General features: G+C 45.3%; 4 protein-coding genes and 1 long non-coding RNA gene across 22 annotated transcripts; 4 read left to right on the top strand and 1 right to left on the bottom strand.

Annotated features, from left to right (window-relative positions):
• Nucleotides 1-1,429: 1,429 nt before the first annotated feature.
• ALPK2 (alpha kinase 2) lies at nt 1,430-56,276 on the bottom strand. 11 transcript variants are annotated; one of them, XR_010720452.1, is made up of 28 exons: nt 55,791-56,268; nt 54,472-54,785; nt 46,364-48,043; nt 39,596-42,443; nt 37,520-37,667; nt 36,763-36,890; nt 36,629-36,664; nt 35,377-35,651; nt 35,169-35,257; nt 34,703-34,920; nt 33,822-33,870; nt 9,577-12,148; nt 9,457-9,498; nt 9,197-9,366; nt 9,040-9,118; nt 7,906-8,962; nt 7,786-7,827; nt 7,556-7,695; nt 7,369-7,447; nt 6,207-7,291; nt 6,087-6,128; nt 5,827-5,996; nt 5,665-5,743; nt 4,516-5,587; nt 3,130-3,352; nt 2,900-2,967; nt 2,739-2,813; nt 1,430-1,569 (listed from the first exon to the last, which is right to left on the bottom strand). XR_010720452.1 is itself a non-coding variant. In XM_066180626.1 (13 exons), exons 3-13 carry the CDS (start codon nt 47,732-47,734, stop codon nt 30,019-30,021), a joined length of 5,304 nt encoding a protein of 1,767 aa, XP_066036723.1. In that variant the 5' UTR covers nt 47,735-48,043; nt 54,472-54,785; nt 55,791-56,269; the 3' UTR covers nt 29,283-30,018. The 11 variants fall into 11 exon arrangements, 5 of the variants coding, with proteins under 5 accessions (XP_066036724.1, XP_066036723.1, XP_066036721.1 ...); XR_010720448.1 differs by having other exon boundaries at nt 2,739-2,967; nt 5,857-5,996; XR_010720449.1 differs by having other exon boundaries at nt 2,739-2,963.
• LOC136287977 (uncharacterized) lies at nt 28,833-32,950 on the top strand. Of its 4 annotated transcripts, none has more exons than XR_010720454.1 (4): nt 28,834-28,912; nt 31,073-31,233; nt 31,359-31,489; nt 32,748-32,950. It is a non-coding gene; the product is annotated as an uncharacterized lncRNA (long non-coding RNA). The 4 variants fall into 4 exon arrangements; XR_010720453.1 differs by having other exon boundaries at nt 31,362-31,489; XR_010720455.1 differs by having other exon boundaries at nt 31,077-31,233; nt 31,362-31,489.
• An 846-nt stretch (nt 56,277-57,122) lies between the features above and the next one.
• Nucleotides 57,123-73,622, top strand: MALT1 (MALT1 paracaspase). 2 transcript variants are annotated; one of them, XM_066180629.1, is made up of 18 exons: nt 57,123-57,274; nt 58,087-58,253; nt 58,703-58,824; nt 59,209-59,359; nt 59,482-59,660; nt 59,907-60,003; nt 60,668-60,700; nt 61,803-61,829; nt 62,917-62,952; nt 63,817-64,020; nt 67,147-67,324; nt 67,606-67,680; nt 68,065-68,192; nt 69,747-69,896; nt 70,590-70,747; nt 70,943-71,068; nt 71,806-72,166; nt 72,630-73,622. In XM_066180629.1, exons 1-18 carry the CDS (start codon nt 57,123-57,125, stop codon nt 72,704-72,706), a joined length of 2,421 nt encoding a protein of 806 aa, XP_066036726.1. In that variant the 3' UTR covers nt 72,707-73,622. The 2 variants fall into 2 exon arrangements, with proteins under 2 accessions (XP_066036726.1, XP_066036725.1); XM_066180628.1 differs by having other exon boundaries at nt 71,806-73,622.
• An 11,428-nt stretch (nt 73,623-85,050) lies between these two features.
• LOC136287981 (uncharacterized) lies at nt 85,051-85,670 on the top strand. The gene is given in 2 exon segments (XM_066180635.1): nt 85,051-85,542; nt 85,544-85,670. Coding segments are annotated over 2 exon segments (618 nt in total). The 3' UTR covers nt 85,670.
• An 873-nt stretch (nt 85,671-86,543) lies between these two features.
• ZNF532 (zinc finger protein 532) lies at nt 86,544-118,550 on the top strand. 4 transcript variants are annotated; one of them, XM_066180630.1, is made up of 10 exons: nt 86,544-86,843; nt 87,275-87,384; nt 94,285-96,644; nt 101,259-101,440; nt 104,239-104,415; nt 108,402-108,564; nt 111,777-112,055; nt 115,439-115,551; nt 115,881-116,028; nt 116,283-118,550. In XM_066180630.1, the coding sequence occupies exons 3-10, from the start codon at nt 94,305-94,307 to the stop codon at nt 116,775-116,777; spliced, it is 3,897 nt and encodes a 1,298-aa protein (XP_066036727.1). In that variant the 5' UTR covers nt 86,544-86,843; nt 87,275-87,384; nt 94,285-94,304; the 3' UTR covers nt 116,778-118,550. The 4 variants fall into 4 exon arrangements, with proteins under 4 accessions (XP_066036727.1, XP_066036728.1, XP_066036731.1 ...); XM_066180631.1 differs by having other exon boundaries at nt 86,544-86,809; XM_066180634.1 differs by lacking the exon at nt 104,239-104,415.
• The last annotated feature ends 6,151 nt before the right edge of the window (nt 118,551-124,701 follow it).

Below are 124,701 nucleotides of genomic sequence, written 5' to 3' on the forward strand. Positions count from 1 at the left end.
CGCCCGGACGGCTCCGGGGTCCGGGTCGCGCGCGCAGGCAGCCGGCTGCCACGCGCCCGGGCTCCTTGCCTTTTTCCCTCCCTTTCGGCCCCGAGCTGCGGGCGGGCGGGCGGCAGCGCCGCCCCCGAGCTCACAGTGCGGGGCTGCCACGCGCCTCGGGGACGGGCGGGGGGGGGACAGCTGCACTACCGCTCTTTGCCCACGCGGTGGCAGCATTGCCACACAGATCATGAGGGACGGGCACGAGGGACAGCTGCACTACCGATCTTTGCCCACACGGTGGCAGCATTGCCGCACCGGTCAGGCTGGACGGGCACGGGGGGCAGCTGCACTACCGCTCTTTGCCCACACGGTGGCAGCATTGCAGCACAGATCATGCGGGACGGGCACGGGGGACAGCTGCACTACCGCTCTTTGCCCACACGGTGGCAGCATTGCCGCACGGCTCCGGCGGGACGGGCACGGGGGACAGCTGCACTACCGCTCTTTGCCCACACGGTGGCAGCACTGCCGCGCGGCGGCGCGGAGCGGAGCCATAAACGAACGTGCCCAGGAATGCCCTGGCGAACAGCCTCCGGAATAAATGGCCCAAAAGACCCCCGAGCACACCTGCGAGAGCCCTGCCAGCAACCAGACCGAAACAAAAAAGCCTTTCGTTCAGGCTCTATTTCAATATTTTATATCTTTGTGATTCTGATATTCACATTCATCATTACAATACATCTTTTATATTATGTACATTATACATCATGTATTATGTTTATTATACTATTATATTTGCTATATATATTAAATATATAAAACTAGATATAAAATTATTTATTATTTGGAAGGTTGGTATAAATAATAAAACATTTAATTTAAATATCATGTTTATTATGTACATTATAGATGTTTATATTATGTATATTATACATATTTATAAAACATGTAGTATGTAATAATAGATTGTGTATTTTTATTGATATTATTTTTCATATCTATACTTTTTGTTATTTTTCTTTTTCTGTATTTTTTTAATTCGTTTGTTTATATTTTAAACGATATTTTACACTAGATGAATTCATGAACCTAACACATCAGAAACACAATTAATTTGAATTAAATGAGCCTGGTTTTCTAAGGGGTAAAGTTTTAATCTTTATTTAGATAATATGGGCATATTTTCTCTTTCTGTATGGTTTTTTTTCGGTGGGTTGTGGGGGATTTTATTTTGTGGGTTTTCTTTTTTTGTTCGCTTTGTTTTGGAGTTCTTTGCTAATAAACAAGCAGGGTCGGAGAGTTACAAAATAAATCGTCTACTTTGTTTCTATTGCTCCCTCTGAAATACGCCTCGACAGCCTGGACAGCAGGCTGCTGCTGGTAACACTGTGCACGGGTAGGAGGAGACCTGGTCGGGGCTGGGAAGGAAAAAACGGCACCACGGTGGTCACAGCTTTCTCCCTTCAGGAGTTTTATGGAGCAGAAAATACAGAGCTTTTGCCAACTGCGCTCTCTATTACATCCGGACGTCCAGCGGGCACGGAGGTCATTTCTCATCTTTCTTGCCAACAGCCAAACTCCCAGACGCTCGGGGGAAGAAAGAGTATGGGGGGAAAAAAAAAAAAAGGAACAAAGAAAACATGAAAAAATAAACCAAAACTATAGAAAATAATAAATAAAATTAAAATACCAAAAGAAAAAAATTTGAAAGTCACAAAAAAGTGGAAAAAAATTAAATAAGAAATTAAAATAAAAAACTAAAAGTAGTTTTAACAAGTAAATAAATAACTAAAGAAAAAAAAAATTAAAAAAAGGAAGAAAAAGTCTTTGAAAAACCACAAAACACAACAAGAAAAACCACAACAAAAGAGCATAAAAATACAAAAAAAACCAACGACAACAAAAATAATAATACAAAATTAAATAAATGCAGCTCTCACCTCATGCCACTGCCTAAAAAAGCGCCATGGCTTTCCACAATTATGCAGCAATAAGGGAAACAAACCCAGTGCCCCCCAGAACATAAGGTTTTCTAGACAATTCCCACTTCTGCTTGGAAACAAATTCTATTGTAGTGGGAAGCTCATTTTGGACAAACATCCAAATGTGCCAAGGTAGGAAAGAACCAGCCCCTTGTGTCCAAGGAACAGCAGCTAGGCCTGGATTCAGGTTTTAATGGCATTTATGTAATTAAAAATGCAGTAAATTGAACTTTACAAAGAGATGAATCATGGCAAATAAATACTTCAAAGTTTTTTTGGGAATTCACAGAATTTTGTGGATATGGTGCTGGACAATTCCTGATTTACAAACATTAATTGGGTAAATTTCCTTGGAAATGGGCTCTACAAGGTACAAAAATTCCAATTAGGATGGAAAATTGGAAAAAAAAATATTCCCTTACTAAAATCAGAGAGAAAAACATCAAATAAAAGGAAGGAATAACATCTAAATCCCAGCTTGCCTGGAAAACAAGCTCAGGAATTTCCAACATTGAAAACATTTGCAAGAGTCATGAAGTTGGTGAAAGTTCATGGAATGATGATTTAAAATCTGCTTCCTCTGCTCTAATTTTAAAGGGAAGTGGGAATTCAACAGGTCCAGTTACTCCTATCCAAGAATGATCTGTGTTTTGTGGGAGTACCAATGCAAAGAAACTCCAATCTTACTTGGATTTGACATCTGAAACTCTCAGCAGAGTTGGCAAGTTTCAGTGGAACAAAAGAGCCACAATTCCTGCAATAACCAAAATTCACCTTGGCAAAAACAGGAGGAGGAGGAGGAGGAGGAGGAGGACACCAGGACCACACTCCGGCTGACAGCAAGGATTTCTTGGAAAAGGCAGGAAATCAAACTGACAGTCTCTGTCCAGTTATGGCCAGGCAATTATACAGGAGTCAGAGAGAAAAGTGGGAACCTTGGACTGGGATAAGGCCTTCCAGTGGCTTCACTTCCTACTGGCTCTCTCCTTTTTTTGCCAGCTACCTGGAAGAGGAAAAAAAAACAGGAATAAAGTTACAAACAGGATGTCCTTGGTCCAGGCAGACTGAAATGCAGCTCCCAGCGAGGGAGGCCAGGCTGTGCCTCAGGGAGCTCCGGGAATCTGGGATTGCCCGTGGGATTAAAGGGCTGGAAAAGCACACCCACCTACAAGGTTCAGTGCTGGGACAGAGCAAGGCCGGGGCTCAGGGGCAGCAGTTAGAGCTGGGACTGCAGGAGAACACCCCAAACCCGGGTTAAACATCCGGCACGACACGCAGCACGCTCCGGGAGAAACTCGGGCGGGAGAAGCCCCGGGATGCTCCACGTTCCTTGCCCTTGGCAGCTGTGCCAGGGCCTCCCTCAGAATGCTGACCTCACCGTGCAGCTCCTACAAAATAGGAGAACTTATGGGAATCGCCCAGCAATCCATGGACTTCCAGTTATTAAGAACCACAGCTGCAGCGAAAGGTGCCCAAACTCTACTGCAAACCAGCAGGTCTGAGGAGACGCAGGAATTTATTCCAGAGGGGACACAAGGATCCCTCAGCCAGCCAGGATTTCTCCCAGGCTCTTCCCACTGCTCTCTGAGAGCACAAACAGCAGTTTTTCCCTGGAGTTCCCCTTTCCACCAATGCCAAGACTTCTGTTCTCCTCCAACTCCAGGTTCAGGAAGGAAAATGGGAATATTATCGCTGCACAGACTGTCCAGGAGGGTGAGACCGAGGCAGGATCACCAGCTCCCACTCCACTGCTGCTCTGGATTTCTGAGCAGCTCCTTTCCATCCTGCCCTTCCCAGCACCATTCCCTGGGTGCCATGTCCACAGACACCTTCTCCATGCAGCTTAAAACCCACAGACACCAAAAGAAAGGAGATCAAAAATCAATTCACATGTTGCTAGTCAGAGAGAATGGGGGAGGCCTAAAAATCTGTATTTATTTTAGAACACTAGAGCAATTTCTTCATGACCTTGACTATCAGTGATGGGCAGATAAACACCTTTTTTAACTTACTACCTGCAAAAACATTAAGTTTCAAGTTTAGTAAAGATAAAATTTTGCTGCAAAAATAAAAGAGGTGGGATGTTGGTGTTGGTGCTTTAACCTTCGGACATTAGCGGGTATTTGTAAAACAAATTCATTATTGAAGCAGCTAACTTGAAAATAAGGTTTTTTTACAATAAAGTTGACCAAAAAAGAGTCTCAAAATTAAGATATAGGCTGCACAAATATTTAAGAAAAAAAAAGTTGTCTTTCGTGCGTATAACCTGCCAGCCTCTCATGTTTTCAGTCCTTACCATTTATTTTTACCAAGGTGATGATTAAAACCTTGTCAAAAGCTCAAAAAAAAAAATTCCAGGACAAGGCAGGTGTTTTCCCAAGTACCCTCAGTGTGGAGCTGTGTCAGCCACAAGTGTTTGCTCCCGCAGCCCAGCCCGGAGCAGGCTCCAGCTGCTGCCCAGGGGGGTTACCAAGGGACTCACCTGTTTGAAGCTGTAAACGCAGGTGGCCTGCACTGGAGTGCCAATAAATGTGAAATGTGTGACTCTCACCTTGAATAGCGATCGATCTTCTCAGGGGAGCCCCTCACCCAGGATGGGGGGCTCTGCCACGGATTTCATCTCTCCGCATCTGAAACAAAGTCAGGACAACAGTCAGAGTGCTGCAGGATACCTTGACAGCTCCACACATCTTGTGGCAATCTAGGAATACCCTCTACAGTCTAACCACACCCCACATCACAAATTTCAAGCCCCCAGGACTATTACCCTCGTACCCCTACACCCAGACTGAGCAGCAAGGCAGAGCAGCTCCAGGCCAAACACACACCAACACCCGTGACACAGCACAGGACAAACGAGGGGACACAACAGGGACAGAAAACTCCGGCAAGAAGAATGACCCGGAGGGTCCAGAGAACTCGGAATGAGATGACCGAGGCGAGACGGAAGGTGAGCTGGCCAGGCTCAGAGAACCCTGCAGGAACAAGATGCCATCGGGATGACTTATCCCAAGAGACGCAGAGATAGATGCCCGAGAATCCTACAGTCAGAATCCTCCACCTGTCTTTGCATTCTCACAAGACCTAACCCGCCGGAATGGATCAGGGCGGTGCACGGCTGTCAGTACAGCTCAGAACAAGACCTGAAAAGGCGTCGGACTGGATGCTTGTGAAGAGAGATGGATTCTGATGAGTGTCCGAGCACCAAAGTCAAAAGCACCTGGCTGAGGAATGCAGAGATCAGAAGTGCTAAGATTGATGCCAGGGGTTTTGATAGGCCCCTTGTAGGGCTAAGGGAAAAGACATGAAAGACAAGACACCCAAAAGACACAGAGTGCACAACAGACAAATGACACAACACACCCTGGGACTGCTCTGCCCTGCACACCTCAGCACTGTGATCCAGGATGAGACTGTCCCTTGATGTAGCCTAAGGGGTCACATCTGGGACATCCCCGTCTCCAAACCTGACTCAAGTCCCTCCCAGTGACCCCCCTCTGTAGCTCCAAGCCTTCTACTTATCTTTCAGATGTCCAGGCATGAGAATCTGCGTCGGGTGCCAAAGAAGGCCACCTCTCCCTGAGGGAAACGCCTGCTGTCGCCGGGCTGTTGTCTCTTAGTAGCTACAACAAAGAAAACCAAACATGAATGCACGACCTTAGCAGCACATCACCCAAAACCCGACAATTCTGCTACTCACAGTCTCCTAAGTTTGCCTGTGTCCTCGGGCCCGCGCTTCAGCTGCGCTCAGAGGCCAACGCCGGCGTCGCAGGGTCTGCCTGGGTAAAGAGCAGACAGGGTGACGTGGCAGCGCTGGAACTTGAGGGGACCGGACCCTCCCTCCTCCTGCTCCCTGACTCACCTCAACTCCTCGGCCGTTATCCAAGCCTACCTGGATGGGGCCTTCACAAGGAGAAGATCAAGGCTCCATCACAGACTCCTGGAATGCTCCCGGAGGGCTCACGGGTGAGGTGACCCGGGTCTGACGTCCCGTTGGTGAGAGGGGAGCTCGGCCTCCTGCGAGTGGACTCCCTAAAACGCACAATAACGGAGGCTTAGAGTTGCACCAGCGAGTGAGGCTTGAACAATAGCAACTGCTTCTGTCCACCCGTCACTGCTCACCTCGCCCACGTCAGCTTGACGGCTGAGATCCAGCTTTACCACCTAAAAATAAAGACAAAGAACAGAGCTGTAACACGGCCACCATTTACACCTCCCCTGCAAACAGAAACAGGGACTGACCTTCACAGAGGATCCCCCTCACCCAGAATGGGAGGCTCTGCCACAGATTTCATCCCTCTGCATCTGAAACAAAAGTTCGGACCAAAGTCAGAGTGCTGCAGGATACCTTGACAGCTCCACACATCTTCTGCCAATCTAGGAAAACCTTCTACAGTCTAACTACATCCCACATGACAAATTTCAAGCCCCCGGCACTACTATCCTATTACCCCTACACCCAGACTGAGCAGCAAGGCAGAGCAGCTCCGGGCCAAACGCACACCAACACCCGTGACACAGCACAGGACAAACGAGGGGACACAACAGGGACAGAAAACTCCGGCAAGAAGAATGACCCGGAGGGTCCAGAGAACTCGGAATGAGATGACCGAGGCGAGACGGAAGGTGAGCTGGCCAGGCTCAGAGAACCCTGCAGGAACAAGATGCCATCGGGATGACTTATCCCAGGAAACGCAGAGATGGATGCCCGAGAATCCTACGGTCAGAATCCTCTACCTGTCACTGCATTCTCACAAGACCTAACCCGCCGGAATGGATCAGGGCGGTGCACGGCTGTCAGTACAGCTCAGAACAAGACCTGAAAAGGCGTCGGACTGGATGCTTGTGAAGACAGATGGATTCTGATGAGTGTCCGAGCACCAAAGTCAAAAGCACCTGGCTGAGGAATGCAGAGATCAGAGATGCTAAGACTGATGCCAGGGGTTTTGATAGGCCCCGTGTAGGGCTAAGGAAAAAGACATGAAAGACAAGACACCCAAAAGACGCAGAGTGCACAACAGACAAGTGACACAACACACACTGGGACTGCTCTGCCCTGCACACCTCAGCATTAGGATCAAAAATGTCATTTTCCCTTTATGTAGCCTAAGGGGTCACATCTTGGACTTCCTCCCCTCCAAACCTGATTTAAGAATCCCTCCTGGGGACCCCTGACCCCAACACCCCACAACGATCCCCTCTCTGAGCCATAGCCCTCCACTTATCTCTCAGGCATCCAGGGAGGCAAATCCACGCTGGGTGCCAAAGAAGGCTGCCCCGCCCTCAGGGAAATTCCTGCTGTCGCCGGGCTGTTGTCTCTTAGTCAGCTACAACAAAGAAAACCAAACATGAATGCGTGATCTTAGCAGCACATCACCCAAAACCCGACAATTCTGCTACTCACAGTCTCCCAAGCTTGCCTGTGTCCTCGGCCCCATGCTTCAGCTGCGCTCAGAGGCCAACGCCGGCGTCGCAGGGTCTGCCTGGGTAAAGAGCAGACAAGGTGACGTGGCAGCGCTGGAACTTGAGGGGACCATCCCTCCTTCTCCTCCCTGACTCACCTCAACTCCTCGGCCGTTATCCAAGCCTACCTGGATGGGGCCTTCACAAGGAGAAGATCAAGGCTCCATCACAGACTCCTGGAATGCTCCCGGAGGGCTCACGGGTGAGGTGACCCGGGTCTGTCGTCCCGTTGGTGAGAGGGGAGCTCGGCCTCCTGCGAGTGGACTCCCTAAAACACACAAGAACGGAGGCTTAGAGTTGCACCAGCGAGTGAGGCTTGAACAATAGCAACTGCTTCTGTCCACCCGTCACTGCTCACCTCGCCCACGTCAGCTTGACGGCTGAGATCCAGCTTTACCACCTAAAAATAAAGACAAAGAACAGAGCTGTAACACAGCCACCATTTACACCTCCCCTGCAAACACAAACAGGGACTGACCTTCACAGAGGATCCCCCTCACCCAGAATGGGAGGCTCTGCCACAGATTTCATCCCTCTGCATCTGAAACAAAAGTTCGGACCAAAGTCAGAGTGCTGCAGGATACCTTGACAGCTCCACACATCTTCTGCCAATCTAGGAAAACCTTCCACAGTCTAACTACATCCCACATGACAAATTTCAAGCCCCCGGCACTACTATCCTATTACCCCTACACCCAGACTGAGCAGCAAGGCAGAGCAGCTCCGGGCCAAACACACACCAACACCCGTGACACAGCACAGGACAAACGAGGGGACACAACAGGGACAGAAAACTCCGGCAAGAAGAATGACCCGGAGGGTCCAGAGAACTCGGAATGAGATGACCGAGGCGAGACGGAAGGTGAGCTGGCCAGGCTCAGAGAACCCTGCAGGAACAAGATGCCATCGGGATGACTTATCCCAAGAAACGCAGAGATGGATGCCCGAGAATCCTACGGTCAGAATCCTCTACCTGTCACTGCATTCTCACAAGACCTAACCCGCCGGAATGGATCAGGGCGGTGCACGGCTGTCAGTACAGCTCAGAACAAGACCTGAAAAGGCGTCGGACTGGATGCTTGTGAAGAGAGATGGATTCTGATGAGTGTCCGAGCACCAAAGTCAAAAGCACCTGGCTGAGGAATGCAGAGATCAGAAGTGCTAAGATTGATGCCAGGGGTTTTGATAGGCCCCTTGTAGGGCTAAGGGAAAAGACATGAAAGACAAGACACCCAAAAGACACAGAGTGCACAACAGACAAATGACACAACACACCCTGGGACTGCTCTGCCCTGCACACCTCAGCACGGTGGTCCAGGATGAGACTGTCCCTTGATGTAGCCTAAGGGGTCACATCTGGGACATCCCCATCTCCAAACCTGACTCAAGTCCCTCCCAGTGACCCCCCTCTGTAGCTCCAAGCCTTCTACTTATCTTTCAGATGTCCAGGCATGAGAATCTGCGTCGGGTGCCAAAGAAGGCCACCTCTCCCTGAGGGAAACGCCTGCTGTCGCCGGGCTGTTGTCTCTTAGTAGCTACAACAAAGAAAACCAAACATGAATGCACGACCTTAGCAGCACATCACCCAAAACCCGACAATTCTGCTACTCACAGTCTCCCAAGCTTGCCTGTGTCCTCGGCCCCGTGCTTCAGCTGCGCTCAGAGGCCAACGCCGGCGTCGCAGGGTCTGCCTGGGTAAAGAGCAGACAGGGTGACGTGGCAGCGCTGGAACTTGAGGGGACCCTCCCTCCTTCTCCTCCCTGACTCACCTCAACTCCTCGGCCGTTATCCAAGCCTACCTGGATGGGGCCTTCACAAGGAGAAGATCAAGGCTCCATCACAGACTCCTGGAATGCTCCCGGAGGGCTCACGGGTGAGGTGACCCAGGTCTGTCGTCCCGTTGGTGAGAGGGGAGCTCGGCCTCCTGCGAGTGGACTCCCTAAAACACACAATAACGGAGGCTTAGAGTTGCACCAGCGAGTGAGGTTTGAACAATAGCAACTGCTTCTGTCCACCCATCACTGCTCACCTCGCCCACGTCAGCTTGACTGCTGAGATCCAGCTTTACCACCTAAAAATAAAGACAAAGAACAGAGCTGTAACACGGCCACCATTTACACCTCCCCTGCAAACACAAACAGGGACTGACCTTCACAGAGGATCCCCCTCACCCAGAATGGGAGGCTCTGCCACAGATTTCATCCCTCAGCATCTGAAACAAAGTTCGGACCAAAGTCAGAGTGCTGCAGGATACCTTGACAGCTCCAGACATCTTCTGCCAATCTAGGAAAACCTTCTACAGTCTAACTACACCCCACATGACAAATTTCAAGCCCCCGGGACTATTACCCTCTTAGCCCTACACCCAGACTGAGCAGCAAGGCAGAGCAGCTCCGGGCCAAACACACACCAACACCCGTGACACAGCACAGGACAAACGAGGGGACACAACAGGGACAGAAAACTCCAGCAAGAAGAATGACCCTGAGGACCAAGAGAACTTGGAATGACATGATCGAGGTAAGGCCGATGGTGAGCTGGCCAGGCTCAGAGAACCCTGCAGGAACAAGATGCCATCGGGATGACTTATCCCAAGAAACGCAGAGATGGATGCCCGAGAATCCTACGGTCAGAATCCTCTACCTGTCACTGCATTCTCACAAGACCTAACCCGCCGGAATGGATCAGGGCGGTGCACGGCTGTCAATACAGCTCAGAACAAGACCTGAAAAGGCGTCGGACTGGATGCTTGTGAAGACAGATGGATTCTGATGCCTGTCGGAGCAGCTGAGACAAAGGCACCTGGCCCTGGAATGCAGAGATCAGAGATGCTAAGATTGATGCCAGGGGTTTAGATAGGCCCCTCAAAGGGCTAAGGGAAAAGACAACAAACACAAGACACCCAAAAGACACAGAGTGCACAACAGACACAACACACCCTGGGACTGCTCTGCCCTGCACACCTCAGCACTGGGATCCAGGATTGGACTGTCCCTTGATGTAGCCTAAGGGGTCACATCTGGGACATCCCCATCTCCAAACCAACTCAAAAAATCCCTCCCAGTGACCCCTGCCTGGCACCCCGCTTTTGTCCCCTCTATGGCTCCGAGCCCTCCACTTATCACTCTGATGTCTGGGGAGGTAAATCCACGCCGGGTGCCAAAGAAGGCCGCCTATGCCTCTGGGAAATTCCTCCTGTCACTGGGCTGCTGTCTCCTTGTCAGCTACAATAAAGAAAACCAAATATCAAAGCATAATCTTAGCTGCACATCAGCCGAAAACCAGCAGCTCTGCTACTCACTGTCTCTTAAGCAGGACCGGGTCCTCGGGCCCCGTGCGTTCTTCAGCTGAGCTTGGAGGCTGACACTTGCAGTGCCAAAGCCTTAGAGGCATTACTGGCACCGAGCCCACCCACCGTGGCCTCCATTAGGGCTGTGAGCATCCCCGGTTAGAGCAGGACAGGAACGCAGGGTGGACATCCCCGGTGAACCTCAACCCTGTGGACTCTGCCCCACAACTGTCACTTCCTGCCTGGCCCTAGCTTAGGGGTACTGCCTGCACCTCTCAGGACTTCTGGCATTTTCTAGCATTAGGATTGCTGCCTGCACCTGCTCTCAGGGAAACAGTGTTGGAAGCAGTGCTGTGAGGGCCACTACACCTGTATTCTGACTTGTATCCTAGGCTGTACCCCCAATTTTCACTGTGTGTTCTCTAGTCCTTGAGTCCTTTACCTCTGCCTCTGTGTGTGACAGTATAAACTCCTCCCCCCCTTCTGAACCCTGCTTCTTTAGAGCCCTAGACCTTGCAGCCGGGGACGCTCTGCACCATTAGGGTCCCAAGAGCTGTCCCGCACGCAGGACAGGTACATCCACAGTTGTTCCCTGCCTACCCTAAGAAACGTGGCCCTGAGACAGGGCAGAGGCTGACAGAGCCGAACTCTTTGCGGTGGCAAAAGGCACGAAGCCTTACCAACCGCCGCCTCGAGAGGGAATCAGGAGCACTTCCACCGGCTGCGGAGAGACAGGGAATCCCAGGGTGGGTGGGGCGGGAAACCCCCGTTATCCCCAGCCCTGTTGGATCCTGCTCCCCACTATCGCTTTCTGCCTGGCCCTAGCCTGACAGTGTCTGCACAGGTCAGAGCTTCTGGTATATTCCTGCATTAAGATTGCTGCCTGCACCTGCTCTCAGGGAAAGTGTGCTGGTAGCAGTGCTGTGAGGGCCACTACACCTGTACTCTGACTTGTATCCTAGGCTGTACCCCCAATTTTCACTGTGTGTTCTCTAGTCCTTGAGTCCTTTACCTCAGCCTCTGTGTGTGTGGCTACACCTCCCCCCTTCTAAACCCAACTTCTTTAGAGCCCTGCACCTCACAGCCAGGCCTTCTGGCATTGTCCTGCATAAGGGCTCCTGCCTGTACCTGCACTCAGGGAAACGGGCATGTCTTTAGGGCTACTCCTTCGGGTTTGGGTCAGGGGTGGGGTTGGGCTGGTACACCTGTACTCTCAATTGGCACATCTTGGACATCCCTATCTCCAAACCTGACTCAAAACCCCCCCCCAGCAAGCCCTGACCCAGCACTCCACTTTCATCCCCTCTGTGGCTCTGAACCCTCCACTTATCTCTTGGACGTCTGGGGACGAGAATCCACGTCGGGTGCCACAGAAGGCCGCCTCACCCTCTGGGAATTTCCTGCTGTCACTGTGCTGCTGTCTCTTATTTAGCTACAATAAATAAAACAAACATCGATGTATGATCTCAGCAGATCTGTTGGCCAATCAGTCAGGGCGTCTCAGTGTAATACAAGTGGACCACCTAAAACACACAAACAATAACAGACGCTGAAGAGTTACACCAGAAACACCACTACACTTAACTGCATAAACACATAAGTTTTCAAACAGATAACCCAAAAAAAAATTCCAGCAAAAAAAAGCCAACTCTTATTACCCCTAGTCAAACTACGGAATATAATAAACATAACCCCATGTCCAATCCCCTTAAAAATACTCTATAATATATACCCAGAATGCCCCCAATGTTAGAAAGACATGCCTCTAACCAAATAAAAAGGAAAAAGCCCACACCTTGGGAACTGTATCAATTCATTAACTTAACACATTGAAAGTTTAAATATAAACATAAAAGTTTAAGTCTTTAAACAACACTACCACACCATATACACCAATCCCATTATGACATGCAAAATCAAAACCTATTTCAACCTTTTGTGCTGCTGCTGCTGGGCACAAAGGTTTGTCCCTCAGCACCTCCTGAAGTAATGTTCCACGTCCAAGGCCTCCCGCAGCCCCTGTGAGATGAGCTCAGCATCCTTCCATGAGCCTCACCTGGGAGCCCAGCATAAACCCCTCTCCTCCCGCAGCTCCGTGCCAAACTGAGCTCGGGCTCCCCTCTTAAAGCAGTGCCGGCAGGACCCGCCCCCTCGTTATCCTTTACAGCTTCCACCTGTCCCCTCATCAGTGTGACAGCTCTCACCTGGGGCTGCTCTGTCCCCTCACGATCCTGTGACAGCTCTCACCTGCAGCTGCCGCCAGTCCGAGTGTCGGGGCAGGGCAGAGGGGACTGGTGTGTGTGCGCTCATCCCCCGGACAGTTTATTGTCTGCACTGACACGCCGGGGCACCGGGCTTTCCTTGCTAGGGATAAGGACCCCTCTTCTCCCGCAGGTGCCCAAGGCTGAAACTGGGATTCCACCTCCTAAATTCCAGATGTGTGAGGTTCATAATTCCTAAGGAAATTTCCCAGCAATCGTTGCCCTTCATTTACATTTTCTCCTTTGGAATCATTACTACGTTGTCTTTCTATGGAAGTGTTTCAAACATTCATTGGGAGTACAGTAGCTGGATTGGCTTGTTTATGACTTAGCTGACAAGTCCAGGCTAAATCCAAACACCCAGAATTACAGGGAAATATAGATACAGTTTATAAATACTGCCCTCTGCTGCAACGTAGTTCTTCCTTGCACATTCCCGGAGCAGATTTACTCCATCCTTTCTTCCCAACAGCACCTCTCCATCACAAATCCCACTTCTCAGACACAAACCAAACTGAAATCTACTACAGCATGGGCCGGGGAGGCCGGGGCAGAGCCCGGGTCGCTGCCGACGCCGGGGGAGCGGGGCCAGGTGGGGCCGGAGCCGGTCTGAGGGCGGAGGCCCCGGGCCCTCAGCGCGGGCCGGGGGGCGGGGGCGGTTCCCGGGGCCCGCTGTCCAATCAGCACTGCCGATGCCTCAGCGAGCCCGCCAATCGCGGGGATTCAAAAGGGTGGCGGAAGTAGCTGCTGCTCTATGGGCTCGGTGAGGAACGCCCCGGTGGGGTCCCGGCGCCGTGCACTCGGGACCCGCCCCGCGCCCGCGGTACTGCCCGGCCTCGGCTGCCTCCGAGCATCACGCGGCCCGGGATGGAGGCAGGACCGTCGCCCGCGGCTCCGCCCTTCTCCCCTGGGCAGGGTCTTCGACTTGGCCCCAGCGCAGCAACAATTCAGCTGTGACCCTACCGTGTCTATGCCCTCCCCCGCAGTCAATATCCCAGCCCCACGGTGATTTCAGCCCCAGCCCTACAGTGGCTATCCCGTACCCAGGCAATATCCCAACAGCGCCGGCGTTTCAGGAGCTATCTTAAAGCAATCCCTTTTCAGCCCTCCACACCCTCTCCCATTTTCGGGCTCAAGACCCAGCCCCAACATCAATATCACAGGCCTACAGTCATTTCAGCACGCGAATCCTACGGTCTCCTCGTCAGTCCTACACTTTTTGTGTCACGCTAGAAGTGACTTGAGCTCCAGCCCTAGCATCACCTTCACCACCCCAGTGATTTCAGCTCATTACCCACAAGCTTTATTTCACTGCCAGCTCAGTTTTTCCAGCTCCAGATCCTCTTTTCCCCGTGTCCGCCAGGTGTAGCTGCTCCAGGTTGAGATAACGGGGTTTTTTTTGTCTCCAGTTGTGCGGTTTCAGCTTCAGCTCTAGAAACGCTACTCCCCCCCATCCCAGTAATCTTTATTCCATTATCAGCCCCTGGGTATGTGTCCCATTTCATGGTCACTTCCCAGGTCTAGACTCATTCTCCCCTTTGAACAGTGATTGCAATTGCAGCACTGCAGTCCCCATTCCAGCCTGTGATTTCAGCTTCAGTCCCACAAGCTTTATTTCACTGCCAGCTCTTCTGTTTCACTTTTGTCTCCACGTCTTCCCAGCAGTGGCACATGATGCTGCTTTTGGTTCTCAGAGTATGATTTTTGGTTTAGCTCTAGCTCTGTGTTGTCTCAGCACAGCTCTTGTACCCACATTTCAGCCCCAGCCTGCTAATCCTTACTGTAGCAACAGCTCTACAATCCCTATCCCAGCCCTTACAGTGATTTCAGTTCCAGTCACGCAGTTCCCATCCCGGCTCCATATTCCCTAGACCAGCCCCACAGGGGTTTCACCCCAAACCCTACCATCTTTGTGTCTCCTCCAGCTCTGGTGTCTCAGCTCTAGCTCCACAGCTTCCTACTGCCTGCAGCTAAAAGCTGCTACTGCTTCCTGTTGATAAGGCCACAAGTCAGTTATTGTCATCACTTCAATGTCTTTAGGAGCTGTACCACCCACCCTCCTGGGTTCCCAACCCTGGGGACACTTGGAGCCTGAAGCCCAACATTTGCCCATACAAAGCAACGTGCCCATCTGTCCCAAAGGGGAGGTCATGAGCTTGACCATGCACCCACTGCGGTTTGTCTGCTCTGCCTCTCCCGTGTGCCTTCCAGATCTTCCTCCTTTGACACACACAAATTTCCTGGAGAATAGCAGGAATCACCTTAAATTCTGGATGATGTCTTTCCTCACCTAGATTAGTAGCCTTCTTGCAAAAAGCCCTTTTGTAAATGTCATGATGCCCTGAAATCAATTGTAGTACACACCCTTTAAATAAAACAACAGAGTAATTCCTGAGAATTTGAATCTCCACCAGTGTGGATTCCTAGAAACAAGTTTTTACTTAATCTCTCACTTAGATGAAAAAAAAAACCCAACAACAAAACTGTCCCTGCTTCCCTAAGAGACCAAATTTCCTAAGGAATTTGTCCTTTTCTGTCTAGTGTCTCTCAGGGCTTGAATGCAGGAGCCAGGAAACTCGGCTCAGAGCCAGTCCCTGAATCTCTGGCCTCGGGTGCATTCACCTCAAGCATGGTTCGGTAACACATGCCCACTATATAGCGATACATTTATTGTAAACAAACATAGGTTTGTGGAGTACACAAATCATCTCAATTCACCTTATTCTTGCTACCAAGTCATCATTTGTCATGTGGCAAACACAGTCTTCTATCATCAGCAGCACTCGTACCCAGTCTGGGATTTTTCTTTCCGATGATAAAACCCTATTTTCTCCCCAGGCAGCCACTTGGAGCAGTGCACGGCTGGGCCTGGTTCTGACAACACTGATGGAACATTGCTTCCAAGTTTGCTTAACACCACCTTTCAGAGCTCTTACCTGGCACCATGTGACAAGAAAGCACCAAGAAAGTGCCACATCCATTCCTGAACTCCTTTCAGCTCAGCAGGAGGGAGTCTGCTCATATCAGCAGGGAAAGGGACTGGGGCAGAAACAGCCTGGGAGAGGCACAAGGCAACCCTAGGCCTTTCAACACCTTCTGTGCACACAGAGGGGGCACCCCAGAGAAGCCAGAACATGTTCTCAGTTTACTAGCGTAGCTGTGGCATAGTGGGGAAACTTTTCTATCAGTAAAGTATAGTTTCAGACATGTAGCACAGCACCAAAATCGTGATATTAAAAAAAAAAAAAAAAGGACTTAATCCAGCACCCATTACTTCACTAGGTGCTGGATCAGCAAACACACATAAGCTGTACACAGTAACCCTCACTCAGCTTCCTCCTGTTCTTGTCCTCAAACCATACTATCTAAAGATGATTTTTAAAAAAAACAACCACAAAGCCCCCAAGACTTCATGTAAATAAAAGCGTAACTTTAAATAATACTTAAAAAGCAACGTTAATTCAAACTGCCATACTCATGCCAGCTTTCAGAAGTTAAATAAAAATGCAGTTACAAATTAAATAGAAGCTTTTTTAAGTTTGAAATTTTCAGCCGAGTGGAAATACTTTGTCAAATGATGCATTTCAGGAAAACTTCCTTTGATGAAAAATTCCCAGTTTGGGTAAAGGTGAGACAGCCAGTTCTCACAAACCTGTGGCTGTCACTGCCTGACTTTGAGAGACCTCCCAGCAGGTACGGTCATTAATCTTTATGCTTTTCAGCAAAATCCTTTACTTCACACAGTAAGTGCTGCACTAGTACATACTGGGTGAAATCCAGGCCCTGTGGAAACCACCAGGAATTCTCCTGCCAGCAGTGCTGCTGTTTGTTAGATTTCCTGCCACTGATGATTGCCCAACATTCCACCTATCTAGCTCCCTCTGCAAGGCCTCTCAACCCTCAAACCCACAGCACCTCCCACTTCAGCATCCTCAGCAAACTCACTCCTGGTGCATTCCACTCCTGCACCCAGATCCTGGGCAACAGCGTTGAACAGTACGAGCCCTTGAACTGAGACCCAAGCACGCCACTGGCAAACCACAGCTGTCCTCTTGCTGTGACACCGGGCCTGGCTTCCAGAGAGCAGTGTGCCCCGTTCAGCCATGCTGGCAACCTACCCCACCTGCCTGGCTTCTGCCTGAAGGTGGGCATTGCCTCTCCTGAACACCTTTTATTCAAACCTGACCAGCACTCGGGGCTCCCTGAGGCAACTCCCTGGCAGCTTAAACTTTGCTCTCGTGAAATCCAGGGTGACAGCTCTGCTTTTTGTAACTGCACCAGAAAATTTAAATAGAACCATTTCATGGTCACTGTGATCAGGACCATCACTCCTGCCATGAGTCCTCTATTCACAAACCCCCATGGCAGAGCACCTTTCCTAGCTGGCTCACTGAGCCCTTGGGATGAGAAATTATCCTCAACAAACTTCAGGAATTTCCCAGACTGCTTGTCACAGCAGTATGGTACCCATGTCTAGTTAAGTTACTCACTGATACTAAATTAAAACTGGACTTTACATTCCACTAGCACCCAGGAATGTTCTACTAGCATTTAATAATTGTGAAACATATGGCATCTTGCCACACGACCACTTAGCTTCAAACATGGCCCCAGAGCGTGTTCACTGACCTGGGTAAAACAGAGCCCAGGCCCATGCCCACAGAGGCTTGAGAGGAGTGATTAATGTTTAACATGCTCCCGCTCACGTATGTGAAATAGCTCCAACACGCCAGCCATGGGCAGATGGTACCTTCATTCACCAGGCACACTGGGCACACACGAGCTGTGCCACTAGCAGCCATGTGTCACCACACCCACACACCCGTGTCCCTGCCACCCTGCAGTGAGCACAGCCCAGCCTGGCCCGTGGTCAGACGTCACGGTCCCAGCCCCTCTCAGCCAGCCCCCAGAGATCTCTGTCCATGTGTCCCCAGCAGCTGTGACCCCACAGCTCTGGGACCCTCCCGTGCCAGGCCCTGCAGCCGCCGTGGGTGGTCCATCCCAGGCCACAGAGCAGCCCAGGTGCCAGCCCTGGGAACGCCACCCACGGTGCTGGAGAGCTGGGATATCCCGGGATCATTGGCAGAGCCCAGCTCCAGGCACGGCCCGTCCAGCCCTGCAGCCACACCTGCAGCTGGAGCTCAGGCACGGACCAGGGCCACCCCATCCCATGCCAAAGACAGCTCCACAGCCTGGGCACTGGGAGAAAGCGCTCAGGTAAGTTGGAAAAGCATCAGCTGATATCTGGAGGAAATAACTCGCTTTCCACCGGGGATAAAGATTCAGATTTGTATATGTGGTGTTTTGTTTTTTCCATAATAAACTTCTGAGGAAGAAAACTGAGTTTTCAGGAGTATTCTAGGAACCGCAAGTGAGTTCTAAACTTCAGTTCATACAGAATTAATCCTGCAAGAATTAATTAAAAGTTGGGGTTTTTCTTGGTAAACAGAGAGAATAATCTCTGAATCCCTGAATAAGCCTTGGAAGTAAATAATGTTGAAATGACTGCAAACTGCATAGTTTAAGAGTCTTCACTTGGGTACCAAATTAGGTAATTGTTTCTTAATCTCTAAATGGGCACATTCTATCTCCTATATAATAAAAATAAAAATTAACTCACCAAGATCACTAAAACGAGAATTGCACACATTGAATTGTTCTCCAATACAACAGAAAAATTCCAAGAGGCTGGAAAGTGTTTTGTTTTAGAACTGGTAGAAAATTTTAGCTTTTAAAATAAACACACTCCCAAACACAGCAAGCTGACACCAATGATTCAGCAAAAGGGGGGGGCGGGGGTCCCATACAGCATTAAAGGGCTCTGCAGTGGCTGTGACATATAACCTCTGGTGAGACTGATACAGATTGATAGAGCACATACCTTTGGTCCAAAAAAACCCCAAACCTGAAACACCTTAGCAGTATCTCCAAATAAGAATATCAATACATGGATATTTAAAGTGGGCATTTGCTGGAAATCAAACAGAATTTTCCTCCCTTCTCCCTTAGTTTCTGTTTCTTAAAAAAAAGGTTACTTTTCACTGTTGGGTCTCATTTTTCCATTAAAAATTAAAAAAACAAACAAACAAACAAAATCACCAAAAACCAAAAACATTTAACCAGCAAACTAGTTCTTCTCTCAATCAATAATATTACTAACACCGTGAAACAGCTAGAAATGAAACACAAAAAAGGAATTCTCAAAATAATTTTTCTTTAACTGTGTTCTGAGGACAACATTGTGTAACTGAGAAACCTTGAGAGGTTATGGTAATAGATTTCAAGCTCTGGTGAGCTGAACTGGTATGTGATTACACAGGCAGGTCGTGCTTGCAGTTCCTAGTGGCTAAAGACAGCCAGATGTTTCCTTACAGAGCTGGGCACTCCTCCCCTCCCCACCCAACAAGAACCTGTGTCCTTTTAAGCCCAGCTCAACCCTGGCCAGCCCCGTTTGCCCAGTGACAACGCCACGGTGTGCGGGACAAAGGCGGACACGGAACAGCAGGTTAGTGACTGTGTCTGTTTTCACAGCGAGGGAGAGGAGAGGAGAGAGGCTGTTCTTTGTTCTCTAATGCCGGCGAACGCATGCCCTGAAGCCTTGTGGACAGCCCTTTCCCCGCAGGAGCATTCACTGCCCAGGGGACAGAGCCAGCAGCCTGCCCTGGCCCCATTAACCAGGCAGGTGCCACAATCCCCGGGGCAGCACAAGGCTCCTCGCGGGCCCTGCTCCGCCTCAGCCCCCCAAGCCTGCCTGGAAACACAGCGTTGGCCTGCAAGGGCTCCCAGCCCTCCCTCAGCTTCACGGCACACCCTGAGTGGGTGCCGGTGGCAGCTGGCACTCTGCAGCCACCCTTCAACCACGCAGTGACAGAGCTCCAGCCAAGGGCTCCCAAAACAGAGAGAAGGTAACCTCTTGCCCCAGTTACTGGTGCACCAGTGTTCACACTGGTCCTGTTTCTCATACACTGAAGCTGCAGATGCTGGTACAAACATCACATGGGGGCTCTAAAGTGCAGGCACATGAACACCTTAACCTAGTCCATTACACAGTATTTGGGATTACATTTTAGCTAAAGACATTGGGGAGCTCTGTGCCACGGTGCTTAGTGAGGACAGTACAAACCCATTGATTTCCGAGAGCTGATCTTGAAAAAGCCCTGGAACACAAAACAGGTAGAAGCGTCCAGGATCCAGACACCATCACCCTTGATCATCCAGAGGCTGAAACACGAGGCCACCTCTGATTCACTAACCACACCCTTTTTTATTTCTATTTTCTGTTTCTAAGCTATCCTCGGAGAGCACAAAGATGCTGGCAGGCAGGCCAAAACTTTTCAAGTTAATTCTTTCTGATCCATCACTTTCCCACAGATAATCATTCTATAAAGCTCACCAAATCTAATCCGTGCCAAGGCACACCACCACTTATTTTAATTGCCGCGTACAGGAACCTCAGAGTCATCCCATTCCAACCACAAACTAGAAGTCCACATATTTGTCAGTTTTAACTTTCTCCAGGTAAGTCAGTCTAGAAGAGCAGTCTTAGGAACTCCAGAGCTGTAGTTATCCAACAGTAAATTTAATATCCAATGTAATGGGTAAACTTCTCTAACTTGGCAGAACACACTCTGAAGCTCTCACCACACTGAAAATCACTTTAGACCGAAAAACAGTTACGAAGGTCCTGAGCCACCCTCACAGCTGATCTCAATCAGGACTAATTAACTCCCAGCGTGCCTGAACACCTGCGCGATGCCCACGCCTGTTTCTACAGCCTGTACAGTAGATTAAGAAGCGTTCTTTCCATTCCTTTGGGACGTAATGTTGCAATTCCCAGTGCTAGGTCAGGAATTGCCGATGCTCACTTTATTTTGAGCTCAAGATCCATATTTCAGCCCCCTGCTGTTTCTGTATGCAGGCTTCCTGCAACACAGCAGCCTTGCAGCACTTAAGGGGCTCACAGGAGGAATGGGGATGGACTTGGGACAAGGGCCTGGGCTCACAGGACACACGGAATGGCTTCCCACTTCCAGAAGGCAGGGTTAGATGGGATATTGGGAAGAAATTCTCAGCTGTGAGGGTGGTGAGGCCCTGGCACAGGGTGCCCAGAGAAGCTGTGGCTGCCCCATCCCTGGCAGTGTCCCAGGCCAGGCTGGACAGAGCTTGGAGCAACCTGGGACAGTGGAAGGCATGCCTGCACATGAGGGTGGAATGAGATGATACTTAAGGTCCCCTTCCACTCAAACTATTCTGGGACTCCCTAGTTTTGACATGGAAAGTTCCCAGTCATCCCTGGCCAGTTAACAAGTGCTCAGGCTGCCACTGACAACCAGCCTCTGCCCACTGGAAGCAAATCCATTCTGGAGCATTCTCCAGTTTGCATTCTACAAATGCTTTCCTTGTGGAAAGAGAGCACTTCAACTCTCACAAAAGCTGCTGCTTCACGTCCTCCCCACTTTAGTCCTTTTCACTCAAACTATCTTTGAACACCTAATGATGCTCAGCACCTACACCAACCCAATTAAAGACCAGCTGCAACTGAGCAGCCACAGCCTGCTCCTCAAACCTGTTCATTTGGACTACCCACAGGGACAGACTGGGGAAAAATAACTGCTTCTTTCTCTCTGAGGTCTTGAAATCAGGATTTTGTGAAAAATGCTTCAGTTCAGCAGAGCCATAGCCGACAGGACTGAAATAGCCACGGGAAATGCAATTTCATGCTATATAGGTTGGTAAATGAGTTGGTAAAACAGGTTAGACTAAATATGAAATCCGTGTGAAGCTTCCATTTAGCAAGGAAAGTGCCTGCAATGTCACACAAAACACTCGATGGCTCATTCTTTGTTACTTTGTCACCACTGTCTCCAAAACATTGCCATCACAGTTGCACTGTTTTTCTGTGTCACTGGGAGATTAGGAGCAGATGAATATAGAACAGGAAAGCCAAGCTGGGTTTAACTGGCCTTATCTTGGCCACTTCTAGGCCTGACTTTAAGCCCTACTGGTGGCCAGGCTAGCTGTTGGGAGCTCCTCCAGTCACCACTGGGCCAGGGGAGGGTAGAACATCAGCATGGAGTTATAAAACCACTATAAAAACTTTGTCTTTGCAATTTTTCAAGGGGCCAAACTGATTTTTTGTTTTCCTCAAAAGAGCAAAGCTAGCACCTGCGTGAGATGCTGACAGGGATCTCCTGAGACATGGGAGCCACACCGGGACCGTTCCTGGCTGTACTGGAGCGCTGCAGTTAAAACAACTAACAGTTCATTACAGCTGGCTGCAGCATGCCAGGGGCACCGAGTGCCCTGTCCACCCTGCCCCCAAACTCTGCCTCAGACCTGCCCCAGGCCTTGGTACTGGGGCTGGGCTCACGGAGGGACAGGGGCAGGGCACAGGGCCCCTCAGCAGAGCCACCCTCAGCCCCAGGCACAGAGACTAGGGTCTGACAGAGTTCAGGTCGCCAAAGTCTCTTCAAGTTCTGAGAAGTGGATTTAAACAGGAGTTTTACTTGCAGAGACAAAAAATTAATGAAGTTGCTTGTCCTCGTGTGTGGCCCAGGGGACACTAACAGAGCAGGAAGTGCTCCCTCACACCCACCCTAGGGCATCCCTCGCACCCTGGTGTGCCCAGCACACCTGTCTGCAAAGCCAGCAGGTCTCCTGGGGGAAGAGGAGTCGCCCTGAGGGACTGGTAAATACAAGTTTTTTGTGTTAGCCTTCTGCTTACTGCAGAATTGCTTAAATTCTGCCCACAACTACTTTGCTGTGGAAACAGCAAAGTTATGGATGGGTACATCGTCAGCCAAACCTTACTCTCCTAATCTGAAGATAATTCCCAACCTGGATTCTCTCTGTCAGAGGGTGAATGGTTACAGGAAATGCCAGCACGATCCAGAACTGACGCAATGAGTTTGATGATTGGGAAACTCAAATCAATTTAGTTTACTGATCCCCAGCAGAAATCAGAAGAGATCATGGCTTCCAGGTTAAAGACCTTTGCTCAACTGTCTACTGCTCTGAGTTAATCTTTCTCTACCCAGCCATCGGAGTGACCAGCACAGGTAATATTTAACCAGTGGCCATTGACTGACAAGGATCACAGCATTTCTCCTCTGGGATCTGAGCTGTCTCAGCACTCGTAGCCCTTACCTCTGTCCATGAGATTGTGGTAAATGTGCCCCTTGAATGCTGCAGTATTCTGGAATAAGCTGATAAACACCACCTTTGTCTACTCTGAGCCCAAGAATTCCTGTAGCAATGTCCTCTCAAAAATTATATGGCCATATCCAAAAGTGATGTGAGTCAGCACAGGCACTGACATTAGGAAAGCAAAGGGATAAATTCAGTTCCACTGTTGGATATATGTATTTTTTCTCCATAAAAGATTCTGGCCTAAATCTTTGACCCAGATTTGTCTGGAAGTTTAAGCCAAGGGAGCCATGCCCACGGCTGGTGGGACCATGACAGGATTTTTCCATGGATGAAATAGCCAGCCCCAAATCAGTTGAAGAGCATTGATTATGTGCTGGAGTAAAGCCACAAAGATACAGCACAGGTTTTTGCCCCTGCAGTTATTCCTTCGGTTTTGAAGCTATTCTTCCTCTGTTTCCACACAGAAAAGACACCATCCCTGTGATTTCCATTTCCTTCAACATATCCTCCGCATTATATGTAAGAAAGATGAGAGGAAAGAACTTTTGTAGGGGTCAAATTGTGTCCTTTGTCTAGCAACACCAGGAGCTCTGCATACAAAATGGAAGCAACAGAATCATTTAGGCTGGAAGGGACTTTTAGGGATCACAGGGCTCAGCCCTCTGCTCCGGGCCCTGCCAGCCTCACAGTTAGACTGCACTTCCAAGTTAGATGATTTTGCCTGGGGTCATAGCTACATATTTCCAAGGGAAGAATCAGGCCCTCAGGTGTATGTGCAACATATGTTGCATTATCTGTCCCTATGTCACCTTTAGCAACATTTAAACAAACCAGTTCCTTTTGTTTTTCCAGGAATTTCCCAATACTTTGGCATTTCATTTCAGTGAACTGGACCCCAACCAGTCTGCAGCAGTACTGGATGTTGCAATGCAGTTCCAGACTTTCCCCAGGTTCCCTGTGGAGTGACCAGTGTACAGTCGCAGACCCCCATTTTGAGGGAAACTGCTCTTTTTTTGTTCCCCAGAAACACAACCCACAAACACCAAGTAAGTGGTCTTTCTGCTGTGATTAAAAGTAGCACATTTTAGGTTTTCTCTGCTAGTTTTGAACGACATGTGGCATTTTGGTTTTGGGTTGGTTTTCTTTCTAATATGAGGTCTTTTGTCCTCTTTTTCTGATGAAGCATAATGTCAGGTACCTTCTGTAGATTTCAAATACTTTCAGAGTAGCATAAGCAGTTTGCACACAGGACGCTGATATAACTGTGCAGGTCATTTTTAGATACCTACTTCCCCCAAAACTTGTTCTACTACTAGGGCAAACTCTGAACTAGTAGTAACAGTACTTTAGTCATCTTTACACTGTGTGCATGCACCAGTCCCAAACAAGAAAATACTATTTACATAACAGGACTGGGATTAGAAATCAGCATTTTAGGAAACAGTAGATTATTCTTGCCATGACAGACCTGCAGTCCAAGACAGCATTAAGCAAAAGAGATGTATCATTAACTGGTAACAAAGAGGGTGTAAGGAGGAGAGGGCAAGACACAGAATGTTTTCCACATTTGATTTCATGGTGGTTTTCTGCTGCTGGATGGACACATCCAGCCAAAATCAGTAGTGACCTGGTTCCTCACTTTTGTGAAGTATTTATATTGAAAACTTTGCTTCCTAAACCCCCAAACTATTACTTCAGACTGTTCGAAAATGTTCTGATGGAACAGAAGTATGGTAATGGAAGTAAGTGATGAAACACCTGCTAGTTAACTAGCAAATGTTCTCATACCCAAAATGTGACTTTATTTCATGTTCAGAGAAAATCTCAGGTCCAAATCCTACTTTAGCCTTCACAAAAAAATATGGAATTCATCAGTCCCCAAATGTGGAGGTTTATGCAATGGTCTCATTGTTGGATGAGGTCCTGGGAGGTGTGTACCTTTCCTGGGTTTGCCAGTGGTGTTCAGACAGGCTCAACCGAAGCCAGGCTTTCCCCCCCCCCCCCCCCCCCCACCTCCTAGGCATGCTGGAAAGTAAAATCTGAAAATTCCCAAGCAAAGTAGACAGTACACCAAAATTTAAGAAAGAAAAAAGATTGGCAAACCCAGAAGTGAACATGAGATGAGCACTGTGACCTGAGGAACTGATGAAATCAGTCTCACTGGCAGAAGTAAGTAATTAATATGCAGCCAGAGTAAACACTCTTCATCTCAGGGTTCAGCAAAACAAAGAGCTGAAACCCCCTTATCTTTTGCATTTTTCCCTCCCCACATGTGCTCTCTGAAGGAACAGAGAAAATTGAGGTCTCAAAGCTTTTTTTCCACTCTTTAGTCTGACTAAAGGTGACTCTGGCTCAGTGCAGCGAGGGTCATCTCCCTCCCCCAGATCAATATTTTAATATGACTTATCAGAACAAGAATGAACTGTTTACTTTAAAACCTCAGGATCCCATAAAGGGAGAGGGAAAGGTGTCCACTGGAAGCAGAGGCTTGCAGCAGCTGCCCACTGCTGGGAACTCAGAAAAGAAACCAGGACTCCAAAGATTCGAGTACAGTCAGCAAAATGTCCTGCAAGAGAACTCCGGTTCTGCCAAGCCCTAACAACACACCAGAGGATCCTTTGGCTGCTGCCTCCGATGGTAAGTGCCTTCCTGTGCAAAATTCATGTGAGGAAAAGGAAATGCTAAAAGATATTAACAAAAATAAAATAGTGCAGGTGAATTTCCAACACTAAGCAGTTCAGCCTACCAAAATATCCATACGTGCCCAGGACTCAACTGTGTAATTTAACAGGATTTAATGTCTTGGACCTAGGGATCCCTACCTGCACTTGGAAAGAGATTAGGCTTTTGTTAGGGCAGTGCAAACCACCCTGAATGTTTATTCTTTTTAAAAATTGGGTGGGTGGTGGGGAAGCTGACAGACTTCCCAGGGGACAAGGAATGCTTCCAGGTCTGGCTGTATGGAAAGACAGGTTCTTTGACCCACCTCAAAAAACCCTCTTGAAAACACTCTTGTTCTTCACAATGCTCCTCTGCATTGGAACATCCCAATAATGTTCTTTACACAGATGTCCAGCAGAAGAGAGGCAAAAAGGGGATTTTTCTCTGATGATTATGCTTTGTTTTCTTCCTATAACTTTCCCATTATTTTGGGGTTTTTTCCCCTAGCAGTACCAAAAACTAGTAGCCATTTCTCTTTCCTTCATTATATTTTGTCATGGAAATATTCCTATTGATTTGCTGGAATCTTCCACATAGCTGAGGGACTATAAATTGCCTGTTTGCAGTGGCATCAGCTGCCTTGCTTTCTCCTTACGTGTTCTGCAGTGAAGTCAAGTCCTTCTGCCAGGATTTCTGGGCTCTCTGCTCTGAACAAGATTGCCAGGCTTTTTCTCAGGGAGCTTCATTAATAGGATCTTGCCTGATCCTTCCTCTCTGCTGCAGAGAGAAAGCTGAATGAAATGTGTATGAGGAAAGGTAAGGGAAGACACCACACTGGGATGAATTAGAAAGCCAGGTACAGCACCTCTGACCCTTTGGCATTCATTTCTCACTCTCACCAGTGGCAGCACGGGCAGATTTCCCAAAACCAGCCCCGTGGACCTCAGGGCTACAGCTGCATCCTTATTGACAGAATGTTCTAGCATGACTGGGTCTTTGCCATCATTAATTCCAAAAACTCTTCCATGTGATGCTCAGGGTGTGCTGCAGCTCCTCTCCTTCTTTCAGAGATGCCTCCTTCATGGCTGGGATTGCACAGGAGCCTCACCTGTAGATCTGCACAACTGCCTGTTCTGTGTGTGTGTGTGTTCAAATGCTCAGCTCTGTCCCACTGCAGTACTACAGACTCAAAACACAGACAGAACCAGTGGGACATGAAAATCCCCTGGATGTCAGCCATGCCCAAGCATTTCTAGGCTTGCAGGGATGGGAATGCCAGATTATTACTGTTGTAATAATCACACTGGAGAAACGGAACAGTCTGATCTGGTAACCAGACCAGACTGAAGGTCCACTTCTCTGCTGTTCTGTCCACCAGCAAAGGACACTCAGAACCCAGCTTCTACTGCCAGCTCGTGGCACTATCACAAACCATTCCCTGATGTTTGATTAGATGTAAATCAAGAATTAAACCAATCCAGAGCCCTACTAAGTCTGCCCTGACCTATAAACACTGGTTGAACTATATTACAATTGGGAAGAAGACCCAGATAAGATATACAGATCACAGGGTGAGGAGACCCCTGTTACACTGTGAAGAGCAGGCTGGTGGTTCAGGTGGGTCAGTACAGGTGGGCAGCAGCTCATCGGGGTGCCTTGGTGTCACCTCTGGGCGGGCACTTCGACACTGGATGCTGATCTGTGAGCACTGTGCTCCCTACACAAAAAAGGATTGATGAGAAGGCTAAACCCAGGGAAGAGTTCTCAGAGAATGAGCCTTTTGTAGGCTTTAATTTCCTTGACACTGTTGCTAAAGCAGACCCAGATCCAGAAGACTATTGGAGAGTCTGGGTTTCCTACACATGGGGAGCAAATTCTCCCCAGTATGTAAAATGGGAATGCATTTCTGAGCTTAAAAATAAATGAGAGGGGAGTTGAAAAGCACTAAAACAAGATATTTCATTCTCACCTCTTGGCACAAAAAAGACAACTGCATCCCCTCCCAAGGGGCTTCTAACCAGTCCACAGAGGATTCTCTTTTGAGCCAGAAAGTTCAATTTTCAGTACTTACAAAAAGGAAAGGCTACTGCTGTTCATCCCAGCCCTGGTTTCTAGCCTCCTCCCTTCCATGTGCTCCTTCTCTGTTTTCTCTGCCTCTCTGCAGCATTCAGATGTGATGATGGCATATAACTGAATTTCCATGGGTTACAAGTCCCTGTGCAGCATGTTTGTGTGCTCTCAATCCACTCCTTAGTCCACATAATCTTTCATGGGATGTTTTCTACTCACTGAGAGTGTGCAGAACCGTTATTTGGCGAGCAGGCTAAACACGCAGAGAGACACTCTGAAACACCCAGCCTGTGCAGAGATGAGCACCACAGCTATGGATCCTAGAGCTTAATTGCCTGATGCACAGGTGCTGATGTGTCCCAGAAGAACGTGCATGGAGTAGCACAAGGGCAGTGGGACCAGGAGTACAGACCAACTCAGCTGTCTTGTATGTGGGCTTGTACTCAGAAATGCTGCTAAAAACAAGTATATGAAAGTCAAATATAGTCCCCAGCATTGTGATTCCTCGGGCCTGACATAGCTATAAAAGTCTGGTGCTGATTTTCGGCTGTCTCCACCAATTAGAGAAAGACACAGGCCCGTGCAGAGATGACTCATCCCTCTCCTCAGGAATTTGTCTCTAGAATAGTACAGATCACTTTCTCGGGTGCTGTCCATCTCCCTTGTCTGTAAGGGCACTCAAAGCCACTGAGCTTTTACATTCCCACAGATAGTTGAGACATGATGTTCACCTCAAAGCAGGTCAGGATCCTGTGTCCCGCCTCCTTGTGAGAACCCCGATGTGCCACACATAAATATGCACAAACCTGGTCTTGTGTCTGTTTTGCAGGTCTTTGAAACCCTCTCTGCTGAAGTCCACTGTGTGCCTCCATCACTCCTTCCACGGGCTAAGGACCTGCTCCCAGAGCTGTGGAGTGTGACAATGGTGTTTGTGTCCAGTCTATCAAACGCCATTATCACACTAAATAGTTCCTGGCAGACAAGGCATCAGCTCAGGAAGCTTTGGGACCTCTGACAGTACATCCTTCCACTGTGCTGAGGAATAAACAACCAGGGTACGTGCCCAGCAGGATGACTCTGCTCCTTCTTTTAGAGGCAAAAGCACCAGAATATGTGAGAAATCCATATTCTGAAACATGCACTTCCAGATCCCCATTGTAAAGCACATCAGACACCTTAAGGAATCATCACTGTCATCATTAGGAATGTGGATTTCCTTGGCATTAATAGGGCTGTGTTTACTTCTGAGAAGTCAGCTTGTGATTTTTATCCTGGTCATTGAACTGACCAGGACAATAAAACTGAAGGCAATTAGCCAATAGAGTGAAACTCCATCTCTGACTTTGGGACCAAATTACAACATACATTTGGAATAAAATTGGCTGAGATGCTCATGACATTTTTCAAACAGAACACTTTCCAAAATTCTGATAGAAATCTATTGCCTCTAACTTGAAACACCATTTATCCAATGCTTTTAGCTTTGCTCCCATTCCACCACGCTCAAGCCCTTTGCCTTACACTCTAAACCTCCTGTTTAGGGAACAGTCAAAATGTCCTTACAGAAATTCTCCTGAATACTACTGTAAAAAATAGGCATCATCTGTAGGAACTTCCAAAGGCCTAATGAAAGCCAGGTACCACCAGTGCACTGAGGAGCTAAATCCCACTGACTAGTCCAAGATTTAGGCTCAAAGGATGTTATGCTCTGATTTGTAATGGAAGTGGTAACTTTAATATTCATCAGTGTGTTCCAAACTTCACCTTTCCTGACTTCTAAGTAACCCAGCATGCATATGCATATGCAATACTGTGCAAAACTTGTACTTAGCATCCTAAATATATTGACATTTCCATAGCAGCTGAACCACAGGGCCATGGATGTAGACACAGAGAAGATATTCTTCTCCAGTACTGATCCACAGAAGCCTGTAAGAAAATCCAGGAGGTGGCTTAGTTTGTTCTCAAAACATTGCCCCAGTGTAAAATCTCAGGCACCAAAAGCACAGGATCAGCTCCTTCCTTTGTTGCTGGCATCAGCATCAGGATGATTCCAAAACAACGTCAAAAGGCAAAAGACTAATGTTATCCCCTCAGGTCACTGGTGCGTGTCACTCCTCCATGTCCTCAAGAGTAGTTTCACAGCGTGGGATAGTGAGACTCAGTGCTCTGAAGAAATGAAGTCTCTAGGTTCTCTTGCCTTCTTGAGCACCATTTTCTTTACTGTTGATGAGTTTGGCAGATTTTTGCTTTTAGTGGATGTTGCTTTCCTCTGTTTTTGATGAGTGGTTCGGAGAGATTTCAGCCCCAGCATCTCACAGTACTCATTGCACTGGTGAAGGGCTCTGAACTGCTCAATGAAGGAAAAGGAGCAGTTGCCTTTAAACCCCTTGTATCTGCAGTAACAAAGGAAAAAAAAAAACCCAGATGGGAATTCAAGATTCGTTTTCAGCACAGGGAGGCAGAGTATGACTGCTGGCGCATAAGCAACTTGAAAACATTAGGCAAGTCTCTTTTACCCATGCCAGCTTGAGAAGCATTCACTGCCACAGAAACTCAGACTGGGTCATTGGGAGGTGAGGGGAACCAGGCAACAACTGGTGACAGAAGAGGGAAAAAAGCATTAGAGGCAAGGCTCTGTGGGCTGGGTCCTGGCACTGTCTTTCATGGCATTAAGTTGGCAATAAAATTGTCTGCTGGCTACCTTTCTCAGTAACACAAATGAAATCCATGCTACGTCATTCTCTATGATGGTCACCATGAAGAGACAAGGTTGTTGTACAAGGTGTTTCAGAACTGGAAGTTGTTTCCAACTAAACATGTTCATCATTTCCATGCTATGCCGCTCCCCTCCCCTGGCTGCCTACAAGGTCTCAAGGAGCCAAGCCCCTCAGGGAAGGATGGAAGGACTGTTCCTGAGGAAGGCAGTCTTATCCAGCCTCCACACTTGCCAAGCCACCACTGTACCTCCCACCATCAGAGGTACAGGGCATGTGCATCCCTTTTCTCCTCACCGTGCCTCTGGGTGCTGACAGTCATCCCAGGGCCTGCTTTTTAAGCTGCATCAGCTTATTTTAAAAGGTGCACCTGCTCTTCAAAGAAGTAATTTTGCTTAAATTCTTAGGATGGAGAAGGGAGAAGAAAGGCCCAGGGTGCTCCTCTCCTTTTTTAACCTTAATCAGTGCCCATTCTACACTGTTCTCTTGGTTTGCCAGACAGCCAGTGTCCTCAGAGGTGATCGGTGAGTTGTGACTACACAAACCCAACCAAACAAGATTTGGTACTGAAATGAACAGAGGATGCTCATTCCCAGCAGCCAGAGAACTTCCTTCCTCAGCCTGCACAGTGCTAAAGAGAATACTGCTGTTCTGAGAAGGTCAGGCTCCTGCTGACAAGCAGGCCCTGTCTGGAGACCCCACCCAGCTGGCTCTGAACAGCCAGTGAACCTCGAAGGGATTTTCCTCAGCTCTCCAAGTAAGCTGTGTGTTTGTTTAACCAAAGCAGGTTGAAGAGGCGTGTCATTGTTACCCCAAGACTATATCCTGGAGTCCAAGCAAGATCAACGGTTCTCTTGCTCCCTTGGAGAAATCAGAGACTTCAGACTTTACTGAGCTGCTCTCAAGAGCTCACAGGTATGTGTTGTGTTGGTGGATGCACCAGACACACCCACAGAACAGGAGCTCCACAGGCAAGCACACCTGCCCTCAGAAAGGGAATCTCTTCTATCCAGCACCAAACCAAATCTTCCTCAAATCTGAAGGGGAAACGTTGGATTTGCCCTCAGGCTTAAACTCCCCAATGCCTGTTGTTACAATGTGGAGTAAAGCTAAACTTGTCAGCGCCCTGGAACCAGGCAGAGTTTCAGATCCAGACTCGGCAACCAGCGCTCCTGTTAATGACCATAACCGTGGGTTACTGTGCTCCTGACTCCCTCCTGTGTGTGCACCATTCCTGGATAAATCCCCGGGCCCTCATGCACAGTTCTACTCCGCCCACTGCGTGCACAGAGCCAAACACGGTGCTGGGGTATTTTTGTTTTCATTCGCCAGAGAAGCTACAGAGTAGCTGATTTGAAGGCTCAGGCGCCGCACTGTGGTCACATTAAAAATGCTTCCCAGGCGTTCCTGATGCTAGGTCAACTTCGCCCTCTCCTGACAGAACTGCACTACAGCTCCTGCAGCACATTGACTACACCACTGATTTGGGCTCCTCTGCTTTCCAGTTCCCTGGTAAAACACACAGCGCAAGGACAAAAGATCAAAATCCCTTCCTCCACACATCGCGGACCCTGTTTTGGAGCACAAAAGAGATGTGTTCTGAGTCCTCTCTGCCAGCACAGTTCAAGCCACGCCAGTCCCACTCTGTATTTCCGGCTCTGTGGGACCATGTGTTCTCCCTTCACGGAACCAGGCTAGCTCTCAGCAGCTCGGCTGAACACAGCCCAAAGCAGCAAGACCCAGCAACACACAAGAGCTCTGGGCACTTAGTTGATTTTCCCCACCCACATTCATAGAATTAAAAATCCAGCCACAGACATTAATTCAGAGATCTTCTTTCCAGGAGAGGAGCATGAAAACAAAATATAGGACCAGGAGAAATCTATCATCTTGCAGGAATACCATTAGCTAAATAACAAACAAAATGATACTCAGCATTTTCAGGAGGTTGTTCATTTAGGGAAATTATTTTCCTTTCTATATGCCTGAGGTGATCCTTACTACGGCTTGCATTGTGTGCTCACTTCCTCCTCCCCAACAGTGTGTGTTTTTATAGGACTCATTTCCCACAGTAAGCTGGACAACATTCACTAAAGCATTTTTATAAATCTTCTGATTCCTGAGAACAGAGTTGCCTAAATAAAACATTTATTACTTTTTTGGTTTGTAACAGGATGATATACACTAATTTCAACTGCTTTTACTTTGGATCCGGAGCTGCAAGAGTAAATCAATCTAACTGAATGGATGTCGGCCTGCAAATGTTCAGAATATTCTAGAGTCACAATTGTAATAATTTAGATGATGATGTGAGGTTTCTTCTTGTATGCCAGATATACAGACAGGTCCAATTTAAAATAAAGGCTGAACACATGATCAGATCTTCTTTCTCATGCCAGATTCTCAAAGGAGAATATGAAGTTAAAGCACTTACCCCCATCCCCTTTCCCTGTCCAGCAGCCGCTGCCTACTCCTATCCACAGCTCTGCTGGCCTGTGGTATAACTAGAAGCCTTAATTAACTTAAGAGAAGTGGACTAAATTTAGAATATTACAGACCTTCATCTCTACACGTACGCTTAAGTCTCCCCAAAAGAGCTGAAGCCTTTGCACCATCACTTGCAAACAGGCTCTAGAAAAGTCCTGAATAATCTTGTTAAGGCTCAGAATTGCTGGTTTTGGGAGAGAAATGGGAGAGACACCACCAAATCCCTTCACAATTGTCCTTGTTTATCAGGGAAGTGGCCAATACACAGCATCCCACTGAGAAGAGTCTTTATAAAAGCTTGTGTCACAAATACATATCCCAAAGTTCTGGCACTTTTGCTGGCTGCAGGAGGGATTCCAGCCTTTTACCCTGGGCTGCAGGCACTGCTGGCCCCGTGTGTTCAGCCCTACCTTCCTCCACCTGATGGAGCACCAGGAGCCTTACCTGCTGTCACCAGAACCCTTCTTGTCATTTGTGAAATGCCCTTTGGACAAGTCCATTTCAAGAGAGGCATGCAGGAAAAACAAAGCTCAGTCTACAGGGTAGCCCCATTCTTTCAGAACAAAACAAACGTGTTTCCTTTACAGGTGGGTTTCCATAAATATGAACATGAAAAAGTTAAAATACTTAGATAAGGAGTGTTTTCTTCTGAAGTTATAGCAAGAATGAATTTCCAGTGCACCCCCCCCATGCAGATTTAACTGTGAAGAGACAGATGAGTAAAGCACAACCATGCTGCTGAGAAATCACGTTCACTCACCCTTTGGCCAGGGTTGCTATGCCAACATCAGTTAACTTCATCCCCACACCTGCAAGGCAGCAAGGAAACACAGAACTTAGCTTACACTGGAATTTCTAGGACAATTCTTTACACATGGAGACATTAAATTTTATTTACTGAGTCACCTTTTTCATTTTAATTGTCACATTTTTTTCAAAGCGTTTAAAAGCACCCCAGTTAAGAAGATGTTCTCTGTGTCACTGACACTTTCTAGAAGTCAGGCTCATGACATTATCTTACAGCTGTCAGGGTGATCAGCAGAGAGCTTGTTTCCTGTGCAAGGATTTTGTTCTTTCTCCTCCCTTTAAATTATTTCAGGGATCTTTTTCAGATGCCTTGTTGCTACTTTTCCTGCCTTCATTTGTGAAAGACTATAGGATGTTTCCTAACATTCCAGCTTTTCCTGTTTTTCTTCAAGAAGGGTCTGCCTTCCCCTATCCCAAATACGTTGCAGAACTGAAGAGGAGTCACACCCATGAAAGCTGAGGCAGCATTTAGCAAACACAAGGGTGTTTCTTCACTATTCTTCTTTTCGAAGGAATATATTTTTTCAAAACTAGCCAGGACCCAAATGTGGAACATCCCATTGCTGAGTGATTGTTGAGTATACGAACAGAAGAAAAAGGGGAGGACTGGGGTGTCATTAACACCTCAAGTCTTGCACACAGCAGCCATTTCATTAACCTCTGGGTGGTGAGACAAAAAGCCAGATTTGGCTCATACTGAGTGCCCTGATTCACTAAGGTACATGTGAAGGAACAACTCTTCCATTAAGAGTGTAAGATTTGCTTTTCTTTTCCAAACTGTCCTCTTACAAGAACATAAGCTAGATAAAAATTGCCCCTACTCAGACAACTCACCTTGCAGGTCGGTGACAAGCAAGTTCCCATTGGTCTTCTCATACATCCAGTGCTGAAAGGTGCAACACTTCTGGCCAGCCTCTGAGTCTCTTCTCAGGAAATTCACTTCCTTGCCATCCTTGACAGAGTATTTCACAAACTCCCCAACCAGCTCCTCCTCCACTGTGGCATAGGGGATGTTATTAGCAGGGCGACGAATAAGAAAAATCGGAATGATTCTGAAATCAAGGGATAGAAACTAATAAAACTCTGAGAATTCTTTCAGCAAGGGGGTAAGAAACAGACAAAAGGAGCCAGTGATCTCGGAGAGTGAATGAACAGCTACCAACTCTAAACCAAGTTGAAGAGCTGTAACACTGTTTCCAGGTTTCCTCCTTCCTCTTTAGTCCTAGCAACCAGCGGGCTGCCACGGCACAGGACAGTATATATAAGCATATGTGTACATAAAATATATATTTGTACTCACTCTGGTACCTCTCCAAAGCCTTCCAAGGGTTCAGCTTCAGCTGCATATAACTTTGCATACTCTCTTGCAGTGTTTTGGACATGGCATTCCTGTAATACAACAGACGTGCCCATGGGAATATTGCTCACAGCATTCAACAGATCATGTGTCTGAACTGAGGACAGCTTTTGCCCGCAGCTCTGGCTTACAAAGGCCAGGGGCAGCTCACCTGCAGCGCCAGACTGTAGTTCTTCTGCAGCAGCTCGTCCCTGCTCTTGGTGCCGTAGGTGAGGGCGCTGTGCACCTTGAGCACGCAGGCGTGGCCGGGGGCGAAGGCGGGGGCCAGGCCCTGCAGCACGCGGCTGCGGAAGGCTCTGCGGTGCATCCCCTCGCCAAAGTGCAGCCCCTCCGTCATTATTGCTCCGTGCAGCGTCCCACCAAAGTAGCTGGAGCTGAGGGGATCTTCCCTGAACATCAGCTGCATGAATTCGATTTCTTCCACACCTAAAACATAACAGGAATCTCTGCAGGCACAGGGAGGGGTGGGCATGGGAGAGCAGATGCATTTCTCCAGAGAGGAGGAAAAAAGTCCTCAGTAGAAGCACAACTTGTGTTACTGAGGGCTGGGACCCCAAGCAGCTCCTGAGAGGCAGCTGCTTGCCTGTACGATCCAAAGCCAGCATGGAGAAAGGTGGCAGCTCAGGGTCATAAGGAGAGAAGACAGAGTGTAGTAAACAAGACTGTTACAGGTGAAACCAAGGGAAACTCTGGATTTCACGCCTTTAAAATGATCACTGGAATCCAAATGCAAAAGAATTCATAAGGGGGAAAAAAGTTAAGCACTGAGAGAAACTAAAAAATTAACTGCACTTCAAGCATCTCTAATCATAGCATTTCAAGGACCAACAGTAAAGAAGATAAAGAGGAGAACAGAACTACACAACAAGGAAGTCCTTCCAGCTGCCCCTTGCAGTTACCTTTGGTTTAGCCTCTGTGCACTATTGCCTCTCTTTGAAGCACAGAGAAAACACTGCACAGAGAAGGCCAGAACAAGAACACTCCTTAATTCCACCTAAAATTCTCTGATTAAAAGTTATACAATGCTGTTACAGTACTGCTACATGATAAGTCCTGTCTTTATTTGCACAAAGAAATAAATGCCTAATTTTAATTCTTCAAGGAGAAGAAAGAAAAGTCGCCATGCCAACTGAAGGCCTGGATCTCTGCAGGCTGTTAAGGAATGACAATCCCACTGGCAAGGCACTATCTTTAGCTGCAGCACAGGACACATGCCGGGTGTCACTGAACACCAGTTAACACACAGGGGAAGCATTCCAAAGCTTCATGCCTGCCTTTCCCCTGGAGTACAGTTACACAGCAGGTGACCTGCAAGAACTATGTGTTTGTGCCAAAGAGCTGCCAGTGCTCTCTGTGTGTGTCTCTGTATGATGCCATGCAATGCTACTTCACTTTATATTTACCTTCATAACTCTGAGAACTTGAGAGACGTTCCAAAACTAGGAGGAAACAAATAAACGAATTCTGTAGTAAAAAAACTCTGAATGGAAACTGTCCTTGTCATTACTATTAATCAAAACTGCAAACTGAGGCTTACCTGCAGCAGTCATATGAAACTCAGCAGTCACCTTTCCATACATGTTATTCAAGCAGCAATAATACATTCCCTGGTCTTGGTAACTGGCTTCAGCTATTGCCAGAGACACGGGAGAGTCATCCTGGGCACTGGAACAGAGCATTTTGTGCTATCATATATTTTGCTGGTTATCACTGTAAAAACTGATAAATTTGATCTCTTTGCACTGTTTATTTAGCACAACCATTTAGCAGAAAATGATACGTATTAATACTACAATGGGTATTGCAATGCAACAATCAAAATCAGAAGAGTTAAAACAAGAAGAATCAGAATGAAAAGTTTAACCAATTCATGCAACTTTTTCTCTCCACTTAAAAGAACATCTAAGAAGAATCCTTCCTACAAAATTTTTCATCTTCTCAGACGTGTGTACTCTGATAGAAATATCTTTTCTTTTTTTCTTCCCCTTTGGGTAATGTTAACTATGTATTTATGAAACATTCTAAACAGTTTTTTAGATCAGAATGTCATTACTGCTACAAGGAAAATAACTCAGTTCATTAATATGAAAAAGCTACATCCTGTTAATTGCCTTAAGAAGCTTTTATTTCCACCCTTCTCTAGGTTAACTGAGGTTCAGGCTTGTTTTGGTATTTGTTTGAAATCCTGACGGAACACAAACTATGACCAATATCAATGCATTGCAAGAAGATCTGTCTCCTGTGAATAGCAAAGTTACCCCGAAACTCCCAGTCCTTAAGAAACATCTCCTTACCTTCTCTGCAGCTGAGTCAGCACCTTGGAATCTTTAGTCCATGTAATGGTGGAGTCACCATGAATGTCACCAAACTGACACCACAGCTTAATACTTCCAGAGCAGTCAGGGAATAACTCTGCTTGGATCTTCCTCAGCAGCTTAGGGGCTTGAAACAGAAGAACCACAGTTTAGGATTTGAAGACAATTACATTGCTTTGGCATTTTAACATTTCATGTTAAGAACATGAATGCTGAAATCCCTGGTAAGTAATTATGACTTCTTGTGTCTCAATAAACCAGTAGAATTTTTTAGCTGATCACAGCCTGGGAGAAAGTCCCAGAAGGTCCTGCCAGCCTGGATCTCTGCTAGGACTTTTCACAGCCTCACAGAATGCTCCAGTGTCTTTGCACAGGGGGGCATGGCATGAGCAGGGGACTGGAAGGACTTGGAAAGAAAGGGAATCGACATAAACTTAGAGAAAGGTTTTGGGATCCCAACACAGCCCCGCCTCAAGTGACACATCCCTGCTCAATGTCAGAGATGTAAAATTCAAGTTGTTTTGTTTCCTACTGTGTTAATTCTGAGCTGTTGCACTCTGAATGAGGGAGCATGGCACGTGTCCCTCAGGGATCCCATTCCTGCAGTGATACTCCAGTAACACTCAACTCGAGGGGATAGGCACACTGCTACGGTTTTTCCCCATTCCCTGTTCCAGGCTCCATCCAGTCCAGGTCTCCCGACTGGACTGGCAGTCCCTGAGTCCTGAACCATGTGAACCTTGCTGTATCAGGGCTAAAGTCACACAGACAGGATGTGACAGCTCTAGAAATAGAACTAATGGCTCCAGACTCCTGCCCTGGCCACAGTCTTACTGAAATAATGAAAGGAACACTGAGTATATTCCACAGCAACCAAACCAGCTTTCCCATAATGCCAGGGAAAGGGCCACAACAGTGCTCTGAAGCACAGACATACTTCAGTCGAGTCTGAGGCAGAGCAGAAACAGGTGAAGAAAATTCAGTGTTATCTGATGCAGCCTGAATGCTTAAAACATTTTTCAAGCATAGGATCAAGTAATGGAAACAGGTCAGGCATTGCACAGTCACTGCAGTTTGCTTGCTCTGCTTTGAAGGAATGTGTCTCTCCTCCCACACATTTGGTTCCCTGGCAAAGGACACATCTTTGAATGGAGAAAATGGGGTTTTCTAAAATGTGATTAGAAAAGTAGAAGTCTCATAAGACCACACAGTAATTAGAGTGTGTGAAAAGCTCCACTGATGTGTAGCCTATCTTTAGTTACTGTTCAGTCCTGCGTTGACCTATTAAATCATTTTATGATGTGAATATGAAATGTCATGTCAAAAGGTAAAAATAAGGTGTTGGTTCTTGCAAACTACCCACAGAAACAACAAATCCCTCATCCGCCCAACTGTCACAATCCTGCTAGTGTTAGCAACCTTCTAGAGACTGACAGCAACTCGGATCTCCTCTCAATTTATGTTTCCCACATCAGTTTAACATTGCCCATTTCATCCGTGTCATTTTTGCAGCAGGACAAAGCCATGCAGAACCAGTCAGAAGTCAGCACACAGGACCTCAAAACATCGTTTACCTGTGGTACCCTACTGCTAACAATAATACTTCGCTAGTAATAAATCCTTTGGTAACCAAGAGGGGACAGTTGCAGTTGGGAGCTGCAATGCAGGACCATAACTAGGAATGCAGCCCTGTGAGAACAGAACAAGTACTGGGGTTGCAGCTGCTACATGGTGTGTAGTTATGTGGTACCATTATACTGTTCATCCATGAAAAGTTACTCCAAGATGCCAATGAGGCAGTGACTATTTCAAATAGGTTACAAAGTTCATGAATTGAATATGCTTTCCAGCTGGGAAAAGGGTTCATCTCTGTGCCACGGGCACAGCACTCATTACTAAGTGCACAAATCTAGAAATAAAGCTCCACGAGGACAGGACACCTTTAGCCGACTGAGTCAGTCTGAAAGAGGCTTGCAGTGCCTTTCAATAACCTGAATTTTGTACTGTAGCCAGAATGATGGGAAAGGACAGAAAAGAAAATCCGTTTTCTCTTACCTTTGCTATCCTTTTTCAAAATGAGTTTCCTCTGTTCTTTTCTATCCTCTCTGTGAATCACGCCTCCCTCGCTCTTCCCAGACTTTTTAACACAGCTGGGATCCTTGCTGACACTTCCCCCCTCCTCCAGCCTGGGTTTTTTGGACAGAGTTGCTGGTGGTAATTTCTTCTTAGCTCCAGCAGCCACAGGCCCACTCTTTGTTGTGTCCTCTTTACACTTGATGGGCTCAGGCTCTGCAGCAGCTGGTGGCATCTGGCAGGATTTTGACCCTTCCTGATTGCTCTGATTTTCTGTGTTGACTGGGAATGGATCAAGTGTGGTCGCCCACGTCAAAGCGAATGATGAAGATCTTCTGTGGGGTGGTTGCTCTTGAAAACATTGGCTGTTCCCTGAATCAACGGGTGGCAAATTAACTAAACCACTTCCTACACTCTCTGCTGTCCTGACTTTCTCCTTTTTATCATACTCAGTGGACTTAATTGAATTGTCAGCCTCGGTTATCTTGCTGGAATTGATCAAGTCGGCACAAGACTCCTCTGTGCCAATATTCATAATCTGTTTCAGCGCCCGGGAGCCAGTCAAAGTGTGCAAAGGAGCCTTTGTTTCAGCTTCATCTGGGCTACATTCAATAGTTCTTGGAATCTCATGTTCATTTTCACACGAGGCTGCTCCCCCTTTGGTTTCTCCAGGGACCCTCTGGAACAGACCGTGCCATGACTTGCAGGAAATTTCCAACGTAGTTAAATTTCCGTTTACTTCAACCCCAGTTTGTATGGATCCAGTTTTTCCCTCACTGCTTGCGCCAGGACACCCCACTGCAGATTCACTGGGAAAGCCCTCTGAGTGGCTTACAGGTGTGAGGCAGGGCAGGGTTTTGTTTCCAAGCAGTTGTTGGGAATGTAGCTGAACCCCAGAACCTCCATCCTCCGCAACTGCTGTGCTGTGGTGCTCACTTTGAGCCTCCCTGGGCTGTGGGGCACTGGCTGATGTTACACTTCCAGCTGCATAGGTGGGATTTTCACAAGAATCTGTTTTTAACTCTTTATCAGACTTGAAGGTGCTGTCAACCAAAAATGAATGTTGTTCTGCTGTATTACATGGGGAAGCTGCAGTCTGACTCCCTGAAACCTGACTAACTCCTGAGTCACAGGAAGTTTCAGCCCTGTGCTCCTCAGGTATGCAAATCTCTGTCTGCTCTCCTGCCTTACATGGTTCACAGCTGGGCACTTCTAGATAAAAATCTCTTAAAAATGGCTCCCCAGAAGGGGGAGGGACTGCCCCGTCTTGTTTTGCTGTTTCTGTCAGTTGGTCTGTATTTTGGGGTAGAGTCTTAGTTGTTATGGTTTCGTGAATCTGAATTAAAGTAGGCGATTGCATTACATACCTGCATTTCTGTGCATTAGAAAGAATTTGAAAATCCTGACAGCCATTATTTTTTGAAAGATGGTAGCTGTCAGAATTAGTGTCATTTGGTGCATTCAAGCCTGAGCAATTCCCTTTTTCTTGTAAAGTCACTTCATAACTCTTATGTATGGTGTTAACAGAAGAGTGCTCTGCATGTGTAAACTGACTGGTGTTTTCACAGGGGAAAATGTCTTCCTCTTCAGGGAAATAAGCCAGTTCTCCTCTTGCTGGATAACAGCCCTTAAACTGACAGCCTTCTCCAGGTACAGAGTCATTTATCACGGATATGTTGCATTCAGTATGAAGTAACTGTCCAACTGTCCCATGTGACGTACCTGATATGCCAGCTGGGTTTGCTTTGGGACATGCTAAATTACCACTCTGAGCATTTTGTAACCTCTGAGGGGAATCTGCTTCACATGTTTGGGCAGCATTATTAACAGCAAGCTTCCCTTCCCAAGCCACAGTGGATTCATTCCTGTACATGGCCATTGGATTTGGCTCCAAGCACTCCTGCGTCCTTAAGAGGACACTGTTTGCTGAAACACAAAAGGATGGAGTTTCCCTCTCATTCCCAGGGCCAGCATCTAGACAGGCACCATCTGTTCCTACCACTTGTGCAAGACAAATGTTTTTTCCTATGGATGCACTCTCACATGCTGTAGCTCTCTGCAGGAGGATATCAGAAACATCACAGGCAGCTTTCTCAGTTCTGGGGTTATGAGCTGGTTCTGTGATGGGTTCCTGCTCTTCAATCCAATCCACTGGCAAAGGATGATTGGAACAGATCTCCTGCACAAAGTCCAGTTCTGTGACTTTGATATCTGTCAGCCCCGTACCTAAACTCAAGATGCCTCTGTTTTCAAATGGGATTCCGTAGTCTGAGTCATCTTCATGAAGAAGTTTCCACAGCTTGTCATGCACTGCAGATATATCAGCATCTCCTTTGCACTCAGGTTCTCCAGATTCCAGGACTGATTTGGGATTAGCTTCAGAGACAGCCTCATGGGCTGATCGGCTGCAGGGAATATCTGGGTTACTGCTGTCATGTATGTCAAGCCCAGACCTCTGCTCTCCCTCCCCTGGCTCATCACACAGCTTTGCAGAGGAGAGAACAGCACATAAGCACTCCTGTTTATCAGGAACAGAGTCCATATCCCATTGAGGAGAAGAGGAAATGTCATTCTTTGCCTTTTTGCCATTACTAATAATTTCTTGTCTGGAGAAGACCTGTTGGTGCCAACCTTCTCTCTTCTCACAAGGAGCACAGTGAAGAGACGAGGTCTGTAAATCTGCATTCTTTACTTGCAGCGTGTTTTCAGCAGAGAGCTGGCTGGTTCCTGCACTCTCACAAGGCCTGAAGACACCTTCCTTTTCTGTTCTGGGCTCCATACAGAGGTTCTCACAATTCTGGGTAACGCTTTTAAGATTAGCACCTTGACTCTTCAAAGAAGGAAAATAGAGCAATGTAATTAAAAATTAGAACTACAGGTTGACACAGGTCTAAAGGCTTGCAATATTTTAACTTTTTTTTATTTTACTTTCGTTAGCAGTCAAGTTTTTGACTTGTAACTATCAACATAATGGATTGAAATCAACTTCCCTGGTGAGTCTGAAAGTGTTGCTCCTTAGAGAAGGATTAGTAATGAAGCTGATCAATTTTACCTCACAGTTTCTCACTGTTTTTTAAGCTGAAAGAGTTTTGCAAGGTAATTCTTCTCTGCAAGTAAAGAGCCCATGTTACATTTACATCCCTCTGCACAAACAGAGTGTAACAAACCATTCCTAGAATACAGACAAAAAGTGTATCACAGCCTCTGGGTCTCAGCTCCCTCAAATCCACTACGTTTGGGCCTGCTTTTACTTTACATTGTTCTCCAGCAATCCACCGCAGTGGATCTTTCCACTTCCCTGTTTCACGCAATGCCACTCAAATTCCCCTTTCCTAAAATGGCACTCTGCTTTAAATGGCCCACCTGCCTTGGCGTAGCTGCAATACCTCAATATCTGTAGTTATTTCAACAGGTGAGACAAAAGACCTGAGCTGTGCTTTGTCCTGCAGACTGACAGGCACATCCTGCCAGCATTCTGCTATACCTGCTCAGTAGGCAGAAAAAGAGGAAGAACTACAATATTTTAAAGGATGGAGAGTGAGTTCTCTGCCAACAACACAGAGCAACAGGCTGACCATACACAGCTGTCAGGAGTCCATGCTTTAAAGCAGTACAGATTTTCTATGGGATTTTTTCTTGGTGTGTCTCCCAAGAAAGACTGGAGCCAACTTAAGACATGGACAGCAAAATGGGATGTTATCTGCCATTCCTAGGGTAGATCCTACTGAACGAGAAGGGGGTGGTGTCATGAGTTGTAGTTACTCCCCTGCTTGCTCAGACACAGCTACAGCCCCTCTGGCATGGCTCAGGCCCAGACCGTTTCCTGGCAATGCCGAGCTCTCATCTCAGCCAGGTGCCCAATTACCTGGATCTTGTGTCAGGTCTGCTTCTCTCCTTTTCAGATAACAACATTTAAAATGATCTAAAAATGATGTAAATTTGTCTTGGGAAGGTCAATTCAAGGATCGCTCAGATTTTATGCGAACAGGCTGTCCTGACATGAACAAAAACAGAATAAAAATTCTGTAACCCAAGAGTGACAAGGGTGCTGAATACTGACCACTGACAAGGACCCAAGGGTGTCAACCAACGACCACTGACAGGGACAGGGTGCTGGCTGAACCGTGAACTCTGACAAGAACAGGGTACTGAACACTGACAGGGACAGGGTGCTGGCTGACTGCTAACAGAGACCAGCCCCACAGTGACAGCCAGCAAAGCCTCCTGGCTCTCTGTACACTATGTAATATCACACAGCTGGCACCATTGGTGTCTTGGACCTATTATTAATGGAAGCTGCTTTGAAGCACCAGGTACATAAAGAATTTCACCTGGGGCTAGGCCAAGAGGTCCTGAAAGGAGTGAGGAGCCTCCAACCCTAACTAACTAACTAACTAACTAACAAAAGAAGTCACCCAGCACAGCAGGGGCTGCACAAGACACACCGTAAAGTTTGTTCCAGTTTGAACACTTGGTGCTAAGTGGAAGTGTAAATCCTCGGGTCATTAGTGCTGTGATCCCGTGGCTGCTCCGTACCCCTCAGCAGACCTGATTCCCACATGGACAGGGAAAATACAACACCCTTCCAAAGCAGTCAGCTGTGGGGTTTGCAGCGAGCCCCTGCCCTTGCTCCTGCAGAGCTGTCTCACGATGGGCTCCAGCAAACACCCCAGGGCACTTTTACAGAAATAAAAATCCATGTGCAGCAATAGATTCTTTCTTGCCTCTCTTAGATTACACAGGCAGAATTCTGAGGAGTTTCTGGCTTACTATATGGGTGCTGTGAGAAGCTGTCCACATTTTTCTAGTGCTCCAAAAAGCGGAGCAGTACTCAGGCAGGATGCTTTTGCTTGGCTCGTTTTCAAGAGCACATAATTCTGAACCTACACCTGAATTTCACTTTCATATACACATGTTTAAAAACTGGGGTTTGGTCTGTGCCCAGCTCTTGCCCTTTCATATACACCAATACTAATTTTTTATCCAATGTAAAGCTTTGGCCATGGAAACGCAGACATACTGACTACACACAACAAGAGTCTAAGTGGCCACTCTGAAATTTGTGCCAGGCACCGGACAGCTGCTCTTGGCTAAGAGGCTTCTGGGATTTAAATTATTGCACTGCACTTGGGGGGGGGGAAAAAATCAAACAAGGCCTCTGGCAAACCACAGCTATACACCCTGTCAGGAAGCTCTGAGGATATTAATTCCTGTGAGGGGTATTCCCCATCATAAGGACACCATGTGGTCCTCAAATGGCATTGGAATTTTATGTACCATTGTAGCCCTGGATTCATGCCTGAGATGTGTTGGTTTTCTGAAATTCCATTCCCAGGGAATTTTCTGTAAACAAGAAACATGTTTTTGTAACCGTAACTTTGTTTTTCATTCCTTTTCCTAAAAGAGACTTCTTCTTGATGTCCCTCTGATCTGACCAACGTGAGTAAAAAAGTTTGCCTTTGTACCACAAATCAAATTGGTCTGTGTAAAACAGTATATAAAAAAGACACATCCCAAAAATAACAAAAGTCATTTTCAGCCTTCCGAAGTCAAAGTCTGTGTCGTTGTAGTATAAAACAATGTTGCACCATAAAACCAGAGAAACCTATGAACGCTTTTCAGGAAGAAGAATTCAGTGATTTTTGACTGCTGAAGATGCCTCAGTGGTGATATTAAAGTCACTCTACTGTGACACTACACTCAGAACTGGGAGATGGTTTTTGCCCAAATAATCAGATGAAGAAAAGCATGTGCAACTGGAAAAAACTTTTGTTGTGACAAATGGGGTTTTTTTTCTGTGTAATTAGCTACACACCTTCACATCAGAAAAAATGGTGACAATGAGATTATTCATGACTCGATAGTATTTGTATATCTTGAGTCTTTACTATGTGAAATAAAAATGATGATTCAATTTTCCCACTTAGGAAAACTGGTAGAGCATCATAGAAGTCTCTACAACTGTAGTGATTTCTCCAGCTGATTTTCTACAAACAGCATAAAATATGCAAGTACATGGAGACTACCATGGGTTTGATCTTTTAATGAGTTTGTACATTTCAGCTGGAATATCCAACTCTTTCATTGCCTTATTTTTAAAAATCACCAAGCCTGATTCACCTCTGTGACATGAACTCTCTGCATTGAATTCAACAGATGAAACAAAAGACCTGAGCTGTGCTTTGTCCTGCAGACTGACAGGCGCATCCTGCCAGCATCCTGCTATTCCTGCTCAGTAGGCAGAAAAAGAGGAAGAACTACAATATTTTAAAGGATGGAGAGTGAGTTCATTGTTATAAAACCAGAGCAAATCCCTGTTGATTTGGTTTAGATTTCCATCACCATAAGTGGAGGACAGTTTAGTTTGTTAAATATAGATTAAAAAGAAAGTAAATCAAAGCATGCTCTGCTCACAACAGGTATTTGAGAAACTTGCTGGGTTGAAAGAAGCATTACTTTGCTAAGACCTGTGCACTAGCCTCTATATCAGATTTCCCTATCCAGCTGTCCAGAGGCCCATTAGTGCCTCTCACCATTATCAGGCTCACTCTATAATTAGAACAGCTTAGGCTTTACTCGGGCCTTTTCTAAACCCAGATTTCCCTCCCAGCCGTAGCTGTCATTCAGAAGGAGATGAATAGTATCTCTCAAAGTAATATTGATTCTACATTATTTTGGGACAAGCAGGAATAAAATGCATTGAGATCAGCAGAGCAGCTCTTTGTGTTAAATGATAAACACGTTACTTACCCCGAACGAGATGTTCTCATCTGGAATCTGGTTTTGCTCAGACAGGCCCCGAGTCCTTTTCCTTTCCCAGTGACTATCTTTATCTGCCTCCTCTGTCGGACACAGACCAGCCTGCGTTTGCACGCTTTCGGTCTCCTCGGGAACCTGTGTTGAACAGACACCTTCCAGACAGGGAGACGGAGCTCTGCATTCCCTCCCCTCTGCTGCAGCCTGGAAAGACTGTCCTATAGTACTTACATATCTGCAAAGTTCTATAGGGTTTAACAGCTTGAAAAGGTTTCTCCTCAGACTTTCTGTTAAGGAACAGACAGCATGCCGTGCATTTCCCTCTGGCAGATTCCTTCTCCCCTCCTCCAGCAGCAGTGAGCTTTCCCCCAGCATGTCCCCGTCGGGGCTGGTTTCTGTCATTGTCCCCAAAGCCTGATCTGTGCAAGCAGCACCTATGCCATTGGCAGAGGAGTCTACCTGGGCAGGGACAGAGTCATTGGGCTGTGGTTCGTCCCGTGAGGAACCTGCGGCCAGATGGTCTCTTCCACTAGTCCCTTCTTCACTTCTGGGATGTTCATTTCCAGTGGCTGCAGAAGCAACAGGCACTTGATTCTTCTCTTTGTCTTTCAAAAGGGTACTTTTATCTCGGTAGTGTCCAACAGTGAGAGTCATCTCTGTCTGCAGAGCAGACTGACTGTACATAGAGGGGTCTCTCCTTACGTTTACTCCTTTGATTTTTGACTGATGCCCACAGAAGCCAATGGGGGTATCCATAGGCGTAGTGTTATCTGACACTTGGAACACACAAGGCATTTCACTGAGGAAGTAAGCACACCCATCACAATCCTTACTCAGTTTTAGATCATCTTCATCATCACTTTCTAATAAAAATTGTAATTTCTTTTTCCAGATTTCATCTTCATGCATTGTAAGCACATCTGAACATTCAAAGTACTCCAGGTCATCATCAGAAAAGTCATCACTTCCACTTGTTACTTTCTTTGCATAAATCTCCAGAACAGCAGCAGAATTTTCAGAGTTATCTTTTCCAAAATCTGTGTGATTACCTACAGAAGTGTCTGCCTGCTCACCAAGCAAGGAATTTGTGGTTAGAGATCTGCCCAGCCCAATTGTTTTACATGGCTGGACATCTGCCAGAGACAGAGGAGATCCAGAGTCTTGCGTGTTAAGGCAATAGTTGTCTGTGTGACAAGTGGATACATCTGTGGGGTGGGAAGGCAGCTGTCTGCTGCAGTATTCCTCTGCTCTTCCAGCAGGAACATCAACCACACCGTTAAAATGAAGCAGGTCATCACCACCCTCCAGAAAATCCCTTAGGCAGGAAAAAGTTGCCTGGGATTTAACTATATCTTTAACATCCATGCTTGTTTTCTGTGTTAGGCAAGTGTCTGAGGGATTGCTCAAGTGGAGACAAAACTGCTTTGCTGAGCTTCTTAAGCAGTAAATGAATGATTTTTGAAGAGTCAGAACCCAATGAAATCAACACAGGCTCACCCTCGCGGGGGAACTCGCACTGCGCAAAATGTTTCCCATTTCACTCATTCTACCCTGAAGTCTGCCACGAGCTCATTTAGGACAACAGCAAACTCTTTTTTCTGTCCTTTGTATCTGGTTCTGAGTCAAGAAAAGTCATTCTAGCTGTCAATGAAGTGAAGATCTTGTTCTGTGCACCTGCAAATAAAAGAAACACAAAGTTTAAAATTACTTCTGAAATGGCTACAGGTATTTTCTAAAAGGCAGTCAGCTGACACATACTTGCAAGCACTTGCAAGACAAGAAATCATTATTTAAAACCCAAGATCAGACATTAAGGCAGTACCCCTAACCCGGCCGTCTATGCAATGGCACTTACTGGCAGCACATCGCAACTGTCCGGAGTGATCTGTGCTCAGAGAACAAATCCCTCAGTGCAGCCACACGGCCATGTGGCACCTCGACAGGGGCTTTAGTACACAGCCTTTCAACTTTTCTAAATGCAAACAGGAACCTGCAGACAATGTACATTTCCACATGTACACCACTCCTACACCTACCTGCTGTTTTAGTAGTCACATTGGCAAAACAGCAGGCTGTTCCTTGAATTGGCATCATTGGGACATAAAACCCAAACTCTGTTTGTAAAAATGCCCAGAACAACCAGCCTGCTTAGACTGTGTAGGGAAATTTCTGTTTAAAGCAGTTCTATTGTGCTCTGGCTTGGTATTTGTCATTCCTGTGCTGCAAGAACAATAAAAGGAGGCAGGTTGGCTTCAATTTCCTGCTCATCCCGAGTTTTCCCCTCAAGTGGGTGTGCAGTAGCATGGTGGTGTGGCAACACTGAATTTAAATAAAATCCAAGTGAAATACACCAAAAGCCTTCCACTAGCTGAATCCAAAGAAATGTGGAATCACCTCTCTCTTCCTGTAACAAAGCCCTTGTTTCCTTAGCATGCCTAGATTTTAGGACCTTAGATTCTTGAGATGTTTTTGTACACTGCTAGGGGCACTCTGGTTCATCGGTCACCCTGGAAAAGGTGTGACACTGGTCATACTGAAAAAGTACTCTAGCAGTTTCGAGTAAATTTGACCTCCTGGACGATGCCAGACTAACACTTATTCCAGAACTGATGAAGAGCACCCAGGAAAAGCTTTCTTGCCACGTAATCCGACAAAGCCATTTAAAGGCACCTCTGCTCATTCTCTTTTTCCCTCTCTGTGCTTCGGCTGTAAAGGATGTTTCCAGCTCGTGTCCTGGTCCGGGAAGCAGAGCCCCCAGCCCCGCCCTTCCCAGCACTGCCGCCAGGGCCCCGCCGCTGCCCAGCTCCGTGTCACGGCTACTGCGGGCTGACCAGAGGAGAGAGCGTGGAGCTGGGCTAGAGCCTGGTGTGGAACAGCAGCGGCTGCATGACCGGCTGCAGTCGGCCTCTCCTTTAACAGCACTAAGCAACCAGAGATATCTTTGTTCCGTTTGGGCAAACCTGCCACCAACGCCTTTTCCACAGTCACCCGGGGGCTGAAAAGTAGGGGACAAAGTTGCCCAGCAGGAAGGACACAACATTAGATGTGTGACAAACAGTTTGAGTCCACGTACACCAAGGAGCACGGACAAACAGCACCTGAGGCAACCAGACCGGCCTTCCTGATCACACCCTGCTTTCCTTTTCAACTCTAAGGAATATATTTAACAGAACGAAAATGGAGCAGTAGAGACTAATTTTCTCCTCATCCATTTTCCAGTACCATGGAATTACCCTCCAGAGTTCAGCCTCTCCTCTTAAATACGCATTTGGCCCAATGTTTCCTGTTGCTTTCTTTCAACACTTCTCCAATCTTCACTTTTCAGAAGACCAGATGTCTATCTCCTCTTTTTTGGAGGTTGTAAATTATTTTAAAAGCATGGTAATTTCACCAGCTGAAAAGAGCTTTGGCAACAGGTTTTTAATGCAGATTGACTACAGAAGAGCCTTTACTAACACCATTGTACTAGTTATCGTTACCTCAGTTTGGCTGCACTCTGACATCGACGGGAAAAGAGCTGTCAGATTTCTCCTTATGAAAATTACATTGGATTTCCATGCACTGTCAGATGCAACCATAGAAATTAAAGCAAAATAACGTTCCAGGAGGAAAACTGCAATAAATTATGGTTTTCCACCCAAGACAAAGAGATACTTTTTTTTTTTTTTTTTTAATCTGGGAAGAAAATAGAAGGTACTGAGATTTTAAAAAAAAATTCAATTACTGAATTTGGATAGAAACTGGAAAGAGAACTTTTAGTATGATACCCTCTCAGCTCATCAGAAAAACCTGTGACAGAAGATGCACAATGAAATTTACAGAGGGAAGAGGAACGGGAGAGACCAGGATAATTTACCATCAGCTGTTGACTAGTAACCTGAAAATTAACTCACTTCCTGAGAAACTGGGAGTTGAACACTTGCTGGCAGAAGACATGAGAACATTCAAACATGCCAGGGTGTTGTGGCTGCTGGTCCCAACTCACTCTAAAAGCCACTGATGAATCAGGTCCTGGCTCACAACAGGAGACACCAAAGCACAGCCACACAAGAGGAATTCACACACGAGGTTCGAGCAGGTCATGGTAGGAAATATGCCTGTTTGGCTCTCTAACCGTCTGTAAACAGATTTTCCATTTCGTACTGACCAGAACCACGGGGGAATTTTTATGGTAGGCCTTGAGGTGAATGAAACACACGTTTATGCTCAGCAGGGTCTGCTGCTGCCTGAGCTCAGTGCCTGGAAACTGAGATTAAGGGAGAACAAAGCTGGGAGCAGCGTGAGAACAGTAACCTGACCACTGTGCTTGGGTGTGATTGAGGAGAAATATTGAACCGATGCAAACCTGCAGTAGCCAGATTAACAAGGAAGCAAGAGACAGGTGGAGCTGCTTCACCAAAACCCTTTGATGGCAGGAAATTATCAGTGTTTTTGAAAAACAATTCATTTCAAATAATAATAAACAAAATAATGGCTGGGAAAGGTGTCAAAATGGCTAAAACAATCACCCAATGTTTCGTAAGGCAAGTATATAATAAAACAAATTCAAGTCAGCTTTCAGAAGAGATTTTTCATTTTAAATTCATACTTTGTCATAATTCCACACTGGTTGTGAAAAGCCTATTCACTATTCATAGTGAAAATAGTCTGAAATTTTAAATATAAAATTTGACTGTTCACAATTACTGCCCTTGAAATGACATCTTTCCCAATTTGAACCTTATTTTTATATGTTTTTAAATATGTCCAAAATTTGCACATTTATTTCAATTAAGACCAAAACAGTTTTGAATTACACTTTTACATGGAAGGAATAAAATTTAAATTATTTTATATTTTGTAGGAAGTTTGGTGACAAAGCCACTTCTAGTGATTTCAAAAGGACCTGTGGGATTATTACTAATGTCAGAAAAAAAATTACCTGACAAAAAAACATAAACTTGATTAAACTTTAAAAGTCGCCATTAAATTTCTTCTCTGGCATCACATTCTTTCCTACTTTAATAAATTATAACCAAAATTAAAATCTTCCTTTGTAAGCAATTTTATATTCACAGAGAATATTTATACAGGAAGCTTGTGCATTTTGTCAATCCAAAAGTGAATTTGTGCCTTTCTGTGAGGTTCTCAAGAGTCAGTGGAAAAAATCCCTTTATGGCATCTCTGAAGCATTTTTCTCTTACTTATGATCTATTCATGGAGTAATCTCTGTTTCGTGTGCAGGCCCTCCTCAGCCCACACCCTTTTCAGTAGGATTCCTTCCTATCTTTCAGCACCTTCCCAAAGCTGCCCGCCCACCCAGGAATCGCGTCCCATTATCTGTCCCACGCATTCCCTTGACACAATGAGCACCTGGTCAATGCCCACCCCTCGATGGAGCCAAGCTGCGACCCCCCAAAGCTCCCACTCAGATCAGGGCCTGCCAGGGACCTGCCCCACGCCCACCCGGCCCAAAGGAGCAGAAGGGAGAGGCCGAGTGAGCCCACACGGGAGATATCTCAGCAGAACACCGGGGAATGACACTGATAGTGCCACAGTGGTTTGCATTGGGCAATAGCCCTTCATCAGCCAACACTTTGGGCTCTCTGTACCGAGCTGACAGCAGTTCTGGGATACCTGAAACATGAGAGAGAGCTCCAGAAACACTGTGTGCCTCAGAGTGCCTGGGGCTCAGAGCTGCAGGAACTGAACTGCTGCTGGTCACACCAACTCTGTCAGAACCCTTCACCTTAAGTCATCGAGGATTAACTTTCACTAAAGTTGTACACACAAAAAGGTCAGCCCTTCTCCTTTGTACATAGGTGTACCTGAGCGGGATGTGCATGTGAGCAACATGCAGTCTGCTCACCTGTTCTTCAAACATTTCTCCAGCAGACAGACCCTGTTGAGAGTCAGTGCTTGTGTGCTTTGCTTTTTTTTACTCTGAGCTTTTTGGTCTGAGACAGCTCCCCAGCTGCCAGCTGAGCTTCCTACTGTGGCCTCCACTCCAGAGGATGAACTTCAGGATCTGGAGTTATTCTTTTACAACACAATTATACCCCATCCTGTCCTGTCCTGTCCTGTCCTATCCTGACTAGCCTGCCTTACTACTGTTCCTAGGTATAGCAAAAGGTCCTTCTCCACCTGCCTGAGCATACCATATACATTCCCATGCATCCCTTTAAGAGATGTTTCACTGGCAGGCAGCTAAACCACGAAGAAAGCTGGTCAATATAATTAGACTTCATTTAAGATGAATATGAAATATCTCCAAACTAAACCACCAATAACCACAGAACTTGTCTTGATGATGAACAGAAATGGTCATAACTACATAGATCCAACCATAAAACTTGCTGGTATGAACAGCAGGATGTAAGAAATATTGATTAAAGGAACAGAAAGCAGCAAAAGTAGAACAGAAACAATATAAAAAAGCGGAAAGAACTGCTATAGGATGCACACAGACATTACACACATATTTACATTTCTTAAATGAAGTATTATATGTTCTGTACGGAAGTACATACAATATATTTACTATCTGAAACATATAACTTTATCTTCCCAAAAAGGTTGCCATGAATGTTTTGCTATGTTTAAATCCTTTTCCTTATGTTCTCTGTTTAAACTTCTCCTTTAATAGAAATCAAAGATTTCAAAAGGTTTTGGTTAAAAGTTTCACCAGCACTGACACTATGAATCTTTTAAGCTCAGTGCATCCGTAAGTACTAATGGAACCAAGTTCCACATGAAATTTCAGATCCACCATTATTAGTCTATACAAGCTTTCCAACTTGCAACAACATAAAAACATTTTCCAAGTGTGTTGTGATCATGATTATATTCTTAAACTGTTACCTTGTAAAAGTAACAGCCTCCACGAGAACAGAAACCAGAATTCCAGAATTCACTGTGACTTAGTGAGCTCTACTCACTGCAGGGCTATAGTAAGGATTTATACAGCTGTGAGCCTACTACAGGGTGAAACATTTGATGGGGTAGTAATGAGAACCCACAGGTGCACAGATTTACAAGGATGCATTTTCTACTCCTTTCTTCACCTCACAGGAGTTCTGTCTCGAATACAAACAATAACTGTAACCACATTATTCTTCTCCAAGTCCTTCAAATACCACAACCAAATGGAACCCCTCAAGCAGCATACTTGTCAAAGAGTGCACAGTGCCAGAAACAGAACTACAGACACGCTGTATTATCTAAACCAGTTATCACACTATCTCTTGGATTAACAAGGCCTAGGTAAGAAAAATATCAGTGAAGTTGTGGCTGTTCAAAAAGCAGATGACTGGAAAATATGCCCTTGCCAAAAATTCTGTGATATATTGTGGTTCTTCAACTGCCAATATCCAAGGCTTTTTGACAACATTTTGATTCGTGCAGTACCCACTGTAAACAGCACCACAGTACAAGAACACCTCAGCCATAATTCATCAGCTAAATGGAATAATAAATGACTGGCTCTGCACATGTCAAACAAACACCTTAATATAGAGCAATTAAAATAAGCGATCACAGCACAACTCTTAACACTGATCTGTCTTCATCTATTTTTAACATCTGTCAAGCATCTGACCCCGTCAGACTGAGCAACTCATGAAGCCTGGGAATCATCTATTGCTAACAAGAGACCAAATCTTTTTCTCAAGAATGGAGGAACTTTTAACCTAATGAGTAGTAGCCCATGCAATAAATATTTAGAATGAATAGATGTGTTTTTCAGGATACCTGGTATCACTTCCGCACTCATTAGAGAAGGAAGCTTGCTTTCGCAGAAGTTTTGCAATTTTGTCTCACTGAGATTTGGTGGAATTGGTGGTACTATTACCAGAGTGTAGTTTCAGAAACAGTGAGCAGAATTCTAAATGCAACATGTTTTAAAAACCCCAAATCTATCAGGATAAACAAAAATGACTCTTCTTTAGCAGAAGGAAATAACAAATCCCATTTCCTGGTCAATAGCCATATAAACACATCCATGTAGTGCATAAACTTGCTCTCCTTCCTTCATTTGTCTTTTATGATACACATTCTATTTGCCCACAGGCGAATAAAGCAGACAAGTAATTTTCAAAGTGCAAACACCCCGACCCCTCACTTACCCTCGAGCTCTTTGTGGACGTTCTGGGAGAGGCCGGTCCTGGGCTGGGCCTCCTTGCTAGAGACAAAGCAGGCTGAATTTGTGCGTACTGCTGGGAGCTGCGAGCCAGGAGCCAGCCGATGGCTTCGGTGGTGTTTGGGAGTGTGACCTCAGGATACGGAGCCTGATCACTGAACAGTCTGACTTTTAAGAGAGACGATTTCATTACACGCAGCAGATGGCCCTTCCTGGGAAAACCTGTGCCAGACAGGGAGTTGGCAGTGAGAAGAGGGCACATCCTACTTCCACAGACGTCCATAGGAATTTCCTAATGGCCTAGAGAGAGAGGAAATGTTGGCCTTAGCTTTTCATAACAAAGCACTGTGTTGTTTTTTGAAGCACGTGGCTCACTGCTCTCCTAGGCACATTTGGAATTTCTTACCTGCTGGAAGTTAAGCACGCAAAAGTTCTGCTGAGCATGAGAAATTCCACAGTGCCTAACAAGCAGGCTGAGAAAATCAAAGGTGGACAGTGGACATTTCAAAATCCCTACACAGAAATTCACCCAATGATTCTCATTGCCTCTCAAAGGCAAATAAGTGAATCCTGAAGCAAGAAAGTATTTCCACTCTTAGTACCCAAGGAGACAAGTCTCACACAGGACGACAAACTGGAATGAATTGCACAGACTGCCCTGAGCTCAAGGTACCTGGAAGAGGCTGAAAAGCAACTTTTGTGCCACATTTTTTCTTAAGCATTTTGTAGGACGTGCAGCGAAACTGGCTACGAGATACTACAGGGCTAAATACTTCTTGCTTCCAGTGTTATCTAGACTGAGGTGTTGAGCAATAAATATAGCACCTCCAACCACCCTCATTCAGAAATAGCAATAAGTATATCTATGTTTTATATAAGAGCCTAATAGTCAAAATAACCCCCAAAGAAATTAGAGACAGCCACATTCAAATCAGAACAGTTTGGGTTGGAAGGGACCTTAACACCATCCAACACCAACATGGGCAGGGACACCTTCCACCAGACCAAGTTGCTCCAAGCCCCGTCCAACCTGCTCTTGAACACTTCTACGAATGGGGCATCTACTACCTCTCTGAGCAACCCAAATGTTTGATCACTGATTAAAAATACTAGTAAAATTACTTTTTTTAGGCACTTCCAGTCCACTTTGAGCAATTTGCAGTACCAGAGAGGTGAGAATTCACCTCAGATCATCTGTCCGTTTGCAATGATGATGATCACTCACGAGAACATCTCCTTGGGAGGCTCTATCCGAGCAGTCCCTCCTCTCCCTCGCTAAAAGGACGCACGGTGCCTGACACTTACGCTGCACGCTTGGAGACTGGCAGCAGGCTGGGGAAAGTTGTGTCAAGGAGAGTCCATGGCCGTGCTGGTTGCAGTTGGATAAAGCTGTTTCTCTTCAAAGCGCACCCCCTGCCCTCAGTGTCCTTGTGGGCTTTGTCTGATTTAAGGCCTAGCCCCGGTTCCAAAGCCACGTTCCGCCTTCTCAGCGCCAGCTGGGGATGCTGCAGGAGGTCTCGCCCTCGCAGTCGGATACACAACACTCCCATTTTAACAAGGGGTACAACCACACCCGGTCTGTTCCCTCAGGTGTCCGCAAGGCCGGCCAAGGGGACGCCACGGCGCGGCCCCTCAAAGCCCGGTCCCCTCAGGAGGGGTCCCCTCAGGAGCGGTCCCCCCAGAGCCCGGTCCCGTCAGGAGCGGTCCCCCCAGAGCCCGGTCCCCTCAGGAGCGGTCCCCCCAGAGCCCGGTCCCCTGAGGAGCGGTCCCCCCAGAGCCCGATCCCGTCAGGAGCGGTCCCCCCAGAGCCCGATCCCGTCAGGAGCGGTCCCCCCAGAGCCCGGTCCCCTGAGGAGCGGTCCCCCCAGAGCCCGATCCCGTCAGGAGCGGTCCCCCCAGAGCCCGGTCCCCTGAGGAGCGGTCCCCCCAGAGCCCGGTCCCGTCAGGAGGGGTCCCCCCAGAGCCCGATCCCGTCAGGAGCGGTCCCCCCAGAGCCCGGTCCCGTCAGGAGCGGTCCCCCCAGAGCCCGGTCCCGTCAGGAGCGGTCCCCCCAGAGCCCGATCCCGTCAGGAGCGGTCCCCCCAGAGCCCGGTCCCGTCAGGAGCGGTCCCCCCAGAGCCCGGTCCCGTCAGGAGCGGTCCCCCCAGAGCCCGATCCCGTCAGGAGCGGTCCCCCCAGAGCCCGGTCCCGTCAGGAGCGGTCCCCCCAGAGCCCGGTCCCGTCAGGAGGGGTCCCCCCAGAGCCCGATCCCGTCAGGAGCGGTCCCCCCAGAGCCCGATCCCGTCAGGAGCGGTCCCCCCAGAGCCCGGTCCCGTCAGGAGCGGTCCCCCCAGAGCCCGGTCCCGTCAGGAGCGGTCCCCCCAGAGCCCGGTCCCGTCAGGAGCGGTCCCCCCAGAGCCCGGTCCCGTCAGGAGCGGTCCCCCCAGAGCCCGGTCCCGTCAGGAGCGGTCCCCCCAGAGCCCGGTCCCGTCAGGAGCGGTCCCCCCAGAGCCCGGTCCCGTCAGGAGCGGTCCCCTCACGGCGCGGTGGCCTCAGCACGCGGCCCCCTCAGAGCGCGGACCCCGCCCGGCCGCCCCGTCCCGCGCTGCCCCGCGCGGCGCTTCCTTCCGGGCGGCAGCACCGCCCCGGCGGGCAGCGATGGAGCGCGGCGCGGCGGGGCCGCTGCCCCTCAGCCGCCTGGCCGGGCCGCTGCTCCGCAGGCTCAGCGAGCTACTGGACCGCGCGGCGCCCGGTAAGGGCTGGCGGGAGCTGGCGCAGCGAGCGGGAAGCCGCGGCACGGTGCGGCTGAGGTGAGCGCGCGCAGCGGCGGGGCGCGGGGGCAGCGGCGGGTGTTTGTCTCTCTCTGTCTAATCCCGTAAAACACTGAAAGTCCGCTTGATAAGCGAAGGTATCACCACATATTGAAGGTATCTTGTCCCCAGGCTTGCGTGGCACTGTGATTTAATGAAAGAAACGTTGATGAATCTTTTTAGCGAGAATACGTAACCTTGTATTCCCTTTAGGCATTTCCTAAATGTGTCAAGGAGAGTCCATGGCCGTGGATTCATCAGCTTGCGTTGATTGAATCCGCTTGGATTGAGAATGAGTGATGACAACGGCAAAGTTGAAACTCTTAGGTTCTTACGCAGTTAACTGCACTGCACAGTCGGTGTGCTAGGCTGGGCCCCAGCAGTCACTTGCTTACAGCCACTTTCAAATCAGTCTTCCTGTACTTTGAAGTTAAGAGCCTGACTCACTCCCTACGGCTTCTGAGTTAGGCTCGTGGAAATGAAAGGTGCTGTACTACTTTTTCTGCTGAGACTCTAAAAGTGAAAAATATAAAGTTTCTTAATACATTTGATGAGAATCGTGAGGTATACACATCTCTTGTACCATCCAGCTCACTAATACCAGTTTCTGGCTATGGAGGTGTCACTGAGTAACTTCTGAATTCCTGAAACTTGAAGGAAATGCTATCAATATGTCCAAATCAGCTAGGACTTTCCTATCTCTATTTTTAAAACTCTTTTTATTTATCTACAAGTGATTGTTGACCCAGGTCCTTTCTGAGAAAAACGTATTAAGAAGGTCTGTGCTGTGTCTTCCTCATGTTGTTCCATAGCCCTCTGGATTTGGAGCAGTGTTCCCTCCAGGTGCTGGAGGCAGAAGGCAGTCCCAGCTGGAGTCTCCTGAAGCTGCTGGGGGATCGAGGCTGCACTGTGGTGGAGCTGGCAGAGTCCTTGCAGGCCCTGGAGCACACAGAGGCTCTCCGCTGTCTCAGCTATTTAGGTCAGTTCTGGGCTGTGCTTTCACTGCAGCCCTGGCTTTTGGACTGCTTTGACTCCCTCAGGCTGGGCCTTAACCTGAACAGCTCAAAGAAATTGTTGGGAGTGAGCAAATGCTTAAAACTGGGAAAACTTTCCAAAAAGGGATCTGTGATACCATGAGACAAATTTCCTTTAAAATTAAAATACCTGAATGATCTGCTCTAAGTCTTTCATGGACTCCATCTAGCACTGATCGTTTTGAGCATGGATTTTGTGTAGTGGAAGACAATTTCGAGTATCTTGAAGTAATATAACTAACTGGAACCGTGCATATACACAGTACAAAAAAATTATTTTCAAGTATATTTAATGACAGAAACATTCTTTGCTCCAAGGGCAATTTAAATGAAAATTTAAATGATGGACTTGTATTTCTTCATAACTTTCCTATGTGTAAATTCTGTCTTAAAGGTATAAAGATCATTGTACAGCCAGACTCTCAAGCAGTACTCTCTGGCCAGGCTGTCAAGTTGTGCTGCTGGGCAACAGGACACCCGTTTGTGCACTACCAGTGGTTCAAGCAGGAAAAGGAGGTAAGAGTTCATAGAGAATGCCAGGTTTTTAAATAGTGGAAATAACACATAATGATTTTGGATCGTCCTTTTTTTAAGACTCGTATTCACAATGAGAGAAGATTGCTATAAATAGTCATGAAGGTTTCAGAAACGCTGGATAATAATCCTATGAACGTGCTAAAATTCCTTATATTCACACCACTTAATTCCTTGGGGCTGTGAATGTGGAATGGGGCAGAAAGGAAGCCGTAAGGTCGCTTGTCTCAGCCTACCAGAAAGTTTCGAGTAAGTGAAGGAGTTGAGGATGGTGTTATTGACTTGGAAATAAATATTATAATGCTTGATCCTGGTTTAGATTAAACCAATTGACATTGAAGTATTTTTGGTTCACCTGTGATGCAGGTTCCCCATGGTAATTCCCCAGAGCTGGTTTTGAGTCCAGTGAGTGTACAGGATTCTGGCTTTTACATCTGCCGAGTGAACAGTGAATCTTCTTTCATGTTCAGTCAGTGGGCACGCCTTGAAGTTTATGAGCTTCAGGATACGCCTCATGGTGAGTGGCAAAAATGCCTTCTGAAAGTGCCTTCCTTCTTCCTCGGGGCACTTGGGTCCCTGGTGCTGTGCTTAAGTTGTCTCACACTTCCTTTTCTTGTTACTTCCTTTCCATTGTTTAAGGGCACTTAATGGGTTTGCCTGGAAACAAGTTGTGCATTTGTAATCAGCCTCAGCCACAAAACCTGACAGTGGGGGATGCTTTGGTACTAGAATGTGGAGCTGTTGGAAACCCAATTCCTCATTACCAGTGGTTCAGAAATGGATTTCCTTTGGCAAATGGGAGCAAAAATGTCTACACAGTAAGTCACAGCAATGGGCCGCACTTGGGAGCTAATGTTATCCACCTTGAGCTGACCACAGAAAGTTCCCTTGAAGAAAACAGTTTTTTTCAGGACCTTGATAACTTCTGATGAAGTGCTCACTTGAAGTGCTGCTTTTAGTTTTTTTACTCTTTCTTGCCTGTGGGGCTTCAATGCAAGGCTTAAATACCTGATGCAGGTATTTTTTGGAGGTCTGTTGGGATGATTGTGATGCTGCTTGCATAGGTAACTGATGTGGATGTGGGACATCAAGGAACATACTGGTGTCATGTATTCAATGACCGGGAGGACGAAGACAGCAAGAAAGTAGAAGTCATCATAGGTAAGGAGTTTTCCTATTTCGTAGAGGTCAGCTCCTTTGTCCATTTCCTCCACATCACTAAAATTTATTTTTGACACTTTCAACATTAAGCCAAGCACATGCCTTCTATATTTTCAGTTTATCCATTTGTTAAAACACCAGTGCTTGCATCCAGCAAATGGAATTTTAGAGGTTTGGGTTTTTACGGTAACCAGTACAAAAGTGCTATCCCTTTTTGGCCCTGCCAGCATGAATGTGGCTTGTTAGCAAACTGCAAGCTGATTTATTATTTTTGACAACTTTAACCCTTGCTGGGGACATGTACTCTGTCACATGGACTCCTTCAGCAATCAGGAGAGGTTGTTCATTTCAAGTAGAATGAATGAACATGTTTCAGTGCATGTGTATTTGCAGTGAACTGAAGAGGGGCAGATCTGTTCGTATAGCTTCCAGATCTACCTGGCAATACTACTGTGTAATTTCCTAACCTAAGAAACACCCTAGTTTATTACTCTGAGTTTCAGGAATCATTACTGTACAGTGTTGTGACCAATGCAGATTTACACTGCTGTAAAGAAAGCCAGATTGCACAGCAGCTTGACAGTGCCCTTTGTCTTCCACCTTCTATGCTAACTCTCATGACTGAGAGCTCGTCTTCCAATTTTTCCCCTCCCTAAAACGCAAGGAAGGAGAGCTATGGCAGTGGAGTGCACAGAAGGTAATGTAAACCTCTAGCTGTGAATCAATTTTAAAAATCAGTGATGGGATGACAGGCTGTTGAGCATGTTGCTGAAAGGCATGTGTGGGTTAAGAGCTTGGGTTTAAAACACTGATGGATGATGCAACAGTCCTTCTGCATGTGCTTCTCTTTTCTTTGCAAGGACACCATGATCCAGATCACCCAGGAGAAAAACCAGGCTACTTTCTTCTTTTGTGGCATTCAAATGAATAAAAAGATCTGGAGATTCCTTTGGTGGGGCTCAGGAGGCAACATCCTAGCAGGAAAATCTGGAGATGTGCAGGAACCTGGGTGATCTTAGAGAGCTGGCTAGAGCTAGTTCCAATGTCAGCTCCATGTTCTGCAGAAGTGTGTCTAGCAATTTCCTTAGGATGATTTCTGTTCTCCTTTGCATTTTTGCATCAGGGAGGAAGAAGCGTGTTGTGACCTTTAATGTTGGTACCACCCCTTGACTACTGAGCATCTCAGAGTCTGCAATATTCACAGCACAGGGGATTGTGTACAATGGTGCAAGGCTGCTCCAAGAGAACACTGGTGCTTCAGAGATGTTAGTTTTCTTTTCCCTGCTTCCCAGTGTTCTCAGAATAAAGAGGGGAAACCCCTCATAACTTAGAATGTTTGAAAATTGTGTCTGAAGTCTTTCTGAATACACATGGCTTCCCAAAATCAGATTTGCCTCAGGATGTTGCTTGTTCAGCAGCCCTTCAAACATCTGTTCTCCAGTGGGATGATTCTGATATCTTGTTCCTTTTTCCTTCAACCTACTTGCATGCCTGCGGGATTGAGGTGTCGTAACTGTCCCCCTCTTTGTTTTCACATCTACTGTACTGTAATTCTGTGTCTAGCACAGCTTAATGTATTGCTATAGGATTTGCTCTTCTCTTCTCTGTGTGGAATAAACACAAAAGGTTTGATTTGCAGAAATGCAAAGCCAAAGGTATTTTAGAAAGGTAGTTTGTTTTCTGTGTTCAGCTTTGTTTAATAATGGCATGACACTTATAATGGCATGACATTTTTACTAATAAAATGGGATTTCTGCTTCTTGTTTAAACTATCATTTTATTGATGTTTTCCTTCACAGAAGATTTAAGTGATCTTCAGGAATCAGGTAAGTGATAAGTTTTGAAAAACTTTAATTTTGCATCTTCACTTTATGAACTTCACCTTTCAGTTACAAGCCACTGAAGGCTCGCTGGGTTACAGTATAAACTTTACAGTATTTGGGTGTATTTGTAACTGAGAATTGAACAGGAGGTGGTATCACCTTTAGAGCAGCACAGCTTTCTAGTTCCAAGAGGCTTAACTTGAAGCATATAGAGAATCATAGGGCTGCTGTTTGTAAAATCACCCAAGGCTGCACATGTGCTTACACAGATACAAAGGGAATTATCTTTCTTGTCTGTGGTTTTAGCACATTGCTGCTTTCTCAGGTAATTAAGGTGAAAAAGATGTGAGGGGTCTGGCTGTCACTCATGGTATGTTGAATGGCATATTTCTTACAGTCATGTTGGAGTCAGCCTGTGTGATTTGAAGCCTATTAGGTGTTTATTATAGAAGTGTAGATCCATAGTGTTGCTCTAGAGGGAATTATCCCTGATACAGTTTTCCCAAAACCTCAGCTCCCAAAGATAGTTTCCTGGGTAAGATGTCAAATACATTTATGTTTGCCCAGCCTTAGTTTCAATCACTGAAGGGCTTTTCTGTCATCCTGTGTCACGTTATCCAGGTGTACCACACTGGCATGCTGTTTAAGGTTTCTCTTGGCACAGCCTTGGCTCTGCCACCCTCTGTGACAAAGGTACAAAATAAAAGAATTTTCACATCCCGGGGGGAATGCCTGCTAAGCATCCCCACCTTGCATGTCTGCATTGTATTCGGAGAGGATGAACTGTTCAGATGCCACTGAAAATGCCAATGTACAGTTTGTGACGTTCAGCATCTGGTCTTTCTTAATCTATAGAACTAGCTACTCACATCCTGTCAGGTTTTGTGGAAAAGGGTGAAGGAAATTAGCTAAACAAAAACAATAATATCAACAAAACACCCTCAAACCCCACCAAAACAAAAAGAGGGCTTTTTCTTGCATTAAACTGGCAAAGTGTTAGACAAAGCAGTGCCACTAGATTATGGCTCTGGGGAAGTTGCAGTTCCTTTTCTGTGGTCACTGACGTGCTGCTCTTTCCTTCTGTTTCAAGCAGACCCACAAGAAGAATCAAGTCACAGGCCTGTGGGTAAGTAGTTTTGTACTGAAATGACTTGCATGTATTTGACATCTAGGAAGCAGATTTTGCTGCTTCTGAGTATTGCTACTACTGGCACTGCCAGTGCAAGAGCTGTGGGGCAGAGAGCTGCAGGGAGGGAGATCTGTGGGTGTTTGTGTAGTCCTTTTAGAATGTTTGCTTGCCCTTTCAGGAGTAAACTCTGCTGAGGGCACCAGTATTTTTAGTGACCCTGCAAAGCGTCTGCAGCTTCTCATCTGTTTCAGTTTACTGCTTCAGATTCCTGTGGCCAGGCCTTAGCCAGTGTGTTGCTCCATTCCTTCAAACACTTGGAGGCAGTGGTATTGGGGTGATGTGATAGAAAGGATTGTTACCTTGTCTGCTGAGGAAATGCTGTCCTTGCAAGCTCAGCTCTCCCTGTTCCGTCATGTGGATGCTTTGATGCTGAGCTGAAGCTTCATAAAGAGATGGATAGCACACATGTTATGAAGAATACTTGCTAGGTTTTTTAATCACATTCTTAAATTTGCACTGTAGACCTGAGTGGTCAGGCATGTTGTCCTGTTGATACTAAACCAGGTGGAAAGGCTGCTGGCCTCTGTCAGGTTCGGGGGGCGGGGGGGTGTAAGTGCTCCCCTCTCATGTGGGTAGGTTTTTTTCTTCAGGCTGAAAAGGGAGTTGAGTTGTATTGTTGATGTGGGATGACCTGTAAAATCACATAAAATATTGTGCCTGAAGTGAGATTGGATAGTCTTTTCACTTTGGAGAACCTTAAATTTAAAGGTGTTGAATCCGTGGAATATATAAATTATTTATATATAATTATATAATTATATATAAATGTGACATGTTTCTTTTCTCTGTGTGTCTTGGCAGCCACAGACAAGGTGGCTCTGTTAATAGGAAACATGAGCTACTGGAATCATCCCCAGCTCAAGGCTCCAATGGTAGATGTCTATGAATTGACCAGTTTGCTAAGGCAGCTGGATTTCAAAGTTGTTTCTTTGCTGGATCTTACTGAGTCTGAGATGCGAAATGCAGTGGATGAATTTTTACTTCTCCTGGATAAAGGAGTTTATGGTAAGGACACATAAAATCACTTCTGAAGTAGGTCAGTTTTGTATGTATCGAGTAGCAAACATCTGGCATTTGCCTCTGCTAAACAAACTTCAGGGTAAATACAATGTAGGTAGAGCAGGAAGAATAAGTTAAAGGCACCCACCAGCATATCCTCTGACTTTGGTTAAAGTGTTACTGTTCCTTTACTTTTAGAACAGATCAAATGTTTGAACTTTATTCTTTAACCGCACCTAGAACTGCAGTGCAGGCTTTTATTTTGTTTGATAGTATTGATAGTACTTTGATTGCCTAGATTTGATTTTGGGGGACAAAGCAAAGGACAGAAGTGAGGGAGAGCATGAGGGAATTGATGCATGGAGCAAAAGCCTTGCATGGAAAAGGCCAAGAGTGATCTGGTTTGGAGTGTAAGAAAAGTTCTTACGTTTTGGGCTGACTGCCACTATTTTGTCATTTTTCTAAGACTGTATGTGCTAAGATTGTATAAAAAACTCCAGAAATTATTTAGGACAGAGAGTAAAAATTTTCCAAAAAGTTTTCCCAGGTCTCTGTTTAATAGATTGCAGAATTCCTGTAGTAAAAGTCCATTTGAGAAAACATTATTTGATCTCTTTTTGGAACACAAGGTCAGCTTATTTCTTAGCATGACTGGTTTTTTTAAGGGTGTGTTACCTGATGCTCTGTCTGTGCAGAACTGCCTGCTCTGGCATTTGGGCATTTATATCTGAGCCAAAACCTGCCTGAGACGCAGCCTCATTCTGGCAGGAACATGAGGCTTTTGAGAGCAGTTTGCTTTTATTATTCCCTGGGAAATAGATGGGCTTATCTGTTTGGGTGAGCTTTGAGATTCTTGCACCTTCTCAATTTTTCTCTGTAATAGTGGACAGGAATGTAAAGTATTGAAAAATAAAGTACTGAAAGGCTTTAATGAATGAAAGCTCTAACATGGCATATTTTTGCAGTTGTACTTATCCAGCCAGTTGATATAAAAGGTAAGCAGAACAGTTTTTCAGTGGTGTTTGGCAATAACTACTTCACTTTAAATGATCACTTTGTTCTTTCTGCATAGTGGCTATTAATGGCTTAAAGCCTATGAAAGATGCTCTCAGTGCACAAATAGGTAATGATTTATTGCCTTTTCTAGTGGGCATAGCTTCAAATAGAAGAGACATAGTGACTGCTGCTGTTTAGTCCCATATAAACCTGATGCCTACTAGGTTGTGTAATTCTGGCTTACTGCCAGGAAAGTGGCATTTCAGATGCTGGTCCTTAAGGGCAGGAGTAGTAAACAAAGTGATGGTGATGGTCTCCTCTGCTGTCTTGGTCTGTGCTCTTCTAAATGTAGGTTGCAATTAACATTAGATTCCACACAGGGTAAAAGCACAGACTCGTGTGTTTGTGAGGCTAAAAATATTTAGGCTGCTTGCTTTTTAAATGAGAGGGACTGAGGGAGGGAGGGAGGGAGGCAGATATCACTGAAACGCTGACGTCTCTGAGGAACATGAGCCTACTTAAAATTGTTGTGTGTGAGTCTCCGTTGAGGCCCTCCAAACATGTTTACTCCACTTACCCCAGGTATGTGCAGATTTATTTCTGGTCTCGAGCTCAACATATTAACTGTTGCAGGTACTTGCCACATAGCACAGTCATCTGCCAGGGATAGAAAAAGACTGTAGTCAGTCAGTCCAATTACTCACAGAATATACGCTCAGATACATAGAATCTCAAATATAACCCTGATGTAGGTCCAGATCCAAACTCTGGAAATCACATTAAGACTTTCCTTTTAACTTGGGGCCTGAAACAAGGTCATGCAGCTGCACTTGATACCATTTTTAGCTCTCTTGAAGCTCACCAGGCTCAGGTAGCCCTCATATTTTCCTTTCTTGTAGCTGTGACTAGTGAAAAGGTGAAAACATCTAGCACGCCCGCCTCCACGAGCTAAATTAACAGTAGATCATCTTAGTATGTTAGGGTGAGGCTTATTTTGGGTTTTCTGTGAATGTGCCAGTGTTGTAGTGCCTTAAATTTCTCAGCAAATTTTAGCAAGAATAACAATTTATATATAAGAATGTCGTATCTCCATCCAGCAGAAATTGTCAGATTTCTGTTGACTTTTATTCAGCTGAGCACTGGACTCTAGTTGCAGATCTGACCTATAGATTGCTTTGACTAGATAAATAAAAATTCTTTTTAAAAGATGGAATTTGCATCATTAAGGAAAACCAGCACTGGGAAGAGGCATTGGGAAAATCCAATTAAATCATACAAGCCCCTGGTAACTGCATTTCATGGCAGTAGAGATCATTGATTCTAAGATCATCTGATCTTTGTGCAAATTTATATAACTTAAATATTGGACATTTTTATTCATGTAAGGAAAATCTAAGTCCTAGCTTGCAGTTCCCTTTCTCAGGGTGAGAAAAAACTTTCTTAAATTCCCTGATCAGGTTGGGTTTTTTCCTACAAAAATATTGCATGTTTTATTGAAGTTTCTAAATCTTTAAAATGTTGTAGACCGTGGTGTAGTGACACATGAGGGACATGATAGCAGGATAATAACTTCTGGCTAGGTAAGCATGCAAAGATTTTGTTTGTTTAGTAGACCCAGAGGAGTCATGAGTCCGTAACTAGGAGATATGGCTGCAATCAACTGAACATGAGCTGTTGGTAGTTTGGTAATGGGGATGTGCTCTGGAGTCCTACCAAACTTTTCAGCAATTTTTTTTTCTGTCTATAAACTGCAGACTTACTGCTGCTCAGAGCTTTGTAATTGCACATGTGGAGAAGATGTTTTACAGTTGGCACATTCCCTTGTTCCTATCTGTGAGTTACACATCGCACATAACAGACTGTCTCTGTTAGAGGTCATAGCTACTTAGAGCATTTTAAGAGTATTTAACGTGGTGTGTTTATGCACATATGTAACTGATTCTATTGCATGTGTGACTTTTGTGCTTCTTTTAATTTATTGTGTCAGCGCATTGTGGAGTTGACGCTTATGTGGTTTGGAGTGGCTTCAGTGAACTCCCTGGCCCACAGTCAGCGCTGTGCACGGCGGTTTTGACGCGCTAAAGTGGACCGAAGTGTCTGATGCACTGCTCACTGTCACACCTGTTTTGAACTCAGGTTTGTTATACTATGCTGGCCATGGCTACGAAAACTATGGGAACAGTTTCATGGTTCCTATTGATGCTCCGAATCCCTACCGCTCAGCAAACTGCCTGTGCGTGCAGAACGTCCTGCGGCTGATGCAGGAGAAGCAGACGGGACTCAACGTGTTCCTGCTGGATATGTGTCGCAAAAGGTATCTCCTGCATTCCTGGGTGGTAGGAGCTGACCTCAGCTCTTGGGGATCTTAACAGAAAGCTGGGCCTCATGCCGATGAGAAGTCTTTAGGCTGAGAATTCACTGTACTGCAAAGTTCATGGTGCTGACTTGTATTTGAGCAGTCAGGATTCATTCCAGACTTGCAGAAGTGAAACAAATTACTGGTTCTGAACTCTGCTCTTCTTTGTATTTTGAATTTGTTGCCATTATTAGTTCTCAAATTACTATTTTACTTTCTTGTGTTTCCATTTATTACAGAAATGAATATGACGACACAATTCTTATCTTGGATGCTCTGAAGGTTACGGCCAACATTGTTTTTGGATATGCAACGTAAGGTTGTTTTTCTTCTCCTGTGCCACAGAAATGACTGAGATTGTATAGCTGATCTTTTTCAGAACTGTGCTGTGGGCCAGTAACCTTGGTCACGTTCCAAGTGCAAAAACTGATGAATAGAAGTAGTCAGAAGCTTTACTGAAGTCACCTATAATAAATTTAAGTTCCTCATGTGAGCAGTTTGATGGACAGGTCTAGTCTGTGATGTCATTTTAAGAGAAACTTCCATCAGCTGCTTGCAAGGGAACATGATGTGCAGGCCTTGGACACAACCTGGTTTTCAAATTGTAGGGTTTCTTACCCCATTCCCAACATAAATTTACTCTTAATCATGCAGGTTTTTCAGTGTTTTTTCCTTGTCCAATGCTGATGATCTCTCAGGTGCCAAGGAGCAGAAGCTTTTGAAATTCAGCAGTTGGGGTTGGCCAATGGAATCTTCATGAAGTTCCTGAAGGACCGTTTGTTAGAAGACAAGAAAGTCACTGTTCTGCTTGATGAGGTTGCAGAAGGTGAACTCCAGCTTACTGCACTAACAGTCTCCTCAGTCTGCATAGCTGAAAACAATTTTGCTTCCTTGTCCTTCCTCTCATGGTGAATGTGTTACGCTACTTAAATCTCTTTCTTGTGTTTTGTTCCAACAGCAGATGCTACTGGGCAGCATATTAACAACATTCCTGATGCTGAGCTTCTTTAATAGTGTTCAGTTTTATACTTTCCACTTAGGTGAACCTTATTTGCTCTGAGTACCTTTCTCAAAGCATGGAACTTTGAATTGTCCATCCACAAAGCTGCTCTTCTGTTCTCTGGTGCCAGCTGCTTGTGGTAGTCCAGTGGTTTGCATGTTCATTTAAACGAATAACATGATCCTCCTTGCCTCAGAGTGCTATAGCAATGATAATGATTTGTTCTCTAAGTGCAGTAAAAAGGGCAGTGCACTGTGTTAATTTGCCTGGTTCAATGATTGTATTTTTGAGTTGATGGGAGAAGCACTAAAGTGAAAAGTGTGGAGGGAAAGCATACTGCCTCTGTGCAAGCACCTGCTCCAAGCACAGAACAGTGTCAGACTGGTGTGAGTAGGTGCATCAGCCCAGCTGTGCCCTGGGTTCAGCAGCCTCAGGCAGCTGCATGTCGCAGAGCTTTGTGCTCTGTTCAGGAGTGCAGGGAAAGATTGACTTGTCAGGCAGCGGGACAAGCACTGCTGTGAGTATTCCCAGCTGTTGGGTGTCAGGGAGTACAGAGGTGCTGTGCAGACAGTGCCAGAGGAATGTTCCCATTAATGTTCCTGGAAACAGCCCCCATGGAAGAGGCTGCAGCCTGCTGGCACTGTGGTTCTTGCTGTGCCTTTGCCACAAGAGTGCAGTGCTGACTCATGGTCAGCTTGGTGGCCACCAGGTCCCCGAGGTCCTTCCCTGCAGAGCTGCGTCCCAGGGAGTCAGGCCCTTTGTGGACCTGTGCAAGGGATTATTCCTGCCTGGGAGCAGAACTTGGCCTGTTTCTGGACTTCATGACATTCCCCTCTGCCCAGTTCCATGGCCTGGCCAGGACCCTCTAAAGAGCAGTACAGTCTTGTGGGCTATCAGCCACTCCTTCCAGTTTTTAATCATCAGCAAACTTGCCAAGTTTTGTACTGTGTCCTGACATGTGGGTCATTAGTGATGCTGTTAAATAATCAATATTGGGCCCTTGTATCTAAACCTAAAATACTCCCCTTGCCGCCAGTTCTTTAGAATAATCTCCTCCAATGGAATTACTCACATTCTTGAAATTAGTTACTCTGATTAGGACCTTACCCAGTCAGAGCTGTGATGCTGCTTGCACTGGCTCTGAGGAACAGGGACAATGTTGGCCAGGCCACGTGCAATCCCTCGGGGCTCTGGAGAGCTGCTTTGACCTTCAGCGAAGGAAGAGCTGAGCAAGGAATGTTGCAGTTACAAAACTGCAGCTCTTTACAGATGTGCTGGCTCTGGCATAACCACAGCAACCACACATTGCAGGAAGGTACAGTTCAGTTGGAATTGCAGCAGCATTGATTTTGAAAGAACCTCTCTGCATCTTGTTCTTAGATATGGGCAAGTGTCCCCTTACCAAAGGCAAGCAAGCCCTGGAGATCCGCAGCAGCTTGTCAGAGAAAAGGGCATTAACTGATCCTGTTCAACAAAGCACATCTTCTGCAGAGTCCCTGGCACGGAACCTGCAGTGGGCCAAAGCTCATGGTAGGGTACAGTCTGCTTTTAGATGATCCTACTGCCATGGTGGGAGAGGGGAGAGCATGTACTATTGAATGGAAATGGAAGAAATTCAAGTTTATAGCTACATTTTCATTACTGTGTTCAGTCAGAAGATTTTGTGTTGGGGTTTACCCCTACATGAGATAGTAATGAACAAGGTGACGTGTAGGATTCACGTACATTCAGTATATTTAAGACCACTCAGACACTGGAGGGGAGACGTACGGGCTGTCTGCCTTCAGGGACAGTCTCCCACTACTGCCTGTCTAGCAGTGATGTTTGTGAGATGTCATTGATCTCATTCTAAAGTCATCCCCTAAAACAGCCAAGTGAACTGTATAGTAAATGTGCATGATGAAGTTTTCAATGCAGACAACTAAGAAAAATAAAATAAGATTGAGATGAGTTCCAGGCTTCCTAGCCTTTTAAGAAGGGCAGTGGGGTTTAAGACCTTTTCCACCTAAACTTGTTGGAGTACATCTTCAAATTTCTTTGACAGTTGGAACAGAGGGTCAGAGATGGCATTTCTAAGACCACTTGTCATACAGGAAGACTCTTTCAGAGATGCAGATGTTTATTTGTGATACCAAGCACTTCGTTCTTGTTTGTTAAATGATAGAAAAAGAAAAATTATATGAGTTTATATTTAGACTGTAACAATGTGTTATTTATTGGCAGAGCTTCCAGAAAGTATGTCCCTTGAATTCCAGTGTGGTGTTCAGATTCAGTTGGGGTTTGCAGCTGAGTTCTCCAATGTCATGATAATCTATACACGGATAGTTAAGAAGCCCCCTGAAATCACAGCTTGCAGAGCCCACATCACAGACTTCCCACTCGTAAGTGCTTCCTGCTGCTGTCTCGTGATCTTGCTCCACTGAAGTTGAAAATTTTCTGCTCCACCCATATCAAGCTGCATCTTGTATAGTAAAATGGATCTGAAGTGCTGCAACTTCTCAAACTGAAAGAAATACTATTTTATGATCTACAAATTCTATATCATCACGTAAGTTCTCTTTTTTTCCTTGCAACAGGACCTGGATGTAGATCCTAAAGAGGCCAATAAAGGAACTCCTGAAGAAACTGGAAGCTATTTAGTATCAAAGGACCTTCCCAAACACTGCCTCTACACCAGGCTGAGCTCTCTGCAAAAACTAAGGGTTAGTATAAACTATTCATTACAAGTTTGCCCAGATCATTGACGCTATTTATGCTGCCTTGCAGTTCTGTTGAGGCAGCTGTGTATTGTTATTGTAGTAAGTTATTTGGAGGGAAAGAATGGATAATAACACAGTTCAGTGACTTTAATTTTAGCTGAAAAGTAAAAGGCAGGGAATTGATGCATATGCAGTCCTGAAACCGGCATGCAAGGTCCTTTGTATTTGCCAGGCCCATGCTGACCAAGATGGTTATTTTTGTGCAGATCACCTATTGCATGCTCTGAGGGTGTTCCCATGCTTTTTAGGAAGAACATGGCCTGAAGCAGAACTGCCTCTTACAAAGTCATGAGTAGGAGATGAAAGTGTTGTGTATCATCAGGCTGTGCTCCTGGGCACACAGTTTTTGCAAGGGTCTCACTTCAGCAGAGTGGGGCACTGCTAAATGTCTCTGTATCTTTGTGTCATGAACACCTGTGCCAGACGCAGCCTGGCATCTCTTCTGCGGTGTTTTTGGCAGTTGAGGTAACATGAGTGCTTCTGTTAATACAGACTCTTCAGTGAACAAGTAGTGACCAAAAGAGGACCTCAGGAAACAAGGCCTGCCCAGAGAGTGTCTCTAGCTCCTAAAAAGTTCACTCTGCTCCTCCAGGAGACCAGAGCCTCTCTAAAGGTTTCCTGTAGTGTTTATTTGGAGAGGAAGTATAACTTTTTCTCTCCCCCTCTTTCCGCTTTTACAGGAACATTTAATCTTCACTGTTTGCTTGCACTACGAGTATTCAGGAATGGAAGATACAATGGATGAAAGAAAGGAAGTTAATGTTGGGAAGCCCCTTATTGCTAAATTAGGTCTTCACCATGGATTCAAAACCAAGAACTGTCCCCAGACCTGTTGCATGCCTAGTTATCCTTTTCATAATCCAGAAGAATCGAGTCCAGAGGCAGCGGAATACTACATCCCTAGTCATTGCCAACCCAATTCCTGTCCAGGTATTTACCATCCAAACATCACTCAGCCAGAGACATGCTCCTGCAATGGAACTTCCAGGATATTGGCCTCAAGACATGAAGTACAGCATTTTTCACCCACTGTGGAAAAGGGTAATGTACCAGTAGAGACCACTGATGATACTGTTGAACTGGAATTCTTCCTCTCTGACAGCCTTAGCTTCTCTGAACAGCAATAGCTGGGATGTGTTTGGAATAGACCAGTGTGGCATCCTTGACCAGAGGGGCCTCCACACTGCCTCTCCATCTTCTGGAGTTTGGAGACTTCTGGACGAGGCCCTGGAGAGTCTAGAGCAGGTGCTGAGAATGAGGTTGTGATGAAAATTTTTCATATCCTAAGAGACAAAACTGGACCAATAGATTTAGGAATGAAAAATGCGTGATTTTTAGTTTTTTCTTTCACCTATTTGTTGTTTGATACAGGGAAAAATCTGAACTGCTCAGAGTTTCCTATTCTGTTCTTTGGCCATTGTGTGTTAGGATCGGTCACTGATGTTCAGTGCCTTGGATGTAGCCAAAAAGCAGCCCTGACTGCATTCTCCTCTCTGATTGTCAGATGTCCAGTGTCTGGCCGCATCTGGGATGGATGAGATCTGTGCGAAGAACCCAAAACCTGAAGAGCCAGCAAACTGACATCACTTTTGTTTTTAAGAGAACTACAAATTATCAGAGGGAGCAAAGCCATGGAATCATACTGTGGTGGATTGTTTTTATTATGGTGGTTTTTTTGGTGGTTTTTTTTTTGTTTGTTTTTTGTTTTTTTACATGACAGTCTTAAGATTCTTGCTGATCTGATACCTGGTTTTTCATGTTCTGGAAGAACACTAACTGGAAAGATAAGGGAAAGTGCCAGCTCATAGGAAGCAAGGTATTATATAGTCAGACTCACAGACATGCTGAGGGCTAAAACAAGGATCACAAGAAAAGTAATCTTTTATTAGGTCTTTGAAAGTTTTGATGCTTTGAAAATGTGAAAATATTGGGGTGTGAGAAAACTAAAATCAAGTTTTCAGACGGGTAGTAGCCTCTCCTGCACTGGTAATATTGAGAAGAAGAATTCCTTTAATTAAGGTCCCCATCATAAAAGCAAAATTAGTGTATGTTACTGAGGCAGACAAGCCAGTTTCAATCTCCAGTGGAGAGTGCTGTGATCTGGTGTCCTGGCAATATGCTGGAAGGGCACTGAGGGATGTCCTGCTGTGGCCATAAAACTTTTGAGATGGGAATGTAACGCATGTTTAACTAGATCTGATGATCTTCAGGTTGCTCTGTGCTGAAAGGTGGATGTAGGTACATGGACATAGCTATTTCCAGGATGACAGCCATGCTTGAAGTAATCTGTACATGAGTTTGAATTTCTGTTTTCCTTCTGCAGGGTGTTAAATGATGCTGTACCTATTAATGAATGAGATGTACCTGCATTAACTATTCTGTGCAATTGACTCCTAAATCAGATTTTGGCTTGAGATGTGGTCTGGGAGTGTAATACTTAGCTAATACTTTGTCAGTTTCCTAATTTGTATAAAAGCTTATTATTTTTTCTTACTAAGCTGTTGTCCACAAAATTATGTATTTGTGCATATGTAGTTACTTCATTCTTCTATTCCTTCCAGCCTTAAAAAGCCCAAAACTTTACTGAAACAAAACATGCAATGGAAGAATTTCCTTAACAGAAAAGAAGAGGAAATCTGAATCATGAGCTTCAGCTCAAGATATGGGCCTAGGCTGACACCCTTGTTCCTCGAAGCTCAACCCTTGCCTCTTGAGAGGTGCAAAGGCATTTGATCTTTAATAGGTACCCTTGGACATATTTGTATATGCACGTATATTCTTCTGTGTGTGTAAATTGATTTACATTCCCTATGGAAGTATAGTATGGATATTGCCATCTTAGATCTAGAATGAAATTCCTGCTGTGCTTATAGGAATTGAATCATTTCACAAATGTTAAATTAGTCAGCAGTTAGGCAATGCTAAATCCTTCAGGCGTAAAAACCCCTGCCCAAGCCTGAACCCAGTGACTCAGCAGCAGGGCCTCCCTTAGCCTTTGGCATCCATGGTGCTTGTGTAAATCATCCTACATTGATTCTAGACAGATTTTCCGCTGTGTGCATCATCCATGTTGCAGTTACCAGAGTGAACCCTGTCATTCAACCTCATCACCCTTTTGCACATTTACATTAAACCTGCTTTTGCTAATACCTTTAACAGAGGCTCTCTAAGTGGCCTAAACCGCTCAGAGTTGTCCAAATTATCTGAGAAAAGTCTGCCTGTGGCAGTAGAGTGTGTGGAGGAAAACTTTATCTGTTGGAGCCCTCTTTAAAAAGAGAATGGTGGTGGGAAAGCAGTGTCTCACTGCAGCCCTGTCTAACTGTTTTAATCATTAATGTTCAGAATGAAATACTCTAGTTCTGCAGTGCAAGCTGCAGGCAGCACCCATTTCCTTTGGCCCAGGTCCAGGAAAGCACTGTAAAAGTTCAACAGGCATAAATTAACATTTCAATGTCAGTGAAATTGGTGGGATTAAAAGACATGCCTAAACCTAGGCAGCTGTTACAGCTCTCTTTGGCTTGTGGTACCCTTTTTAAATCGAAGCCTCAGGGTTTGTTTTTTTCCTACAGTGCAATTATTTGGAGATAATTGTTTTTTGCTGAAGTATCTGGTAGGCTAAATTACTTTGCCCTCTGCTTTAGCATTGCTGTATGGTTTTGTATAACTTAAGTGTTTGTTGCCTAGGTTTGGACGTTGAATAGGTTCAGAAAAAAGGTTTAAGGTAATCCAAATAAACTCAGGCTTCTCTGGCAAAAGAAGGGTTCATGTGCTTTAGAAAGGCCAAGACGCTTCTTCCATTGTGCCTCACCACAGTGCAGTAAGGTGGGAGTGCATCTACCTTCTCTCCCTCCATAGAGCTCTGCAGGCTGACTCCTCTTGTTATCCTGAGAGTCCTGAAACTGCCTCTGGCTCCAGAAGACCATCTGCACCGTGGCACTCTTCAGTAGACTTCAGGGCTGCTGTTGCTGTCTCTAGTTACTGCCTTGGTTCCTGCATCAACTACTTTTCCTCATTCTGTCAGCTAATTAGTAACTTTGGCAGCTCTCACATGCAGTGAGCTCCTGGGCTATGTTCACCTTGACATAAATTCCTCACTGCTGTAATGCGGATATGTTTCAGTATTCTTCCTTGCATAGAATTTTAATTCAAGTACAGTAAGATCTGCTCACTTTTTAGAGTGCAGCATTCTGAGCTCCAGGGGTTTTGCTGGGAATTGGAGATAGGTGTAAAGTATCAGGTGGAGGAGGACAGGTTGGGAATTTCAGGGAGTTTGGTTTGTTGGTTTTTTTTAAAAAAGATTGATCATTTAGCAATTGCAATAGTCTAGGAATGGAGTGAGGACACCTCCATGTTGTGGCAATTAGGCAGTTACTAATTTCTATGGTATTGCTGCAGCAATTTAGTCATACCAGGCTTATTTTAAGAGCTAATGAGAAGAAATGCTGTCTCCCATCCTTGTTGGCATGCAGTGAGCAGGAGCCCCGGATCCCTGTGGGGGTGTGTTACCACAGCAACCAGCCTCCACATCTGCAGCGGATGTGGGAGGAAGCGACCAGGCCTTCCCCATCTGCCCTTCAGACTGAATCTGCTGGCACCCTGCTTTCAGCTTTCAAAGTCACTTGCAATTAGGATGAAAAGTCTTCAACCTGTTATGCAAATTACTTCACTACACGTAAGATCAAGCAGCTCTCAGATGCTTCCTGGGCTCTCTGATGACTTAATGTGATGGTTATCATTTATTTCATCTCTCTAAACATGAGCCAGCTCTGCTTCCTGACATCCTGTAAGAGGAGGGATGTTGACCGTGCGAGGCGGGACAGCACAAGTCACAGACTCACCGAATACATGAGTTGGAAGGATCACGGGGTCCAACTCCTTGCCTCGCACAAGGCCATCCCCAGTGCCTGAGAGCATTGTCCAAATGCTCCTGGAGCTCTCGCAGCCTTGGGACTGTGATCATTCCCTGGGGAGCCTGTTCAGTGTCCTACCACCCTCTGAGGGAAGGACCTTTTTCTAATACCTAACCTAAACCAAACCTAAACCTCCCCTGCCACAACTTCAGGCCATTCCTTTGGGTCCTGTCAACGGACAGTCTTTGTCCTGTCTTCTCCACAGAGAAGAGATCAATGCCTACAGAGGTAAGGACCTCTTCTGTGGGTTACCACCAGGCAGCCTGTCAGAAACTGCTCAGATTATTCCCCTCTGAAAGGGCTGTTTGCCAGAGCTGTAGGTGTTTAAAGTGGTCCTAGGAGCCTTCTCTGTTCACATCCTGTCTTCTTTGTGCCTGTCAGCACTTTTCCTCTCTTTCCTCTTCTGCTGAATGCCAGTAGTATGCATGAGACCTGCTTTGCAGGACTGGGATTGGTCCAGAAAATTTTCAGGACTGCTTTGAGATATTCATAGCCTACCAAATCTGGTATATTTTCGGTCTGCAAAAAGCATAACAGTTTTTTAAGAAGCAACAGAGTTGCTATAAAATACTGGTTTGCTGATTCTCAAAGCTTTGTAGGCTTTGTTTCATGCCTGTCTTAGGGATATGCAGAAAACTGCTGCAGATTCTGGTTCAGTGTTGCTATTGCAAGAAAACACAATTTTGAAACACCCATTGGATTACCAGCTCTTATTTTAGTGGAAATAGTGGGTTCGTTTGAATCAGAAAATAGCTGTGCTTCATGACAAGCCATTTACCCATGCTGGCAGGTACAGAACTGCAGCTGTTTGCACCTCACTGCATTCCAGCACGTAAGTCAGAGGTGGGACTCATTACCACTGCAGAACTCTTTACCCCCTGCTGGTTTCTCTCGTGCTGTCTGCTCTGGGATAATCCAGGTTTTAACATGGGTACAGCATGCTTTCCTGTGGTGGGATACACAGGAGCAAGCCACTTGCCAGCTGGAGTGAGTTTTACTTGGAATGAGGTGCTTTACCCCCCACTCTGGTGTTGTCTTGCCATCAGCATCTTTTTTTCCTTTTCTGATCTGCTGAGAAGAACCATGTGCCCAGCAGGCCTTTAGTACCCTGCATGTGCTGGGACACATTTACACCTCCCATCATCCTGTTCTATAAAACAATCCATGGGAACTCCACATCTCTGCTGCTGGCAATCCAATAATCCCTTCTTTTCTTTATAAGCTCTGATAAACAAAAACCTTTTGTTGTTGTTGTTGTTGTTATGTGGAGACTGTAAGATTCCACAACTAGAAATGCTCTGTCTGATGTCATGCAACAATTCTTAACAGAATATGATAACAAAGATGGATTAAACCCAGGTTGGTTACCTAAAAGTTCCCAAGAGAAATAACTGCCCTTTCTCAGCTAATTTTGTTTACAGTTATTTTCCTTTTAGGCTAATTATTTACAGTACTTTCTTCTGGCTACAGCCTTGATGCTAGTCAGTAGTCACAATATAGTTAATATATAGTTAATAATAGGGCTGTCTTGAGAATGGTATTAATAATGTTTTTCCTTATACAATTGATCTTGAGTCACTGGTGACAGCAGCTTCTCAAGCTGACAGATGGTGTCTCTGTAAGAAAACATGTTTTCTTGCCTTGCCCATCAGTTCATTCCCAGACTGAGCAAAGAGAACTCAGTAGTAGCATCTGTTGATGGAATAGTTCCTGTTAAACTCCATCTGCCTGCCAGCTCTAGGATGTTCAAACTGTGCTGTATATGTAAGGTAAAAAAGGTATACTTAGAATTCTGATGTATCACAAACTAGAGTGGGTTTAGTTATGTAAGACAGACATTTTTGGACAGCTGTAGGAAGTAATAAAAAATCTCATGAGTAGAGAGATTATGATCAGCAGTTGCTTTTCCAGCCTGCATTATTATTTGCACCCATGCAGTGCAAGATGGAGATGTTTGACTGATCTGAAGCCAAGCCAGTTCTGGCACTGTGGCTGCATGGGAGCCTAACTTCTGAAGCAGAGGTTTCACAGGTGAAGAGACAAAGAGAAGAGATCCCTGGGGCTGGAAGGGAGGATGAGCCCTCCACCCCCCAGAGAATGTGAGCCTATAATTTGGCCAAGTAGGTGCAGGCAGCCCCCAGCACTGTCACTAGTGACAGCAGCAGGTGCCTTGCCATGGGCTCGTGGTGACCACGCTGTGCGGGAAACCCACGCTCAAGCAGAGGAGCTGGGGGAACATGTGCCCCCACACCTGGTGCCCTACAGGGAGCAGTGCTCTGTCATTGGGCGACCCTTCCAGGCAGGTAGCTGCTGTAGCTGTTCTTTCACATGAAACAAGTCAAGAGCCTGCCCACCTGCCCTTTTGTACTGCAGAGGGGAAAGCCATCTGAGACTGCTAATCTGGCTGATGGAACTAAGCATGAGCTGCTGCTGAGCAGTGAAACCCTGGATGCTGGATGCTGCTCCGGTGCCTCTCCCCTCCTCTGTGCCCTAAAGATCATCCCGGGCTCCTCTCTCCCGTTGTGGATGGGAGAGGGTTGTCCCTAGCGCTGGCACATCTGAGGAGCAGTGTGGCGTGCCACTGGGTGCTGTGGTATGCCATCACAAGTGTTTTCTTAACTCGGGTGCACTCTAAAATATTTTTGGTCGTGTAGGTTGTGGAGTATTTTAACACTTCCGTGGAGTAGCAGAGCACTCACCAGGTGAGGAGTGCAGCAGCTTCCCTCCCTCTCGCCATGCTAACACAGGCAAAGTCATCTTTGGAGCATGGGCAATGCCAAAGCCCAGTAAGGATTTAGTGAACTGGCAAGGACAGGACGTGTACCTTGGGCTACGGGACTGCCTGCAGTAGACCTTGGGGGTCAGGTTGTCAGGAGAGGGAAGCTGCCAACAAGCTGCTGCTTGAGCTGCACCCAATAGCCAGCTGCTGTTAAATCCTGTCTGCTGAGAGAATCACTGCAGAGGCAGCAGTATTTGCAATTTGAGAGAAATTAGAATGGTGATAACAACCCCCATCTGTCCTAGGGAAGGACCAAAAACCAGGACATGCCAGCCACCAGCCCCCACTGGGGGCATCTCTTGCTGATCACTGTGTGTTCAGAGATTTGTTCAGTCGACTTTTATGGCAGCAGACAGGAAAGTTTGCAACATGGGAAGTAGTGTTGTTACACAAACTAAATGGAATTTGTATAATCCTGACTCATCTTTGGTAGGTGGTGATGAATCAGATGTCCTTTTTCCAGCAGGAGATGCCAAGGACCAGCATGGAAAGTATGAGTGCTTGAAAGACTCCGTGGCCATGCTGGCCACAAACCAGCAAGGCGCCTTGATTTTAACTTTGTTTCCATCCTAGGAAGATCACCACAGGCGGCTTGGAATCGGCAACCACAGCCGGGCTGAGCTGCTGCTGCCACCCTCATCTGTGAGGACAGCATTTCCTGAAGTACGCAGAGGAAAAGCGGCAGAAAAATCACTCTTGGGTTCCTCCTTCTTTTATTATTTGCTTATTCCGTTTTCCAGAGTAGGTTCTGGAAAGGCAGAAGCACAAGCACAGCTGCTGCTGGTCCTGAGTGCCTGTGTGCCCGTTCCTGCACCCCTTGTGTCACACGGCATGGTCCCTAGTGCCCCTCTCCCCAGCTCTCCAGGTGCCAGCCCCCGAGGGACCAGCAGGAACCCTGCCAAGCTGTGTGATTTGGGATGGACTTCTCAACCTCATTGACACCCAGAGCTGTGCAGTGTCTCCCACTTCCTAAGGCCCTTCCAAAGCAAGGGTGCACCTGTGCCTGTTGTGTCTGCTCTCACAGACACAGAACCCACTTGGGTGCTGGAATACAGTGTCTTCTCTCACTTCTTGGTCTCCTCTTCCAAGAAAGAAGTGCCTGGGGCACACAGATGGTGTCTGCCCCTGCTCACACCCATGAGCCACGGCAGCAGTTGCCACACCTTGCAGGGCCACGTATATGTAAACTGCTGACAGTGTCTGTCCTCTACTTCACTGCTTGAAGTGGTCTATTGAGTAGTTTGGTGGGATATATACTTAGCTAAATACCATGATTTTCTGAGAAAATTATATTAGATAACATCTAGAACAAAATGTAAGTTTGGCAGCAACACTTGCTCTCTTTGTGTGGTTTGCAGGATCACTGCATGGGTATTACTCATCTCCCACCCCGTGTTCAGGTTCAGCGCTCTCCTTTTGCTGGGTAAATGCATGGAACACACAGCACAGGAGCTGCTGATGGCACCATCTGCAAAAGCCTAATGGCTCATTCATTAAGCAGTGGGAATCAGCACCGCCACAGTCTAATCAGATATTGTATAATGAATAATTCAGAAATAATCCTCATATACTTGAATAAATATCAGGAGGAGGAAGGAAAAAGCCCCATACATATGGCACGTTAAGGGAACAAAACAGGCATTCTTCAATGTGCCAGGCTGCTGAGCTCTGTGGTACTGATGTTAATCACGCAGGTGGCTAATTCCTGATGAGGAACTGACTGAGGGGTTCTGGCCCAGCACTCGGAAGGTGTTCGTAAGTGGAAAAGAGCAGTGTCACGGAAAATCCAAAAATCCATCAGCCTCGCATTCTGCGATACGCCTGTGGTTGTGTTGTGTAAGCAGCTGGGGGACTGAGTTTGGGAGGTCTGGCCTGAGGCTGTGTTCCTTGTGCTGCTGGGCAGATGGCTGTGATCTGGTGTGTGCTGGTCCTCAGCAGCTCCTACCTGCACACCCTGAGCTGCTGCTCTGGCTGAAGTACTGGTGGGGTGCACTCACAGCACTGAGTGACCAGTGCTCAGGGAGCCTCAGGGTGGTAGGTGCTGTGTAAGGGGAGTATACAGACATAAAGTACACATGTATATACACATAAAGGGTACGTATTTTTTCACCAGAGCCTGTAGTGACAAGGCAAGGGATGACAGTTTTAAATTGACAGAGGGCAGAATTAGATTGGAAATAAGGAAGAAATTCTTCCCTGTGGGGGGAGTGAGGCACTGGCAGATTGCCCAGAGGAGCTCTGGTTGCCTCGCTTCTGGGAGTAATCCATTTCTCCAAAAATGATACTCCTATGCAGAAGAAATGCTTTTCCAGCTTTTGACAATCATCATGTCATACAAGTTTTTCTGTTTCATTTCTCCTATTTTATATCTAGAAATGCTTGGGCTTGAAGGCATGCTTTTGCCAACAGATGTAAGCCTGTGACAGTGCCTTCAGCTGTCTGCCTTGAACACCAGTGTCACTGCTTGGCAGCTTGAGGATGAGCCAGCAAGTGCTGCAGGCATATGGCCTGTGTACCAGGCCTGCTGCATGTGCAACACTGAGTCTCATATATGTGCAAATTTTGAGCAAAGCCCTTTTTTTCCCCACCAGGAATACGCCTCACGCTATAGTTCATATGCAGGTGAGTGCCTGAGGTGTGTGTGCTCTGCTCTTGCCTGTCCAGAGGAGCTGTGACCTCTCAGCATGGCAGAGCACGGTGTTACCTCATACCTCCCAGTACATGTGGAAAAACTGAGGTATTGACTGTAACTCCTCACAAACAGAACTGTTTTAATCCCATGATCCTCACTAACCAACTCTGATTTCTTTGGATAATGCTTAGTTTGCTCTGGTTTGTTAACAGGCAGAAAAAAAAGGTATCATTAAGCCCTGACAAATCCACTTGGCTTTGTATTGTATCTGAATCAGCATCTCTCTTACAGATGATTAAAGATGGGAGTCTCTTGTTGTTCAAGACATTCCAGTATTTGGGCTTTTATCATCCTGAGAGTCGTTAGGGTTTCTCGCTCTTCATGCTACTTGGGCATTGCAAATTTTCGTGCTGTAGCTAAAGATTCTCTCTTTGCAACTCGTAACACGAGTTGCCAACTTCCATGAACACATTCTTTAAATCTGGGGGAAACTGCCTGTGGTGGTGATGTTCCACAACCCTGGGCATTGTTTGTAGATTTCTCCCTACCAAAGTCCTTCATCTTATCTCCTATGAGATCACCTTCTTTTAATAAATCTCATCATTTTAAAAAGCAATCCCGGGGGGTTTAGTCCAAAATGTAATAGAAGGCATATTTTAATAACTAGCAAAGAAAAATTATTTTTTTCCCCAAGAAAATACATGAAGATTAGTGACAGGAGCATCTGAAAAGGGGAAGTTTAATTGTAAGCTGGTTTTTAAATACTGAGTATTTAAATATGCATTGTTAAAGGAAAGTACCACTGCATTCTAAACAGCAATAAAAAGAAAAATATAAGTATTCTAAAACAAGAAATACAAGCTTCTGCTCTGCTCTTGTTGATCACGTTACAAGAAATTTTATGGTGAAAAAGGCAATGGAATTAACAGACATTATTAAGCATTTGCCAGAAGTTGTAAAGCTATTACTCTGAAAACAAATTTAGGATTGGAAATATGGAATCTGTATTTTACCCTTCTTGCTTAAGTTAAGCATGCTTTGCTAGCTAGAAAGGAAATGTTTTGTTATTGTCCTCCCCAAAAGCAGGAAGGACAAAAAAGGCAGTATTTATTCAGACACAAAAGGAATTAAATGTAAATTGACTTCAGTTTTTATTGTGTCAACCCACCTGCAAAATCCTCTTCAGCCCCAGCACATCTGTAATGTGCATAAGCTCTGTTTGATGCAGTTAAAACTGATTCCCTGTACAGAAGGCATGAAATGAATACACCACTATTTAGAGTTCTGAATTTCAAGAGCCTTAAAGTCCTTAGAAGTTAAATAATTAAGAAGTTATTACTGCACTCAAGTTCAGCATTCAGCATAGCATCAAAGTGTTCTGAGTTGACAGCACTCCTTGCTGACTGCTCAGAAGGAGCAGCAGGCCGCACTGGGGGCATTTCTTCAGGAAAAGGAGGGGTCAAGATTTACCTGGTTCCCAGAGAAAGAAGTACAAGTTACGGGACTCTGCAGGTGTCAGCACAGGTGACCAGGAGATCCCATCTCAGAGCTGGAGTCCAGCTGGAAGGATCCACTGGTGATGGTCTCATTGCTTGGGATGGAGATTGTCCATGCAAGGACATGCAGGGTTGGGGAATTTGAACCTCTCTACTGCAAAGACAAGGGAGAAAACAGGATAACTTAAACAGGGAGAATTTCTTCCACCACAGGTTCTAAGGATTTTGTGGCACAGTGTCTGGGGGAATGAACAGGACCTGTGCTCTAAGACTTCAGAGCCAAGACATACGGTCAACATGCCAAAACCTCCTCCCAGTGCAGAAGTGACTGCACGAACACTCATGGTGCTGAACCTGTTATTTTGTGTGCTTGAATTAAAAAAAACGCTGGAGAAGTGCTATCAGCCGGGCACGGCTTATAAAATACACTTTAAATTCCCTTCATTTTATATTTTTTAAGTGAAATACTTAAGCTGACAGACTTTTTCTCCCATGGAGACGTCAAGGACACCTGGCTGGAAGGAAAACAAGTAGATTTGTGTGAAAGGCAGCACACGCAAGGACCTCTGTGCCATGTATGAACTGTGAAATTGATTAACATCTCAGATATTAATACCAGAGCAGTAGTTGCAGCTGCCATCCTCTTTATGCCATCATGCAAGCTGACCACAGAAATTCAATGCAAGGAAAGAGAATGTTGTTTTCACTTCTTTTATCAATTCCGTTTACTGGTGCATTGGGAAGAAACAGGGTGTTGTAATTATCATGGCTAATTCCACAAGTCACTTGCAGGATGAGCCCAAGGCTTGTGCAACCTGAATTGCATGGCCCTTCTTAAACATTAAAACTAGTGCACAAATCCACTTTTATATAAACCCTAAAATCGATGTATAATGTTGAAATTCTAGAAACTCGTCAGACTCACGGATTGCCACTGCTGACAATCAGTAGAACTTAGGTTCTGCTGCTGTTTTGGTTGGTCGGAATCAGTTAGAATTTTTACCTGGAGGCTGGATTGGAGAAGCCAGGATACGGCCCGAGGGGTAATTTCCTGCCCTACCGATCGATACCTGCCGGCACAGCTTCTGGGGCAGCTTCCCAGAAGGAGCTGTGCTTGTGCAGAATGCCTTTGGGGTTCTGCTGCCTTCCCAACAGGCTCCGAAGAGACGTTAATACACCAGCATTATTTTATCTAGAATATTTATTATACTCTATTCTCATAGCATAAATTTGAGACGGATGTAATGTATTTAAAGCCATTAGTATGATTCAGTAAAGCGATTCGCGTGCAAAACTTTACGTTGTGAAAATGGTGCTGCACGGTGGTAACAGAGAGAGGGCGGGAGCTCGTCCTGCCGTTCCCAGCAATGGCGATGCCGCCAGGATGCTGCGCAGCCAACAAAGGCGGCTGGTCAGAGGCAGCGCACGGGCCGCAGGCGCTGTGCAGGCGGGCCCGAGAGAGCTCGGCTAACGGGGTGGGGAAGGAAAGAAAGGCGGCATCGCTCCGGGACACGGTTCCCGGCCGCGCCCCGGGACCTGGGCGATGACCCCGACCGGGCCCGGGCACATCGGCCGCAGCGCCGGCAGAGGGGCTGAACCGCCAGAGCTGGCAGCGTGTGGCTCCTCCCGTCCTTTGTTGGCCTGGAACCGGAGCAGCGGCCGCGGGCTCTGCCCCCGGCTGCCCTTCGAGGCCTGAGGCGCTGGGGCACAGGAAGAGCCCGGCGGGCCCCGGGCAGCGTCTCCCACGGCACCCGGGCGGCGCCGGCTTCGGCGCGGGGGAGATCGGCCCCGGCGACCGGCGCGGTTCTGCCCGCCGGCACCGCTCGGAACTCCCCCCGACCTGTCCGGGCTGCGGGAGGCCGCGACCCGGCCCCGGCCCCGCGGCGCTCGGCGGCCCCGCAGCCTCCCCGCCCCCGGCACTCTCCAGGGAGCCGTTCCACACGGAATCACACGGGAGCGTCTCCCCATCTGTGCCGCCGAGCACCCCCACCCCCACCGCCCAGCCCCGCAGCCTCCTGCCATTATGTTCCTCCGACGCGGGGCCGGGCCGCGCCGCGGGCCGTAGCCCTGCCCGAGCCCGCCGGCTCCGGCCGCAGCAGGTGTGTCGCATGGGGACCGGAGGTTGCATGCTAGGGGGTCGCTTCCTCCCGGCCCGGCGGCGGCCGAAGCCCCGCGGGCACCCGTGCAGGGACTGCCCGGGCTGGCGGCTCCGGGCCGGCCGGGCGGGGGCGGATCGTTCTCCCCGCCGCCGAAGGGGCCACGGCCTCTCCTCCCCGGCCGTCCCCAGGGCTGGCAAGGCCCGCTCGGACAGGGCAAATTGGGGCCGGGAGCGCGCAGACCCGCGGGGAGGTGCCCGGGGCCGCGGCAGCCCGGAGGAGGGAGCGGCCCCCCGGACCGAGGGGCCGAGGGAGGGCCGGCCGCGGTTGCGGCCGCAGCAGGCTGTGTGGGGAAGACGGGCCGAGGCAGCGGAAGAACATGGTGGTTCTCCCCAGAACGGGGTGGGGATGAGGGATGCGAAGAAGGTGTCTCCGCAGGGAGGGGTGCAGGGTTGTGCCCGAGACCTCTGTTCAGTTGCAGGTGCAGCCAGGGGCAGAGGGGCTTTGCCGGGGTCGCCCACCCGCCCGGAGGGAGCCCCGCAGAGCAGCATCTCCCGCAGCCTCCGCGAGGAGGGGGTTTCAGCGCGTAGGCGGAGGTGGTTACTGGTGTTCCCAGAGCAAGGGTGAGTAGCCAAGAGGAGCGGGGTGGCTGCTGTCTCGGTCTGGGTGCCTGTCAGCCATGCAGGAGGAAGGCCCTTGCGTGGCCGAGGTGAAGGGGAGCGGGCAGGAGAAGAGCGGCCACGGGCACAGGTGGGTGCAGACCCCCGCAGCGGCGTGGGTACCGCAGGGGGCCGAGACCCTGGCCAGGCATCGCCCGGGAGGCGCAGGGCCGGGCAGGCGGTCGGTCCGCACAATCTCTGCGGGATGGGAGCTGCGCAGAGCCTGACCGGGCCTCCCCAGCCCGCGGCCTCAAGCCGGGGGGGCTGCCCAGCCGTGGGGCTGCAGCTCGCTGCTTCTCAAGGCCTCCAGCATAGTCGAATAGCAAAAGAAAGAAAGAAAAAAAAAAATCAGTGCAGCAGCCAAGTCGGTGCTGCGAGGAGGGGGCAAAGGAACTATTTTGTAGGCATCTTGCTGCTGCGGAAATGGATTTCTTGAGGGGAGGGAGGCGCGTTTGTGGGTACTCTGTAGTAATGCTGCTCAGAGCACAGAAAATGCCACTCGGGCAGCCCCAGATGGAACGAGGAGTGGGGAGGGCAGATGGGAGAAGCCCTTGATCGGGCACCCCACGGCCGTGGGCATGAGGGGGCAGATGTGACGTGTGTGAGTAGCCACCCCTCATCTGGGGGAGCAGAGGGGTAGCAGCCCGGGTTAGCAGCCTGTCTCCCAGGGCTGTGGCCGAGCCTGCCTGGTGCTGCAAGAGAGATCCTATGAGGATTTTTATTGCGGTCTCTTTGTTAGCTACAGACAGGCACGCACACACAGCTCTCAGCCAGGTTGTGGGAGGTAAGTGGGGGAGGCGAGCAAGGGAGCGTGCGGGGGGCTCTGGGGAGCAGGGGCTGCGTGGGCCGGGCAGGAGGGGAGCCGGGGCACCGGGCTGTGCCGGCCCCACGCCACACAAAAACCAGCCCCTGCGATTTTCAGGGTCTTGTTGGCAACTCAGCGAGGGTTGCCATAGCTTTTTATGTAGGGTGACCAGAACCGGCTGGAACTGGTTTGAGGCAGATCAGCTCCTGAACACAATGCAGTCACTGAGCTACTACACTGGGATAGCTTCCTCCCTTCATGGCAGCCAAAAGCAGAGGAGCTTGCAGAAAGATACCATCCCAAAACAGTATGTGAATGCACACTTTAGACACACAGCACTGGTATGTGGCTAACGTAGTCATAAAGGGTTCTGTATGTAAATGTACATATTTGCAGTAACTGAGATTACTTTGGCTTTTTGTGCCTTTTTATGCTTAAGGAATGGGCAAGAGCTGAGATTTATGACCCTTACTGAAATATTTTTGCTTTGCAAGGGTGGGACACTGGTTATGCAGTCTATTTTAAAACTAAACTAAATAAAATTGATTGAATTATTTGTAATTGTAGTTATGCTTGTGACTGAGGATGCTTTGCATGCTGTTCTATTTACAGGGCGCTGTATTGTGGTTTTCTTCTTTAGGGTACATTGGGGGGGGGTTGCTGTGCCTTTCTCTAAGGCCAGAAGGAAACAATATTGTTGTGGAATTGTGCATAAAAGCATTGAAAAGATGCTGCAAGGCATACTCGTTTTCCCTTTTTTTTTTCCTTGTAGGCCTATTGATTGGGGCTGCCTTTAACCCTTTGGTGTTTGCAGAGGTAATGCGACTGTGGCAGTAACTGAGCACTGGCTAAAAAAATCCCTCAAAGGTCAAGGTTCACAAGGTGAGACGTGGTGGTTTGGGCTGAAAATAACAATAGCGTGGAGGTACATCCTGATTGCACACTTGGCACATTCGGAAGGAGACAATTGTTTAAGTGTTACTGAAGAAATGCTATTAAGCATAGTCCTCCAGTTTTAGTAGGATTAAAGCTATTATTTGTAAAGACTTACTGATATCTTGGCTAAATACAGTATTTCATTGAAATATATCCAGATACAGGTTTTTTTTCACAGTGTTGTGATACGGAATAGGCCTCTGAATGACAATCATGAATTGTGGACCAGTTGTGGCAGGGAGCTGTGTGTGCTGTATTAGAGACACACATGCAGAATTTGCTGTCTGAGTATTTACACGTTATTGTTTGACCACATCTCAGTGACCCAATACTTGGTTTTTAATTAAGGTCTTCGGTGTTAAACATGTACTGAATATTGCCTACAGAGGAAAAAACCTCTGCAAAATAAATAGTATGGATGGCTTTTCTTTAAGTGTTGTAACCTGGGGAGGATTTTGCAGCAGCCAAGTGGAAAGATGTATTTTGGGGGGCTGGATGGAGCTCCAGTGCATTTATCAGTGGTGTGAATTATAATACTGTGCATAGGAAACCGGATGGGCAGTGCAGCAGCTGCAGAGGGGTGACTGCTTTTAACTGGAGGCAATGGATAATGGATAGAATTTTTAGTTTTTCTTTCTCAGCTAGAAAATACAAAATATGTACTTAGATTTGAGCTGACATTTTTATCTTATAGTGAAATCTGAAGGATTCAGAGGGAGGGAGAGGGGCAGAGAGAAGGAAGCAGTAATGAATCTACCAAAGGGAAGAAGAACAAAGGCTGTTAGAGCTTGCACAGTAGATCACTAAACATTTTGCCTGGGGGATTCTTTTGCTAGAACTGTTACTTCCTATAACAGGAAATCAACAACTCTAGAATCCTTACCAGTGTGATTTTTAAAAAATCTTCCAAGTCCTGGCTGTGTTAGCTGGTTTGGTAATCTACAATTGAGATAATATGGAGGCAGAACGTTGGGAATACTCTGTTGTGGTGTGAAATGAGGGTCCTTTCCTCTGTGCTCAGCAGAATAGACAGTCCTAAAAGCCTTGAGGGGTAGTGGGTACTGGGTAAGTTGTGTGTTGGCTGCTGAGGCAAGGTGACAATCCAAGGGAACCTTTTTGTTTCTGACTGCAGTAGATTACGTAAGGCATTGAGCTATTAATTGTAGAAAAGTGAAAATAGCGTGCTGACATTTGGCCTGCAATTCTGGGTTTGTGGGCTTTACTGCAGCTGTGATGTGTTGTTTTTCAGGTTTGATAGAGCAGTGAATAGCTTGTGGTGGAGCAAAATGCCTGACAGATCACTGTGCTGATTTCTGCTCCTGTTCTTCAGCTTCGGGATGCAGAGGGTCTATATTTGACTAGAGGCGTCTGTAGCAGAATGATGCTTGCAAACAGGAATTCTTGTTGCTTGATAGGAATAGGATCTCTTCCTGATGAGGATGCATGTTCTTTTCCAAGTGTCAGCTAAAATTCCTATATTACACAAGAGCATCTTTTGAGATTTTTTTTTCCTTCTGCCAGAATAGTAGGCAGCTTTAAAATCGTAAATTCTTGGATTGTGACAAAATTCCTTGAATCTGTTTTGTTTGGGTTTTTGAATGCTATCTGCATTATGAATTTTTATTTTTAGCAAAGGAGATTTTGAATTTGCAGGGATTTTTGTTGGCTGTAAGATGAGAAAACTGAATAGATGGAGTCTGCAGTGTTCTTGGTGAGTTGTCTTTTTTCAGTCTAGTAATATCTGTAAATGCTCTTCCTCAGGAGATTTGGACTGTGCACGCAGGCCAGCTTTCCAGCAGCAAATGCTAATGCTGGAGGGCTGGTCTTCTTTATCAGCACCCAGGATCTCATTTTGCATTGGTCTCAGTTATTTGATCTCCAGAATGAGGGTAAGGATTTATCACATTCCAAGTCCCTTTGGAATGAATTGACTAACTGTTGTTTTCCTAGCCATATGCCTGTGTGTTAAAATTCAAATATGCAACAGAGAACCAGGAATATATGTTCAGAAAAACCCAAAGTTGACCCTAATGTTCTCGGGCCTGTTTGTCGCCCTGCTGGGCCCTGCCTGGCTGGAGAGCTCTCTGGGAGGCTGCAGCTGCTCATGCTGTGCTTGGGCCACAATTGCCATCCACTTCAAAAAAAGTACTTTAAAGGAAAGAGATGGGAAATTTGTGCCATTTAGAATGTAATTCGAGTCTGCATTTGTTTGGGAATCTCAAAATTCTCTTCATTGTTGTGCATCTGAATTGTTCACGTATTACTGCCCCAGCTTATTTTACATGTAGAAGTACAAAATTAAGCTATGATTGTAATTAATTTTTAAGTAGACTGCAAAAAGATCGCTATGTCGATTTCCCTGCTTTTCAGGAATTCATCTCTGTTTTAGGAGGGATTTGGGAAGTGGCTAGACCCAAACCCTGGCCTGAATCTCTTGATCAAGACAGGTGGTTTTCATGTGGCCAGCTGTAGCTGGGGATGGCCTGTTCAGCCCCAGGTTGTGCACAAGGCGATTCCTTGCTGATGTGTTGAAACATCCCTGTTCTTTTTTGCCAGCCAAAGGCTGATTGTCCTGACCATTGAACCAGCTGCGTGTGGTTCTCTTCAGGCTGTGCTAGCAGTGGTTTAGACTCCAGATTACCCTCCTCTTTCCCTTCTTGTTTTCTCATACCCAAAGAGAACCTGAGATACCCAGTTCAAAAATTGATGTGTTGGACTACAGGATGAGGCTCCTAAGGAGTCATAAACTACAAGTAACTGTATTTTGGCTGTTACAGTGGTGGATTAAGTCTTTTCACTCACTGAGTCTTGAGCATGGAAACAAATTGGATTTTCCTCTTTTTTGAAGGCAGGTAGATAGGGTGTATAATTTTTAAAAAGTAGGTTCTTGGCATAAATTTTAACTGCGAAACACCCCATACTTCACAAAGATGTTTACATTAGGACTGGCATTACCTTACTCGTGCTGTGGATGCTAAGTGGATGTTAAATAAGACCTTTATCCTGAGAAATTGAAATATCTTAGGGTAAGAATTACTTTGCATATTAGGAAAGGATTTCTGTGATTTGTGGAAGCAAGTGTTTTTCTGGATTTTGCAACAGTCATGGGCCCTATGATAGTGAAAAGGAACCTGCATTTATGTATATGAGCATGAGAGCCATTGCTGACTGTGGTTGAAGTGGCCTCTTGCACATCCCACTTGCCTGCTGAGTATGTGAAACCAGGCAAGGAGGCTGTGATTGGAGATGTGGTTCCCATTTCCTGAGGAAGGTTTTGTGGTTAGATTAACGTATTGCTTTGTCTGTCTTCACAATGTTTGGCTTTCTGAGCAAATGACTGGAAGTGTAAGTCAGTCATCATTACTAATAACCAATGAACAGCTCGTAATCCGTGTTTTAGGATGAAGTTTGCCTAATGTTAGGATATATGTTACTGTAATTCTGATTGAATCCCTTATGTCTTCTCTACCTGATGAAATTTCTTGTCACAGCAACAGAGAAACCAAAACCCAAAGAAGTGTGGTTTTATGCTGCTTAGGCTGGTGTTGCTCCCTGTGTAGGCATTTTTGTCCAGAATGAGCTTGATGTTACCTAGGCATCATTACTCTTGTTTGGAAGTGGAGTAATTATTCCAGGTTCCTGGAATTTTGTGCTGGAGTAGTGTGTCTGCCTGGGAATCAGTAGAAGTAACAGACTAATTCCTGTACGTGGCTATACCAGAACCAAGATGCTGCCATGTGCCAGACCCTGAAAAGAGCTGTCTCAGTGTTCTCTCAGTGTTCTTTTTTCACAAAACCGGAAAGAATGCCGGAAGAACACGGGAAAGAAAAGGTCTCCATCCTAAAGGGTGTGCAGTCCACAAATGTATGTAGTACAAACAGTGGTAAAAACAGTTATGGGCAGGTAAAGGAATGAAGTCACAAGAACATGAATGCCATAGGCAGGGGAAGACTCAATTTGGCAGTTTTCCTATTTCCTTTGAAAACAAATGGACTTGCTGCTGAGGGAAGCTGAAGTTGAGTAATTGTCTGAACAAAGCAAGGAGTTAGATATTGTAGTGGGATTTGAAGGCAGAGAGGGCAAGAATTCAGTACGGCAGAAAAGATGGTCTGGTTGAGTTAAAGCAATTGTATGAAGTTGTCAGACTTGTGATTTAGCTGTTCACAAGGTCTGGATGAATAGGAAGCTGAGTGTTGAGGAGGAAAAGTCGGTTGGTTCTTCAAAGGTTAAGGAATAAATAAAAGAGTAAAACTTGAGCATGTAAGACCATGCTTGTGATCCAGAAATGATAGAAGCCTTCATGCACAGGGAATATTAATTGGAAAAGTATTGGGAAGGGAGGAGGATTATTTGCTGTTTCTGGAAAGCTTGAAGCTGTTCTTGTACCTGATAGGCAAAAATTAGGGGTCTGAGCAGTTTGGAGATAGGACCTGGCTGGGAGCTACCAGGTTATTCTATTTCCTTGTCTTCATTAGGCTGCTGAACTTCCCCAGAGCGATTCTGATTGGATGTTTACAATTGCTTGGATTTATCCAGAAAAATACCTTTTAGTCTCAGCAACAGCTTCTAGGCAGCTTGATCTTTCTGTGGAGAATGCTGGGCCTAATCTGCAGCTGTCCTGAAGCCAGAGCTACACGATAAATCTGACTTGGAAAGTAAGAAAAAATGTGTGCTTTTCTCTGGTGTGTCCCCCCATCTCAACAGAGAACATGAAAGGGTAGGTTTGTTTTTCCTCATATGGCTAGAGTCTTTCCACCTGGAACAGGTACAGATACAGGGGTTGAGGAGGAGTGATAACAATTCCGTGCACTAAAACAAAAAGTCTGTTCTTCAGAAGCAGCTGTTTACTTCTAAGTCCTGCTTGTCCTGCTTGCTTCTACTGTCAAAAGAGGGTTCTCGTGGTCTGGTTCTTGTTTTGACATAGTTCATTCCCCAAGTGAGTGCTTCCCTGGAATGTGGTATCAGGTGAACTGGAGTAGAAAGCCTTACTGGGAGAAGCAAGGCAGTGGAACAGACAAGGAGTGCCTTTCTTTGGCTAAAATCTGTGCCGTGTTCTTCATGCTGTTCATAGGAAACATTTGAGGAGGTGTGTTTCCAAAGAAACAACAGTGTAGAAAGTCATGCACACGTGCTCTGGGAAAGCAATAAACCACTGCTGGTTCATCCTGAGAACTTACTTTCAGTAAGATATTGACACACAGATACAGGGGTGGGTGTTGTGACCCAAGAGGTTCAGGGAAACTACGTAGTAAGGGTAAATAAATTGGTTTTCTGTATAACTTTTCTCCAGCATTCTCAGAGCACTTTTCAAAGAAATTCCAGTTCCTGGAAAACCATGATTTCCTAGGGAACGAGAAGCTTGCCTTATTTTCTCTTCTGAAGTATTTACAGGCATCTTGTTGGCCCAGAGAAGGAATAGACTCACAGCTTGTCTGGCAGCCAAGGTGTCGGTTGATTTTGATCTTGGATAAAAGGCGGAATTTTATCCTTAAAGGAAAAGAGGTACTAAAAGATTTGTTGAGAAGAAGGGGGAAAGAGAAAAAAAAGAAAAAAAAATAAAAAAAGGAAAAGAAAAGTGAGTAATAGGAATATGGCTGCAGGGTCCTGGCAGTTGTGGTGGAAACATAGTTTATATACTGAATCTTAAGATGGGTGCCCTAGAATAGTGAGGAAGAGATTAGTTAAATGGCCAGGTTAGAACTTCTCTTCCTTTTGTATCACAACTGACCATGTTTGTCTCCCTTTTTGTGTAACTTTGATTGCTTGAAAAGTTTGAAGAATGAGAGAAGTTCTTGATAAGAGCAGCAGTAGTTCTCAGTAAAGAACAGCTGTGTCTCCTGTGCTGGGCAGTCGTGATCTTAAACATACTTGGAGGAATTAAATGTGTAAGCAGACCTTAATTCATTGTTATGGATAAATGTTAATTACACTCCAGGATATCTAGTTAGGGGATGTTTCAGACTAGGGAGACAATCTAGCTCTTTTTGAGTGTATGCAACAACTGTAAAAAGACACCTATGGACAGCTGTACAACCAGAATGCAACTAATTAAGAGTCCCAGATTATGAGAAACTGTGTCAAAGTTTTCTGTCATTTTACATGGATTTGATATGCTTTGGTGTCTGCAGTCTTTTCTATTTAATCCTCATAGAAACTTGCTTTGTGATTTTGATACTGTGCACGCATGTGTTTTTGTATTAAGGACTTCATAAGTTAGACAAAGGGCCCAGAACCATTAAGTGAACTGTGTTAACAAATTTCCAAACCCTTTTGTATTTACTTGAAGCTATTTCCTGAAATATCTGTGTCTATTCCAGTCGCCTTGCAAAATTTTCCTCAGTTGCCTTCTCCTAGTCCACAATGACTTCCAGGTAGCCAGTGTTGATGAATACCTACATCTTACAGATGTTTATTACTTTGTACTTCATTATTTTCAAGAATAATTAATCCTCAGATTAACAGTGCAACTGTTAAGGAAAGTCAAGACTTAGGAGAAATTACAAGTGTCTCATGTTATTTTTATGCATGTACAGGTATTTTGCAGTCTGGGTGGGTGAAGATAGGAGGGAGTGTAGGAGAGGAAACAGGAAGAAAGCCACTGCAATTTGGGCCCAGAATAAAATTGCCAGGTTACCATCTGTGTAGTTTATGAATTACTGTAGTTCTTGGTATAATAATTCAACTGTATACTTGGACTGGAACACTGTTCTGTGATGTATAATCTCTAAAAGCATTACTTCAAAAGTGAAATAACACTTCTTTGCGTGGCAGATGTGAACAAGTGCTTGTTTTGTATAAGACTCTGCTACTAGAGCTTAAAGTGACAACTTTCTGCTTATTTTACAGATTTGCTTGCAATCAAATACATGGCCATGGGGGATATGAAGACCCCAGATTTTGATGACCTTCTTGCAGCCTTTGACATACCAGACATGGTAGATCCCAAAGCAGCTATTGAATCTGGACATGATGACCACGAAAGCCACATCAAACAAAATGCTCACACAGATGAAGACTCCCATGTCCCATCATCATCTGATGTTGGGGTGAGCGTCATTGTGAAAAATGTGCGTACCATTGATTCTTCCGAAGGTCTGGATAAGGATGGCCACCATGCCACAGGCAATAGCTTGCACAATGGCTTCCTAACATCAGCAGCTCTTGAGAGTTACAGTAAAGATGAAGGGAAATCACTTAAAGATGATGGGTCAGCTTCTGAGACTGCACTGAAGGATTCAGCCTTCAACCAGTTCAGCCCAATATCAAGTGCGGAAGAATTTGATGATGATGAGAGAATTGAGGTGGATGACCCCCCAGATAAAGAGGAGATGCGTGCAAATTTCAGAGCAAATGTCTTGGCAGGATCTCTATCGCAGCAGGAATATGACAAACTAAAGGCACTTGGAGGGGAGAACTTAATTAAATCTGGAATCACTGTTTCAAGTAGTATAGATAAAAATAAAGCTGCTAAACGAGAGACAGAGACAAACTCCATGAATTTAAGTGTCTATGAGCCTTTTAAGACTCGAAAAACAGAGGACAAGTTACTAAAGGACAATTCTGAGAAGCTTCTTGAAAACAGGGTACTTGATGGAAAACTGAGTACCGAAAAATGTGACACAAATCTTGCCAGCATTTCCCAGTCCAAAGCAAAGTCATCAGCAAAGCTTTCATCCTGCATTGCTGCAATCGCAGCACTGAGTGCTAAAAAGGCAGCTACAGATAGCACTAAAGACTTACAGTCTAATTCAGGAGAGTCTTCTCCATTACCAAAAGACATGAGTGAAAGTCCCCGGGCTATAGAAAAATCTCCAGAGTCTCAGAGTCTCATTGATGGTGCTAAGAAGCCGTCTGTCAAACCACCCGATAGTCCCAGGAGCGTCTCGAGTGAGAACAGTAGCAAAGGGTCTCCGTCTTCTCCCGCGGGATCGACACCAGCAATTCCTAAGGTTCGCATAAAAACCATCAAGACTTCTTCTGGGGAGATCAAGAGAACTGTTACTAGAGTGCTGCCAGAAGTTGATTTGGACAGTGGTAAAAAGCCAGAGCAGAGTGCTTCCATGGTAACCTCCATGACATCTCTCCTGTCCTCACCAACTTCCGCTGCTGTTCTCTCCTCTCCTCCCAGAGCTCCTCTGCAGTCCTCTGTTGTCACCAATGCAGTTGGATCTGCAGAACTTGCCCCCAAACAGGTCACTATCAAACCCGTGGCTACTGCTTTCCTGCCTGTTTCGGCAGTGAAAACAGCAGGTTCCCAAGTGATCAATCTGAAGCTGGCTAACAACACCACAGTGAAAGCCACTGTCATCTCTGCTGCGTCGGTGCAGAGCGCCAGCAGCGCCATTATCAAAGCTGCCAACGCCATCCAGCAGCAGACGGTCGTGGTGCCAGCATCGAGCCTTGCCAGTGCCAAACTTGTGCCAAAGACAGTCCATCTTGCCAACCTTAACCTTTTGCCTCAGGGTGCTCAAACCACCTCTGAACTGCGCCAAGTGCTAACAAAACCCCAACAGCAAATCAAGCAGGCAATAATTTCTGCAGCCGCCTCCCAGCCTTCAAAAAAGGTGTCTCGAGTGCAGGTGGTGTCATCTCTACAGAGCTCTGTAGTGGAAGCATTCAATAAGGTGCTGAGCAGTGTCAACCCCGTACCAGTTTACATCCCAAACCTTAGCCCCCCTGCCAATGCCGGAATCACGCTACCAACACGAGGTTACAAGTGTCTGGAGTGTGGCGACTCGTTTGCTCTCGAGAAGAGCCTGACCCAGCATTATGACAGGAGGAGTGTGCGAATTGAAGTGACTTGTAATCATTGTACAAAGAATTTAGTTTTCTACAATAAATGTAGTCTCCTGTCCCACGCTCGGGGGCACAAGGAGAAAGGCGTCGTGATGCAGTGCTCCCACCTGATCCTAAAACCAGTCCCAGCAGATCAAATGATAGCATCTCCTTCCAGCAATACTGCCACAGCCGTGCTCCAGAGCCCAGGGGGAGCTGGCACACACTCCGTAACAAAGATCCAGACTGGCTTAACTGGGACAGTGATCTCGGCCCCTGCGAGCTCTCCTGTCATTCCAGCTATGCCGCTAGATGAAGATCCATCGAAACTCTGTAGACATAGTCTAAAGTGTTTGGAGTGCAATGAAGTTTTCCCAGATGAGACATCTCTTGCAACTCATTTCCAGCAGGCTGCAGACACAAGTGGACAAGTAGAGTATCCTATGTTTACATTCCAATGTTTCATCTATAAGCCTAGGAGACTTTGGATATGTTTTTACTTTCATTTAGCTGTTAATTATCTGAACCTCTGTGATTAAAATGATAAACAAAAACCACAAAAAGTCTTGCAAGAGCTTATATAGTGAATGTCAGCACTTTTTAAATAAGACTTTTTCTTAGAATCTTTTTAGTCCCTGAAGTCTGAAATTGACACTGTGTATTTTTGCTAAAATTTAACATTAGCTTTCTTACAGCTGAACGTTATAATACAGAAATGGGTTTTACTAATTATATGTTAATGCATCTTTCTGTGCTTTGGAATTTGACTAGCCTGTGGAATCCACTTAATTGGCACCCTCATTAACAGCCTGTCTATTCAACCTGAATGATAGCTTTAAGTGATTAATTCTCGATTGGTCCTCAGGTTTTAGAGTTTTCACCAAGTGCCTTAAGTGAGCGAGGCATTCCCCTCACATGCAGGGAGGGACTCAGGCAGTGACAAATGGCACACTGACTACTGACAGGAATGCCTGCTGTTTGCCTCAGCTCTTCCTCAGAAAGTGCAAAGTGCTGTTCTCACTTGCACATCTTCCTTTCTGTGTGATCATTCGCTTAGTTGGTTGGGTTTCTTTTCCTCTTACAAATGCTAATAAGTTTCAACTTTAAAACCATTTGAAAATTCTTTACTAATGTATGTGGCCTGACCTGAAAGAAATACGTCATTCAATAAAACGTAATATTAATCAGTGTGCGATGTATTTTATAATCCTGGCAGAGTGAAGGTGGTTAATTAAATGATATGGTTGGATCTCTGTTGGGGTGTGCCAATTAAAAGGGATTCTGGTGTGTTTCAAAGCATTCAGGTGAGCTTGGTGCTCCAGCTTCTTGCTGCGGGGGAAGCTGAAAACCTGCAAGCGTGATCAAGACAGGAATGCCCCAGGAGTTTTCCTGGGAATCACACAACAGTGGACAGGCTAAAGATTTTAAGTCCTGCAGTTAGAAAACAATGCACTAGTCCTAGGAGCACAGGCAGGTCCCTGGCAGGATCTATTCAGTACATGCAGGACCCATTCTGTACCATGAAGCAGCTCCACTGCACCTGCCACTACAGGTACTAATGTAAAGAGATTTGCACGGGGAAATAACCTTGATCATGTGGCTCTGCCTTAGCTCCTCTTTAAACTGGCTAGCAGAGTTAAACTGAAATAGCCTGGATTCCAAGTGGAATGCCATGCAAGGGAATTTCTCTTCCTAAAATAGTACAGATGTTCATACCTAAGGGAGTTTCCTTCAGCAGAACGTGTCTATCCACAGATGTTACAGTTCTGAAGGGATCTAATGGCTGACCATGAGTGTATTCTGCACCAGCTCAAGCTACTTGATACTTAGGGTTTTTAACTAACCGATTTTCTGGTGCTTACTGGTTGAAGATAGTTTTTTTCCCCATAATAAGCTTATTAAGTAACATTCCTTCTAAGATCCAGTTGTCCTTGCAAAAACCTGTTGGTTTTGGTACTGGAAAATCAAGCAAGTAAGAAGGTGCCAAGACAAAGCAGTTGGATGAGAGACAGAATAGGTTGGGAGGAGGAGGCTAAAATAGAAATGGAAAAAGAAAGAACAAAGATAAAATTATGTTCTCGCTTTCGGGGTGTAAGGATTTTTGTCTTTATGGCCAAGTAAACTAAACCTTTTGCCCTTCCCCTTCTCCCTCTGTCTGGTGCTTTTTCCCTGTTGCTGCTGAGTTTGCTCTCTATACATGTCCTTTAGGTACTATTTATCCTGGTGATTTACTAAAGGAAAGCAACTGTGATGTTCACAGAATGTCCCAATGCAGCTGCAGGGAGGTGGAGAGAGCAGTGTGGGTTCCAGGTACTGCTGTTCAAGGAGGGAAGCCCCTGGAGCTGCAGGAGCAGCTGGCACTGCCTGCCGCCTGTCAGGGTGTTTGTGTCTCCTCATGGGAACTTGGTCTGCTTATGAGCTGCAGGTTTAAAAACCTTGGAAAGCACTGGAGGAAAAGAAGCTATTTTCATGTTCTTCCATTTGAAAAGAACACTTTGTAAATGTAGTTTTAAATGTTCTTTGTTGAAATGTCCATTTAAATATTAAACATTTTTTGTAGTCCTTTTCCTATGTCAAGCAGCCACTGTTTTTTACGTTATGTTTGGTTGCATCCTGTAGTGGTAGTGTTTGCTGGAGAAAGTCTTTATCGGCATTTATTACTAAGTATGTTGCTTCTTTTTCATTAGATGTTACCTCTTGAGAAGCTTGGATGAGAAATAATCCGACCTGTTTTCCTTCTTAGTGCTTGGCACTGGCATTTTTCTGCAAAACTGCCATTACTGAGGCAGGGAAAGGACAGGGAAGTTAGATGAGACTGGTATTTTTTTAGATGGATGGATGGATGGAAGGAAGGAAGGAAGGAAGGAAGGAAGGAAGGAAGGAAGGACAGACAAACACTTTGGTTTTGCAAACAAGTAATAGGAAAAAAAAGGTTATTTGCAGCTTACTATTCTTTCTAGTGTCCCATCTAATTGCTCCTGAAATGGAAAATGTATAGTTTTCGTGTTTCCAGTGAGTAAGTAGCTGCTCTTACACTCCTCTTAGGAAGGTAGAATGTTTTGTTTCAAATAAGCAATGGTAGAAGAATCTTAGCAATGAAAATATATTCCTTATAAAGTTGTTACCTTTCTGTAATGTTTTACTGCCATTAATATTCCTGTTAAAGGAATATTAACCTAAAGGAATATTCCTGCTAAAGGAATATTTACCCAGACTCACTGACAGGTTTTCTGGCTGAACAAAACCCTCATCTACTTGCTGGGGGGAAAAGGTAGCAAATCTGGGCTAATGAATGTTAATATTTTTCTTAGTTATAGACAGGAGTATATAGCTCCCATGGAAACCACATAGCTCATTTCCCTTCATTCTCAGTTTATGTGTGTATCTTTATTTTCCACCTCCACCATTTTTCCTTCTAACCCTTTTTTTTTTTTCTGAAACTTTGACTTTAAATGCAGGCAGGTGATGATTTTCACAAACTGTGTTTTATTTTGGTGTGGGTTGGAATGAGAGAACTGGAAGTTAATGCCACCTTAAGCCCAAAATAAAATGGTAAGCAAACGTGCTGAATGTCAGAATTTCACAGTAGATGCTTCTTGTTCTACTGTAATCAGTTAAAATTAAACATTTTCTGTACTCATTGAAATAGCAGAGCAGGGGCCTTAACTAAGCATTATTGGCATGTTGGGTCAGCAAATGAGTCTGGCAGCTTGCTGCAAAATCAGGAGGATCACTGAGCCGGGGCTGGAATGTTGTGTGGCTCTTCTGTAGCATCACATCCCGGTTTCCCTCAGAAGTCCTGCAAGCCAAAGGCTTTGGAAGGACTGTGAAACCTCCAGATGTTTCTGTTACTGGAATAAGAAGTTCTGGTTTGCTGTTTTCTTACTTAATCACATAATGCTCCAGGTTCTTCAGTATTATATTACAGCTTGTTAATACAGAAACAGCCAAAGAGAGGTTTGGGGAATGGTACTGAGCCCAGTAAATGTGGCACTTACGGCTGGTCAAAGGGTTTTGCCTTTGGCTGAACTTAAGACAAAGTTAACTCCCCAAAACAGTTCTAGTCAGCCTGAGGCTGTGAGTCCCCCACTTCTCGCCACTGTTTGGTCAATTAAGGCCAAGTATTTAGCATTTCAAAGTGAATATTTCTGTGTGTCTCAAGACAGCCTTACTGTGTCCCGAAGGCTCTGAGCAGGTGCCAGTTTGAAATCCCTGTAGGCAGCTGAACTCGGGCAGAGCCTTGCAGCAGAGCAGTACATCTATCTCCCCATGCTGAACACTGTTGTAGTGGGCTGGCAGGAGTGCCAGTGCAACCTGCATTGCAGTGATGACAGGTTCTCTTTGCTTAACATGCTGTATATTTAATGGTTTCCATTTTGCCATGTTACAGCGTCAGGACATTGAAGAAGTCTGTTTGTATGGAGACTGTGTTCAATCACTCCAGGCCACAGTGCTCCCAGAGCATTTATTTCAGGATTTCTTTATGCATATGTTAGTAAATAATTTATAATGTGCCTCTGGAGATCTTTTTTTGGTCAATATTCTTGCAGAGTGTACACATCACTACATTTGCCAGACTCTTAGAGAGAGCATTCCTAAAAATACGCAAATACGTGTTAAAAAAAATACTGATGTCATGAAGGAGTCATGGGTTTGATTTTAAATCTTTGCAAGTCACTGGTGAGATTCACAAGTCCCAAGCCATAAGAGACAGTAGTAATAATTTGATTCTGGAGTTGTACATAGGGCCTTTGCATTATTAAGCTAACCTGGGAAGGCACCTGAGTAATATTTCTGTAAACCATGTGTATCTCCCGTGGTTAATGGTGTACGAAGGAGCTTTGTAGCCCAGAAAGCCAGTCAGTCTGGCTACCAGCACCTGCCAGCTCTGTCAGCAGGGCTTGTGTTCGTACTTGCCTACTGCTTTGGGTCCCATCCCAGTTCTGACATTTAACCTTTATTTGCTGTATTGCAGTGTTTGACACAAGACGTTATGTAGAGCTGAACCAAACCTTTTGTCTCATCTATTCTGGTTTATCATTTAGAAGACATGCAATATCTGCCAGATGCTGCTTCCTAACCAGTGCAGTTTTGCATCACACCAGAGAATTCATCAGCATAAATCTCCATACACGTGTCCTGAATGTGGAGCAATCTGCAGATCTGTCCACTTCCAGACCCATGTCACTAAGAACTGCCTGCATTATACCCGAAGAGTTGGGTTTCGGTCAGTATAATGATTCCTTTTGTTGTCAATTTATGTATAATTGATGGTTTTAAAAGTGATTTTCCATTTTCATAAGCATTGTTGGGACAATACCAGCTTCATGGGCTTAAGATTGTCATGCCAACAGTACTATTAGTATTAAAATTTTGGAATAAATACATTAGGATTCTGCTTTGTTTTGGGCATCCACTTTTGTATATGATTAAAGCAGAATACTAGCTAGTGTCACACAGATTCAGGACTTCACGGTTTATAAAGTCCAGATAATTCAGACGCATTGTCCTAGTTTCAGGTTTAAAAAACAAACTTCCTGAATTTTTCCAAAACATTGAATTTAAATTGTTCTCTCTGGTAGAACAGTCATTTTCAGTACTTCCAGAATGTATGGTTGGGATGTTGATGGGCATACTGCACCTGTCTGGTTGTTCTCTTTTCTGTGGCGAGTCAAGATTCCTTGGCTTTACATCACTTGGAAATTGCCTTGTCTTTTTGGTTCTCCTTTGTTACTCTTCAGTTTCCCTTTGACTTTTACATTTCCCTGTAATGGCAACTCACTGAGAAAATGGGGAATAGAGGCATTTCATAGAAATGTTTAGTTTTGAAAGACTTGAAAAAATGTTTTCTGTTAGAATTTTCCTTGCACTGAATGGCAGGCAGCGCAGCAAGAGATCAGAAGAGCCACCTGTACCCAGAGCATTGTTTAGCACTCCAAAAACACGTCCACTTCACCCTGTCTGCCTGGAAAAAGGCCATTCTAAAGTTTTAGAGCAGGTAGCTCCTTCCACCCTTAAAGTGCCACAGTTCATTTTCCAGGATGGCTGTGCAATCTTCCCCTAAGGGAAGAAGGCATTTTTACTGCATCAAGCCTCTGTTTTCAGCTTGAATCCATGGCCTGACACAACTCCAAGCTCTTTTCATTTCTTTGGGTTCTTTTCTTTCACCCTCTTCTCTCAAGCAGTAGTCTGTCTCATCCTGCATTTCCTCCATCTGCCTCCTGCACTCTGCTGCTCTTCCTTCTAATGTATGTCTCTGGGGTTTTTACACAGAAGCACCTCTAGGGACTCCTGGCCTGCCCCAGTAACACCAGCAGAATCCCCTTGTCTGGGAATCTAAGTCACTAAACTTTTCAAGATGTCTCATAAACATCTCACGTCACACCGAGTCAGAATTTCTTGATCTGGTGAGACTCAACCAAAGTTACTGAGGCAAGCAAAAGCAGTCTCTGGGAATGTTACAGTCTCCCTCCTCAGACTCCTCAGGCTCTCCTCAGAACTGCAGTGCTTTTGCCTGAGGAGCAGCATCCCCTGTCCTGCCTTTCCAGAGGGCCTCTGTCAAGAAGTTCCCTTTGATTCCAGTGATTTATGCTAGTTGTCAGCACTGGATTCACTGCCTCCCATCAAGGTGAAAGCAAGAAGCTGTTAGAATGGTCCCCGAGAGGAAGGCCTGGTCCTTAGGAGCTGTGTAGTATACGGTGGTGGATGCTGAGGATCAGTTGTTATGTGGCATCACTAGAGAATGAAGTCAGGCTGTGGCATGGGGAGGTGAAAATGCCACTCCAGAGGGACACCTCAGGGGTAGATGTGTTATTGAGTACTCAGGTGCTCAGCTCTGTGGGAGCACAGAAGATCTTGACAGACCCAAAAAAGACCAGAACCATCTGCTTTAGGGAATGCATTGCTAAGCAGAGACTAGATGCATACGAACCCAATGAATATTATTAAGAGTATAAATTAAATGCCCAGAAAAAGAAAGGATGACATTTCATAAAATTCAAGGGTAATAAATTTTAAAAATAAAATGGGATCCTTGAATGTAGAAGTGTATTTCCTGCTTTATTGCTATCATCAGGGCACTAAAACTATTGAAAAATTAAATTGACATTTATATGACAACAATCATACTGCCATGATAGATGCTAAAGGTAAAATTCTGGAAGGGTGCAGGCCTTCTACGTTTGAAGAGTTTGTAAAAATCTTACTGCAAAATACTGATCAATAAGAAATTGTCTCATTTGACAGATAATTGCTGATAGCACTATGTTCTTGGACTGATTTGGGAGCATTTGGTACTGGAGATGTAGGGCATTAAAGGGGATCGTTGTGTATAAAAATTCTTATGTTCTCACATTAATTCAATTTTTTAATTGTTTCATTTTAGAATAGATGCAGAAAGGTCACAAATTTTCGACACAGCAGAAGTATGTTTTTGAAAAATATTTTCTGAATTTCAATATGATATATTGATCTGATAGTAGGGATTTGGTGTAATTTTCCTGAGTTTCAATCCAAGTGCTGATTTGATTCCATGTACAGAAAATCATTACAGTATAAATCTAAACAAGGGAAATGGTGAGAATATTTTCCTTACTGGTTTCCCGTTTGGTGGTAGTTTCTAAATTGCTGTGGTGTACTTTAAACAATACCCTGCATGTGATAAAAATACGTTCTGGAAATTCTCCTTCCAAATTTGCAGAAGATTTAAGTATTTTTTCTGCAATCAATAGAGTATTTGTCTGTTGACCCTTCTATCCATTTTTTGTAATAACATAAAAACATATTCTGATCTTATTAGATTTTCAAATGAAAATGTGTGAAATTCCTTTCCCCTTACTTTGTGATCCACAAATCGCTGGTTTTGTTGATTCTTACGGGGTTTGTTTAAGTTGACAGAGTAACGTAGTTTTATCCAGTTGTTGCCCGTGTGTGTTTCTCTCTTCCCTTTGCTTGACAATCCGTGTTGATTCTGTCCGGCCCTGCTCGGGGCAGGGCTGCACTGACTCTCCTCCGCTCTCTCCGCAGCTGCGTGCACTGCAATGTTGTGTACTCTGACGTGGCGGCACTCAAGTCTCACATTCAAGGTTGTCACTGTGAAGTCTTTTACAAGTGTCCTATCTGTCCCATGGCATTTAAATCTGCTCCCAGCACACACTCCCATGCCTACACACAACATCCGGGTATCAAGATAGGCGAACCAAAGTAAGCAAAATTCATCTTCTACTGCACTTGCCTGCATTTGAATGACCCATGAAATTGCATTCTGTCCTGTGCTTGCAGTCATAAAAGTCACCTCTGACAGCCACCGCTTTGTCAGCCTGCTGGTAATGTGGGATTTGTGTAGTGCTTTCATGACTTTGCAGCTGGCAGTTCATTGGGCGAAGGTGGCATTTCTCTGAATGCACTAGCAAGTCTTTAAGCACTGCATGCTACAAGAAAATGATTGCAGATGTAATTACATAAATTATTTGGACAGGTGGCTGAAGTGTTGCTCGTTCTGATGTTTTAATCTGCTTTGCTCATCTGCTTTTTTACTGTGAATTAAAATAATGTGATTCCAAAAAGAGCTGCTAAGATTCATCAGTGCTTACGTGGTGCTTTTCATATTTTGGTTGAAAAGTTGAGAAAAAGCTATTTTATCTGTTTATATAAGCTTTTTTTCAATAGGTAATCTCTTTCTGGCTTAAAGCAGAAGTGGTTTTGTTCTGTAGCTAGGAAAGTTGGTAGTTTGCTGGAGGTGGTGACACAGGGCACAGGTAGGACTCGGCATCAGGGTCCTTTTGTAAAGCTGCTGGACACTGGTGGGCTCTGCTGGAGGCCGCAGGTGCTGCTGTGTGTGTGCAAACTCCTCCCGCCCTCGGGTCTGAGCCTCTCGGAGCGCCCCTTCTCCTCCATCCGCCTCTTCCTCAGTGCTACGGGTGTGTTGTTCAGAGCAGACAGTCAGGGACTGAGCTCCGTGTTCCCTCTGGGGCCTGTCCAGAGCACCAGGATGCTAACAACTTGCAGGCTCAAAAACATAGAAGGTGTCACGTGATGTAATAGCCAGCATTTCTAAGAGTTCAGTTTCTCACGGTTTCTTCTAACACATTAACAGGATATTTTTACTTTGTTTGCACCTCCATCAAAGCAAAAGGGCAACAAGCTTGCCATGTCTGATACCAGTGAAGGCATTTCTGCCCAGTGGGAAACGATACATTGTTTTAACTCAGGATAGTATCATCAGTCAGAGGCTGTGAGATACCAGCATTTAAAACCTTTTTTCAGGTTCCCGTAGTTCTCATTAGAGAAATCAAAAAGATTAAGATCACTGTTTGTGTAAGATGCTGCACATATGAAAAGTGAACTCTGCTTGGATCTGCCAAATTGTTTCTGATCAGGTTCATGAATTAAGTATTTTGCATTAGTTTTCTTTCTGTATAGATGCACTTAGAATTGTATTCCTTTAGGAATTTACTTGGATTATAAAAAAATGAAATGAGATTTTATTATGTAGTAATGTAATAAGTCACAGAATCCATAGCTGAGCACTTCTCTTAAGAAGTGGTGTTTCCTTTAAATTTGCCAGTTTTAATCACAGTGCTGCCTTAACTGCATGCAGAGTGACTGGTAGGATTTTTCCAGCCCTTGCAGCGTTCAGAGTTCTTGCCTTGCCTAGTTCAGAGCAGAGCGGACAGGTTGTATTTGAGGCAATACATTCCCATGTGGGTGATCTGTGCTGCATCATGGAGCACCCAGGCTGCGTGACTGGCACTGCAAGCCCATTGCAAGCCTGCAGCCTCACCGCTGACCCCACGAGTGTGGCACAAGCCAAGGACACTGGCCGTGGCTTCAGCAGTGCCAGGACCCCTGGCCCATGGCTTCTGAGGGACTCTAGTAGGTTACACTCCTTGTTTACAGGAATTGGGCTCCTGGGGAATCTGCCTGCCTGCCTCTGGCATTTACTTGGAACTGTGTGATTTACAATTACATTACAAATAGTTGCTGCAGAACAGATGCACTAAACTATTTGGTGTATGAAAAATGACTTCTATATGCAGGGATTCTCAGTGGGATGAAATGAGATTATTTTAATATAGGGAAATGAATGGCTGTCTTGTCTTTCAACTCTGGGAAGCTCTCTTCTGTAACATACTCTAAACTTTGGTTTCCCAGAAAACCACAGAGGTGGTCTTTTTTTCAGTATGCAGTGTCTAGGAATGGCACTAAGATATTTTTCATGGCTGATCTCCTTTTGAATATGGGAGAAATTCTTGTTTATTAAGCCAAATTGTGAATATTTATGGTACTATTGGTTAAAAGTATATTATCCCACGAGTTCCTTTTTTAGAGGAAAAGAAATGGGAAGGAGGAATACTATCCTCTGGTGCAAAAGCTTTCCAAATACTGAATGTCTTTTATGTGACTGAAAGCATTTTCTTGTGAGATAACACCTGTATTTATTCCAAGATAATATGTGAATTCGTTAAACAGATTTTTGGGAAGTGAAGAGGCCATGCACCTGCTTTAGTGTGTACTGTGGGGCAGGAGCAGTGCTGAGTAACCAGCCTGGCAGTGGGGTGGGGTGGGATGGGATGAACTGCCTGACTTATTCCAGCATCCCTGTAAATGACATCCTGTGGAAGCACAACTGCCTTTAAGCTTTGAACAGCATTTTAGGCCAGTTGTCAGTTAAACACTGACTACTTCAGTTAAATTTTAAAAAACCCCCAAACCAACATACATGGTTGCATGTATGTTGTCAAGGATTTAGAATCACGTTTTGCTGTGTCTGAAGGAAATACTCCAGGTGTGTATAGTCATAACTCATACTGTGAGGTGTGTTGGTATGAATTTAAGTGAGTACAGTCTTTGCCCAGAGACTTGTCTGAAATTTGGGTCTTTACCAGATAGTTCTGCTTCTGTGAAGGCAGAGTAAAGTACTACAGCTGCCATACAAAATACAGAGATTCAGCTCGTGGTGTTTTTAGAGAGTTACAGTTTTTATATATGATAAACTCAGAAAGATGTTGATTTTTTTTTTTTTTGGTAGCAGATTCACTACAGATCTGCAGTATAGGGTTCACCACAGAAAGCAGAACAATAATAATCAGAGGATGCTGTGTAAATAATACATTTATCTTAGCATATCTCAGAAACTGGGACCATTTGATACCAAAGAAACAAAGTCTTGCCCAGTTAATATGAAGAAGTATTGTTTTTCATTTGGAATTACAGGACAGCTTGGACATGGAAGCAATGCCCATGTTCTTGTCATCTCAAAACACAGTGCAGAGTGATCCCTAGAGCTCTGGAACAATGCACTATCAGTGGTAATTACTTAGAGGGACAGAAAAAGGACTGGGAACATTTATGTAGCTAATGAGAAGATTTAGTGCTTTAGCAGGCAGGGGGGTTTGGGGGTTGTTTTATACAGTGGAAGTTACTCTTAAAGATGGGAAGTGTCTGTTGCTGTAGTGAGCACCTGTGGTTTGGTTTCTTTTATTTTAGCTAGACTTTCTCTGCAGCACTACAGATTAGATGGCTTAGATTTTTCTCTCACTTGATGATCTGGGGCTAGAAAACTGTTGTAAGAACAGGAGGCTGGGGGACATAAGTTCAAAAGTCACATGTGCTCTGAGACAGGAAGCATTTAGTCTCTACATTTCTATGACACATTCATCCAGGCTTGGAATGGCAGATCAGGGAAATCCCATCCTGCACTGTTGGAGCTTCAGGGCATTGACAGAGTCTAGGTTTGGCATTCAGGAGCATCACAGCCATGAATATTGCCAAAAATGTATTTTCCTTGAAGTAAGTTACTAGCTACTGTATTTGTAACCTGAAGCAGGGATATTATCCTTTAGCTACAGTGTGTAGCTAACCACAGCTGAAGGTGTTAAACTGTCAGAGTATCCTGAGCAGATGTTGTTGTTGTTGTTGTTGTTGTTGTATATGTAACTGGCACAGGCTGTTGTGTTCTGGCTTCTTGTTTGCACTTTAATTTTTTTTTCTATTTTTCTGTTTCTTCTACTGCTCCCATATTTTGAAATTGGAGGATGTTTTGAATTAGTTTAACTTTTTTCAGGCAGTGTGAAACAATTGCTTAAACATGTCAGATCTTATCTGTGATGAGAAAAAAGTTAACGTCATGATTCTTGCAAATAGATCGTCAACATGACTGACATTGTTTGTTGTACTTCTGTTTTTAGAATAATATATAAATGCTCTATGTGTGACACTGTGTTTACTCTACAACCTTTGCTCTATCGCCACTTTGATCAGCACATTGAAAACCAGAAGGTGTCTGTTTTCAAGTGTCCAGACTGTTCTCTTCTGTATGCACAGAAACAGCTTATGATGGATCATATCAAGGTGTGTAGGCATCTTCTCTTGTTTCCTTCATGATACCATTTGTCATGCAATATATGCTGTGAGAACATACTGGGAAAAGGCACAGAATAACAAGAAGGCTGCTGAGAGAGATGTTAATAATTCTGAGGGGGTAATCTGTGAATATTGTTCTCAAATGTTAAAATGTTATATTTTGTCTGGTCTTCAGCGTATCTGTGATGATATGGTTGGTTTTTCTGTAAGAACGTTGATTTCGGTATACTGGGAATATCTCAGCAAGTCCAATCCTAATAAATACTGAGTTTTATTTACAGTATTCCAAGTATTATTTCAATTGTTAGAAGCTGAGAATGCTGAGTGTATCACAAAACCAAGCCTTTGGTGTTATCTCATGTCATACAGCTGAGGTTTTTATGCCTTATTAACCCCTGGTGCCTGAACACAGCCCTAAAGTCCAGAATGGCACTGTGGAGCTCGCTGCACTTCTCTGCAGTGACACAATTTCTGAGTACTATTTCTCTACAGCAAAGTGGAAAAGCAGACATCTCTTCTGGCTGCTAAAACCATCATTTTGCATTTTAGGCCCAACTATGGCACTTGTAACCACAGAATTCTCCAAAGTTGTATTGGAACTAAGATCACAAGTCTTGAAAAAAAAAGGTTGTCTTAAAGCCAGTCTTCACTTTGAGGAGGAAATGAGGGAAGGGCTGAGCCAGGATGTTCAGAAATACAAGGACTAGATATTTTCTTTGTTTCTGAACTAGTACTACTAGTTCTTGCACGTTTACTGCAAGATATCTTAGGTGCTCCTCTCATGCAGCAATGCACAACTCTGTTTTCTGTTTCCTTTGATCAACTCAGATGGTTGGGGTGTTTTTTTAACTCTACAGGCTAATTCTGTGTATTGCAGTGTATGCCTTGTTTCTGTAATTAGTTTTTCCTGACTCAGCTATTACTGGAAAAGTACTGTTATATCTGTACATAAGTACTTCTGTAAGACCTGAAGACAACACTTTCAGGAGCTCGATCTGACTGCAGTTAGGGCCAGAAGCTATCTTTACAGAAATCAGGGTGCTCAGCATCTCACATTTTAAAGATATGCTCAGTTACTTGGGCAATGCTTAACTTCCTTGGCTTTAGTGTTCCATGCCAGTATTTGAACTTCCAACCAGTGGGGTTTTAGCATGATTCACTATAAATATTTCAGATATTTTTGAGACTAAAATTAGAGTATTAGAGAATACATGTGCAGTAGCAGTATTGCTGGTTTTGTGTTTAGGATGTGCAGTAGGGACTGGAGCAAAGTGTAAATTGGAATTCAGTTAAGAGGGACTGAAAAAAACAGTATAACAGGTTGTAGATAAAAGCAGAAAAGGATTCAGGGAGAGTCCGAGTGCCAGACAGAGGCAGAGCTCAGCTGCACGGAAGGTAATGGTTTGGTATGGCTAGACATAAACCATCAAGGCAGAGACAGACCTGGTGAAAGTAGGACAGAAAGGGACAGAAGGAAGCTCAGGAGGAGATTATTTAAAGCTACAGAAAATAACCCAGAATAATTCCTGCAGATGCCAGTATTTCATGATGGCAAAATATGTATCTTATTTCCTATAATGACTTGCTACAAGAAAATTTCCAGCAGCCAGTGAGAGCAGGTGGTGAAGGACAGGCCTGGCCTGGCCTGGCCTGGCCTGGCCTAGAGGTGTAATGCTCCCTGTTTGCCCAGCACTGGGACTCCATACTATGCTTTAGTGCTCTTGGTGTAGTTTCAAATAAGAAATGAAATTTCAGGTATTGTATTTAAAAGACATTTGGAAAGTTGAGCACTAACATTTTACATGCTGACAGGTTAGGCTGGAATGGAATCTCCAGGTCAGCTTTGATTGCCTGAGAGTACAGGAGCCTCATTTCTTGCTCCCCTGTGCAGTGGTATACTCAAGCCAGCCTCCTCCTTTACTACACACCTGCATTTTGCTCTTAGTTGTTGGTCCTGTGCATTTTGCTTTTTATTAACAGTTTAGGGGGGTTAATTACTGGCTTTTCTGCTATTTAAAAACTGTTAAATCAAAGACCATGTTCTACTGATGAGGTTGATATGTGCTCCAGAGCCAGTGGGTAGTCCCGAGAGCCAAAGTATTTACAGAATAACTTGTTGCTGGAGTATCACATTGATACTCTTATATTCCCAGAATCAAGAATGGATTAAATGGGTTTTACCTGAAGGAAAAACAATTCTGTTTGGGCTGGTTAAACATATCATCCCAGAGGGTTACAGTAAGGGTTAGTAATTGAGAGGATCAGAACACTGTCCTGGTAAAGGATCGGCCTTTCAGACATGAGACCTCAGCTGTGGGTCCCTGTTGAGCAGGGGATTAGCTCTGGGCTGCAGTCATCCCTGCTGGCCCACAGCCCTCCTCATTCTTGCTGTGCCCACGTCCACACCTGGAACTCGGACACACAGATGGAGCCCCCCAGCCCTTCCTGAGCAAGTCACTTTGTTGGAAGGCTCAGGTGTCACACCAGCACACCACACTGGTTTGGAAATGGGAAGAGTTCTTCCCTTCTTACTAACCGTTGACGTAAAGTGCAGACATCAGTCCCTGAGGAAAACTTCTCACCCAGGAGCTTCAGGGGCTGGAGAACAGCCGGTCAGGCCCCTCTGATCTGCTGTGGGGCACTGTCAGCCCCGCAAGGTAGCCCTAAATGAGTGTGCTCTTTACCTGACTGGACAGTAAGGCAGGGCTTAACCTCAGCCTCAACATAAAAAGTTAATATATCCTAAATTACACAGCCGTGTGGTGTTTCCAGAGTTGCCTTATCTTATTTACCAATATGCCAAGTCGACATTTGGTCAGTAAAAAAAGTCTTTCCTTCTTGGAAAAGTCCTGTCACATAGTCTGCAATGAGGATGCTCAACTAACATGTCAGGTAAGTAAAGCGAGAAATTAAACTTAACATAAAGTACTTCTGGAGCCCTTTTTTCCTCCCTGTTAAACCACAATTTAGACTTAACCTCCAAAGTAAGTCTCTTATTTTTTTTGTGAAAATACCTCCACATGGTGTCTGTTATTGTTAGGTCATGCTAGTTCTTGCCTTTACTTTTTCTTCACTGTTTTTTCAGGAATGTGATCTGATGATAATAGTATGCCAAAGAAGTAACTGAAGGCTTTTGGTTGAGTCCAACTGTGTATGTCTAGGTCAGTTTTGTACCTCTTTTTCTCTCTCTTTTATTACAGTCTATGCATGGAACTTTGAAAAGTGTTGAGGGGCCACCAAACCTGGGGATAAATCTGCCTCTCAGTACTAAACCCACAACTCAAAACTCAGCCAGTCACAACAAGGATGACACAAAATCTGTCAATGGAACAGAGAAGCTGGAGAAGAAATCGCCTTCTCCCATAAAGAAAGCAGAACCTAAAAAAGTCGCTAGTCCTGGCTGGACCTGCTGGGAGTGTGACAGGCTCTTCACTCAGAGAGACGTTTACATCACCCACATGAGGAAAGAACATGGAAAGGTAAAGGAATATTTTCAATTTTAAAAGGGTGAATTAAACCTGAAAGGTGAAGTATTTGTTTCTAAATTCCATTTGTGTTTTTGCAAATAAGTCTATTAAGTCCCAGTGTTATTCTTCACTATTCTTATATCTATTTCATCTTTTTTGCTTTGGCTGCTTAGTTTTTTTTCAGTTCCTACATCATTCTACTGAGAAAATCAATTGTAGGCTTGTTCATTCAGTACTGAATTTTTTTCAAGATGGAAAGAGTGAGAGATATTGCTGTGTTTTATCCAAGCCATCTCATCTGTTCCAGGTTCTTATTTCTTCCTTGTGCCTTCTCGGTTCCCTCTCTTTACGTGGTGTGGTGAACATGGCAGTGCTGGGGTAATGGTTGGACCCAGTCTTAAAGATCTTTTCCAACTTAAACAAATTGATTCTCTTCTGTTATGAAGCTCAGTGCCTGTTATCCTCAGGGAGTGGAGACTCAGTCATGTTCTGCTGGTCCAGTGAGTGCCAACTGGAGTTTCATTTAAAGGCAGACACAATCCACATTTGAGCTGTTGCTCTAATCTTAAACTTAAAAGTTTAGCTGAGTTAACAAGTTCAATTTTGTATTTAAAGCAGCTGAATTTCAGAGATCTTACTTAAAATGGATTGAAGGTGAAATACGGGAACGTTGGATCCTCATGTCAGCAGAGAGACTGATGTCCTTCCTTTGTTCAATAGCATTTCCAGTTAAATGAAATTAAAAAGACTGGCAGGCAGGAAGGCAGCAGTGACCCTGCTTGGCTGTGGCAGGCTCCAGCCCCTTGCTGACATGTGGCAGCCACCTGCCAAGCCAGTCTTCACCTTTGCCGGTGTGCTGGTGGCAATGCTCTGACTCTTTCCTCAGCTGGGGACCAAGGAGCCAAACTGATGTGCTCTGCTGCACTGCAGCAAAAGAGCAGGACTGGGAGGGACAATAGGCTGATTTTGTCTAAATGGAGGAGAACCACCCTGTGTGAAAATCCATCGTTTTCAGGATGCTAATGTGCTGTAATAAATGATTGCACATTTCCAGAGGTTTCTGTTACAGTTATTATCTCTGAAGCTGGCTGGCAAATTATTTTATTCTGTTTATAAATGTTTTATGGAAAAGCTGAAAATGCTGGACTACTGAGTGTCATCTTCAATTTTCTTAGGACAATTTCAAGCAAATAGCACCCCAGCATCATTGCCTCCAGTAACTCCTACCCCATTCCTTCAGCTTCCTGCTGCCCAAATATTAACTCAGCAGAGCTTTTACTGGCAATCAGAAATGCATTTAAGACCGAATGCATTGTACATGTATGCAATTCTTAAAAACAAAGCAGCACAACCTCCCAGTGAAACTGTCACTTCAGAGTGAACAAGAGAGCGATATTCAGTCTGATTCCATCCACAGCAGAGTAGCCAAAGGCATGTAAAAGAAGGTTAGTAACACATCAATAATGGTTTCTAAATATTAGCTTTAAATCTGTCTCTCTCTCTCTCTGATATTTATGTGCAATGTTACCTCAAGAACAGCCCTTATTATGAAATATAGATAATTGTTGCACTCAAATCCTGGCCTGAAGGCCTCTTCCATTGCTTCCATTCAGGTATTGGGTTTTTTCCCATTCAAGCAGTTCATTGAATAACACAGGAGGCACACAGGTACTAAAATGAACAGAAATACAACTCCATGTCTTTAAGAAATGGGGTATATGGACCAGGTGCTACATTCCTTCCCAACCTGTCAAATTTTTTAGTAATTTTTAGCTGTCAAAGACTATGCTGAAAAACTAAACTTTTACTATAGAGAGAATAGAAATGAGCATAAGATAACTCAGTATGTGGTATGGATCTAATAAATAGAGGAACTAATTTACAGTCTGATTTTCTTAAGAACGATAGGTGTGGGTCAAATGCTCTAAGATGATCCTTTCAGAATGATTGTTTAAAACTGTAATTAAGCAATTCATGTGCTATTCACAAAATCCATTGTCATGCAAGGTATATGAAAATACTAGTTTCAAACTTCTAATTTCTGCTTTTGCAGGAGCAGAGTGAAAGAGCTGTAACCCCTAGCTGATCCCAGGCTGGATTATGCAGAGGTATTCATAGGAGAGGTATTGCCATGTATATCCTCTTTGGATAGATTCTTAAGGTTCCAGCCCTTATTGGGAACTGTCTACACAGACAGATTCACATTTTCTGATCCTCTCCTGAGGATCCTGGATGAAGGGAGCCAGCTGTAGGGTAGGAAATTTTGTAGCCACCTTGGTGTGACTCTCTGCCTAATCTTAAAAGTGCTGCAAGGAAAAAAAAAGTTACCAATCCAGACGAGGGTTCCAACAAGCCTGTACAACTCCTGTCTGAAACTGGATTATGTGTCTGCCTTCCACCAGGCAGGCATATGCTGAGCTCCTTGGACTTGTGTGCAGGTGTGTTTCTGTGAAAGGGCAGATGTTTCCTAAGTAGGAATTACCCACTCCAACTTGCTCATTGGTCATCCTCTTCCTGTCAAGACAAGATGCTGTACAACGGATCATGGTGCACTTAATTACATAACTAATTTTTCCGTTCTTTTTGGTTTGGCTGCCATTGCAGAAACGAATGTATCCAAAATCCTGTTTGGGTCTCTATCTCAAGTCTCCCCAAGGAATTTAGAACAAGTGTGGGGTCACAGCTGGCTACCCCGTATAGTGCCCCCAGGTCCTGCTGAGCATCATCCTCCTGCTTTTCTGACCACGGACTTGATGCCTCTGCTCACTGCCACACAGCTGTGACGTGTGACTGCTCCAGCCCTTCTCAGTTTCTTCCTTCACTTTTTCCTTCCACTTGCCCAGCTGCACCATCAGCTGCACAGAATTCCCCAAAGAGATGGTCATCAAGTTGGCATCAGATCAAACCACTCGTTTTGTCATGGCTTTCCTGAACCCTGTCAGTGTCTGTGAGGTTCAAGTTTGGTCCTTCTTCTGTGCTCTTCACTGCTCCCTGTATGTGGCTGAGGAGCTTCTAGTCAGCAGCTGAGGACATGGTTTGGTGATGAGAAGGAAAAGCAACCCCCTCATCCTGCTGGCCTTTATTGATCCAGAAATAGTCTTCTGATCTTCCCTGTTTCTTTCATGGAAGAAATTCTCTTCAACCACCATCCGTGACACCAGTTTCCAGCCGGGGACAGGTGTGTGTGTGTGGCTCATGGGGGCCACACTGCTTTGAAAGAAGTCCAGCTCTGACTTGTAGGATGTTGTTAAAGGGGAGGGTGGGGGGTGTACATGAAGCACAGTACCAAAAACGGGTAAGTGATGTTTCTTCCCTATTTATCAAAAGGTTCAACACATGCACCACTTTAACTGAGCTTTTTAAATGAAAGTCTTTCTCTTCTTTTTTTTTTAAAGCAAATGAAGAAACATCCTTGTCGGCAATGTGACAAATCTTTCAGTTCATCCCATAGTTTATGTCGGCACAATCGTATCAAGCACAAAGGCATTAGGAAGGTTTATACATGCTCGTAAGTTCTGGTTTTATTTATTTAGAATTGGAATACAAAACCCATTGTTAGTTGAACGTCTTAACTGTGTGAGAGCCAGTGTCCTATTCATTCAGATGCTCAGGACAGGCCAAATCAATTACCTGTCCTGCCTGTAGAAACATGTCAGGCTTCTGAAAGTGTAGTGTGTAAAGTCTACAATCTGAAACTTGGCTGAGCTGAGCTCTTGCAATTCCATTTTGGGGAACCTGGTTTTCAGGAGTCTCCGAAATACACAGCTGCTTTTCCAGTCTACAAAAGGCACTTGTTAAGCCTCACACTTGAATTTTTGTTTGTGTGTGTGTCTGCAGGCACTGCCCAGATTCAAGACGTACTTTTACCAAGAGGTTGATGTTGGAAAAACATATTCAGTTGATGCATGGCATTAAAGACCCTGATGTGAAAGAAATGACTGAATCTACCAATATGGAAGAAAGGGAAGTAAAAGAAGACACAAAGGTAATCACTGAGAAGACTCATTCAATCACTAAGAATTTTTTTTTGTGGGTATATACTCAGGATCTTTCAATAAATACAGGTACTTCACTGCCAATAAATGTCTCATCTTCCATGAAGTAGAGCCCCAAAAGGATTGTTTAACAGAGCTGTTCTAGAATCTGCCAAGGGAAAGGTTCTGACATTTGCAAGTCACAAATAGTTAGGAAAAAACCTGCGTATTTTTGCTTACACAATACACCATTTCTTTTTGGTAGGTTCCTAGTCCAAAGCGTAAATTGGAAGAACCTGTAATGGAGTTCAGACCTCCACGAGGTGCAATCACTCAGCCATTAAAGAAGCTGAAGATAAATGTTTTTAAAGTTCACAAGTGTGCAGTCTGTGGCTTTACAACAGAAAATCTTCTCCAGTTTCATGAACATATTCCTCAGCATAAATCTGATGGCTCTTCATACCAATGCAGGGAATGTGGACTGTGCTACACATCTCACGTGTCCCTTTCCAGACACCTCTTCATTGTACATAAGCTGAAGGAGCCTCAGCCAGTATCAAAACAGAATGGGTCTGGGGAGGATAATCAGCAAGAAAACAAACCCAATCATGAGGATGACTCGTCCGACACTGCGGCATCGGACAGGAGATGCAAAGTGTGCTCAAAGACTTTTGAAACTGAAGCGGCCTTAAACACTCACATGAGAACACATGGCATGGCCTTTATCAAGTCCAAAAGAATGAGTTCAGCTGACAAGTGATCAGATTGTTTGGGATGCAGAAATCTCGCTCCACATTGGAATACTAATGACATTTTTGCTACAGAAAGTTCAAGGTATAATAGTGTTAACAGTACTGTTCAGGCTGTTGCAATATATTCTGCATAAAAGTGTCCCCTTCACCTCATTGTCTATACCCTCAGAACTATTGAAGCAGTATTTGAGTTGGAAAGAGTTTGTATATATTTAAACTAATAATTTTTATACTCTTTTGTTATGTGTTTGTATCAGTATCTAGTGGTTTTTTTTCTGTTTTTCTGTTTCTGTTCTTTTGTAGTAAGTTCCTTTAAAACAGAGTTCTGGATGCTGGGGCAGTTCCTTAGGTTCTCTTAAACTATTTGGTTTTTGAATGCTTCTGAAAGAAAGTTTAGCTAATGGAAGTGCATCAGGAGGAGGCGCTAGGAGGGGAGATGAGAGAGGAAGCAAGCTAAGGGGAGATTTTAAATTCTAAAGAACTTGGGTTTCCAAATGTCTAAGGAAGCTTTTAAACTTTTTCTTATGAAATATATTATAAAAAACCCCAAAAGTACCCACTGCATGTGTAAAATGAAGTGCTGGTTTTTAGGTGGCACCAGAACAGGAGCAAACCTCCTGGAGTGGTAAAGTATTTTCAAAGAGTATAAATGCACAACTCTGAGTATCATGAAGTGATTTTTTTAGGTCATCAGGTGCTTGTGATCAAAGCTCAAATTGTTACAAAAGGGCTGGGCTGCTCTGGATTTAAGAAATAAGATGTAATTAGAGGAATAGGTTTATAATGATGATGTTTCTGTCATGTAATTTATTAAACATATAGAAGTGAGTACACAGCATTATGTATTTTCCTTGCTGGTTATTGGAAGGAAATAGTTGTCTCTTGCTACAGGGGTTGGGATTTGCCAGCTCCACATGATCATGCCAAACGTTCTGGTGCTCCTTGTCACACACAGTCTCAACTGCGAAGGAGCCAGCCCCAGCCAGGAGTGGGACTGGGGCTTGCAGCTTTAGCACAGGCCCTGCAGAGCTTGGCCAGACATTGCAAACTGCTGTCCAGCACCACTAGTTTTGCTTGCACAAGTACAAAAAGGTACCATACTGTCCCTTTCAGATAGAGTTCTCTGTGAGAGTATATTTTTAGTTTGTTTTTGCATTTTATACCTTGTATGTAACCCTACAGAAAATTTTTTGTACTTTTTTTTAAAACAAATTGTGTATATATAGATAGCTGCATGATAAACAGTAGTAATTGTTGGGTTCCTTAAAAGTCTTGCTGCTGTCAGATGTTACTATACACTATGTCCATTACGACTGTATTAAACACATTTCATATGTAAATAAATGTGGAGCATTTTGCCCCAAAAGACTTGTGAGATTCTGTTATTTATCATTAAATTTTAACAGTTTTGAAATTTGAAGTGTTTAAAAAAATATGCATCCTCTCAGCCACCTCTGTAACACTTAATCGTTCTGGCAACTGTGTATCAGATGCATTAGTTCTGCTCCCTCCATCCTCATTCCTAATTTGGCTCCTGGGTAGATGCTTGTTAGTCCGTTTATATTGCTGGCATTTCAAGTGCTTGTGAGGTCCTTCATCCTACAGCGCCCAGCGGGCACAGCGCCTCAGTGTGTGCTGGCCGCTGCCACCACTGCCCTCCCCATTTAGTGGATACCTCTGAACACTTGTTTGTTGATGTGCACTGTCAACTGTACAACAAATGAGTTATCACTATGCAGAATGGTGTTTTGTATACAGTGAACAGATAATAAAAGTTCAATTTTCACAGCCATCACTAATACTTTTCTTTATTTTCCCTTGTCACTGTCTTACACTTGCAAGTAACCTGATGGTGCAAATGGCATCAGGGTGCCCGGGTGTCACGCTGCCACTGGTGTCCCCAGAGGAGCTCCTGCACAGCCAGGGAGTGCAGCCCAGCTGCTTGGCAGTGGGCTCTCTTCAGGTCTAACTGGCAGATCAGTTTAACTCCCCTGCCAGTAATCTCTTTAAGGGTTTAAGAGATAGAGGGTCTTGAACAGTCCCATAAGCTCCAGCCCCATTTCTGTGTCAGAACTGACATACCTCCGTAACAGGAAGACAATGTCCTGAAAAGCAGGAGGTGAGCAGAAGGTTTTAAAGCAATGTGTGATACAGTGAAAAGGCACAAGTATCAGCATGAATGCCTAAAGCAATTATTTCCTCTTGTAAACTATAGAAAAAATGTTTAAACTTATTTTTCTCCTAGATCTGGCATTTGGATTGTTTGCTTTTAATTAACGCTGTCACTAACAGTCAGTGATGACATAAATACTCCTCTTTTTACCCCTTTCCTTTGAGGATTGAACACTAATGGATTAGATCTCATAAAACCTCTCTGAGTGATAGGGAAGGGATCATATAGATTCCACCATTTTGCAGCCACTCTTGTGGTTGGAAACAAATGTGCTTAACAGTGCAACCTCAAACTGCAACAGAAACTAAGGCTTTATATCTCCTCCTGTTGTATGCCTTCCCGTTCCACCCCTTCTGCTCCTCAGGGAGGCAGGGAGCACACTGAGACCTCTGCCCAAATACCCAGCTACACACAAACTGCCCAGCAAGGACTGCACCAAGGCTCAGGCCCACCTGCCAACCCAGCCTCAATAAAACTGCTTTTTTTCACCTGCTAATATTGGTTAACACCTCACCTCAGTGCATGTGGGCAGTGCCTGGCTGCCAGTCACCTGGCTTTGGCTGTGTGGATGCGGGGTCCTTGAAAATTAGCACCAAAGTAAGACAGGCTGTAGTAAATATCCCAGTGAGGCAGCATGGAGCTGGCCCTCCTCACTGTGCCCAGGGCTGTACCAAGGCACTTTCCAAAATGTGCAATTTGCCACAAGAAAGATGCCCTTGAGAAAGGCTGTGAGACTGGACCGAAGGAACAATAAGGGGAAGTGGGACACTGTCAGCCAGAGCCACCTCACTGTGCAATGAACCTCACAGGAAACTGCTCTGCCACAAGAGCAGTGGGCTCAGGGGAGAAGTGAGTGCAATTCCAGACCCTTCCTGGGACAATACCCAAGGCAACAGCCTGAAGTTGTGCCAGGGAAAGGCTTAGGTTGGATATTGGAGAAAGGTTATTGACACAGAGGGTGGTCGGGCACTGGAACGGGCTCCCTCGAGATGGGGTCACAGCACCAAGCCTGACAGAGTTCACAGTGTTGGTACACTCTGGGGCACGTGGCATGACTCTTAGGGATGGTGTTGAGCAGAGCCAGGAGTTGGACTTGATGATCCCTGTGAGCCCCTTCCAAGTGGGCAGATTGTGTGATTCTGTCTCATGTGCTCTCCCAGGCAGGCTGCGTTCCCAGCCTGCCACCCACCGCCCCACTCCAGCACGCCCCAATCCTTCGTGTCCCACATACAGGTCAGGGCTGTGCTGCGCTGCACCTCTCAGCCAGAAATAAGTCTAATTAAACCAATGCATTTGTGTTGCCCAGTGCATGATGCCTTTAGTGACCACCACGTGTGTCTGCGTCCCTTGTTCCTGGGGGCCTGGGCACGGCACAGGTGTGCTGTGCCCACCCTGCAGTGCCCCCAGATCCCTCCCTCGGGAGCTGTGGAGCCTTGGCCTGCTTGCCCGTAGGTACAGCCGGAGCTAAACCTGGCTGGCCACCGTCACTGGACTTCTCTGCGCTTGTCTGTGTTTGTATTTCTGGAGGGCGTTTACAGATGCACAACTTGGCCTGCCAAAGGCCCGAATGTTCTCAGTTCTGAACCTCTGTCTACCCGTGGGGAATTCAGTTTGGCAAGCCTATTTACTTTTAAAAGGATTTTTATAAAACTCCGACCTTTTCATTCTGTTAATATTACCTTTCTCAGTAAACTTAGCATACACACACAGCCGCCAGGCCAATAACGGCACAGAGAAAAACCTATTTTAGTTTAAAACCTTTCTCAAATATTAGGGCAGTTCAGTAGCCAATTCTTTGTATTTGAATTTCAGATTATTACTCAAAGGTTACCTGCCCAGGCTCCGTAAAGGGTGACTAGGAACAGTGGGGAAAGGATTGACAAGAGAAATGAGTACAGAACAGGTCAACCATGGAAAGGCACAAGCGTTCCTGACCTACATCCCCAGGCTCTGTGTACAAAGTAGATTCTGCAGCCAGAAGTGGATGCAGGTGCAGGAGCACAAAAGGAGCTACTTCTCCTCTCATCCCTGGACACTTCCTCACTTAAAAAAAAAAAAAAAAAAAAAAATTGAATTTGCCCCTTAACAGTGACAGTACAAAACCTGGTTTTGATGTTATTTCTTTCACAGTTGGGAAAAAAGTTTTCCTCACTGGGGAGCAAATGGCCCTATTGAGGGCATCACAGTGAAGCACTGCACTGGGAATGACCCAGATTTACCTGGAAAATTAACTAGAGGCACTACAGCTCTCTTCTCTGAGCCTCAGGATTCTATTTTGAAGGAAGAAATGTAATTGAAACAGTAATGTGACTATTAGCCAAATAAGCTGAGCATAGTACCCTTCTCAGATACGTCCCCTTATATGATTTGGCAAAAGATTTTATGCAGTTCATTTATTTTCTGCTCTCAAATTGTGCTATTTCGTATTCAATGGCTCTAATGTGATGGTGGGGATATGGATGCAGTGCATTATCAGCATTGCTCTCCCCGGGTCAGTCCGGCACTTGGCTAGCAGTGCCATACTTCTGTGGGCCAGACCAATATTGCAGGTCAAGCACAACGATATTTCCTGATTTAGTGATTGTTCTGAGGTTTTCCCCCCCCTGCTCCATGGGACAAGGGGAAGGAAAAGAGAATATTATTCGCTAAATTGAACTGAATGTTCAGATAGCTGTATTCCTCCCTCCCCTTACCCTCCTTCCCGAGAAAGAGAAATTATTTTCACAAATAAACCATTCCCTGAAATAAATCCACTCGGCTGAAATCCAATTAGCTCTGCAGACACGGGGTCGCAGAGCAGACCCAAAATACTGACTCATACACTAAGAAAGGGACACTGGGGTTGCAAACTGTGCCTGTGAATGGGTCTCTGCCAGCTCCCAAGACACATGACAAGACTCGGGAGAGGAGTGACACAAGACAAAAGCCACACATGCTCCCAAGCAGTGGCCTCCAAAGTGGGGGTGTGCTGTAATTCTCTTTCTACAGGGGTGTGCATCCACAGGCATGCAGGAAGCAAAAAGTCTTTCTACTGTTACAGAACTGCAACGAAATACCAAAATTAAAAGTATCCAGAAGAGGGGTGAGTTCTGTGCCCATGACAAATGCCCTGGAAAACAAAGAGCTGCCATTCAATACTATATATACAGGTGGCACTGGTGCCTGGCTGCGTCCAAAGGCCTGGCAAATCTGCCAGAATGTCAAGAGCTACATCTTCTGTGTACTAAAAAACCAACATAATTTTCTTGCTGCAGAGCTCCAGAAGATCTACTGTACAAATATTGAAGTCAAACATCCAGTGTAGGGGAAGGTTTCAAAATACATGTAACCTTTAATAATCGAAATCATGCAGATGGTAAAATAACAAAGCTGCCAAGAGAGGTGTGGGTGATTCCCAGCGTCTCTAGAAAAGGAAGGAAACAGCTTCCTAATATGTTTCTCTTGCCTCACCACAAACAATGGAGAAGTCCAAGTGTTTTCCGAGCTATCAAACACCAGGCACAACCAAACCAACAGGCCAAGGATCTGCAATCTCAGAATTAAGTGTGGGTTCATGCCTTGGACAAAAGGAAGTCCCATCTATGTGAACAAAAAAATAAGCAGCTTCAATCCTCCCAGGATTCAACACAAAGTTGCCTTCTCACTTTTCTAAATTCTCCACAAACTAACTCTGCTTCTTCCCTCTGCTTGTTACAGAGCAAGATTTTACCACTTCGATTTCCACTTTCAATTCTCTCCATCAGGAATGATTGCAAGGAATTGTTCTAACACTGAGCAGGCTTTATCATTTACGCTCTCTCAGCTGCTGCCATCTCCCTGCTGAGTGGCTTGTCTTTTGCCTCCAAAAATGATATCCCTCCCTCACAACAGAATATTTACAAGAATATTTTTCTGCCTGTTTGGTGAATTAAAGCGCTACCCAAAAATAACACTCAGAGATCATCTTTCTACAACAACCATTTGCCTTTGTTCTGTGAGTGGCAGCATTGCAACTAGTCTAGGATGAAAATTCATCCATTTATGTTCAGCCATTCCTTGTGTGACCAGGTAAGAGAAAAGTGTCAGATATTTACTGTTAGATGTAAATATATAATTAAATACAAAGTAAGGATTAAATTTATTCTACTTTAGGAGGAATTTGGCTGTGATACACAGTGTTTTGGAACAAAAGCTGGTTTCTTATGGTTTTTTTCATAGTGATGCAAACATGATACCCAACATTAAGGTAATGAATTAATAGCTAAAGTGGAATGTACAGTTATAACCACAAGAAATGACAGTGAATTCCTTCCAATAGCAAAGCACATTTAACAAAGATGTTTTTGTCAAATTGTTTCTAATTGCCTAATGAGTTAGTCTGAACCCTAGTGTAAATTACTGGTAGGTTCAATTAGGTTTTTGGAGACTGAGATTTGTTAGTCTCCTTATGATGATTATAGAGCCTGATAATTTTGTCCCAATCACCATTTTAATCTCTGTTTTCTCAGGGCTTTTTCTAAAAATAAAAGCAAGCAGATTTGTACACAAAGGCAAAAAAACTCTATTAAAAAAAACCCCTGTCTAAATAGTATGGTATGAAAAACCTACTTAGAGGAATTGCAGAAAACCTTTTGCTGGGCAAGAGTCAATACAATATTTCAGTGGTAGCTCCCATTCGTACAGAACACATAACTTTGTTTCACATCTTTTAAATTAAACTCTTAATTGTGCAAAGAAAACTCAGAATCTTTTCACCACCTTTGTGTCTGCCCTTGTATATTTTCCTTCTCTCTTAGTAATTACTTCTGAATACTGCATCTGCTCAAAGGCAATAGTAGCAGATGCTTTTCACTGAATATTTAAAGGATAGCAGAGAACTAACCTGAAATCATGTAAACTTAGAGGAACTCCTGTGTAGTAGGTAGAATACTGGTGTCACTGGAAGAACACTCAGGTGAGAAGGTGAAGGATCTTATCTGGATCATGCCAAGCTGGCATCCTTGGAGCCTTCTTTCCAGTCTGCCATTTGTGTTCATTCCTGAGAGCATCACACTTTCCCCTGGGATCTAATGCCAGTTCTGCCTCTCTTACTCAGTCCTAGTCTGTTTCATCCAACTGTTTACCAGCATTAAAGTCTTGGTCAATTTCTGGCAAATTACAAAAAAAACACAAAACACTCTGGTCAGACGGTTTTGCTTCCATTTATGTTAGTAGCATTTCTACGTGTTCTCTGTTCTCCCATTCTCAGTGTTCAGGGGCTAATTTTAAACTTGGTGAATGCCTGACTCGGTTCGGCCCATTTAATTCCCAGGAAATCAGGCTGTGGGCTGACCTGTACCTGGGTGGCTGCTTGCTGCTTCAGGCTCACGCAACCATTCAGTGAGGAGCTGGAAACGAGTGTGAAGTTTGCCTGTGCTGCTGGGGGTCTCACTCACTGCCAGGCACATTCTGAGCAGTGCCGGCTCATCCCCGACGGCCGCCAGGCCTGCGGAGGGCACCGAGGGGCTGCCACGCACAGACGGCTGCAGCTTTTCTGGGCCTTTGTGCTCTCCTCTGATCGAGGCCGTGCCGCGGTCCCTAAGCAAACTCGGAGATCACCGCTAGCTGCAGCCATGAGGTGATTGCGCTCTCAGCGGGTGAGGAGGCCAGCGCGACGCCCGCCTTGATCCCCTCACGGCCCCTCACGGCCCCTCACGGCCCCTCACGGCCCCTCACGGCCCCTCACGGGTTCCCGCCTCAGCACAGCGCCCCCTGCCGGCCGTCCCCGCCCGCCCCTCACG

Source organism: Chamaea fasciata, unplaced genomic scaffold, assembly GCF_029207755.1.
Source record: "Chamaea fasciata isolate MVZ Bird 193981 ecotype frontalis unplaced genomic scaffold, bChaFas1.0.hap1 SCAF_4, whole genome shotgun sequence".
Taxonomy (NCBI): domain Eukaryota; kingdom Metazoa; phylum Chordata; class Aves; order Passeriformes; family Sylviidae; genus Chamaea; species Chamaea fasciata.

Excerpts from the sequence above, each read along its gene's own strand:
- ALPK2 (XM_066180624.1), bottom strand. The coding sequence starts at position 47,734 with ATGGATGTTAAAGATATAGTTAAATCCCAGGCAACTTTTTCCTGCCTA. Across the intron at positions 37,668-39,595 it reads TTTGAAAAAGGATAGCAAAG|CCCCTAAGCTGCTGAGGAAG; the intron begins GTAAGAGAAAAC and ends TTCTGTTTCAAG. Across the intron at positions 34,921-35,168 it reads GGCTTTGGAGAGGTACCAGA|AATCATTCCGATTTTTCTTA; the intron begins GTGAGTACAAAT and ends CCTTGATTTCAG.
- MALT1 (XM_066180628.1), top strand. The coding sequence starts at position 57,123 with ATGGAGCGCGGCGCGGCGGGGCCGCTGCCCCTCAGCCGCCTGGCCGGG. Across the intron at positions 64,021-67,146 it reads CCTGGATAAAGGAGTTTATG|GTTTGTTATACTATGCTGGC; the intron begins GTAAGGACACAT and ends TTTTGAACTCAG. Across the intron at positions 67,681-68,064 it reads ATTGTTTTTGGATATGCAAC|GTGCCAAGGAGCAGAAGCTT; the intron begins GTAAGGTTGTTT and ends ATGATCTCTCAG.
- ZNF532 (XM_066180630.1), top strand. The coding sequence starts at position 94,305 with ATGGCCATGGGGGATATGAAGACCCCAGATTTTGATGACCTTCTTGCA. Across the intron at positions 104,416-108,401 it reads ATCAAGATAGGCGAACCAAA|AATAATATATAAATGCTCTA; the intron begins GTAAGCAAAATT and ends TTCTGTTTTTAG. Across the intron at positions 116,029-116,282 it reads AAGTAAAAGAAGACACAAAG|GTTCCTAGTCCAAAGCGTAA; the intron begins GTAATCACTGAG and ends TCTTTTTGGTAG.